The following is a 144179-nucleotide window of genomic DNA, read 5'->3' on the forward strand; positions in this document are numbered from 1 at the left end:
TTTACAGAAGCAAAACAGTCTTCAATATCCAATTTAAGCTTCATGTGTCCTAAAATACAACGGTTCCTCCAGACCTGCATACTGATTTTTTCAATTACATCTCTTTAATATGTACCCAAGTATGGAGGGGACGTCTGTGCAATAGGTACATCAACTCAGTCTTTACCATAATTTTTAGTGAATGTGATATAGCTAATTACAAAATATACTGCTCAAAAGAATTAAAGGAACACTTTTTAATCAAAGTATAGCATAAAATCAATGAAACTTATGGGATATTAATCTGGTCAGTTAAGTAGCAGAGGGGGTTGTTAATCAGTTTCAGCTGCTGTGGTGTTAATGAAATTAACAACAGATGCACTAGAGGGGCAACAATGAGATCACCCCCAAAACAGGAATGGTTTAACAGGTGGAGGCCACTGACATTTTTCCCTCCTCATCTTTTCTGACTGTTTCTTCACTAGTTTTGCATTTGGCTACAGTCAGTGTCACTACTGGTAGCATGAGGCGATACCTGGACCCTACAGAGGTTGCACAGGTAGTCCAACTTCTCCAGGATGGCACATCAATACGTGTCATTGCCAGAAGGTTTGCTGTGTCTCCCTGCACAGTCTCAAGGGCATGGAGGAGATTCTAGGAGACAAGCAGTTACTCTAGGAGAGCTGGAGAGGGCCATAGAAGGTCCATAACCCATCAGCAGGACCAGTATCTGCTCCTTTGGGCAAGGAGGAACAGGATGAGCACTGCCAGAGCCCTACAAAATGACCTCCAGCAGGCCACTGGTGTGAATGTCTCTGACCAAACAACCAGAGCCCTGAGCTCACTGCCCAGCAGCATGCAGCTCGATTGGCATTCGCCATAGAATACCAGAATTGGCAGATGCACCACTGGTGCCCTGTGCTTTTTACAGATGAGAGCAGGTTCACCCTGAGCACGTGACAGAAGTGAAAGGGTCTGGAGAAGCCATGGAGAACATTATGCTGCCTGTAACATCATTCAACATGAGCAGTTTGGTGCTGGGTTAATGATTGTCTGGGGAGGCATATCCATGGAAGGTCACACAGACCGCTACAGGCTTGACAAAGGCACCTTGGCTGCCATTAGGTATCAGGATGAAATCCTTGGACCAATTGTCAGACCCTATGCTGGTACAGTGGCTCCTGGTGCACAACAATTCCTGGCCTCATGTGGTGAGAGTATGTAGGCACTTCCGGAGGATGAAGGAATTGATACCATTGACTGGCCACCACACTTTCCTGACCTAAATCCAATAGAACACCTCTGGGACATTATGTTTTGATCCATCCAATGCCACCAGGTTGCACCTCAGACTGTCCAGGAGCTCAGTGATGCCCTGGTCCAGATCTGGGAGGAGATCCCCCACAACACCATCTGTCATCTCATTAGAAGCATGCACTGATGTCAGGCATGTATACAAGAACACAGGGGCCATACAAAGTGCTGCGTACATTTTTGAGTTGCTGCAATTAAATTTTGGCAAAATGGACTAGCTTGCCACATAATTTTTTCACTCTGATTTTTGGGGCGTCTTTGAATTCCGGGCTCTGTAGGTTGATCATTTTCATTTCCATCAAACGATGTGGCATCCTTTTGTTCCTAACACATTACCCAGTCTATATCAGTATAGATATCCAGGAGGATTTCTTTTTCCCATTGAGATCTGATGTGTTTTCAAAGTGTTCCTTTAATTATTTTGAGCAGTTTATATATGCTTTCTCTTTGAATAATATGTGCCTATTGATAGTGTAAAGTTCAACAAGATGGGAGAGACACAGAGACACTGGTGTACTGATTGTGTTATATAATAAACAATACAGAGGATAAAGAGCAACAGATTAAGAACTCTTTTATATACAGACCTATAAACATTTTGAATTCTGTTCCTTGTATGGATTTGGCTAAATGCCACATTCTGAATTTTTTTTTTTTTTGTGTACTGTTAAAGATAAAAATTCTTTGTACTAGTTGTGAATGTGTGTGTTCGTATAATAACACTAGTTGTCATCTGTTGTGCTTTGGCTTATTTTCTTGAATCTGTTTAACAATGTCTTCTGTTTTGTACTTTCCGGCTGCCAGAAAATTTTCTTCTGGGAATAATAAAGTCCACCCAAACCTAACCTAACCTAACAGGCCTACCCAATCAATAAGAGCTTTTGTCAGCTTGCCTGTGAATTAGCAATATTTTCAAAGCTTACCAATCTCATGTTTGCCAGTGTTCGAGTGGTTAAGACCATATTATTTAAATTTTTTTTTTGCTTTGCTTCACTATTTTTTTATTGACTAAAATCCTCTGCTTTCTGGCACATATACGGAAAATGACACCATGCTATGCATCTATTATATAGTGCCTTTCACATCTATTTATTATATATTGCCTTTCATATCTATCTATTCATCTATCTGTCTATTGAGTCATTCCACATACTCTCATGGTCATCATAATGGCAATGCACATCTTGGCCTGTCCAGTACCTGACCCGTAGGACAAATCCAGGCTGAAATGTATTATGCTCTTTCCACCATGCTGCCCAATCTGATGCCAGCTTTCTCATTTCTACTGTGCTCCAAAACTTTATTCTGTGACATCCACAGTCTACTTATTCTTCCGATGTGGAAAGCAACAAGTTCATCTACCTCCTAAATTTAATCTTCACCTGTCTCTAAATTGCCCAATCCTCTGCCAACTTCCCCAGTTTCCCATTTTGCCAAAACCCATACCATAATGTCCACACATCCACCTCCATAATCTTACAATAATGTAAATGTCCATCTGTCCAATAACACATCCATAGCTAAATCCAGTCTAAATCTTATTCTGCCTTTGCCCATAGAGTGCCTAGTCCTTGAACATTTCGACTGTACTCCATTAATCAACATCATACAATCATTTGTCCTCTGATTCTTCTGATGTTTTGCATCCCAGTTTATCATTTACTACACCCACAGAGTCATTCCCAACATAATTTTATTCAGCACTTGCTGCCAGTCTGCCCAGTCCTATGCAAGTTTGCCAGGCTTACGTCACCTGGGCACAAATTCACATTGTAAGATCCACAAACCTCTACATCTTAAAACATAACTAGCCCCCGCACCTGTGTTGTACTACACCCACAGGACAAGTCCAACCAAAATCTTTTTCTGCCTTTACACTCAAGATGCCTATATTTCCTTGAACCTAAATTTTCTCTTGTTTCTTTCAGACCTGAAAATTTATCAGTTACTTTCAGATTAAATTTAGCCATTTCACTAAGCCTACCAAAAAAGATTAGTCTCATACTATTGTCTAGATTAGTGTTTTCCAAACTTTTTTTCTTATGGCACACTTATTGTAACCAAAATCATCCCAAGGCACACCACTATCTTACTAACCACAAACTCATTATGTCTCATACACTTGCTCAACTGCCCAAAGTGGTGGGACTACCAAAGAAGCCAGTAATAAAGCTGCTCTGTCATTAGCGTTCACAGTCACAGCACTTAGTTAGTGCTTTGGTGGCATCTCCAAGCTGCTTCACCCTTTTGCCTGCCCCTTTCTGCCTCAGAGGTAACTCATATGCCCACTATCCACTACTGCTGGGAGACTCGCTGGGGACCACACAACCAGGGCAAATGGACTCTAGCAGCCTGAAGACACGTCTGAAGTTCTCTAAGTGCTGCGTCTGCAATACAGTGATCACCAAGTTGCTTTTATGCCAGCTTTACCAGTGTAGCAGTAGGGGGCACTTTCACTCCCTTGAACCCTCAGGTACCACACCAAACACCAGGTAAAAGTGCAATAATTCTTTATTATAATAATTATGTGCACTAAGCACCCTTCACTCCACACTATACTCACAAATAAACAATACTAAATCAATAAATCACAATCCTCCTCTCCCAGACGCGTTGCCCGCCTACCACCCAGCTCAGCTCCCCGTCTGGGAGTTCCCACAGTCCTTTTATAGTTCACGACCTGGAAGTGCTCCTTAACCTGCAGTCCATGTGACTTCCTAGCACTTCCGGGTCAAATCAAAACTCTTCTTTCTTCTTCAGCCCGGAAGCACTTTATTCCTTCCATCCTCATGACCTGCAAGTAGTTCTGGGCTATAGGAACACCAAATGTCTCTGTGCTTCCCTGCAGCGTCCCATGGCGGCCCCAACATTATCCAGCAGGGCTGTGTATTACAACTCCAAAGTCCATGATGCCCTGCTGGAATTCGGGGCATCTTCACATTGAAGGGAGGGCTCCATCTGGTGGCTTGAGGGTCTTGGCCGGGATAAACTGCTGGGCATAGTCCACACCAGGTAGATCTATCTGCAACAGGCAGGTCTCGACCACCAGTGGAGCTTGTCCCTCTCAGGCTCAGACTCAAGTATACTACACTATTACTTCCAAAGCACACCTGGGTAACTCTCACAGCGCATCACTGTGCTGCATCACACTGGTTGAAAAACACTGCTGTAGATGACTGTGGCTACTTTCATGCTGCTTGCATTTTTCAGAAAAATGTTTTTGGTCATTGTCCACAATGCTTCGACACTTTGAAACAGCAAAAAGAAAGCAAAATCTCCATTTGTTAAAATAAGAGTGGAAAAAGTCAGTGTGTTAAGCTCATCCTTGATCACTTAACTGCTGCTGAATTCTTAAGTCAGGTTTGTCCAGTCTAAGCTGCTTTCTCTTCTTTTATTCTTCAAGTGAACGATTTATGAAGGGTATTTCATTAAAGAAATAACTGAATTTTCTTGGATTTCTGAAGCTGCCATTTCCATAAAGTTGTGCATGCTCGTCTATATTATATTGTCTATATATCATTAATGGTAATTGTGAACTGTGAACCATTGAATGAACTTTGACAATTGAAGCTGAGTTCACTTTACCATGAGTTCCCCAAAATCACAGAGATGTTGCAATATTTGCTGAACTTGTCAAATTGCGTTAAAGTCAATGGGGAAGAACCAACTGAGCTAGATTTGACTGGATGATAATGGTGCGGTCATCTTTAAAGTGTCCCTGAGGGTTAGGGAAACATCTGCCAACTATACTGGACCAATTATTGTGGCCAAAAAGGTGACCTGAACTGTGCGGCAAGCAGTGCCGACCACTATAACACCATGCCTCCATTAGATCAAAGAAGAAAGAAACATGTTGTAAATAGTAATAAACCTTTTGTTATTATTAATATTTCATAGATTCTCCTGTGTTTGGGGGTATCAAGATCCTTCAAAGTTTGTTTTTTTATCTGTACATGGCTAGTTATTATGCATGCATAAGGCATGCACCTCCTTCTCTTATACTGAAGTGGCACTCGAAGATCGACCCACACATTGGCAAAACCCTTTGAATAAACTTTGGTTTATGAATTAACTCTGGTTAATGACTCATAACATTCTATTTATCAACTTGAGTTATGGTTTTAGCATCATGGTTCTGGTAATAACTTGTATTTGCTTAATGTCTTTTAACATTTCTCACTCAGACTGTTTTATTGTCTAGTATTTGATAATGTTGGGCCGTTTAAAACCATCTTCACAGTTGTTCACAAACCCTGTTGACAGCTGGCAATTCAAAGATATCAACTGCATTAAAAAAGTAGGTGGACTCACTCTATGCAGCACATCAGTTTATTCAATTTTGCAGCCGGGAAATAATATGTGGGTAATTGCCCCTAACTTTGCTATGACTCTTTGTCGAGTTTGTGACAATAGTTACTTTCAGATTAAACAGAGCAAATTATAAACAGAAATTATTTAAAAATACATGCAGAGCACTTCATCATAAACTGGTAAAAGCCTTATGGGAGTCACTTTTTGAATTGAAGACAGGCCTCTTAACCAATGAGTGAGGGAGGATCAGGATCCCCATTTGACCTTAGTTTGTTGTTTAATGCTCTGTCCAGCATTAAACCAGTGTCAGGTATATCAAGTTTAAGACAGCTCTCCATAAACACAAAATGCCCCTGTGCTGTTCACCCTGTTCATCCATCTTATTTGACAGCAATCGAACATTGTCTATTACAAAGGATGACAGACTAGTTCTTAAACATTTTTGCCTTTCTTTTACTCTCATTCGATGTTGACATCTCTGTCTGTGGGTAAACAGCTCCTGCAGCAAAGTAAAACTGAGCTAATTAGGTGCCCGTGGCACAACTAGCTGATTATTGGATTGTTTAATTCACCCCTTTTTTGTTTTCACAGTGTCTCTTAAATTTCCAGGTGATGCTGGAAGCGCGTCGTAACTCCATCCAACTTTGCAACCCGTCTGCAGTGCAGTCAAGACAAGCCAAGCCAGCACCTGGGTTTGCATGCATTGCAGTTCATCTGTAAATTTAAAATTCATTTATTTGATTTCTAGAGGCTACTATCAGTGACAAGCCAAAAGCCAGATCAAATCTAATGTTAAATAAGACTAATAACTAGTAAAACAAGTTCAGAAACAAAAAGAAAAAGAGTGAGAAATACAGAGCTTCTGTAAAAGACTGCTGCTTGCACAGCTCCCTGAAGTTTGAAAAAAATATGACTTTAAAAAAATTTTCTCAGCCAAAACTTGGCTATACTATATGGGGTAAGTGAAATATAAAAAAATATAATTTCCAGGATGCATATATGATAAATAATGAACTCTATCAAGAAACAAAAAATGTGAAGAGATGTATTAGGAAGCAGCAAGTTTTATTATCAACAGTTAAAAATGTAAAGAAACTGTTAATTACTTAATTTTCACCAGTAACATGAATAAAAGTATCAATATGAATGAGAGTGCTAGAAGCCTAACTTCATACACAGTGCAGACTTTGAAGCACGTATGCTGTAAATCTAACACATTTCTTTGCGCAGTCCCCTCTTATTGCACACAACACATTTGGTAGTTGGTGACTTGTTATGCTAAGTGGGCAACACAATGTCCATATAGTGCTGTGCTGACGGTCCAAACGAGTTGGACGCCTTGTGATGAAGGAACGCCTTTGGGGCAGCCATCCTCTTCAGAGCCAGAGCCTACAGGTTTCACATCACCCAAATGATTGTCATTACCTTGATCACTGTCATTATAATCAAAATATTCATCTTAAAAAATTGTAGTTTTTTCAAAACATCAGCGACTTTAAATCTTTTTCGCTATGTCATAACTATGGACTACCTGTTTATAGCACTGTTTTCCACAACCTGCTGCATCTAAAAAAATCAGTAGATGGCAGCACTGTATTAGATAACTGAGACTCGACAGCAAGCTGGCTATGTCTACAGTGGCTGTATACTGAGGTACGAGTTATATCATACATCGTGCCAAGACAGATTCAATGATATTCAAAGTATTAAGTATTCTCAGATTACAAAGTGCTATTGTTAAAATACTTCTAGGGTTAGTGATAAAAAAGTAGAAGCAGTATGTATTGTACACAGTATATCCATGGTGAAAATGATGAAATTAGGAGATTTACGAAATGTGCTGCATGTATTTTTAATTACCAATCAACTGGCATTCCTTCATATGAAAAGTTTTATCTTTTCTTTTTAATTATGTATATTTATTTTTTTCATAAAAATTGTACAGAATATTTAATTTTTAAAGTTATCTTGAAAATTTCATACTACAGTATTTTGGCAACATCATTCCACAACCGTTTTGTTTTATACGTTCAGCACCATTTTGTCATTTGGATTCATTCACTGCCATCTTGTTTATGATTTCAGGGCCGTTGCCAATTTTATGACAGGATGTTGCATCATCACAATGTCTTGTCATTTCCTCATAACAGATGACAAAGCAAGGGCTTTTTGTTTGGGAAACACTGTTTTAATTGAAGACTTTGACTTCTTATCCTTGTTTTTATGACTTTTTTTGGTTTTTACTTCATTGACTTATTTGATCTTCTGGCTCTGACCCCTGCTTGTAAAAATGTCAATTCTTTTGCTTTCTGCTCGTTATTTTAATTATTCATATTCTGAACCTTTTGTTCTTGATCATTTGGTCTGGCCATTTTTTGGTCCAATTTGGCCATAATAAAAAGAACATGTCAAAAGTTAAAATCACACAAATAAATGAATAAAGTAGCATAGCATAATGTTTGATATGTGAGCTTGACAAACCTTAAATAATTTAGCTGATGGGATATCTCTGGAGTGATGCTTACATAAATATCACTACTGTTTTCTCCTTAGATATACTGCAGACACACCCAAAGTTGTTACTGTGCTACTCCTCACATCTCTGCTATACAAGCACTTTGTCTGGTGTCCATTACGCTTATTACTTATTTAAACAGGACCAGCATATCAAATGCTACAATCTGCAATGTCTGACAAAGCTAAGATCAGTTGATTAGTGGACAGCCTGTTAAAGTCGTTGGATCACAACATATACTATGATGTAGAATCCCAAACTATTATTTTTTTTTTGCCATTATGATGTGTGGTGTATGATAATAAATATAGTCTTGATCGTACTCATTCCTAATATAATGCATTTGTAAGACGCTGTTTGTTCCTGGGGAGAAGATTCACAAGGTTGCAATCACCACAAGTAAAGGTGCCATAGTAAATCAATTGATTTCTAAATAAGAGTTGAAGATTATATGAGTCTCACTCTTAGGCAAGAGTAGCAGAGCCTTTTGTCCTAACAGAGTTATTTTATTTAGAGCTAATAGTGTCTTCTGCTTTTCTTCATTTCATGGCTGTCCTTGTTCACACCAATGCCAAATGCCACAAACAGCTCTGCTTTCTTTACTTTACATTTTTATGTTTCTACAATACCTAAATTTTGTTGTAATTGAGAGGTTACAGTAGTGTAGGGTTTGGTCATACATACAGGCTGTCTGTCCCCTGTTGGTGTGGAATATGCAGGAACAACGCAGGAATAGGGGCAACTGTGTAGCCTTTGACTATGATTGAGTTAGTTTGCTGTTTTTGTTTTCTTTCTGTATCTTACGAATAAGTCTTTTGATCTGAATGCATATGTAATTGTACAATTTTTGCAAATGGAAAATTAGGAAATTTTAGGTTTTCTTTTTTTTCCTTATCAAACCATACTACTGTTCTTACATTAAAAAACACTATAAAGCATTTGCCTTACATAAGAAAAATGAAAAGACTCACCCACTGAAAAACAATCAGTTAATCACTTGTTAAAATCCCAAAATGCAGTATTTGGGATGAGGGATTGAAGAAACATCACTTTTAGTTTTTTGTGCCTATTATGAATTCAGTATAAAATAATTTAAGATGAATAAATTGTGGTATTTCAAAACCTCCAATTCCTGATGGGGGTATGCCAAGAAAAAAGATCGAGAATCCCTTGTCTAGGGATATCATACAACATTTAATCATATTAGTGTCAATAGTCTGCTGTAGTTAAGCATTTACTTTGATTAATAGGTTTACTATTATACAGAGATGTACTGTGTGACTACTGTTACAGTTATTTACAAACTGTTACTAACCCTTGTCTATTCTGTTTCTCTTCTCGCTATCCTCTTGTGGCACATGGTACCATTTCTTCACTGCCAAGTTGTTTCCATGTCTATGAAAAAGTCATCTCCTTTCATCAGATTGGCCAGCCCAGCACTAACTCAGATGTAGAATGGCCAGTAAGGAGGAGGCGGCTAGTTGGCCGAGGTCTCCAGGGCTCTGACTGTGTCTGGCTTGTTTGACTCCTTTTCTACAATCTGGCCGTGGTTATGCAATTAACTGATGGACAGATATTGTTGTTTTCTATTTATGCTAATTATTTTGTACTTTGTATTTAAAATATCTAACAAATCTTTATCCTTATATTTGATAGTTCTGTATTTGCTGAGTGGTATAATCTGTTCTTGCACTTTGCCTTGAGAGTTGTCATTGCACTTGGTAAAGAGTGCTTGTTCAAGAGCAAAATTGCTTCTACTATTGTATTGTATTTCTGAGGTGGCAATAATAGATGGGCCATCTAGCTCTGTCAAGAGGATTACTTGTGATCTGTTTTGTGTGTGTTGTATCTGTCCTATTTTTTCATACCCATTGCACACCCAACCTAATTGGAAGAGGGTCTCTTTCTGAATTGCCCTTCTCAAGATTTCTTCTGTTTTATCCCTACAAAAGTTTTTTTTGGGGGGATTTTTTTCTTATCTTGTTAGGGGGTTGAGGTTGAGGGGCCTGTCAAAAAACAGCCCATTGAGGCATTCCTTGTGTGATTTAGAGCTATGAAAAAATCAATTGATGCTGCTGTTGTACTGTTAGCAGTAACAAAGAATCCAACATTGGTGACAATAGATTTATATTAGGGGGAGTGCCCTGAATAGGTGTAGGCAAAGGCAAATACTGCATATATCTGCATACATAAAGCATTGATAGTTCACATGCAGAACTTTATAGGTGACTACTAAAATTTTAATATGGATTCTAAATTTCACTGAGAGCCAACAAAGAGAATATCAAAGTAATGTGAGACCACTTACCTGGAGTGGGTTAACAGCATAGCAGCAGCATTTTGAATAGACTGAAGGCGCAGTAGCAACGTCTTGTTTAGATCGTGAACGTATTAGATGCAGAGTTTTCTGACATGAAACCTTGGTTATTACAATTTAAAGATTTTTATTTAATTTGTGAAAACATGCTAAGACTCACAGCACCATAGTTTATGAAAAAGAGGAGATTTGAGTGATGTTACATGTTCTAAGATTTAGAAACACACTGAAAAGCATAACAGCCAGATCCAAAATGGGTTTAATGACTACATGTAATATTCTTGATCAATCATAAACGATCAGCATGAAAAAAACTACATTTAAATCATGCATTATTACAGTTTGTATTGATTACTCAACTTTGTGCATGGAGAGCAGATGCAAGAAGTATAAATAAACCATAAGTGAATTGCTCAAGGTCACACAATGTGTCAGTGGTGGATATTTATCCACTACCCTTTTGCTTTACAATCCATCATTATAGCCTGTAGGCCACACTTCCTCCTTCCAGACCTTCCAGTCTAAAGTGGTGCCATATATATAATCCATAAATGGGAATATTATAATGTAATCAACCAAAAAGCTAGCTAATTAAACCCTGTGTATTCCATCATGATATTTATATTTATGTGTAGAGCCAGTATGGCAAGCTGTCAAAGTAGTTTCTACTGCTACCTCAGACGTCCTGGGTTTAAAGCCTGGTTACATCAGTGGAGTCTTTTTACATTTTTTTACATATTTCTGGATGTTTTATCTTGATACACTGATTTATCTCTCACAATGTTTCTTACACTTTTTTTCTCATAACACAATCATGCCCTTCTTAATGTATTCAATGCCCAATCCATGACGACCATTAGATTTTGGGGTCCCCTTTGAAAATCACTTCCAACAGTCATAGCAGGGTAATGTTAATTGCTTAAACTGCCACCGTGACCGATCAGAAGATACTCCACAAACCATACGTGACCTTTCCATCTGAATACAACTGTGAGTCACAAACCTACATGATACAAATGGCAGCAACTCACAATCCAACCCATAGTTTAAGGAACTATAACAAACTATAAACTATGCCTACAAAAAAGTATTCCCCCTTAATAATAATTAATAATTCTTTACATTTACGTAGCGCTTTTCTCACTATTCAAAGTGTTCTCCACACAGGGAGGTCCCTAGAAGCAAATGTACAATCTCCTTACTGCAAAGCAGCACCTCTACCACTACCCCACCTGCGTGGTTTTGAAGGTTTTAATATTTTATTATTATATGACATTGATATATGACTGATAAAGCACAACAGAATTGAACAGATAAGCATTCACTTCCTTTAATATGACACACCTCAATTATCACTGGTGCAGCCAAATGGTTTTAGAAGTCACAGAATTAGTTCAATGGAGATCAGCTGTTTGTGGTTTCAACTGATTGTGGTATAAATGTATGTGGAAGGTCCAACTTGTGTTGAGTCAGTATGGTGACCTAACCTACACAATGAAGCAACTCTGTGAAAAGGTGATTGTAAAGCACAAGTAAGGGTATGCACACACATGTCCAAGTCAATGAATATCCTTTGGAGTCCAGTTAAATCAACCATTAAGAAATGGAGTACGGAAAAGCTGTAAATCAACTTAGAGCAGGCTGTCCACAAACCTGAGTGATTATACAAGAAGATGACTAATGATGGAGGCCACCAAGAGACCTATAACTCTAAAGGAGTCAGAAGCTGCAGTGGTTGGAGAAACTGTGCATAAAATAAGTGGTACCCTTGGGGGTTTCACCAGTTGCAGTTTTATGGGAGAGTAGCAAAGAGAAAGACACAATTAAATGAAATGTTTCTCAAAAGGCACATGGGAGATTCAGAAGTCACCTGGAAGAAGGTTCTATTGTTTGATGGGACTTTTTGGCCATCAGACTAAACACAATTTTTGGTATATGCCAAGTAGTACGCATTATCAAAAAGACATCATTCCCACCTAGTGGTGACAGTATCATGCTATGGAGATGTGTCTATGCCTTGGAAGGCTTGTGGAGTGTAAAAGGAATGCAGCCAAATTGCTGGTAAATCCTGAAGAAAAATCTGATAAAGTCTACAAGAAACCAATGTCTTGTGAGAGGTTTGTTTTTCAGGAAGACAATAAACTCCAAGCCTAAGCTATACACTGTTAGCTTAAAAACGACAATGTTAATGTCTTGTAGTGGCTGTGGCAGATCTGGATCCCAATCCAATTAAGGATTTGTGGGTGGACTTGAAAATGGCTGCTCACTCTTGATCTCAATACAACTTGACAGAGTTTGAGCAGTTTTGCACAGGTGAATAGGAAAAAACCGTATTCCCCAGGGGTTAATACGTGAATGGGGTTAATACTTATTCAATTAATTATATTGTGTTTTATATTTGGAAGAATTTAGGACACCATTCTAAGATTTCTTTTCACTTAGAATGCTTTTCTGTTGGTCAGTGTCAAAAAAGACAAATTAAATCCACTGTAATTTAATTTTGTATTACAATAAAATGTTAAAAACTTCAAAAAGGTGTGAATACTTTTTATAGACGCCATATGCTGGGGTAATTGGAAACTCTAAGCTGGCCCAGTGTTTGTAGTTTTTAAGTGCTCCTTGCCATGTACTGTAGTGCCAACCAGTCCAGGTTTGGATCCCACCTCCTTGTGCCTACTGTTAGAAGAGTAGACACCACAATACTGAAGTGTATAAGTGATTCAGAAGCTGGGTGGATGTTTTCAGGATGTGGACTGTGTCTGAACCTACCTTTGCATGTATCTGTAAGCTACTGTCTGATTTCAGGACTGAAATCTCAGATTCCACTAAAGTTACACTGAGTGCACTACCAAGGTATAACCCACTGGTCTTGAATATTATAATTGTGTAAAAGATAACCCTACATAGCCAGCAGTCTCAAAGTCCAGAATGCTACTGGTGTGCTTAAAGTTATTTGTGAAGATTTACTAAGGTGCCAGATGCAAGAGGGTGGGTATAGGGGGTCTCATTTTCAGCTCCATCTCAAGCAATCAGTTGATTGGTAATCAAGTACTTTTGAGACCATTATTCGCTCAATTGCCTTATCTTTAATGCATGTCTCCAATCTGGGAGAGCTTTTCTTTCAAAGCAAGTTCAGTCTACCGTATTTGGGTTTTCAAAACCTATCTGTGCGCTTCTCTCAAAGTGTTAATTGCAAAACCCACAGTATGCTATTTTAATGTAAATACTTTGCACAATTACAAGAGAGTAATTATAAATATGTACAAATTGTCTTCTAAATTGGCTGCTACTTAAAGAGGCAGGGTAATGGCAGTTTTCAAATTAAAATATAATTAGCACTCTAAGGTAGGATTGCGCTGATTTCCATAAAGCACATTCTCCTTTCATCAAGCAGTGTTCTACAGAGAAGGCGTGCAGCATGGCTCTTTTCACTTCTTAGCTTGGACATCAGCATGACCTTCCTGCAGGACAGCTAATTCTTTTTGGTGGACAAAACTAGCCCCACCTCCTCCAATTACACACCTTCTGACCATGTGTTGCTGTTCTATGAGTCATCAAGCCACTCCTCCTTCTCCACAGTGTCTCTTTTGATCATGCCTGGTTGAGGATGATGTTGAGGAGCATACTCTCATAGTGAGCTTTTCACTATTCACCACAAGTGTTAGAGACGCCCTGGAAAAATAAAGTTCTGATTTGGGAGAGGAGACTGAGGGGACAAAGAAAGAGACAAAAAGCCATCATATTGTTTAGATGCAGTAGTTGCAGTGCAATGTGATTTTGTCCCCTGGACTAATCGAACTGCAACATCTGACTGATGCAGTTTGGTTCAAAGGTAGCATCGAGGCTAACAGGAAGAAAATGCTAGAAGGAGTCAAAAAACAGAGTGAATTATGAAGCCGCTACACCATATTTTAAGTCAGACTGAAATGTTTTTCACAAATTAAACAGATTATTTTTTTTGGACTCAGAATTGTTACACATTTATTCATTGGAAGAATTTGTTCGCTGTTGGTGCTGTTTAACAGAAAGGGTATGGGACAGTAACAGTGTACTACATTTCAATCATTGATGGCAATGGTCTCTGTTTATTGTCTGGGGAAGTGTTCACCATGGTTTTTGGAAAAGCCACCATTTTCCATTCAACGTATGATAAATATGTTGGCACATTGGGTTTTTATTTGAGGATGTTTATTTATTTAGTTTTAAAGAACTTGGGCCTTGTTGTGTTCATTGCTTTCTATAAATATTACATGTGGGGGAAAATCTAAAAGTAAAGGAGGAGGAGGGGGAGGTTGGGAGCACACCACAAGTAAAGGCAATTTGAAAATTACACGGTAACTGCAACGGATAAAAACTGATGCAATGCAACAAGTTCATGATGACTTATGGGTAGTTCAAACATGCACAGGGCAACGTTTTGCTGTTAGTCTAGCTGAAACCAAAGTCAAGTGAACATCCACTGCAGGATTGCACAATTGTTGAACAACACACCGTAGTGCGATTTCTTTGGGCAAAGGGAGTGAAACCTCCTGAAATTCACTGAAGGGTGTTGACTGAGTACTGAAGTGGAAAGAGTAGGATTCAAAGGAAAGTTTAAGAATGGGTAGAAAGGCTTAAAGCGGGAAGATCAAGTATAAATACAAAGCTTGATTTAGTCAACCATCAATATTGCCCACACAAGCTCACATCAACATGGTGAATGCCTTCATCAGGGAAGACCTATGGATTACGTTGTCCACTGTTGCTGCACTTTTGGATATCAGGAATGGATCTGCACATGCCATAGTACGTGATAACTTGGGGAACCATAAAATTTGTGCAAGATGGATACCCTAACAGCTTACAGATCTGCACAAGCCAACATCTTTTGGGGAATTTAAGCAGGTTTCACTCCCTCTGCCCAAAGAATCTCACTAAGACATGTTGTTCATCAATGGTGAAATACTGTAGTGGAGTGTCCATGTTCATTTGACTTTGGCTTCAACTTGAATAATGGTAGAGTGCCCTGCTGTGTGCGTTCAAACTACCCATAAGCCATCATGAATGTGTTGTTTTGCATCAGCTTCTAACTATTGTGGTTACTGTTTAATTTACTAATTGCTTTACTTTTTTACCCTTGTATATTTTTTTTTACATCTGATGAAGGCAACATGGCCAAAATATGGAGTCTCCTGTGTTCTTTTCCTTTCAGCATAGAAGTAGCGCTTTACTTTTTATTTCTGTTATACTCATTAAGACAACGTAAATGGATTGTCTGGTTACAATATATGGCCAAAATCATGTGGACATCCCTCGAAATTACTGAGTTTAGGTATTTCATCCACACCCATTGTTTACAGGTGCATAAATTCAGCTCATAGCCATGCAATCTGTCAGTCATACTGAAGAGCTTTGTGACTTTAAACATGGCAATGTCATAGAATGCCACTTTTTCTACAAGTCAGTACATGAAATTCCCGCTTTGCAAAAATTGCAAGAGCTACTGTTGTGAAGTGGGAGTGTCTAAGTGCCAAAACAGCTCATCCACGAAGTGATAGACCATGCAAACACACAGAATCGGGCCACCAAGTACTGAAGCACATAGGGCATAAAAATCACTATACCTCTGTTGCACCCCTCATAACAGAGTTCCCAAACTGCCTCTGGAAGCAGTATTAACACTAGAACTGTGCCTGGAGATCTTCATGAAATGGATTTCTATAGCCAAGTAGTTGCACATAAGCCTAAGATCATGATGTGTAAAGCTTCAGCTGGTTTCTGTAATGCATTCCGCCATTGGACTCTGGAGAAATGGGAACTAGTTCTTTGGAGCGATGACTCAGAGTTCTCTATCGGACAATCTGATGGATAAATGTGGGTTTGGCAGATGCCAGGAGAATGCTACCTTTTGGACTGCATAGTGCCTATGTGGTGTTATGGGTCCACAACTCTCTCAGCAGAGGCCAATTTTAGTTAAATGAATAATCACCACGCTCGTGGCTTAGTGGGTGGGCATGGTGGCTGTAGCGGATCTCAGGGTGATCTGCGGTGTGGGCGTTTCTCACCTAAGTGCACAGGTGAGAGACCGCCCACATGATTGTTCCTGAGGCTGCTAATGTGCTGCAGCTGCTATGGCCTACCTCAATATATAGAAGCGCGAGTCAGCTAGGGAGGAAAAGAACAAAAAGATAACAAGCAAAAGAAAGACAGAGGTGGCTGGAAAAAGCAGGATGCGCAAGAAAGAGAGAGAAAGCCATTGCGGGTGAGTGAGCGCTCACAGGCAGCTGAAGGGAAGCCTGGGTGTTTGTCCGACACCTGGGAGTCATAGTAGTGGTCGCTCCCGGTGAGTGAGCATGTAGCTGGAGTGACCAATGAAGAAGAAAGACTGTCCGCGTAAGGCCGGGATGGCAGCGGGAGTCGGGAGGCTTGGTGGAGAAGTCCTTGGTGTGAGCGTCCTGGATGCCAAGGATTCCAAGTCTCAGGCCTGGGATGAGTGCCAGACCGAAGCCAGGATTGGGAGGACTCCAGACTTGTGTTGGGGAAAGAAAGGACAGCTGCTGAGAGAGCATCTCGCCTGCTGCAAAGCCCAACTGGGAGAAGCAGGTGAGACGCTAGTTTACAAGAAGCACCGGACTTGTAGTTGGTTTTTAGAAGACTGCTTCCAGCAACATTTTAACTTCGGGTTTTTAAGGATTGATTTGTGCATTGTTTTTAACTTCCACGATTGTCACTGTTTTATTGGATTATTTATTTGATGAAGACTTTTGAATCACTGCACTATTTTGAACACTTTGTTTTTGTTGACTATTTTAATAAAAGCACTTTTGCACATTTATACATCATCCCCTTGCTATGTTGTTGCCTCACTGTCTAGCTCATCTCGGTTTAAACTATCGACGGTATAGGGTTCAAGGGCTCCCTAACAGCGGATGGGAGCATGCAGCAGAACCTGCATCGTCACAGCCTACAATAAAACTTGGTGGAGGCGGGATAATAGTCTGAGGCTATTTTTTGCAGTTTGAGCTAGGACACTAGGTTCCCATGAAGGTTACTGCTAATGCTACCGCATACAAAGACATTTTAGATAATTGTGTGTTTCCAACTTTGTGACCACATTTTGTGGTAGTCCCTTTTCTCTTCCAGCATAACTATGCTACTGTGCACAAAGCCAGGTACATACTGCACAGACATGGAGGAGGTCAAGTGAACTGCACTAAGCCCTGCTCTCAACCCAGTTGAACACCTTTGGAGTGAATTAGAACACTGATTTTGAGACAGTTCTTCTCATCCAGTATCAAATACCTTACTTCACAAATGTTCACTTGGCTGAATGTGCACAAATCCCCATAGGCACACTCTAAAATCTTGTGGAAGGCCTTTCCAGAACAGCAAAGGCTGCTATAACTGCAAATAGGTGATAACTCTACATTAATGCTCAGGATTTTGGAACTGGATGTCCAACAAGCCCATATCAAATCAATTCAGTTTTCATTTGCCACAAACAAATTGTACATACAGTACAATATGTAGTGAAATTTTTACTTGCTCAACTCTAATGACTGAATATAATGAAGAATATAAAAGGATCATAACAGTAACACTTGACTTTATAAATATTCAATACTAATTAATATAATTATACATACAGTATTTCATAAATAATAAATACTAACTAAATGAATAACTTAATAACTTAAACAACTTAAATGTAAGAGAGTTAGCAATGGGCATAATGTAGTTTTAGACACTTTCCTTATTCAAGATGTGGATGGACTATGGCTAAAAGCACCTCCTCAGCCCCTGTGAACTGGACTTTAGGCAGTGGCAGTGTTTACCTGACTGCAGCATAGAAAAGAGGCTATTGTTGGAATGGCTGGTATAAAGGATATTTTTCTTTGCTGTGGTTTGACATGGTGTAAATGTCCTGGAAGTTAACCCAATTCTTTACCATGTTCAGAGCCCTATTAAGCCCCTTTTCACCTCATTGGAGGAATAAAATAAAACAGTAGTGCAGAACTGGAAGAAATAAGAGCTTAGAAATAAATAACTAAATCATAGAAGGCAGTGGAGTGTAAGGGTATTAGAAATGGACAGAAAGACAGACAAAAACAAAGTTTTATATACAGTAAATGACACAATGTGTTTCATCAGTGTGCTCAAACTCACTCTCTCCACAGTGTTGTTCACTTATGGCAGTAAACTGTCATTGAACTCTGAGGTCATCTATCTCAAACTCCCTTCTGCTTTATAGGATGATTAAAGGTTGCACAAATGAATAAAGAAAATATACTGTAAGAGAAAAGGGGGTGATATTCCACGGTCTTCAAACAGTGCCACTGGTGCAATCTCAATCCATGTATCTAAAGGAGCTCACAGGTCACCATTTAACACCATCATAGATAGCTGGATGACCTTTCAACTTACCCCTGCATTTGCTAACTAGAGTGCCACCATCTACTACTAGCTACACTGCCAATGAATGCTGGCCAGTGTGTTATATTTCAGCCAGAGTCCGTCTTCTAGCTGGGTTTCAAATCCTTGTTTTGTGTCCTCTTTGTTCACTTTTGAGTCTTTATGTTAATGTTACCTTTGTTTATTATTTTTGTATTGTTTACACCTGTGTTATATATTTTGTGTTTTGTGAGTGGTCTCCAAGGTGCGAGGTCACCTGTCCATCACTGCAAGGGACTGGCCTCAGCCCTTTAAATGTAAAAAGCAACCCACAGTTCTTTTCGGTTTATCTGAATGCGCTTGTGGTGTGATTAGTTGTGTGTTTTTTCTGTGATTTGTGATTACTTGGATTTTTGATCCTGTCCTTTATTTTTGATTTTGCCTTGTACTTTGTATTGGGACTTTATTCAATCTGAATAGCCTTTGCTTTTTCAGGCAATTTCTTTTTGCCTTTTGTGCTCCCCAGAGCTTCTTGTTATTACAGAGCATATTTGTACTAATAAATCTTTTATTTATAAAGATTTTTTGTGGCCCTTTATGTATTTAGCAAGGCTATTTGACAGTGTTTCCCCCTCTAGTGGGCAATTTCAGAAAGCAGAACATATGTGCTTTGGGACCTTCAAGCACATAACATAGCAGTACTGCTGTAGCATTTGTGAAATCCTTTTCCAAACCCTGTCATCAACACACAGAAAGGCACAGGTGGCTTTTTAGTTAAATGAAAGATTATTTTTAACTTAATTAATTAAAAACCGTAATGAATGTATTAAGTGAAAAAGCAATGATTTCACAACTATATGCAGAACAAAGAACACCATGGTGGCTCATTTCTCGGTCTTTGTGTTAGTGAGATCATTGGGTTCTTAATACATATCACCTAGAAAGAAAGAAAGAAAGAATTACGGTTGCTTGTTATCAAAGACAATTTGAAAATTGTATTTGTTAAATTTGAAGATGTGAAGCATGAGTAAACACGTTGAAGAAATGCAGAGCTGGCGAATACCTGTAGCAGAAAGGAAAAAAAAAAGAAAAATAACAAAATAAGCACACACCACGAGTATTGAACACTGGCAGAGCTTGCATGGTCTTTTCCTTTTTAGATTTACCCTTCTGTGCATATGTGTGTGTTTTTACCTTTTTTATGTGCTATTATCGCAATTTAATATTATTTAGCCTGCAGCTTACATTCACAATTAAAAATGTATCACATTTGAACTTATTTTGCAAGCCATTTTTTCTATTTTATTTCTTGCAAGTGAAACTTTTTAATTAGGTGTCAAGGGAATAAAAAAATAAAGGGTCTCTGCACTGTGGTCTGAGCCAACCAGGAGGTAAATAAGCACAAGGCCATTCCCTTTCATTGTATCACCTGCTCTCTTGTACACACATGCACACACACCCACACCCACACACACACTTACACTGTGTGTTTCTATGCTGTATACAGAGTACAAAGTGTGTATCCTGCTCACATAAGTGTTTGCACAGCAATGCTTCAGACTTCCTTTGTGACTGAAATTCTCAAATGGTATTTTTACAGAAATAACTTGTTCTTTTTAAAATAGTTCTCACTAATGTGATAATGTCATAAAGCTGAAAGGAATAGTTATCTTGTTGTTGCTGATTATTCTTAACAATCACATGGTGGTGTAATGATTAATTACTCATCAATTTAATATACAGATACATAGCCGATGTAATATTTAATTTGCAGGCCAGTTGTTTACTTGTTAGTTAATTAGTTGGTTGGCTAATGATTAATGTTGAGAAGCTACCTGGTTGGTTGATGACTCAATTGTGTTGTCAGTTGTCTGAGTGAATTGTTAATTGGATGATTAGTTGGTTTGTTAATAATTTGCTTAATAACTGATTAACTGGACCTGCCTGTTGTGTAAAATGATTGGTTAATTATTGGTTTCTAACTGATTTAATAATTATCCAGTTGATTGTTTTGTTGGAATTAAACTTGATTGATTGGTTCGTTTAAGAGATAATTACTAGTTAATGTATTGATTATGTATATCACTGGTTTATTAAAATCAATTGTCCAATGATGTTACAGACTGATTTTCTCTAATTAGTTTGTGGTTTGTGTGGTTTGTAAGGCTACACCCACAGTGTTTTAAAATGTAATTAAATCCATCCACACTAGCACTTTCAAGTCATTTGCAAAAGTATCTCTGTCAACACTAAATGCATATGACATAGCCATTTGCATACACTTAGCATGTGCATATCGGTGGAAACAGGAAGAACTGTCCTCTGTGATAAGATGGTTATGCTGCCATCCATAGAATTTAGCATGAAACTGTAGAATCTGGTCAATTATTTGTCTTTTGTGCAAACGTATGCAGGGTTCAGACTACACAAAACACAATTTAGATGTATACAATGTGAATGCCAAGCAATACTCTGCAATCCTATTTGCTCAGACCTTACAGACCAGGGGCCTCATGTATAAACGGTGTGTACGCACAAAAATATTACGTAAGAACGTTTCCACGTTCAAATCGCGATTTATAAAACCTAAACTTGGCATAAAGCCACGCACATTTCCACGGTAGCTCATACCCTGTCGTACGCAAGTTCTGTGCTCGGTTTTGCAGACTGGCGGCACCCTGCATCAAAGCAGTGCTACTGTTCCTGTGTGGTTACCCTTTCTTTTTTAGATCCACATCCCTGATGCGGCTTTATAACTAAACTGAAATTAACCACATATTGTTTATTAGTTTAATGCATCTGATTGTAATTAACCTGTAACAATATAATGATCCACAGAATGGTCAAACTATTCCAAATACTATAACTGCTTTAGTGTTGTTACTCTCACTGCACCTTCTTCTTCTTCTTTCAGCTACTCCCATTAGGGGTTGCCACAGCAGATCATCTTTTTCCATATTACTCTCACTGCACTACTCGGAGTATTTATATCACTGTATCTGAGTGTGAATCACAGCTCTACAGCAGCTGATCAGAAAGAGAATTATCGGTATACAGCATCAAACACATGCTGCCTCAGCCATGCTGTCTATTGAACTGCCCTCATACGGTAAACGCTTTAGAGCCTTTCCTCACGGTTCAGAAACAGTTTCATCCCAAGAACTGTAAACGCACTCAATCAGTTCATCAAGTGCTCCTTGTAGAACTGTTTGTACTTATAAGTACAAGTACCTCACTGTAAACTTGCGATACAGTTATAATATTGCACAACCTGAGCCACTTTATAAAGCGTGTATCTACATATGATGTCATATCATTTTTAAGATGAAATGAAGCAAAATATGTTTATTATATTATACAGATAAAACTTTAACTTAATTTAATAATCTATATTGTTAATAATTAAACATGTGGCGCTACGTTCACGGATTGTTCCTGCCTCGCACTGTATTCTTGCTGGAGCTGATGCAACACTGGAAGGATAGATGGATAGAATAATTAAACATGTACTATGAAGATATTTCAATGTTCCTTAAAAATTTTGAAGAATCGGCATTCTAAGCTTACAGGTGGCTTAACGTCTATTACAGAACTGATTGTGTGGCAATTGGGTATTTCGGGAAAGTTTGAAAGAGACAGTATTTTCTGCAATAAAGTATTTCATCGAAGGTCACATTTGGCGCAGCAAGCATCTTGTGTGAGACATGAACAATCACTACGCCACCGTGTTCCCATGTTTAATAATATGCTTTAAATCCTATCATCATGAAACTATCACATATAGATCTCAGTATTTTAATTATTCAGAGAGCTGTAATATCACAAATGTAATGGATTCTGTGTCCTGTTGGAGAAAGAGAAAGCCCGGAAGCACGTATAGAGCACACAGGATTCACACGCATAGAGCACACAGTTTATGAAGTTTATGATGTTCTATTTTAATGACAAAATAAACTATGTGATTAAAGTGGAAATTTAGAGATTAAAGTTGACATTTCGTGCTTTTTTCCCACTGTGTGTCTTTTTTTTTCTCTGTATCCTAATAAGCTTTCATATGACACTCAGACGGTGGGCTATGACTTGCCTTTTTACGGCGACTTTGATATGTGACTTCTTTTTTATTTTGGGCACTGTGCAACTTTCTGAACTTGAGCTTTCGAGTTTCTCTGACACGCTATGTCACTCGATCAACTTCCTTTTGTTGTTTATAACACTGTTTCTTCTTCTTCATCCTGGCGTTGTGTCCCGCTTGATCGCAGGGTCCGCTCTCTTGCAACATCGTCTCCATTTGGCTCGGTCTAAAGCGTCTTCTGGGGTGACATTGGCGATTTTCATGTCTTCGCTGATCCGGTCCATCCACCGCTTCTTTGGTCTTCCTCGTGGTCGTCGTCCTGCGGGGTCGAGCCGCATTGCCGTTCGCGCCACCGAGTTCTGGTCACTTCGGGTGACATGCCCGTACCACCGCAGCCTTGCTCTCGCATCTTTTCTACAATTGGCGCTATGCCCATTCGCTCGGATGTCGGCGTTCATGATACAGTCCCATCTTGTTAGGCCCAGGCTCCAGCGAAGCATACGCATCTCCATGGTGCTTAGGGCTTGTTCGGTGCCGCAGAGGCTGGCCAGCACTCTGATCCATATAGGGCAACTGGGCGGACCACTGATTTGTAGATTTTTGACTTCAGGCTGTCCGGCATGCGGCGGTCGCAGAGCACGCCAGTGACTTGGCGCCACTTGGCCCATGCGGCGTTGATTCTTGCGCGGACGTCGGGTGACAGGTCACCGTCGTGGCTGATGACAGCGCCAAGGTACTTGAATTCGTAGTCTTCTTCAGGTCTTCCTCCCCGATCTTGATGGTACCATCGGTTTGCAGGCCACATTCCATGTATTCGGTCTTTTTAATATTCAACTTCATGCCGTTGGTGTCTAACCGGTCCTTCCACCGTTGGGCCTGTTGCTGTAGGGCTTCGCGTGTCTCGTCCGAGAGGAAGCCGTCGTCCGCATACAGCAGCGTCCATGGGTGGGGGGTCTGGAGGTCCGCCGTTGCTGTGTCCATACACAAAATGAACAGGAGCGGCGATAGCGCTGATCCCTGGTGCACGCCCACATTGATGGCGAAGGGCGGTGATGTTCCCACTGGGCACCTGACCATGCTGGTGACATTGCGGTACAGGAGCTTGACCCAGCTGACGTATGCTTCTGGTACACCGTGCGCTCGTAACGCATGCCAGATGAGGTCATGAGGCACTCTATCAAACGCTTTCTCCAGGTCCAGGAAGGCCATATGGACACCTTTGTTCTTTTCTCGATGTTTCTCCAGTAGAAGGCGGGCGGCATGGATTGCATCGGTTGTTCCACAGCCTTTGACAAAGCCGCATTGATTTGGCGTGATGGTGACGATATGGCGGAGGCGGGCGTCCAAGATCCGCTCGAATATCTTCATTGTGTGGCATAGGAGGCGGATTGGGCGATAGTTGGAGCACTCGCCACGCCGCCTTTGCCTTCCAAATGGGCACTGTTATGCTGGTGGTCCAGGCCTTGGGGACTTCGCCTTCTCTGACGATTTGGTTGAAGAGGTCGCATAGCGTCGCGGCTCCACGTTGCCCAAGCAGCTTCCACACTTCAGCAGGAATGTCATCAGGTCCGGTCGCCTTCCCGTTCTTCATCTTCTTGACAGCAGTTGTGACTTCTGCGATGGTAATTGGCGGGACGGGGCCAGAGACGGGGTCGGCACTGCTGATCGGCGGGTGTGGGAATTCTTCGTTGCTCACTCTGGAGTAGTAATCGCTCCAACGCTGGAGGATGGCGGGCGGGTCCCGTAAGACTTGGTGTTGGTCGCCCTGATATGCTTGACCTGGCCGATATCCTGGGTGAACGATGGCGCATATTGGCAAGGCGATAGATCTTGTTCCCCCTCCAGGCGTGTCCAACTCCTCGTAGAGCTTGCTATAGTGAGCCGCCGCTTTTGCGACAGCACTCTTCGCCATCAACTTGGATGTTCTGTATTGTTGGTAGTCTTCATCGTCTCTGGACTGGAGCCACTTCTTCAGGGCTTTCTTCTTCGCTTTGATGGGTTCTTGCACTTCTTCGCTCCACCACCATGTTTGTTTATCGATGAATTTTCTTCCCGGTTTCGTCCGTCCAAGGGTTGCGGACGCAGCTTCCGAGATCTGGCTGGAGAGGGAATCCCAGGTGTCCGCTACTGGCTGGTCAGGGTTCACGTCCATGCGGGCGAGCTCTTTTGTAAGCTCTTGCTTCCACTCGCCGAGTCTCCACCATTTGATCTTTTCGGGGTTGTTGTTCGTACCATTCGACGCTGGCCAAGGTCTAGGAGTAGGTCCATGACTAGCAGCCGGGGCTGGGGGGCCACGTTTGTTGATGGGATCACCTTTACGCCACGGACCAAGTTGAAGTGACACCTCGAAAGAGCCAGTAGTCGATCTGGGTGTCTCGGCCGCCGCTGGAGTATGTTATCTGATGCATTTGCTTCTTTTTGAAGAAAGTGTTGACTATGGCGAAATCATGGGCCTCTGCGCAGTCCAGCGCTCGTGTGCCATCGTCGTTACGGGCTCCTCGTCCTTGGCCCCCATGGACCCGTTCGTATCCGGTTCGCTCTTGACCCACGTGGCCGTTGAGGTCGCCACCGACAGCACGTGTTCTTCGGGGCAAATGATCGTAGGTGGGCGCCGAGGCTTTCCCAGAATCGGTCTTTCGCCGCCGGGGCAATTGGTTTGGGCGTAGCACGATACAACTTCGAGCACGGCTGAGCCAGTGTCGATCTTGAGTGACATGAGGCGGTCTGAGACTCGGCTGACTTCTACGACGTTGTCTTGTAGCTTCTGGCAGATCACGATTCCCACGCCGTTTTGTGCTTGTGCGCCGTTGTAATACAGTTTGAAGCCTTCGCCGATGTCTCTGGCTTTTGATCCTTTCCATTTCGTCTCTTGAATACAGGCGATGTCGACACGACGGGTCTTGAGTGCGTCGGCCAACTCGCGGCTTCTTCCGGTCATGGTGCCGATGTTGAGGGTCCCACACCGTAATCGTAGTCGTGGTCGGACTTGCTTCTTTAGCCTGTCCTGTCCTTGGGCAGGTAGCCTTCGTCCACTTCTCCGTCGCTCAGGCGAGGGCGTAGCGCCGCCTGCAGGGGCGCCCTAGCATCATCGCCCAAATGTTGAGCCGTTGTTGCATATGATGCGACTGAGGAGGGGTCCGTCGATCGGCGCGTCGCTCCGCCTGACGTCGACGACCCTCACCGTTGGCCAACTTCCCATGGGGTCGTTGTTTCCAGCCGGCACCGCGAGGAGGTGGTGATGGGATTTGCCAGCCTGTTGTTTATAACACTGTTTAAACCAACAAATTGTATGGTTTTCCTTGCCCCCACCTGGTATTTGCTGAAATTCTTATTTTTTTCCCTATGCTTTTGCCATTGTCTTTTCACAGAAGGCTAAGCTTAAGGGCTATATATATTGATTTGCATATTCAAAGAGGCGTAATTCTGGGAGGAGTTGGGGCAGGACAGCAGTCGCGTGCACGTGCGTTTCTTTTAACGCTGACCGGGATTTATGGAGCGGAAGAACATGGAAGTTGGTTTTCGCACAGATTTATGCATCTGGATTTTTTTGTGTGTAAGCACATTTCCGCTTTTGTCCACATGCGATGTTATAGTGTGAATTGTATGCACAGCGTTAACCTTGAGGCTCCAGGAGCTTAGGAGAGATTTCACTAGATGAGAATACACTCCCAAAACAAAAGACATTCAGATCAAAAGAGGTACCTGCCATACCCAGAGACAGCCTTCTGGGTATGAGAACTGCATCCTCTTTTTTGTCACCTATTACTCTGATCTGGAAGTATTTTACAAAATTATAAAATACTTTAACTTTATACTTTTGACTACGGAAAAAATAATAAGCCTATGCTCACATTTGGCCAACAAGAACATCAGATAAAGGGATCATTTTTACTGCAGATCATCTAATCACCTAATTCTGTGCATGAAATGTCCCAACAATGGACTCATTGTGGTAGGAACTGGACAAACACTGCATCAAAGAATGAATATACATCAGTTTCACATTAAGCACCGCGATAGAGATGTTCCTATAGGAGCTCACCTCAGCAGCCATGGACACTGCATGAGTGATTTTAATGTCACAGTGCTTATGGACAACTTTAAGACACAACAGGAGAGACAGGAATGGGAAGTTTAGCTGATGCAAAAATGTAAGACATTACAACATGGTTAGGAATGGAGACAAGTGTTTTATGACCACTGACTAATCAAAGAGATTTGATTATAGATCCACATTGTAAGGAAAATTGATCCAAACTTTCAAAAGAGTTTGTTGGGTAGTTATCTTATCAGAAGATTTATTTTTTTAACATTTTATTAAGTTTATTAAAATGAAATAACATTCTATACAAGCAAATCAAGTTTAACAAAACTAGGTTAGAAAATAATCAAACCTCACCCATGAGAAAGAGAGCTTGGCAAGCAGACTAAAATTTTAATAATAGTAAAAATATGTAAATAAATACTGTATATACTCACAGATAAGTCGGGACTTGATTTTACCATATAATGTCCAGTATTTTATGTCGGATGTATAAGTCGAATGCGGAATACTCATGCTATTGGTCCAAGAGATTATGATATGCAAATGCCCACCAGAGAAAGTAACCACGTATTATGACTATGTGACCACACGGTAATGCCCGAACTATTCCAAAGCAATGTTTGCACCGATTTGTGTTTTTTGTATCTCACACCCTCATACACCTTTATCGTAAGAGCATCCCTTATCTATGATGGAGCATTCGATCAGAAGAAAATATGAAGCTGGTTTTAAATTAAACGTCGTTGAAGTAGCAAAAGAAATTGGTAACTGCACAGCTGCAACAAAATTTGATGCGTCTGAGAAACTGATGCAAGATTGGAGGAGGCAAGAAGATGTAACAAAAAGAATGTGTCACATTTTTCATTGGGCATATAAGTCTGGGTCTGATTTTATGATTGATTTTTTTGGGTTTCATGACCCAACTTATACATGAGTATATACGATAAATGAATCAAACTAAATAGAACAAAAAAGAGGGGCGAGAATCTGCTTCCTCGATTTAACATTAGAATTACCAAAGCCTACAATAAAACTCGTAGTTCTGGCCCACCTTAAATCCATTCGCACCACTCTGTCAAGTTCAATATGGCGGCCAACAGTGGCATCATACCACCAAAATAAGTACGTACATTGGTTTCGGGTAGAGCAGGGAAGCTGCCTACCAAAATTTCGTGAAGATGAGGCCATAAATAAGAAAGTTCAACATGGCAGACGTTGTAGACCGTTATGACCGTTACACATAGAATTTCGAAATGAAACCTGCTTAACTTTTGTAAGTAAGCTGTAAGGAATGAGCCTGACAAATTTCAGCCTTCTACCTACACGGGAAGTTGGAGAATTAGTGACGTTGGAAAGTTCAATATGGCGGCTGACAGTGCCGTCATGCCACTGAAATAAGTATGTACATTGGTTTCGGTTAGCGCAGGGAAGCCGCCTACCAAATTTTGTGAAGATGGCGCCATAAATAAAAAAGTTCAACATGGTGGACATTGTTGACCATTATGACCGTTACATGTAGAATTTCGAAATGAAACCTGCTTAACTTTTGTAAGTAAGCTGTAAGGAATGAGCATGCCAAATTTCAGCCTTCTACCTACACGGGAAGTTGGAGAATTAGTGACATTGGAAAGTTCAATATGGCGGCCGACAGTGGCGTCATACCACCGAAATAAGTACGTACATCGGTTTCAGTTAGTGCAGGGAAGCCGCCTACCAAATTTCGTGAAGATGGGGCCGTAAATAAGAAAGTTCAACATGGCGAATGTTGTTGACCGTTATCGACCGTTATGACCGTTACGTGTAGAATTTCGAAATGAAACCTGCTTAACTTTTGTAAGTAAGCTGTAAGGAATAAGCCTGCCAAATTTCAGCCTTTTAACTACATGGGAAGTTGGAGAATTAGTGATGAGTGTGTCAGTCAGTCAGTCAGTGAGGGCTTTGCCTTTTATTAGCATAGATAAGAGCAGCTCACTACTGAAAACGGCAAATATAGGAGGCAGTCTGGATCGAATCTGGGACTCTTGATTACAAATCTATAAATCTTACCACTACGCCACGGAAGCTGATATCTTATCCTTGAACCTTTTGTGAAAGTGTTTATTTGATCTTTGGACTTCAGGCTTCACACATTATATAGTTTATGCCAACATTTTGTCATTTACTACTAAAATATGAAAAACGTTTCTGTTTTAACAACGTGTTTACATAGAATATTGTAGAAACGGAAAACACATGAAATGCATGTGTTCTAAATAACGATCTATTATTTCCACTCTAAAACTCCAGCACTTCATTCCCAGATAATCAATCAAGGCATGAGCTGGGAGAAGTTTGCGCACGTTCTGCAGCTGTGGAGGGATGGAATAGTAGGCTGCTTACTGCCTGTCTTTATCGGCACATTTACAGGACAAAAGACACTGATGGAGAGTGTGAACGGATTTAAGGTGGGCCGGATCTGCAAGTTTTTTCGTAGGCTCTGATAATTCTGGTGTTAAATGCGTATTCTAAAATGTTATTGATTAATTCTTTAAATTTATATAGCACTTTTCTTACTGTAGCCCAGGTAGAAATGTGCTTAACTAACTGATTTATGTAAATAAGTTACTGATATAAAAAATGTAAATGTTTGTGTTTTAAACTGTTCATTTTAGTGTAGTAGTTCATACTAATCATTATCATTATTCATACTAATCATTATCATTATTTTGATAACCGGATGTGGTAGAGAAAACGGAAGGGGGTGGAGGAACCGGCTGTAGAGGAGAATGGGCAGTGGGGGAAAAAAAGAAAGAGCGTGACATCGAGGTGGTGTAGTTGAAAATTTGGGAGACAAATTATCAGCAAGATAATTTACTGGAATACGAACTGCTGATATAGACGGAGAATTTCGATTAGATGTTCGCAGTGTCTATCCGGCAACGAACCACTCGTTAACTCAGCAAGGGGAAGTAGCAGCGTGAAGAGGCAGCAGCTAACTCAGCTCAATGCGCTTCTGTAGGACATTCGCTTATTTGGAGACGCTTTTGGATTAGCTCAGCAGTGGTTCCCTGCTCACAGACAGAGGCAGAGGAGTCAGGAGGATTTGTTGGACTGATACCACCATTGCCAAGTAAGGTACCTCTTTCATTTTATTTGTTGCTCCTGGTGGAGTGAATGGACCGCTAAGTTTTTGGTCGCAATGCTCACAAGCACCAAATCAGGCCTGCAACGTTTTGTTTCAATACAAGTGTTTTTATTTTATTATTAATAGTGTAATATGGTTCCTGATTATTTCCAATGCTATTAATTATGTTTTGTTGGTTTATAATTAAATGGGGAGTTTATCATTGTTTTATAACCCAGTTTCATGGTGTTTATTATATGTTAATGTGTAGTATAAACTATTAGTTTGGGAACAAATGTTAGCGGGTAACTTAATCTACCTTTATTTATTTGTTATTACCTGTCTAGTATATTGCTATACTTTATTAATAAGGTTTTATTCATAGTGACCCGAGACTCAAAATATTAAAGTAATTAGAATTATAATAAATTAAGCATTGGAGTAAAGAACTTAGGGCCCCTTTCTACACACAGTAAAGAGTAGACAGGCTACATTACTACTCAAAGTGCTCAGCAATTGCAGGTTAAGGGCCTTGCTCAAGGGCCCAATAGAGCAGAGTCCCTATTGGCATTTACGGGATTCGAACCAGCAACCTTCTGATTGCCAGTGCAGATCCCTAGCCTCAGAGCCACCAAATCCTGCTAAGTCTTGAAAAAGTTTTGTACAGATTCTCTAAGTGAGAATTAGATTTTTTCCAATTTTAGATAATATATATCATCAGTTACCCACTGACTTAAAAGAGATGTTAGGATTCTTCCATTTGAGCAAGATAGGTCTACGTGCCAATATTGAAGTAAAGGCGATGACAGTTTATTTGTCCTTCTCCACTTTAAGCCTATCTGGAAGTACACCAAACACAGCTGTTAATGGATTAGGAGAGATTGTGACACCTAGGCTGTCTGAAAGGCATTTAAAACATTTTGTCCAAAATCATGTTAATTTAATACACACCCAAAACATATGGCCCAGTGAGGCTGGAACTTGATTGCAATGTTCACAGGTTGGATCTTGCCCTGTAAACAAGTCAGAAGGTTTTATTCATACATTATTGCTCTCACTTGTCAAATAAATCTTAGGTTGGAGAGGTTTGTTAATACTTAACACTAAGGATGTCTTACATAAGAGTTTTAGAATTTTGTTTTTTTCCTACTGTGTCTATAAACAGTGGTAACTCCTGTTTCTGTATTACAACTTGCCCGAAGAAGGAGCCTCAGCTGTCACAAAAGCATACTCATTGTAATCTGCCCAGGTGTCATTTTGCTTCACTTCTCATTGCATCCATAAATGGCTAACATGGTACATCACTCTACTACTATAGCTGTATACAGGTAAGCAACACTACGCACGCCATGGAAAGCAACTCCTTTTTTTCAGCTGTGAAATGAAAGAGAGATTATAATGAGGAAGAGCTTCAAAGTTCTATGTTTTCATCTGTCCATGCTGAAATGTGAAGTCAGCATTTTCGGAAATATGCAGAAGCTGGGTAATATTTTCATCTTTGTATGGGCATAAGAATAAAATAGAAACTGATGTATGCAAAGCATAGTAGTGTAGAAGAAGATTAAGTTGATAAATTTGTTGGTCAGTTGTCTAAAATACTCTCAGTGGCCACTAAAAATGAGGATGACACCTGCCAAACTTATCTTAGTGTCCTTGGTTGTTTGGGGAGTTCAATCCTCAAGCTGCAGATCTTGGACAGATGCCACTTCATGGTTGTTTGTTTAGTTACTGAATGATTGATTTTCTGTTTATTGCCTGATCAGTTACTTGATTGCTTTCTCAGCAGTTTGATGATTTGCAAGTTTTTGGACAATTGAGAAGAGAGACATAACTTTGCCATGTTATTTGTGAGATGGACAGCTAACAAAGGATGCTAATATAAATTAATAAAATAATTTTTAATAAAATAACTAGGGGGCAGCATAATGGCATAGTGGCAATACAGCTGCAAGGAGAATGGGGTTTGTGTCTGCAGTGCTACCTACCTGGAATTGGCATGTTTTCCCCTTGTCCATGTGGGTTTTCTCCAGGTCCTCTGGTTTTGTCCCACAGTCCAAAGTTATGGAGATTAAATGGATTGGTGATGCTAAATTAGCTCTGGTGTATGTGAGTGTGTGTTCATCCTGCAAGTGGCTGGTACCCTGTCAAGGGATTGTTCCTGCCTTGCTCCAAATGCTTGCTGGGATAGGTTCCCGCTTCTCTTTGACCCTGCTCATGATAAGCAGGTTTTGGACAATGGATGGATGGATGGAAAAAGAGTATATTTTTTTATTTTTTAACTCAAGCTCAGCTCTGTAAGAAAGCAATTTTAGTTAGCCTAGCAGTTAAGGTAAGAATCAGGTTAGCCTGTCACATTTTCTAATCAGCCTAACGTGTGAATTGTTGACAAGCTGCTGAAATGATGTACTTTATAGTCCCGTGACATTTAGCTGCCATCATCATTCTCCTCATGTTCTCTTGTATTGCCATATTTAGTTTTCTGTTTTCTTCTATAACATCTTTAGTATTCCACACATCGCCTGTTACAATGCATTTATAGTTACTTTATCTTTCAGCTGCTTTGTTATAGTAAATTCTGACCCATCCATAATTTATATGTCATGTTAATTTTGCTGTCCTTTGGGTCTTAGAATAAATCAGACTAGTTTTTCATGTCAGGCAAGACATTATCTCACAAACTAACTTTTATTAATATGGATGACTGTATGACCCTCTCCTACACATAAATAATTAAATGCTGAGGTAATAACACAGATACATTCCACGATCGTTATTTTTAAACACATATCCATCCATCCATGCTGTAAACTCACTTTATCTAGTGCAGGGTCATCAGAGATTTTTAGACACAATATTTATCTCTGGACTATGGTGTGTTTTTTTAAGAGATAAGCAACCATCAGATCATTACGAGGAAACTAATGTTATCTCTGTTTAAATGAGCAAATGTTTTAGAAAATAATGATAAATTATGCATTCTATTGTAGACATTTTTAAAGCTTTATCCACCTTTAACCAATATTGATTTTATATAGCAGTACTCAAAGTAAGCAGCTTCACTAAAACAGAGCTTTACAAAGTAAATGAAATGTAAAAAAAATAATTCTGATTTTCCAGAACACAGCTAAGGGTGTTTATATCTTTACTTTTCCTCTTACCTCTTTCATGTTATGTTCCTCTTATTTACAGTATCTACCCAATGGTTGCCTATCTGTGACTTATTGGTTATGAGAGTCCTTCAGTTTAGTTTAGTTTTTAGTTCCTCCTGTGCAACTGGACGCATTAAGTAATAAGCATTGTTCAATGATTTCAGCCAACAGCTGTGGTTTCCTGTCTTCCCATGCAGCATTGCTGATCTTCAGATTGTCTTGGAATGTGCTTCACCAGGTTGTTGGAGCCATGCCAGCTTTCCTTCTTCCCCCTAGGTGGCAACTATTGGATTGCAGTCTTAGGCTGTCTGGCATCCATAGGACCTGCCTCGCATCCCGCACTGCGTCTCTTCCAGACTGCAGGAGTTGGCTTTCTTATAATTTTAATGTTGGTGATATGGTCACAGTAAGTGACACCCATAATTCTTCTCAGCCATCTCTGCTGGAATACACTGAGCCTGTTGGTGATCCCCTCGTCATTTGACCAGAAGTACTTGAGTCATGCAGAAATCCTGCAAGTCTTTCTTTGTGCCACCAGAAGTTTTCACAGGGATCTGTTCTAGGGAGATTTCCTGCATGGAGCCCCATATCTTTCCTCTCTTTTATCCTGGACCCAGGAGTACTTCCCATGTTAGGGCATAGCCTGATGGAAATACTTCCAGGTCAATTCCAGGTAGGGATTGTGAATCCCATCAGATCTCACAGAACCCAATGGGGCTGCCCCATGGGACTACAAGTCCCAGCATGTCCTGAGGGCATCCGTGTGGGAATCCTAATCCAGGAAGGTTACCACCTAGCATATTGGAGGAGGAAATATTTATCAGTGCTCATCTTTACAAGTTTTTCCATTGCACTGGCCTCCCTGCTGGATAAGGGTCCTTTGGCTGGGAAGCCAGTCCCTGGATGCTGTTCATTACACTCTTTATTTCACAATATACAGAGAAGTAGAAGTACTTCTGCAGAGAAGTAGTGTGTTGAAGAAGCAATGAAAAAGAAAAGGAAACATTTTGAAAATAACGTAACATGATTGTCAATGTAATTGTTTTGTCACTGTTGTGAGTGATGAGTGTTGCTGTCATATATATATATATATATATATATATATATATATATATATATATATATATATATATATATATATATATACACACACATATATACACACACATATATATATATATATATACATACACACACACATATATAAACATATATATACATATACATACATATCTACATATATACACACACAGCTATTTCAGATCAGTGCAATACGCTGCTTGTTAAAACGGATAACTCCCGCTCTTACGCAAGTCTGCGTGGATATTATGAACTATCGTATTTGTTCAAGTTCTATTTAAATTTTAAATAGAAGGAATTTTTATTTAGTCGACAGAAATATCTTTGGTAGGAATGGTAAAAACAGACAGGAATATTATTCGTGAATAAATCAACTCAAACCTTAAATAACTTAAAAGAACAAACATTCAAATTTCTTTACTCTTATGTAAATTTATATAAAAATAAACTTAGATTTTAAATATCCCAAAAGATTTTGCTCTCCATAAAAATATATCCTTTCAAAATTATACAAATTCAAATATGAACATGCTGCATAACAAAACCTGGAAATATAAATAAAATGTGTTCCTTTCAGCAATAACAAATCAAATCATTCAGTTGTCTTTGCTCATATGTCATTTTAGAGCTGGACGCCTGGCATCTTTTTTGGCAACAGGTTCGTTTATGTTTGGTGTGAGGTTCTGTGTTGTGGAGATTCTCAGGATGGATTGCAGGTGCTCATCAGTGAGGCGACTCCTGTGTGCTGTTTTGTTAGTCTTTATCACTGAGAAGAGCTTCTCACACAGATATGTGCTACCAAACATGCACAAGGTTCGAGCCGCATGTAGACGGACTTTTTTTGTTCTTCAAAGTCACCAAAGCGCCGTGCAAACTCAGTGCGCTCGGTTTATCAGCAAAGTGCGATTTGGGAACACCGTAGTGACGACTTGGTTTAACATTACTTGGCAACAGGGAAAGTTGCACTGGTGCATTTGTGTCTCCCATAAAAGCAACTTCACTTGAAATCACTTTGTGATTGTGCACGGGTAAAAACGTCCGCTGAAGTGTCAGATTCTTATTTAATTCTTTGCTTTCTGTATCTTCTGCATTGCATTCAGGTCTTTCAGCCTCACTGATGAGCACCTGCAATCCATCCTGAGAATCTCCACAACACAGAACTCCCTGATGTTTTGTCTCATAGTGCCGTCTTAGATTAAATTCTGTAATTACAGCCACATTAGCTCCACAAATGAGACACACGGGTTCAGTAAACATATACTCAGCCTCCCATCGGTTTTAAAGGCTCTATTTTCAGAATCAACTTTTCTCTTCAGCATCGTGTGAGCTAGCTTCGCAATAACTTGCAGCATCATAAGCTAGACTTGATTAACGCGGTAAGTGTTGGCAAGGCAGCTGAAGCGCTGCATTATGGGATCTGTAGTTTATTGTGTTACCAGCGCTTCATATACCGGGCCATTAATAACAATAATACAGTATATAAAATGATCTCGCGGGCTGGATATAATTACACCGGGCGGATGTGGCCCCTGCCCTTGAGTTTGACACATATGGACTAAATAGAACTTGAAAAGATATATTTTTCAAATGTGATCGCAATTCAGATAGAGTTGACACACTACAGCCTGCATGCCTCAATAAGTCATCCTCCCCTCGCTCTTACTTTTTTACCGTTCATCTAATGAATACACTGAGTATGGCTTTACCAAAACAATCATTGATGGCGAATAAAGTATCCATTATTCGAGTATGTAGATCGGGATATATATATACATATATATATACCAGCGTATCGCAGCGAGAAGTAGTGTGTTAAAAAGCTAGAAAAGAAAAGGGAACATTTTAAAAATAACGTAACATGACTGTCAATATACAGTATTTGTTTTGTGAGTGTTACTGAGTGTTGCTGTCATCAATGATTTGATTATCATTATTTCTTTCAATCAGGTTCGTATTTGTAGGATGTGTTGTGTTCAAGTTACATTCCGTGTTTGTCAATCGTTGTAAAGATGACAGGTTTCATTCATCGATTCGTTTCTTACTGCATCAATAAACAGCTCGTCTTCTTCTTTATCGAGACCTGACACACTGCATGCACGGGTTTTTTACACTGTCTTCCTTTAGCGGGACATTGACTTTTCCACCGTGTGCTTTGTTTCCACAGTAGCTGCATTTATGAATATGCTTGTATGTATCAGACGCTTCATATTTTTGCTGCCTTTTCAATTGTGTAATTCGGTTTTGTTCAGCTCTTTGGAACTGTTGCTTTTATCTGTGCACTCGCGCCAGTTCACGTGAGCTTGGTGTACATGCATCGAAGTTCCCAGTTGTGCTGGTGCCATCTCGTGCTATGTCCATGGCTGTATTTAATGTTACCTTAGTCCTGGCACTTAAAACTTTCTCTCGCAGTTTCGCTGAGTTTGTGCCAAACACCACGCTGACCATCTCATCTTCCTCTGCATAAGCACAGTCCTTAACCCGTGAATATTTAGTGGGAGTTTGCTATTGGATTGCCGCTGACGGACGGCCTTATATGGGCAGGCACTAAATTACAAACGCCAGCGCAGCCTGTCTATGAACTTAATTTAAAGTGTAGGTTTACATCGTGCTTTGTTTCCGAAGTAGCAGAACTCATCAATATGGTTGTATATGTCACTCGCTCGCTTCTTATTGTTTCGCTGCCTTCTCAATTATATAATGCATGTTTTCTTCAGCGCTTTTTGGAGGTCTTCCTGATTTTCTATGTACTGCGTGATTACGTGAGGCGTGATGATGTAACACGAAACTCCACCCCCACGGCGTTCAAGCTCATCTCCATTACAGTAAATGGAAAAACAGCTTCCAGTTATGACCATTACGCGTAGAATTTCGAAATGAAACCTGCCCAACTTTTGTAAGGAAGCTGTAAGGAATGAACCTGCCAAATTTCAGCCTTCCACCCACACGGGAAGTTGGAGAATTAGTGATGAGTCAGTGAGTGAGTGAGTGAGTGAGTGAGGGCTTTGCCTTTTATTAGTATATATATATATATAGGATTAACACTAGAATTACCAGAGCCTACGAAAAAACTCGTAATTCCGTCCCACCTTAAATCGCTTCTTAAAATCGTTCACAGCTCTCCACCAGTGTCTTTTGTCATCTAAATGAGCTGATAAAAATCAGGCTGCAAGCAGCCAGCTATTCCATCCCCCCACCGACTTAGAGAACGCGTGCACAAACTTCTCCCAGCTCAGGCCTTGATTGATTATCTGGGAGTGAAGTGGAGTTTTAGAGTGGAAATAATAGATCATTATTTGGAACACACGCATTTCACGTGTGTTCTGTTTCTACAGTAATCCGTGTAAACACATTTTTAAAACAGAAACGTTTTTCATATTGTAGTTGTAAATGACAAAATGTAAGCATAAACTATATAATGTATGAAGCCTGAAGTCCAAATATCAAACACTTCCACAAAAGGTACAAATATAATAGAACAAGTATGCTTTTATTCAAAACTATAACTGCAAAAAAAAGCCACCTTAGCATGCCATATTGACACATACTTACTACACCTACCACGGTAGCATAATGGTATCAGCCGCTGACTAGTATCCAAAAGGTCATGAGTTCGATCCTACAGGGTTCAGTTTTGAGAAGTAAACTGCTCTTATTCTTACTATTTTAGAATAAAAACACGCATTTGATTTCAGTGTGTAACAGCCAGTAATTTATGATACTTGTAAAGGTTAGGTCTTTTTTAATTCACTTTTCATTCTCAGTCTCAGTCGTGTTCAGGATCCTTCCCTACCCCCATCTGAGAATGCTGTTTTCACATAAAGATGCGCTGTAGCTCTGCAGCGTACTTGTGATTGCATTCTCGTACCAATGCTTGCGAACTGAAGTGCCTGCGTGCACTTTTCATGGAATTACACGTCTATTTTTTTGAGCATGCCCGTGTCGCTCAAATCGCGGTTGATACGACAGCTTGCGTGGTGCAATGCTAAGAACTGCTGATTTCCGATCCGTGCTATATAAAATCATCACATTCAAATATTAACAATTCCCACACACCCTTCCTACATTCACGACATGTGTACTTGTTGCAGTGTACACATCTCTCTGTGCTATGGTTCCTATTACACTGAATGAGCACCTGACCTTGTACTTTCTTCCCTATATAAATAACATTCGAGTATAGCACGTCTCCAAATAAATCACATTTGAGTATAGCGCGTCTCCAAATAAATCACATTTGAGTTATAGCGCATCTTTATGTGAAAACAGCATTGTCAGATTGATGGGGGATCGTAAACGCGACTGAGAGAATGGAACTGAATAAAAAAAAAGACTGAAATCAAATGTATGTTTTTATTCTAAAATAGTTAAGTACATGCAATATTATTTGAAAACGAACAGCGTTAGATCGGGTTTGAATACACGCTGCGACGCTGAACTCTATCTACATAGTAATAACAGTAATTTTATCATTATATAGGAGCTTCCCTGTCTGCCTATCATATAGTGCCTTTCCTTCCTACCTATCTATATATCTATCCCCTTAGCTGTTTTTTATATATCTATTATACAGTGCCTTCCCTGTTTATTTATATATATAGTGCCTTCTCTGCCTGTTTGTCTGTCTGATTGCATATAGCGCTGAACTTACTGCTCTGTACTATTCTGTCCTCTGCATGTCCTGGAGTACAAAAGAAACAGCACCATACAGCAACATGTGCGAACTGGCAAGATCGGGGAAAAAACACGCGGTCACTGATTACAAACCGCAAGGTGAATGAAAGAGACAATATATGTAAAAACATCATCGCACTAATGCAATATTATTTGAAAACGAACCGCGTCAGATCTGGTTTGAATACACGCTGTTACAGAAGGCGTCAGCTTATTCAGTGCAGCAGTTTCAACGCACAGTACATGCAATATGATTTGAAAACGAACAGCGTCGGATCGGGCGCATATTCAAACCCGATCTGACGCTGTTTGTTTTCAAATAATATTACATGTACTTAACTATTTTAGAATAAAAACATACATTTGATTTCAGTCTTTTTTTTTTATTCAGTCCCATTCTCTCAGTCGCGTTCACGATTTTCCCCCCACCCCCCTCATCAATCTGGCAACGCTGTTTTTACATAAAGATGCGCTATAACTCAAATGTGATTTATTTGGAGACGCGCTATACTCGAATGTTATTTATATAGGGAAGAAAGTACAATGTCAGGTGCTCATTCAGTGTAATAGGAACCATAGCACAGAGAGATGTGTACACTGCAACAAGTACACATGTCGTGAATGTAGGAAGGGTGTGTGGGAATTGTTAATATTTGAATGTGATGATTTTATATAGCACGGATCGGAAATCAGCAGTTCTTAGCATTGCACCACGCAAGCTGTCGTATCAACCGCCTACTGTAACTTGCTTTATTTTTTCTTCACTTATAGTCTAGAATAAAAGTGCACTTGTTTTTTATTCTTGTACACCAACATATGTTCCTGTGTTTGAGCGACACGGGCATGCTCAAAAAAATAGACGTGTAATTCCATGAAAAGTGCACGCAGGCACTTCAGTTCGCAAGCATTGGTACGAGAATGCAGTCACAAGTACGCTGCAGAGCTACAGCGCATCTTTATGTGAAAACAGCATTCTCAGATGGGGGGTAGAGAAGGATCCTGAACACGACTGAGACTGAGAATGAAAAGTGAATAAAAAAAAAAACTAACCTTTACAAGTATCATAAATTACTGGCTGTTACACACTGAAATCAAATGCATGTTTTTATTCTAAAATAGTAAGAATAAGAGCAGTTTACTTCTCAAAACTGAACCCTGTCGGATCGAACTCATGACCTTTTGGATACTAGTCAGCGGCTGATACCATTATGCTACCGTGGTAGGTGTAGTAAGTATGTGTCAATATGGCATGCTAAGGTGTTTTTTTTCTGCAGTTATATTTTTGAATAAAAGCATACTTGTTCTATTATATTTGTACCTTTTGTGGAAGTGTTTGATATTTGGACTTCAGGCTTCAAACATTATATAGTTTATGCTTACATTTTGTCATTTACTACTACAATATGAAAAACGTTTCTGTTTTAAAAATGTGTTTACACGGATTACTGTAGAAACGGAACACACGTGAAATGCATGTGTTCCAAATAATGATCTATTAATTCCACTCTAAAACTCCACTTCACTCCCAGATAATCAATCAAGGCCTGAGCTGGGAGAAGTTTGTGCACGTTCTAAGTCGGTGGGGGGATGGAATAGCTGGCTGCTTGCAGCCTGATTTTTATCAGCTCATTTAGATGACAAAAGACACTGGTGGAGAGCTGTGAACGATTTTAAGAAGCGATTTAATGTGGGACGGAATTATGAGTTTTTTCGTAGGCTCTGGTAATTCTAGTGTTAAGGGCAATTTCTGGCCCGTACAGGAGGCCAGTATAGTGGAAGGACAGGGGGAAACAACATGGTCGGACTACATTCTCCCCCACCAAGCTATGTGGCAGTGTCCCTGGATGGCGGTACTTGTGCAGACACCAGCAAGGCACACTGGGTATTGTTGTCCAGTAGGGCAGCCTTGTCGGGTTCTGTGGGTGCCGCTGGTGGTGCTGCAGGAATCCATCATCCCTACTTTGTAGGACTAATGTTTAACCCATAAATACTTTCATTGGGCTATACCCTAGCACCAGAAGTACTCACAGGTCCAACATAAAAGAAGCCACTCAAACTCATCCAGGCAAGTCAGAGTCAGGTAGAAGAGAACAAAGCTTGCCTGAAAAGAGGAGAAAACAAGTATTGTTGTCATTTACAAAGTGTTTTGTATGGCATTTTGTGCAAATAAACTTTTTATATATATATTATTATATTTATATAAACTATTTTATTATGTACTTCTGTCATGGTGGTTGTGCCTGGGGTTTGGGGTACTGAAGCACCATCTACTGCTCACAATATATATTGTAAGGTTTCTAAAATCTTTTGGGACTCCCCCCAATGGGACGACATGCCGAAGAGTGTCCCGAAGTGAGATCGCTGTGGAAGACAGTTTATCAGTTGCCGAGGCAACCGTGGGGTCCCAGCGCTGTAGCAGCTTGCAGCTAAAGCAGATTCGAGTCGAGTCTTAGTATAAGAGCTTACCGTCGATGGGTGATACAAGGAACATTAGAAATGCAGGGAACAGGATTACTTGGCCATGACCCTGTGTATAGCAGAGTGGTAGATCCCGCTACAATACATAACCGTGCTGTTCCCGTTTCAAGCTGAATTAAGTTGGTTTTGCTAAAGTATTGAGACTGTGCCTCGTGATTTGGGGTGCAAGACAGGAACTCACATATCACATATACATATATAGTGTATAGTATATATATATATATATATATATATATATATATATATATATATATATATATATATATATATATATATATATATATATATATATATATATATATATATATATATATATATATATATATATATAGTGAGACACCCAGAGTATGTACAGCCGCCTTATCCCCGACACAGACAGGCAGGACACGACTTTGCCACACAGCACACGGTTTATTTATGCAGTGCACAAATCACCAACACACAAGGCTCACAGAGCCCAACACAGGCCCCAGCAGGGTTGAGCTTCCATGCTCACAATCCATGGCCCCAATGCAAGCCAAGGAGGCTGCCCTCTGTTGGTCTGGGAGAGAAACAGTCTTGCAAATACTCTCTCCCCCAGTCCTTCCGCATCCCGGACAGGTAATCATATGCAGCACAACAGTGGAAGCAGAGGTTCGATGGGATTTATTCTGGAGTCTGGAAGTTGGCTAGATTTTTGGAGAACTGCAACAGCTAGGTTACTTTGACTACAGTAAAACAGACAACATGTTCATTTGTGGACAGTCAATCCATCACAGTTTCATTACATTTTCAGTACATAAAAAAGTAGAGGACAATAGTTTTTGCTATTAAACTGGACATTTTGATTCTCTACTGTTTTATGTAACCTGTTGTAATTAAATACTATTTGGTTTTTATTACGATTTGGAAGTCTGTTTTGTCAATACTACTGTAAAGCATTTTGATCTACTTTTGTGTAGAAAATGTGCCATATAAATAAATGTTTTTGTTAGAGGAGAAGGTGAAGGAAAATTCCTCAGAAGTGGCAATGATAGGATATGCCAGAGACCTTGCACTCCTACATATGCTATATCAGTTTAACACCAAATATTTCCCATTTATGGAGATCTGGATGATGTGTGGCCTTAAAATCTTTGAAAGAACAGTTCAACATTTGTATTTCACTCATTTCACAACTCAGGCAAATGTTTATTAATGCATCCTGAGCTTACTGTTAATATGCATGCCGTGATTGTTTGTTGTTGCTGTCTCTGTATTTACTTGTAGCTCATATTGTTTGCACTATGGATATTTTCCATTATACATACATCTGTGTTGCTGTGGTAAGCTTTTTAGTGCAGCAGAAATTCAAGAATGCAAAATTACTTTTGAATAGCAGATTAAGGTGCTCACTTATCTTTATTCATTTTAAGCTAGATTGTCAGAGACTGCTGTTTAGTAACCTGTTCAACCTCCACAAAATTATTTTTACTACTGCCATTCCTCCCAATGGATGTATTGTAAGCATCGATAAAGAATTTTAAAATCAAAAATTTACAGCAGAGCAGAAGATGGAGGAAGGTGATATACATTGACCAGCAGCAATAAACACTTGTCCTTTACAACCTGTACTTCAGTTCAAGACCCTGTTTATTTATTTAGGACCAAATTATAAAATTCTTCACCATTGTCAAGAATGTGCTTATTCACACATGCCCACGAGGACTGACTAAAAGAATCATAAGCAAGGATTTACATATACAGTATGTCTACCTATTCTGTAGTTCCAAAAATATCATCTCACCTCAATCATGGCTGTCACAAGTCTATTACAATACTTAAATTCACCTATAATTAAACAGGGTTTTCCACCAGGACTCTCCTGCTTCTTGTGCTTTTGCTTTAAACCATACTTCAAGCAAAATTGGAGTCTACCTATAAAACCCATCAATCATTGAAGTGATGCAGACAGATGTATGCCAACAACTGATGTCTTTTAGGCTTTTTGAGAGGCACGTGTAGGTGACACTTGAAGACGTACAACATTCACAGCAGAACAAATGGCAGGCGAGAAATGTTCTGAATATCATTCTAAGGAGGCAGGATCTGATTTACCAGTCCTGAATATTTGTATTTGATGTACTTATTGAACAATCTGTAGGCCAGTTTGAGCAACAGGGTTTATCTTTAGTCTAAGTCATGATACAGTATGTAATGTAATGCTTTTATTTTCTTTTATGTAGTTTATCTTCTGCTTTTGTACAAATCTCTTTATACTGCAGCAATATTTCAATATACTCGCCACAGGAGGAAGCTGTCTAGAAAAATGACTCTAAAGGCTTATTAAATTATTGACTTTTCTTCCCTCCAACTTTTGTTCTGTTGAATAATCTTGTAAACATTATATTTATATTTCTGAAAATGTTTCAACAAATAGAAGTAAAGGCAGCATTGCTTGTTTTGTCGACCTGCATATCTTAAGTAACATACAGTGGTGTGAAAAACTATTTGCCCCCTTCCTGATTTCTTATTCTTTTGCATGTTTGTCACACAATGTTTCTGATCATCAAACACATTTAACCATTAGTCGAATATAACACAAGTAAACACAAAATGCAGTTTTTAAATGATGGTTTTTATTATTTAGGGAGAAAAAAATTTCAAACCTACATGGCCCTGTGTGAAAAAGTAATTGCCCCCTGAACCTAATAACTGGTTGGGCCACCCTTAGCAGCAATAACTGCAATCAAGCGTTTGCGATAACTTGCAATGAGGCTTTTACAGCGCTCTGGAGGAATTTTGGCCCACTCATCTTTGCAGAATTGTTGTAATTCAGCTTTATTTGAGGGTTTTCTAGCATGAACCACCTTTTTAAGGTCATGCCATAGCATCTCAATTGGATTCAGGTCAGGACTTTGACTAGGCCACTCCAAAGTCTTCATTTTGTTTTTCTTCAGCCATTCAGAGGTGGATTTGCTGGTGTGTTTTGGGTCATTGTCCTGTTGCAGCACCCAAGATCGCTTCAGCTTGAGTTGACGAACAGATGGCCGGACACTCTCCTTCAGGATTTTTTGGTAGACATTAGAATTCATGGTTCCGTCTATCACAGCAAGCCTTCCAGGTCCTGAAGCAGCAAAACAACCCCAGACCATCACACTACCACCACCATATTTTACTGTTGGTATGATGTTCTTTTCTGAAATGCTGTGTTCCTTTTACGCCAGATGTAACGGGACATTTGCCTTCCAAAAAGTTCAACTTTTGTCTCATCAGTCCATAAGGTATTTTCCCAAAAGTCTTGGCAATCATTGAGATGTTTCTTAGCAAAATTGAGACAAGCCCTAATGTTCTTTTTACTTAACAGTGGTTTGCGTCTTGGAAATCTGCCATGCAGGCCGTTTTTGCCCAGTCTCTTTCTTATGGTGGAGTCGTGAACACTGACCTTAATTGAGGCAAGTGAGGCCTGCAGTTCTTTAGACGTTGTCCTGGGGTCTTTTGTGACCTCTCGGATGAGTCATCTCTGCGCTCTTGTGGTAATTTTGGTCGGCCGGCCACTCCTGGGAAGGTTCACTACTGTTCCATGTTTTTGCCATTTGTGGATAATGGCTCTCACTGTGGTTCGCTGGAGTCCCAAAGCTTTAGAAATGGCTTTATAACCTTTACCAGACTGATAGATCTCAATTACTTCTGTTCTCATTTGTTCCTGAATTTTTTTTGGATCTTGGCATGATGTCTAGCTTTTGAGGTGCTTTTGGTCTACTTCTCTGTGTCAGGCAGCTCCTATTTAAGTGATTTCTTGATTGAAACAGGTGTGGCAGTAATCAGGCCTGGGGGTGGCTACGGAAATTGAACTCAGGTGTGATACACCACAGTTAGGTTATTTTTTAACAATTACTTTTTCACACAGGGCCATGTAGGTTTGAATTTTTTTCTCCCTAAATACTAAAAACCATCATTTAAAAACTGCATTTTGTGCTTACTTGTGTTATATTTGACTAATGGTTAAATGTGTTTGATGATCAGAAACATTTTGTGTGACAAACATGCAAAAGAATAAGAAATCAGGAAGGGGGCAAATAGTTTTTCACACCACTGTATAAAGCAACATGTTTTACTTTATATTGTTATACAAGAATATACTGTGAAAGAAAGAAAGAAAGAAAGAAAGAAAGAAAGAAAGAAAGAAAGAAAGAAAGAAGGAAAGTGCTCTCCCTGTAATTGTCCCTTCAAATAGATGTTCAAAAGGATGGATACATTTTTCAAATTAGCTCAGCCACTGTCCTATACATTTGTAGAACCCTTCTTCTACCCTTTACCCATCTTTTTTTTCCCATTTGAAGGACTAGGGTGTTGTACTGTATTAGCCATTGTGAATGTAGTGAGAAGTCAAGCAAAATGACACATTTTTTGGCTAACTAAAAAGATTACAATATGCAAGCTTTCGAGGCAAGGAAACACGTTTCCCTGTACAATTAAATTCTTTCTTTGCTGTCCACACCAAATGACAAAACCAACGTATAAAGATAAACATAAATAATAAGTAGCAGATAGATAATAAGGTAACAGAGGAAGCATAAAGTATCAGCGGACACGCAGCATGTGGCGTACCTGACTGTTTCTCCAGGGCTTCTGGTTGGGGAACTTCCTGACTGGTATTGTGGTCACGATGTTATCAATATAGGTGCTAATGTACCCAGTCACATACTCAACATAGTCCTGTATGCTGATAGAAGAGTCCTCTAGAGTGGCTGCAACCCTAAACACATCCCAGTCTGTCTGAGCAAAACCGTCCTGCAGGGTGGTCTCAGACTCTGGGGTCCAAAATTTAACTTGCTTAACGATAGGGTTTGTTTGTTTCAGCCTTTGTCTGTAGGCTGGGTACAGGATGAGAGTGACATGGTCTGATTGTCCAAAGTGGGGGCGGGGTGCACCCCTGTATGCACATGTAAACATGATCCAGTGTGTTCTTCTCACGAGTGGGAATGTTCACGTGTTGGTGGTATTTAGGATGTATAGTCCGTAAATTGCACCAATTAAAGTCACCAGCTGCAATAAAAACAGCATTGGGATGAGCTGTCTCTAAAGCGCTGATGACGTCATGGAGTTTGCCGAGCGCTGCTGCGGAGTTAGCTTGCGGGGAAATGTAAACAGCGGCCAAAAACACAGCAGTGAATTCCCTCGGTAGATAATAGGGTCGGCATTTCAGCAGTAAAAACTCCCCATCTTGTGAGCAGTGCTTATAAACAGTCCGTACATCTCCACACCATGAGTTGTTAATAAACACACCCCCCTGCCTTACCGGAGGCTGCGGTGTGATCTCCTCGGTGAACAGAGTGAGTCTGTAGCTGAATGATGCATTCTGGGACTTTGTCCGAAAGCCAGGTCTCGGTGAAACGTAGAGCGCTGTGCTGTAATCCTGGCTCTTAGCTCATCCGATTTGTTTTCCAGAGACCGCATGTTGGCTAGCAAGAGGCTGGGTAGAGGTGGTCGGCTAGGACTGGCTTTCAGCCTAGCGTGGAGCCCTTCCCTCTTGTCTCGCTTGTGTTGCCGTTTCCGGAGCACTCTCCTGGGGTCAGCTTGGTCACTTGAACTCAGTGCTACGGGGTCTACCTGGGTGTGGTTGTGGTTTTCGCTTTGGGAGCAAACAATGAACTGTAGCTCAGATGGTATAAAACCAGTAAATTCCAGGGGACTGTGTGAGTTAGCAATGTCCAGCAATGCCTGTCTGCTGTGTGATAGTAGTGCAAGGCATTTGTGTGCTGTAGAGAAGGCAAAAAACAGAAACACAAAACAAAAAAAAAATGCCATGGAGTGGAGCGAGCAAACACGAGGACGCCATGTTGAGAAAAAAAAGACAAGATGTAAAACAGAAACTGGAGTTCCCTGTGTTTATATAGACACTAGTACAGGTACATCATTGGAAAACCTTTAAGTGAGACATCTTAAATGTAAAAAATTAATAGACCTCTCCAGGCTAAGATTCATTTAGCAAGAGAGAACAATGTATAGTCAAGATCTTTAGATAAGATAACTGTCCAATAAAGTCTGTTGAAGTTTCTGATGAGTTTTTCAATACAATGTGTGTTTATAGACAGGTTGTTATTTAAACCAGGTTGTAATGTGTTAAATTTTAGCATGAGTTTAACTTTCCATTGTTTTCTCTCTTTTGCTGTGTTCTGAAGGTGTCCATAAGCACTGGAAAACAGTTTGCCTGGGGAGTTTGTGGCTGCACTCGCTTCCCAATCCGGGTAGTTTGTCATGTGGTGGGTGTGGCAACACGCTGTAATCAGTGCATGCTCCCAACCTCTAACCTCTACTTGTGCTATTGTGTTCTGTTATAAGTGGCTTCAAAGCTACCAAGCTCAAGTCCTGTACATGAAGTACTGGTGAATAAAAGTGACTTTGATTCTGATTATTGTAAATAATAAACTTATTTACATTGATCAGCTACATCTTCTTCTTTTACATCAGCTTTGAAGCAGACTAAAACAAACTGGAAGTTGGCTTCAAGAATGAAGAACAATGTGGTGGGCAAAACAGGAGCAGAAAATAGAAGAGCAGGTGGAACCGTAAGAATGGACAGAATAGGAGTAGGGGTTGGTGTGGTTGGAGTGGGCAATGAAGACGTAAGGATCTCAATGCCCAACTGACACAGGAGCAGACTCCTCTGAGATATAAATAAAAAAAGATGCTCTAGTTTCTGAGAAACTAATTGGGACCCTTCCAACTGGATTTCTGAGAAGTAGATCCAGCCTCACAAAGAATTACTTGTTAACGTTAATAGTTAAGATTCAAATTAGACAGCGTGGTAAGTCCAATCAGAAATCATTTATTAAGGAATCTGACAGAGATGTTCAAATGTGTTTTTAGCAATTTAGCAAGAGGTCTGTGGGAGTTAAAGCAAAGGTCTGTTAATTGCTGCATATTACAGTAGGTTACTTAAGCACTAGTCTCCAGTGGATCTTCACAATAAGTGTCTTAAGGTTTCTTAATACTAGCAGCCATCTTAAACATCATGGGTCACATGGCAGACTCATCACACGCCTAGAATCATATTGACCTGAGACACAAAATAGTGGTACCTTTGAAATCTAAAAGTACACTTTAATTAAAAAGTTACTTTAAAGTGAGCTCATCAAGAACACGGGGACACAGTTGGAAACTTGTTAAGGATATATATTGCACTAACATTAGGAAGTGTTTCTTTACACAGAGATCCATAATCACTTGGCATAAGGTACTAAGTAGTGTGATAAGAGAGTAAGACTTTAGGGACTTTCATAACTAGACTTGATGTCATTTTGGAAGAATTAAGTACATAGAACTGACAGGCTTTGTTGGACAGAATAGCCCATCCTTGTCCAGAGAGTTGTAAAGTTCTAAAGTGGTGGCACCAGTGAAAAACAAATATAGGTGAAATTTCATTAGAATGAATTCTGTTTTAATGAAATCTTCATTTTAACTTTTTTTTGTCCCAGCCAGTTTCCAATAAAACTAATGTTAAAAATTGCATTACAGCAAAGTCCAGGTATTTTGGAAAAGTCAGTACAGTTTGTCATTTTTCATGAACAAAGCAACAAAACATGTACATTTCATCTGGTTATGACCCAAAAATCATGATTCAGGAAATCTCCTGAACAGCCAGTTGAATTACACATTTATGTCACTTTTTACTGTGTAATGTGGTTTACTCCACATTCGTCAAACTCTTGTAGTGGTGTGGAGCTCGAGAAGGGTTAGATAGATAGATAGATAGATAGATAGATAGATAGATAGATAGATAGATAGATAGATAGATAGATAGATAGATAGATAGATACTTTATTAATCCCAGGATTACTGAAGACTGGGTACATTGTGGGTGGATCTAAAGGTGGGATAACCAGCAATCAAATTCAGCTTCATTCATCTCTACTTGAGGAGCTCTAAAGGTCTGCCATAACAAGATTCTGTCACTTATTTTCTGGTTCCTTGAGGTATGGTTTGACCTGGCTTAGCAAAGAGACCAGATGGGGGATTTATTTTTGGCTCACCCTTCAGCAAAAATGTTGACTGCTGAGCTTCCCTCATGTTTATGCTTCTCGCCCAGTTTCCAACATGTTTCATAAATTCGTTGAGATTTTACTCTATGACCTAGGCAGCTCCCTAGGTGGCCTTCCCCGGTGTGGTACCATTTCTGAAAGTTAAGGGGCATGTGCTCCAGAATTACATAACTCAAGATACACTTGCTCCAGAAAGTCAATGGTGGACCACCATTTGCATCTTTTGGTAACTAAAGGGGCGTATGCTCCACACATCAAGGGAGATCCCTGAGCCCACTTTATAGACCATGAAGAAATAATACTGACTGTGGGCTATAGACATCGAGGAATACCATTTATGTAACTCAAATGGGACCACTCAAGGCCCCCCTCCAGCATTCACAAAATGGTCATCAAGGGACACCTTTGTCTAATTAAAGGGGCTCCGACCAACACTGAGAGCAGCAATTTACTCTACAGAAAAAGATGGAACTTCCCACTGCCATTGATACTGGCAAGCAGAGAAAAAGAGGTTGCCATTAAGTTAAGCATTCTGCAGTCACATTTGTCAACTGTTACATGCTGAAAGACTAAAGTGCTATGTTCTAATTCCATTACAACAAAATCGTCGTTATAACAATTTTTTTTTCAGTCCCATCTACTCCATTCTAATGGAATTTGACTTCTATACAAAATGGTGACGTCAGTGAAAAAGAGAATAAAGAATTAAAGAATAAAAATGTTAAATCAAACTGTTCGCTAACACTTTTCTAACAAAACCAATTGCAAGATTTGTTTCCTCCACTTTAAGATATGATTTTGATAATCTCCATTTAAATGACCATTCTAAGTCTCAAGGTTTGGTAATTTTGACATGTCTAGAAATTGAACTATTTTGTTTTGAATTAAACATTTTAATGCATGGATTGTTAAATTGCTAAGCAATATTCTGGACAACTTTCAGGACAAATACTGGGAGATAAGCCATAGCTAAACAATACAAAAAAAAATAAAGAAAAACCCAGCAATTGACTACAAAAATAATTTTTTGAATGTGTCATATTAGTTTACTAGTTAACATGGCAGCAAATAAATCTATATAATTACCCAGCTTAATAACATAACATGTAAAATAACATAACATAGCATAGCATTCTGAACCCTGCTTAACTGAATTCAGTGTTCCTGATGCTCAGAGTCTACAATGGCATCACTGAATGTGAGAATGAAAAGAGTCCAAAGCTTCATTCATTCATTAATTATTCTAACCCACTTTTGTCCTGAGCAGGGTGGCAGGGTGTGCTGGAGCCAATCCTAGCCACTAGAGGGAGGAGCAAACCCTGGATGTGGTGCCAATTTAATGCAGGGCGAACACACACACACCCCAACCATTCACTAGGACCAGTTTAGTGCTACCAATCTACCTGACCTGCATGTCTTTGTACTGTGGGAGGAAACCAGATCATCCAGCGCAAACCCACAGAAACACAGACAAAACATGCAAACTCCACGCAAGGAGGACCTGGGATATGAACCCTGGATACTTTAAAGCGAGGCATTAGAACTACCACTGTGCCACCGTGCTGCTTTGCTTGTGATATCTGACAGGGTGCTGAGCAACCAGTTATCCTCAGACAAACAGACTTGAATCGCCCTTTCCTAATAACCATTGGTACAGTGTATGAAATTGGTGAAAACTGAAACATCTTAACATACTGTATTCTAACACTTTTCCAACATAAAGAGCTGAAGAATATTATTATTTTGTTTCTTCAGCTTTAGTATGATTTTAATGAGGTCTAGGAGCTTAATTAAAACAAAAATCTTCAATAATGTCACAAAAAAGAAGTGCTATTATAGCAATCCCTTTACATAGAATAATGGCAAAGATTATGCTATAATTAACAGTTCATTACAAAACTAAACACATGAGAGGTATGAAAAAGGGGGCTCATAAATTAGCAATTGTAAAGCAACCTCTGCAGCACCCCCTTGGCTCACATAAACAGGCTGCATTCATACCCATCTGCTAGGATGGCTTACCTTCTTGTCTACCTCAGTCCACCACAGTGCATTCCCAGGCTTACCTCCCATGTGTCTGTCTGTTTCCCTCTCTCTTCCCCATCTCTCTTTCTCATGTCAGTCAAGCCTTTGCCTCTGCTCACTTTCCAACAGAAGATTTAGTAAACCTTGGTGGGTTTGATTCAGCTTTATGCATTCTTGCCGCCTGACCTTTTAATAACACCATTCAAGCCTAGCTCCCCCAGTCTGGAATTGCACAGCATGCCATTCTCTACCAGGAACCAGATGTTTTAACCTTCTTTTGGTCATCTAGGTTTTCCTCCTTTCTGTCTGTTTCTTTTTTGGAGGTTCACCTGGCTGGTTGTTTGCCCTGAGTGTTATGATCTGATGCCTTATGTATCTTTTCTCTGTCTGCTTCCAGGATTTTATACACAAGCCTTAATTTCCCCTTGGGATTAATAAAGTATCTATCTATCTATCTATCTATCTATCTATCTATCTATCTATCTATCTATCTATCTATCTATCTATCTATCTATCTATCTAAGTGCAGAAATTCATTTTTAATGTTTATTTTCATTGAGTTACTTTCAAAGATGTAAAAAAAAGTAATCACATTCTCCCATGACATCATTTTGTGCTTCAAGAGTGCTGAAATTTTGGGTGTTTATTCTTGATGATGTGAATATGAGACCTTTATCCAAAAGGGAGGACTAAATATGGAAGCAGAGGGAGAAAACTCCTAAAGTTAGATATTTGTATCCCTCACCCACTAGATGGCAGACCACCATAGCCATATGGAACTCAGAGAGGCATGATGGGAATTGCAGTGCTAAGAGTCAGCCCTGCTGGATCTCTTGCAGGTCGCTAGGGGATGCTGCAGGCATTCGTGATCCCTACTCTGGGGTCCGACATAATAGGAAGTCATCCAGCCTCCTCCAGCAAAACTCACTTAAGGGGGTGGATGGATGGAGAAGAGACAGAAGGAGAAAGAAGACTATACAATGTATTTGAGCTTGTGTGACCAAGAAGAGACCTGTTCTGAGGTATTTTATATTAACGCCTCTGTATTTCAACCTGAGACTTTCTGTGTGTTAGTTGATTCTGGGATTTAGGGATCAGTGGCACCCCAATCTGTAACAATAGTCATTAAGATGTTGGTAAGCAGTGATGACTGGAAGTACATGAAATGTGACATTATTCTCACAATGATATAAAAGATCAGAATTGTGCAATTCCAGATTGCCCAAAATTGTGGATTCACCAAAACTTATAGCAAACATTTCTTTGTTATTTTGGAAGTTCTTGTTCCAAAATGACTTCTCTGTTTTCAGACTATGATTTAAAATTTCCATTTTGGCTCTGGTTATGTGGAAGAATATTTTTAGGGAACATAGCAATCATCTTTAAGAAATATCATAAAATGTCAGAAACAAGATAAAGGTCAAGTGAACAACAAAATGTACACTGAAATATATGAATTGGTTTAAGAAAAATACTGAGATGGTCAAGTAAATAAAGAATGTACCAGAAGAAAGGTTGATGTAATGTATAAAATGTACTGAAGGATGACTAAGAGATTAATATGAAATCAGCAGATGTTCTATAAACGAGAGTGAACAATTGTTATATACACAGAAATTTCAAGGGTGGTGGCTCATCTCAAAAGGTATAAGAAAAACCAAAATATAATATAATAGACTTTTATTTTATAAAAATAATTTGGGTGTAAACCAATGAACCAACCAAAGGAAAATGTATGCATTGATTGACACTGAATGTAAATTTAACAGTTTATAAAATTAACCTCTATTCTTTGTTTTCTCTGATCATTCTGACGGTGCTGTAACAGACTGTTTTTGAACAATGCTCCCTCCATGGCATTTTGCCGAGGAGTAATTAAAAGATACAATGAACAGCTTTAATTCTGCCTGGTTACTGAATTGTCCTGTTAGAAGATGTTTCTTTCTTTAATAAGATGTTAAATTTAGACCACAGTTACTTGTTTACTGATTTCTCGATTATGATTCTCAACTTGGTTTTGACATCAATTCTCCTCTCTTCTACTGCTGCTGATATGACTAGGAATTCCATTGGCACATAAGTCAGAGAAAATTGCAAAAATGTCCAGTAGAGGGGCTATACTGCCAAGCCCTGGCAAGATAAACGGGCAAACACAGAAACTTTATAAAAGTAAAAAGGTTTTATTTCCACTAAAATGCTCCACATAAAGTTCTCAATGAACACAAAAGGCATAAAGGAGTTGCCTAAAACCATAAGGCAATCCAATGTAAATTTAGTCCAAAAACAGAATCCCAAGGTAAAGTCAAAAAACAAAATGAACATTCAAAACAAAGCACTGGGCATAATGGGAGATCCTATGAATTTACAGGACAGAGGACAGTCCCTGGCGGTGACTGGCAGGTGGCTCCTACTCCTTAGTGACCACCCACAAAACACATGGAACATAACCAAAGCAGCTAACATACACAGGCACAATCAAAAACAAGGAATAATATAAATAATCAACAAAAGTAACATTGACATAAATAAAACAATCAAAAATGAATAAAACTGACTGAACCCTGGCTGAAACACAACAGTACCCTGTGTCTTGGGGAGTATTGCACATTTCTTGTCAGGTCACCCTTTTTATCTTCTTACTGTGTGCATTCAGTTCATATACAAAACATACCATCTCAGTTGTGGAGACCTACCTACTTTTGGCACTGGCATGATGGAAGTGTGTTCTTAAGCCTACTTCCATCAAGTTCCTAGGTCTTGGTAGGGCCCTTGCCCTCTCATATGCCACCCTTTCTTGCCTGTAGTCCCCTATTCCAGCAGGTCACCTGGTATTACATTTGTATTTTTGGTACTAGGGGTCTCTGTGATCAGTATGGAGATTTTATCGCTTAGTGCTTATGTATTTTATGCTGTATTTTAATAATATTATCTGGTGGTGCAGTGGTTGCACTTCTGCCTCTCAATTTAAACAGGCCTAGGCTCAAATCCCATCCCGACCATGTTCTCCCTCTTTCTGTGTTCTTTTTCTTCTGGTCTTGGGTGTTCCTTCTGCATACCAAAAATGTGCAGGTTACATAAATTAGTGAATCTGAACTGGCCCCCCATAAGTTGATGTGGGTAAATGTGTGTGAGTAAACTTTACAATGGCTTTGTCTTGGCCTAGTGTTCTCAGGATAACCTCTGACTTCCCACAAGTCCAAATTGGATTAAGAGAGTTACAAATGGCTGATTTTGTTTAATTAATGTTGTAAGCTGTTAGATCTCCCATATAAAATGTGAATGGAGATGTACAGTACAGTTAGCATTCAGGCATAGAACTACCTTAAAATATAATTGGTATAAAAGGCACTTTAATGAGATTAACATTGACTCATTCATTGGCATTTATCCCGAGGAAAAGACTTCTCAAATGTATGTATGCTTTAACATGAGGTCCTGACACATTCACACAGTGTGTGCACAAATAACTTACTAATCTATTAAGTAGCTTCGTCTGATGCTGTTTACTAAATATTCTTGCCCTAGGCTTGGTATGAAGAATGCTATTAGTTGTGTGATTTGTAATTTATACATTTTAACACTTGTCCAGGAATCTAATTTGAATCTCATAATTAGGCTAATAAACGTTCCGAGCAAAATTGTATTTCCTACTTTCAGTCTATTAAAGATCCCTTCTTGAAAGTTTCCTTGAATAAATCTGCAACAGATGACAAAACAAAGAAGTAAAATATGTCCCAGAATGCTTCAGAGCCATCAATTATCCACATCACAAATGCATCAACACATTAAGCAATATTAAAATGAAGCGTGCATGTTCATGGGTATGTGCAATCAGCAAATAAAGCATCTGTGATATTTCCATAAATCTCGAATGGATTATTTTGTTTTAAGCACATTGACATATGCATTAAATATTTGCCTAATTTCAGAAATTAAAAGGAAAAAAAAAAACTTGACACAATCTCAGTAATTGAACGTGCTCAATAAAATGGAAATTTTCTACACTCTTGCTTCACTCGTTTGTCTAATTACTTACTGTTTGACATTAGCTGCTGCTTGTTTCAGAGTGAAGGTGTTAATTGTCAAGAACATGTTAATTTTAGTGCCGATGCAATGCTTATTCCTATCGAAGCCCAATTTAGGTCTTTAAGTCAAGGATGCTTTTTTGGAGAATTCTGCACCCTGCAACCTACTAAATGAACATTCTCTACTTTTAATGATATGTGTAAGATGCAGTTGTTATGAGAACATAGAGGGAGCACTGGCATCCAAGCCGTTGTCATAATAGTTCTCATCTAAGGTGTGTAAGGGGCCCTCTACTGGTTGCAGCATTTTATTCGAAGCATTTTCTCACTTCAAGTGGAGTCTGCTGTGTGTTTTTACTCTCAGTCTGTACACATGGAAACACAGAGCAGTGTGTCTTTCATTTAGGTTCACGGAAGCAAATATTTCATATCAGCCATCTTCTCACTCACTGGCTACTTAATGTCTGTTAAATTCATTCTTCTTTATATCTACTACACAAATTGTAATGTAATATTACAGTTTTGCAGGCCTGAAGGTATTCTCATTAGCCCACCATACTTACAAACTCTCACATCCACACTTACTCAATCTAGGCAAATTTTAGACCTGCCAGTTAACCTAAAAAGATCCTCTTTGGTGTGTTGCAGAAAAATCCAGTAAACCCAGAGAAATACTGTAGCTGCACAGAAAGTGACGAAGCTGAGGATTCCTGGGAATTGAAATGCAACAGCATTATCCGCTGGGCCATTTTGATGACTAAAAATCATAATTACTTATCTTTATTGTATATATATATATATATATATATATATTTCAACCAGGAACATTAGGAACAGGGAATATATTTTGTATTGTTTGAAAAAATGTTCTCCTTTACGTGCTAATTTTGTTTCAGTTTACTTGTTTTTATTTCTTTAATCAGCCATTGATGAATACAAAAATAAGAAAGTGAGTGTGCTGTCTTTTGTACCTCTGTGTTTCCAAACACATGATCAGACTCAAAGGTAGACTGCTGGTGTTAATTTTTTAGTCATTGTGCATTTTAGTAAGGTTTGGAACCAACAAACTTTTCATCATTGCAAGGTACCATCCACGAGTCACCATCTTTTTAAAGAAAATATCTGTTGCATTCTTTGGCTCTGCTAGAATCGATAGCCACAATTATGAAGGCAAAAGCAGTTAAACTTATTGTATGGTTCCTATTCCAAACCTATCAACGTTTTACAATTTAATGTGTTAATAATTCTAAACAGAACGCGAATTATTAATACAAGATCAGAACTATAGGACTCCAAAAGGCAAACTCTAAAATGGGTTTAAAGATCTGTGTGAAGACAATCAAAGCATAAGGCATGAAAGTGAAATATAGGTTATAAACAACTTTTTTGAGAATAATAGGCAGTAAGCAACATCTAATAATGAAGTATTTTCGAGATATCTGAATGGAAAAAGCTTATGACTGCTTGAACCCAGAGTATTTTGTCGCATGTACAATGTACATAGCAAGGCCTGTACTTGTTCGGTCTCTTCAGGTAATGGTTGAGTAGCTCTCTCATGTGACTCTGGGTGTTGTTCATTAGTTAGGGCATAGATGATTATGAGATTAACTCACAAATCAAGTGTGTGTCCAACTGTGCTAATCAAGAAGGAGCCAAGTTCTTGGATGTCAGTCAGTCCTGCATTCCCATCTTCCTCTATAATCACAAACTTTTAATATGAAATGAAGCTCATGTACAGGGCCTCTGTGCTCACTCTCTGTCATTGAGTGAGGAGCTCAGGAATGAGGAGCTAGTTCAGATGGTTTGGTTTGGGAGACCATTTAAGGCATTTCCCACTGGTAGAAAACCTGGGATACTGAAGGACATTTATTTCATGTCTGACCTGGGAGCTCTGAGGACCTCTTAAGGACATGTTAGAAGAATCTGCAAAGCACAGGGTGGCCTGGGCTGTACAGCTGTGTCTGTTGTTACTGCAACCTTCATTAGGATAAGCAGAGTGAAAGTGAAATGAGAAGTTATAAAGAAAAGAATTTTCAAAACCTTACAAGGTTAACAAAATCATATGGAATATTTTAATAGTCTTGCTAAACCTGTGGTATTTTACAAAATACAGATAACTAAACTATGGTATACACAGTACAACCATGTTAAACTACCTCCCCTGATTTTCCAAAGTTGTTTATACACTAAATAGTTTACATATCTGATGCTTATCTTACCAAAGGATACTACACTAAAAGTTCGATGCTCGATACAGAATTCATGCTTGGAGAAACATGTTCAGCTTTACCACACTCACACTCTGGAGGCTTACTTCGTCCAGAATCTCTTGAACTGAATTTGTTGTTTTCCTCATCTCCCTAGCATTAGATTTACTGCCATTGCTATCAGAGACTTAAATAATGACTTTAGTTAATGGTAATTTAATCGGTGCTTAAGAATTACTATTTGTTTATCTTTATTGTGTAAGTTTGCATTTATTTATTGTATGCAAGTATTTTGTAATTGTTATTTTTTAACCTCCTGTGAAGTACTTTGAGCTACAAGCTTTGTATGAAAATGTGCTATATAAATAAATGCTGTTGTTGTTTTCAATGAATCACACAGCATACATCTGTGAATACATACCTAAAATAAAATGTTATATCTTATTATGTTTTAGTATTCTTGATTACTTTGTTAAGATCTGATTGATACTACGCAGAACAAAATAATGCTACATAAAATGAAGATTTATCAGTTTATACTTTAAAAGTGCTTCTACAGCATTTAATCAGTTTATATGTATAATTTAGTTCATTAAAAATTAATAAGATGTACAGTATGCCTCCTAGTGTTTAATGTATTATTGTATATATTGTAATAGAACCTTGAAGCATGAATAAAAAACAAACCTGGCAGTACATCGCATGTCAGTATTTCTCCAGAAGATAACTTTTAGGACATTAGCGGAATCTTCAAGTGACGTCCTTCATGATTGTCTATCCATGAGTCTCATCCTTTGCTTTACAGATAGAAAATGGCTCTTCGTAGTGTTCAATTGCAGGCCAAGAGCGGTGCAAACTTCTTGAAGGTCATTCTAAGGACGGTTTCCAAAGTTTTGAGTGTCAGGTAGAACCTCCTATTTGCTGAGAGAGCTTGTTAGCAAAAGAAAGCACATGGCTCTGTTTTGTTTAGGCAACTAATTATACAGACACAAAGCAAGGACCCTGGTGTATAAAAGGGGATGACACCTTGCTTTTTTCTTTAGAAGTAGCTATTTCTGTCTCTCTTCTGTATGCTGAGTTCTTGGAACAGGTAATAAATTGCATTCATATACTTATCTTGGATTCTTGGTGACATATGCAGTAATAACTCTCCTATAGTATAAACTCCTTTCTCCTTTCTTGATAAATTTCAGTCGGGTTTTAGAACAAATCACAGCACAGAAACTGCACTCGTTAAAGTAGTAAATGACTTGCGGGTAAATGCAGACAGAAGCCATTTATCTGTTCTCATCCTCTTAGATCTGAGTGCAGCATTTGACACCATTGATCACAACATTCTTAGAAATCGCCTTAGTCAATGGGTGGGCCTCTCTGGCACAGTCTTAAATTGGTTTGAATCCTACCTGGCAGGGAGAAAATTTTTTGTTAGTTGTGGGAATTACAACTCGAAGACACAAGATATCCAATATGGTGTTCCACAAGGCTCTATCCTGGGTCCGCTGTTATTCTCAATCTACATGCTTCCGTTAGGTCAGATTATCTCAGGGCACAACGTGAGCTACCACAGCTATGCTGATGACACACAGCTGTACTTATCAATAGCTCCTGATGACCCCGATTCTCTTGATTCACTAACACAATGTCTGACTTGTATCTCAGAATGGATGAATAGTAACTTTCTCAAGTTAAATAAAGAGAAAACTGAAATCTTAGTGATCAACAATAATGGATACAATGAGGCTATTAGAAATAAACTGGATACATTAGGATTAAAAGTCAAGACGGAGGTAAAAAGCTTAGGGGTGGTTGTTGACTGTAATCTGAATTTTAAATCACATATTAATCAGATCATTAGGACAGCATTTTTCACTTAAGAAACATAAGTAAAGTTAGACCGCTTATATCACTGAAAGATGCTGAGAAATTAGTTCACGCGTTTGTTTTCAGTCGACTAGATTACTGTAACGCACTCCTCTCAGGACAACCCAAAAAAGACATAAATCGTTTGCAACTAGTGCAGAATGCAGCTGCTAGAATCCTAACTAGAAAAAGAAAATCCGAGCACATCTCTCCAGTTTTGATATCACTACACTGCTTACCTGTGTCATTCAGAATTGACTTTAAAATTCTGCTTATGGTTTATAAAGCCTTAAATAATCTCGCCCCATCTTATATATCGGAATGTCTGACACCTTATATTCCAAATCGTAACCTCAGATCCTCAAATGAGTGTCTCCTTAGAATTCCAAGAACAAAACTTAAAAGAAGTGGTGAGGCGGCCTTCTGCTGCTAGGCACCTAAAATCTGGAATAGCCTGCCAATAGGAATTCGCCAGGCTGATACAGTAGAGCACTTTAAAACACTGCTGTAAACACATTACTTTAACATGGCTTTTCTATAACTTCAATTTAATCTTAATTTAACTTAATCCTGATACTCTATATGTTCAATTTCCTCATAATAACTATTCATGGTGGCTCTAAAATCCGTACTGACCCCTACTCTCTTTTCTGTTTCTTTTTCCGGTTTCTTTGTGGTGGTGGCCTGCGCCACCACCACCTACTCAAAGCTTCATGATGCTCCAACAATGATGGACGGATTAAAAGGCAGAAGTCTACGTGACCATCATCATCATCAAGCCCTTCCGTGAGAACCCTAAATCGAAAGAGGACTGTTTCATTTATGTTAGGTAGAATGCCCAGAGGGGACTGGGCGGTCAAATGGTCTGGAATCCCTACAGATTTTAATTTTTTCTCCAGCTGTCTGGAGTTTTTTTGTTTTTTCTGTCCCCCCTGGCCATTGAACCTTACTCTTATTCGATGTTAATTAATGTTGATTTATTTTGTTTTATAATTGTGTCTTTTATTTTTCTATTCTTTAATATGTAAAGCACTTTGAGCTACTGTTTGTATGAAAATGTGCTATATAAATAAATGTTGTTGTTGTTGTTGTTCTCTCTTACATATACGCTACTGAAATACGAAAAAAGAACACCCTGTAGGCATCACACCACAGGACTGAGATTTAACTAGGAGAATCATGTGTGTTAAGAACATGATCATGCACACAAGGTGATATGAAATGATATAACTGGTGCACTGAATGTGATGTGTCATAGCATTCTCACATTGTTATTGAGTCCATGTCTGTCATGAATCTAGCACCACACAATAGCAAAATGGGTGGCCCTGTCCAAAAACAGGTGTCACCCCAGGGGACGTTGATCGTTGGAAACTAGAAGGATTTACCCTACAAAGTGAGAATGAGTATTATCCCAAAACATATCAAGAACATCAAAGAATATCAACAAATATGGCTCACTCAAGGAAGAACAGTAAAACTCTTGAATGTCTCGTAGAGACAAGTCCTACAAGGAATTTTTCTAAATTAAAATATTAATTGACAAGAAAAACAAATAGTAAATAGTCCTAAAAGAAGCAAATTGGAGTTGTCTAAAGGCAATCTGGAGCAAACAATTCCCAAAACAAAATCCAGGAGAATAATCCAATAAAGAGAAACAAAATATCTGAAGCCCAGCCAAAAAACAATGAAACAGCACCTCCTCCTCCAAAACGTATCCAATGATCCACAAGGTCATTACTTTCCCAGCTTGCTTTTAAATTCAAGGGGTTGGTCCCACATCCTGGGGATACACCCCCAAAATACAAGGAACATAGCAGAGCACAGATATAGAAACTAAATAAATAACTGACAGATATTTCATTAATACATACAAAAATACATTATACATGTATACTAAATAATAAATGGACAGAACAATATGAACAGAATTGCTGTAACAAATGAGTAATACAGAAAACTGAGTAAAAAAAACACACACACACACAAAAACAAAATATATTTAAGTATAGGCTAAAACATAGTAATGCCCAATTGGGACGCATAACTAGTCAAGGTTTGGAGACTTGCTGCCTAATCCAGTAATATACATTGAGGTCTGGTGGGCATGCTGGCCAGGAAAGTGGACGGACAGATTCTACAGCATGCCAAATTGCACAGATGGGATGTGTGTCCGGCTGGAATAAAACATCTCCTCTATCATACAGGAATGGAATCAAGTTCAGCTGGATGATGTTCCTGACATAGGTAGCACTGATCAATATCCTCTGTAAAAACACCAGATGCAAGCAAACACTGTGGCTGCTTACCAGGAATCTTTTAGACACGTGCATGACCATCATTCACTCCCAGCCAGAATCTGCTTTCAGTACTAAAGACCCACTGTCCAAATTGTTCAACAATATGATAAAAGGAGCAAAGGACCAACTTGTTTCACAAATGTCCACTATACAACCCCATTCTAGTTCAGTTAATTGCACAAATGGTACACAATGATATCTTCTAGGAATGAAGAGCACTTCACAGAATACTGCGGAGCATGAGGCAACACAAACCATTATTTCTCTAACACTATTAGCACTAACTAATTATGGCAGTTGTAAGACCTTCACCATACTCTGTCAACACAGGTTTCTTCACTAACCTTGAGACTCCAATTGCATTACAATTTTCATTTCAAGGGATATTTCAGGTTGTATGTGGTGTCATTGAAATAAATGAATAGAAATACTTAAATAGATACATATAGAAATAAGCAACAAAATGCATGCATTTAATAACACATTTAGGGGCCCTAATCAGAATTTTTTTGGGGTTGGTACATATGAGCTGCTTCTTCATACTTTCATTTTATTTTATTTTCTGTGCTCCTGACTGGTACTGACTTGAAGCCATCTCTTGTCTGGTTAATAGAAAACTATCACAACAGACGACTGTCACAAATGTTAATTTGACAGTTCATGAAACAGCAATAACCCCAGTCAAGCTGCAGAACCCGAGAGCTCCACTCCATTGAGGAGGTTGTCATATTGCATTATACATCAGTGATGTTACACAGTACATCCCATGACACCCTATGGTTAAGGACAGCGTTGTGGGAGGAGTTGTCTGTCTCAAGCCAAGGAACTTGTAATCCAATTGGCAGTCCAGCGAAGCGTCTGAATCGCAGAAGTCTGCAAAACCATAACGGGCCCCCTCACATTGGTCCATGATTGTAAACCTCATGCGCTGTATAGGAAGGGGCAGCTCTGCATTAAATTATTTATGGTCAAATATACCTTTTGCTAATATTTATTGTTTCATTGTATGGTATGTTAATTTGTATGCGTATTCATATAATTACTGAAAATATTCCTTCATAATTCAAAGGTTTAGGACCCGCTATTCATCCTTATTATGGCTTTCTCTTTAACGCAGAGTGCCTTAGTTGCTATCCATTCAGGTCACATAAATTTTAGGAAGGTAGACCCTCTAGTTGCCTAAAACATCCCATAGCATTATAACTTGGTGGCTGGAAAGCCGTATCTATAATTAGTCAAGCACTTTTCCCTGCTCCAGTGTCTGCTGTCCTTCTCTGGGTTGTGTAAATTCAACCAGCCATCACAAAGTTATTCATTTTATAAAAGGATAAAGGATACAGCATCACCTAAGCGTTAATCCCTGGCAACATCAAATCTAAACAAATAAATCGAAAGTGTTCATTCTTTGGGCTATGTTGTCATTCCTTATGATGCTATATGCAGAAAGAAGGCAAAACAAACATAATTATAAACACATGAAATATACAGTATATATATATATATATATATAAATAGAGATATATATATATATATATATTTTAATAGTGTGCTAATTTCCTCATTTTCAAATCCAAATGTCAGGTTCACAGGATATAATGCAGCTGTTAAATGGCAAATTTGAATTAAAATGTAGTATAAGGCTAGTTTAGGCGTCTGAAGTATTCCTGCAGTTATTTTATTATCATTTTGTACCCTTTAAAATAATTACAGAATATTCAGATATAATATTCACTGCTATCTAAGTGTTAAAATGCACTGATCTATTCAGTGTGAACAAAAAAAAAAAGTCTATTAAAATGATTATAAAACAAATCTAAGGGACATGGATTTTCCTCATTGTCTTAATGTATTTAAACATTTTCTGTTTTAATTTGTTTATGTAAATGTAAACTAGCAGGTATGGAATTTCAAACATTCACACGGTATTTGTCATTTTTATTTATTTAATCATGTTTTTACCTAATAGTTTTAACACACCTAAATATGTGTTATGTAATAAATTGAACTAAAAAACTGTAATCAGGGTCACAAAATTAGAATTAAGAAACATTTATTTTTTTATTTTTTTAAATTTTTGAACTGACACCATTTTTGCTGAAGAGGCACTTATGTCAGTAGTTTGCCGCACTGGCGTATAGGCAACAAGTTGCCAGCTGCTGATGTGATTGGTCTACAGCTCCCTGATCAGGGTTCCCAATTTCAGTCCTGAAGTACCACTCTGATATAGGCTTTCATTCTAACCACAAATCAGCAGGACATCCTTATGTCTCATTAATCCAATTGTTCAGCTGGCCTTTTTTCTTTAATTCTTATTCTACATTCAGAAAATTGTTCTAGTCTGATATTTGCATTCAGAAGAAAAATCAGAAATGTGTGTTTTTTTCTTTTACTGTTTTAATTTCATTTTACTTTATTTCTGTGGAATTTCTACCTTAAATTGTATCCAAGTAAAGACAACTAGCTGTGCTATTTATCCAAGATGCTTTGAAATCTAAGTAATCAACGTAGACCACACATTTTCCATTTGACACGTGGGTTGTGTATTTGGTCTGGGTAATTATACGCACCCAATCACTTTCATTTGTGGCCGCCTTTTCCACTTCACAGAGCCACCTGTTCTCGCTTGTTAAACTGACCACACCTACAATTGAAGCGTTTGGCATGGAAAATGTGGCAGTGGTTGCTACTGTATAGTTGGCTAATTGTTTTGGGGCTTGTTTTCCCAGCATGCATGTCAATTAATATTTTCACTCATCCATTGCAACACCATTGAAAGTTGTCAGTCATTAGCATTACAGCTATAAAACATGGCTCACATGGCTTGATCTGGTGCAAGAAATTCGCTACCACACTGTTGCTGCGAGCGTATAACGTCGGAGGACAGAATAGGCAGATAAGATGAATTTTCTTATTTTTAATCGGGATGGGATGTTGGACACTGTTGCTTCTAAATTTGTAGCAGATTAATGAAGCAAAAAGTTTTGAAATAGAGTATCGAAGCTCTACAACCATGTGACTGCTGATGTCACTGAAACCCCAGGAGCAGTCTGACTGTTTCAAAGCTTTATTCTATTCCACAGGCTATGAAACTGCTTGTATCTTACACAGAGAAGAAACTGAATTAAATTTAAAGTGTGGAAGTGTGGAACCTGTTATCTGACCATAAAGTAAACGCCATGCTATACTATTCTTCAGTACTGGAACTCAATGCATTATTTATTGATAGCAGGCACATTTTCTAATCTTTCTTATGTGTGTCCAGCTCCACAAGCAACTATGTTACAATTCTCTTTGCACCAAAGGGCAATTATTCCACAAACACTGATGGAAGAATATTAATCTATCACATTGTCTCACAGCAAAAATCACCGTGATGTGAAAAAGTGCTCATCACATAGCTTTAAATCAGTTGCAGCTTCGATGAATTTTTGTTGTTTATCGTTATTGTGATGGCAAATGATTCACCAACAGCATTAGTTGGCATTCCATGATACAAATGTGCAGCTTTAATTCCAGCTTAGGGAAGTCTAGAAAAAGAGCAAGTGTACCTGCAAATCTCACATTAATGGTGACTAGTACGGCAGCAGTAAGCAGTCCTTCTAAGAACAGTGAACTGCTCAAAAAAGAGATGTAAAGATCGAGAGTCCACTGGCACTCTCAGCATGTGAGCAATAGTGCGGTGTTACTGTATTCATAATGCAAACAAATGACATCTTTAGGACTAATGGCAACATGATTATTATAAGATACAAATGAACACACACAGTGTTCTTGTCCTTCAACTGTTTTCTTTGACAGTAAAGGTCCACCTAATGGCTAAAACAGCGTTCTGTTAGCGTCCGGCGCCAGTGGTCCTGTGGAATTTTGCACATTGGCTTTTGGGCGGCAACAGCTCTTGGCTGACAGTCGATGCTCGGGCATCAAAAACCCACCCATGCATTTTCAACAACAACAACAACAACATTTATTTATATAGCACATTTTCATACAAAAAAATGTCGCTCAAAGTGCTTTACAAAATGGAGAATAGAAAAACAGAAGACACAGTAAAAAAAAAAATAAGTCAACATTAATTAACATAGAATAAGTAAGGTCCGATGGCCAGGGTGGACAGAAAAACAAAAAAAAAAAAAAACTCCAGATGGCTGGAGAAAAAACATAAAATCTGTAGGGATTCCAGACCATGAGACCGCCCAGTCCCCTCTGGGCAATCTACCTAACATAAGTGAAACAGTCCTCTTTGTATTTAGGGTTCTCATGGAAGGACTTGATGATGATGGTCACGTAGACTTCTGGCTTTCAGTCCATCAATGTTGGTGCATCATGATGCTTTGAGTAGGTGGTGGTGGCGGCCACCACCACAAAGAAACCAGAAAAATAAACAGAAGAGAGAGTTGGGGTCAGTACGGATTTTGGAGCCACTCTGAATAGTTATTATGATGAATTGAACATACAGAGTATCAGTATTAAGTTAAAGTGAAGTTAGGAGAAAGCCATGTTAAAGTAATGTGTTTTCAGCAGTGTTTTAAAGTGCTCTATTGTATCAGCGTGGCGAATTCCTATTGGCAGGCTATTCCAGATTTTAGGTGCATAACAACAGAAGGCCACCTCACCACTTCTTTTAAGTTTAGCTTTTGGAATTCTAAGGAGACACTCATTTGAAGATCTAAGGTTACGATTTGGAATATAAAGTGTCAGACATTCCGATATATAAGATGGAGCGAGATTATTTAAGGCTTTATAAACCATAAGCAGTATTTTAAAGTCAATCCTGAATGACACAGGCAACCAGTGTAGTGACATCAAAACTGGAGAAATGTGTTCGGATTTTCTTTTTCTAGTTAGGATTTTAGCAGCTGCATTCTGCACTCGTTGCAAGTGATTTATGTCTTTTTTGGGTAGTCCTGAGAGGAGTGCGTTACAGTAATCTAGTCAACTGAAAACAAAAGCGTGAACTAATTTCTCAGCATCTTTCAGTGATATAAGAGGTCTAACTTTTGCTATGTTTCTTAAGTGAAAAAATGCTGTCCTAGTGGTCTGATGAATATGCGATTTAAAATTCAGATTACAGTCAACAGTTACCCCTAAATTTTTTACTTCCATCTTAACTTTTAATCCTAATGCATCAAGTTTATTTCTGATATCCTCATTGAATCCATTATTGCCAATTACTAAAATTTCAGTTTTCTCTTTATTTAGTTTGAGAAAATTACTATTTATCCATTCTGAAATACCAGTAAGACATTGTGTTAATGAATGAGAGAGTCGGAGTCATCATGTGCTATGATAAGTACAGCTGTGTGTCATCAGCATAGCTGTGGTAACTCACGTTGTAACCTGAGATAATCTGACCTAACGGAAGCATATCGATTGATTGTTTATTGGAACAAAGAATATACAACAATAATAATAATAATATTATTATTATTATTATTATTATTATTATTATTATTATACTGATAATAAAATATTGCATATTTTTATGCATATTTCTTGTCTTACAATCTTTTCCTTTCAGAAGCAACACAGCCTGAACGAAAATATCAAAAATAAAAAAAGAGATAATTGGGATAGTAATAGGACAAGGACTAAATAAAGTAATGTTTAGTGTAAACACGATTAAAGCTTACTTTGCAACTGTTTTTATGCATTCGTTCTCCTCTGTTTTCGGGCCCGATCTCTGTCAGAAGCACCTTTCTGAAACTGAGTCACCTCCCGCTGCAGTTCCTCTTCAGTAGATTCCTGTCTGAGTTTAGTGCCCCTGTCTGATTGTAAATATGCGATCAACAAGAGTGAGGGCTACTTGGGCTGTCAAGCTCAGGACTGCTGTGATTTCTGTAACCCAGCAGATGTTACTAATTTTGAAGCTTTGAAGCTCTGGATCTTCTTTTGGCACAATCAGGAAGAAGCTTGAGAAGCTTCGCAGGACATCGTCCGCCTTTCAATAATTTTTGGACTCTTATTCAATATTTTTATTATTATTTTTGATTTTTTGTCCTTTTTTTCTACATGTTTTGCTTGTTTTTATATTTTTTTTCTTAACGCTAGAAACCAGACGGATGCACAGACACTTGTCCTTTTATTAAGGCGGATTAGTGATGAGCAGTACAGACACATGTGCCTATGACACTAAATGTTAAAGGCGCTACTTTAATGTTACATTAATTTGTCTGCTAATTAATAATAAAAAGCTTAACTAAATGCTCCTCACGTTTAGTCCTGTGGACCACCTTAACTGAAGGTGTTTATCCAACTACCCTCTTCTTTTAACTGGACTCCTGTCTTTAATAAACAAGCTAATGTTTCCCAATTTCAGCCATTTTTGTGCCAATCCAGAAATTATAAAATGGGACTGCTACATTTTTGGGGGAATGTAGCAAGCATTTGTGTATGTGACAATAAATATTCTTTTTCTTGCTTTTTAAGATTTTGCTCTTTTTTGATGTTCTGGTCATTTAAGCACATGGAAAAGTTGCTATATAAAATATATTATTATTATTATTATTATTATTATTATTATTATTATTATTATTATTATTATCACCACTCTCCTCTTAGTGCACTAAGGCACTCTGGAGCTCTGTAGACCTCTCAGAGCTTGTTCTTCAGCTGAAGATTTGTGTAAGAAAGCAGGCCGTGGTGAGGAGTGTGAGCTTCTGGATCTCTTTCGCTCTGCTCTTGGAACCCAGTCTTGATGGTTCCCATTACACCTATGACTGCTGGAGCCACTCTTGTCTTTGTGTCTCACATATGTCTGACTTTAATCTCAGGTCTGTATACTTTATTATTTATATTTTAATATTCACTGCATTCTTCTTCTTCTTATTATTATTATAAAGTTTTTATTAATTAGCTCACAAGTAAATTGCATACTGAAGTAGCTGCCTGCCTTTATTATTCCATTTCATTTGCACCCGTGTCTGCACTGCTCATCATTAATTGTCAGTATTTGGCTACAATTAAGGTTGTTAACTCAACAGGAAAAGGTGAAATAAAAAGAACATGGTAGAAGAAAGTTAACATTTAAAGATATGACCAAAAATGCTAATTTTATTTACAGTGGGATGCAAAAGTTTGGGCAACCTTGTTAATAGTCGTTATTTTCCTGAATAAATCGTTGGTTGTTACGATAAAAAATGTCAGTTAAATATATCATACTAGCCAACCTGCAGCGTAGCATACACCGCATAATCAGGCCGCTTTTTAAATGATTTTTAAGCTCAGAGGAAAAAATAAACATTTCAAAAATCCGTAATTTAATAAACCACCAAGAAAAGTAACATTGCAACAATGCACGCTACGAACCAACATACAATTGTCCGTGACTGAAAACCGGAGGAGCGCCGTCGCGCCTTCAAAGCGAAGGACGGGGTTGAACGGCGCTCGCTCAGTACGCACTGCCCGCTTATGTGCCGCCCCAACTCCCTACCTGAGTCGCTTGCCTGTGTACAGTCCACACGCACCTGTGAGTCACGTTGACTGTTAATTTTCCAAAAACCGCCTCAGTCGGTTTCCACGTTGAATTTTCATTGTTCTTTGCGGTTCCGGCTGCTTTTTTATATATAATCCACCAAGTCACATGAACGGGGGGAGGGTTACAAAGGGTAGGGACGTAATCAGTGCGAGCGTATGACCCGCACGTACTGGGAATTTCTCGTTCGTGGGGAACAATTGCAAGCCACGGTCTCCATCACAAATGGGGTTCAACGGCTTACCTACGCCTCCCCGCACCAGGTAGACACACGTTGATCCATTCAGTGTAGCGCGCGTGCAGTACCGGACATACAAGTGCATCACAGACCTGTTAATGCTAAATCTCACGTGGCTGAAAGCCACTTGTCCCTCTAAGAATTTGGACGCCGACCGCTGTTGGGTCGTGTAACTATTTGGCAGGCGGGAGTCTCGTTCGTTTTCGGAAATAACCAGCCAAATCGCTCCACCAACTAAGAACTGCCATGCACCACCACCCACAGAATCGAGAAAGAGCTATCAATCTGTCAATCCTCTCCGTGTCCGGGCCGGGTGAGGTTTCCTGTGTTGAGTCAAATGAAGTGAAAGGCTTCACATGTGGTGGTGCCCTTCCGTCAATTCCTTTAAGTTTCAGCTTTGTAACCATACTCCCCCCTGAACCCAAAGACTTTGGTTACCCGGTTGGCTGCCCTGTTGCGGGGCCTACATTGGTGAAGCAGGTGAGACGGTAATGAAACAGAGGCACAGGGCTTATTGGTTTTTAAAGACTGCTTCCTTCATTGGGTTTTAACCAATGCACAGAACGAACCAACACACAATCGTCCGTGTGGCCGGAGGGTGGAACAGGAGGAGAGGAGAAGGACATCCACTCCGCTCCCTCCGTCATGCTAGTCTGCTGATTTCTCGTTCAGTATGCACTGCCTGCTGATGTGGCCACCTTCAATTCGTCACTCGAGTCGTTGTCGTCTTTCTACAGTTCAGATGCACCTGTGATTAAAGTAGACTTTTCATTACTCTGTGTGGTTTTGGCTGCCTTTCTATATATAATCCACCAAGACACCCGACCACGGTAGTAGTGAGGTGGGAGGGGGGTGTGTACAAAGTGCAGGAGCATCTAAGAAGACGCATGTTTGTTGCGGATGCGAATTGCTGTATGTAGCGTGTAAAACAGTTTGCTATGGTCACGCGGTCGTGCGTCATAACCGAAAACTCATTTTTTAAAGACTGCTTACTTCATTGTGTTCTAACCTTAATTGTAAAGGAATGTTTTAAGGATCCCATGGGATACCCCTCGCAAACCGTTTTACACGCTGCATATGGCGATTCACCTCCGCGAGAAACATGCCTCTATGAAGAGTCAGCATGGGTCGGAGCTGCATGTTGCCTCTATGACAGACGAATATAAAGGACGCCATTTTTTCTGTGTCGTCGTGTCTGAGTTGGTGGGCGTGGCTCTGCGAGTTGTCGTCATATCCAATGGTCTTGGAGTTGATGGGCATGGCTCCTTCCTGCGTGCGCCATAGGTGTCTCACTTGTCGGCAGCTTAGTGAATCCACGCCCCTTCCGGCGTGCTTTCCATGGTCGTCTTGCCTTAGTGAATTATATACATAGATAGGAGACACACACAGTGATATTTGAGAAGTGAAATGAAGTTTATTGGATTTACAGAAAGTGTGCAATAATTGTTCAAACAAAATCAGGCAGGTGCATAAATTTGGGCACCACAAAAAAGAAATGAAATCAATATTTAGTTGATCCGCCTTTTGCAGAAATTACAGCCTCTAAACGCTTCCTGTAGGTTCCAATGAGAGTCTGGATTGTGGTTGAAGGTATTTTGGACCATTCCTCTTTACAAAACATCTCTAGTTCATTCAGGTTTGATGGCTTCCGAGCATGGACAGCTCTCTTTAACTCACACCACAGATTTTCAATTATATTCAGGTCTGGGGACTGAGATGGCCATTCCAGAACGTTGTACTTGTTCCTCTGCATGAATGCCTTAGTGGATTTTGAGCAGTGTTTCGGGTCGTTGTCTTGTTGAAAGATCCAGCCCGGTGCAGCTTCAGCTTTGTCACTGATTCCTGGACATTGGTCTCCAGAATCTGCTGATACTGAGTGGAATCCATGCGTCCCTCAACTTTGACAAGATTCCCAGTCCCTGCACTGGCCACACAGCCCCACAGCATGATGGAACCACCACCATATTTTACTGTAGGTAGCAGGTGTTTTTCTTGGAATGCTGTGTTCTTTTTCCTCCATGCATAACACCCCTTGTTATGCCCAAATAACTCAATTTTAGTTTCATCAGTCCACAGCACCTTATTCCAAAATGAAGTTGGCTTGTCCAAATGTGCTTGAGCATACCTCAAGCGGCTCTGTTTGTGCTGTGGGCAGAAAAGGCTTCCTCTGCATCACTCGCATACAGCATCTCCTTGTGTAAAGTCGCGAATGGTTGAACGATGCACAGTGACTCCATCTGCTGCAAGATGATGTTGTAGGTCTTTGGTGCTGGTCTGTGGGTTGACTCTGACTGTTCTCACCATTCGTTGCTTCTGTCTATCCGAAATCTTTCTTGGTCTGCCACTTCGAGCCTTAACTTGAACTGAGCCTGTGGTCTTCCATTTCCTCAATATGTTCCTAACTGTGGAAACAGACAGCTTAAATCTCTGGGACAGCTTTCTGTATCCTTCCCTAAACCATGATAGTGAACAATCTTTGTCTTCAGGTCATTTGAGAGTTGTTTTGTGACCCCCATGTTGCTACTCTTCGGAGAAAATGAAAGGAGGGAAACTTACAATTGACCCCCTTAAATACTCTTTCACATAATAGGATTCACCTGTGTATGTAGGTCAGGGGTCACTGAGCTTACCAAGCCAATTTGAGTTCCAATAATTAGTTCTAAAAGTTTTGGAATCAATAAAATGACAATGGTGCCCAAATTTATGCACCTGCCTGATTTTGTTTGAACAATTATTGCACACTTTCTGTAAATCCAATAAACTTCATTTCACTTCTCAAATATCACTGTGTGTGTCTCCTATATGATATATTTAACTGACATTTTTTATCGTAACAACCAACAATTTATACAGGAAAATAATGACTATTAACAAGGTTGCCCAAACTTTTGCATCCCACTGTACATGTAAGTGTACTAGCACATATTTCTAAAAGCAAAATAAGAGAAGAAACTGACTAATTAAACAATTTGATCCAGAACCATTAACTATAAAATTGGTTAGAATGAAAACCTGCAGCCACAGAGGTACCCCAGGGCTAAACTAGAGGATTCTCTTTGCCTTTTGAAGACTAGAGTCATAAATGAAACTGTTGAAGAGTCTACCCAGGACTCTTATTTGAAGTGCCACAGGGGCAGGAGTCTCACTCACAGATCTACATGGCACTATGCCCTGACATGGTCTATTAAAGCTATTAGGGAAGCATGCCCTGGCATCAGCACAGATTGAGGACTGTGTCTAAATTATTCTATGAGATAAACAAAGAAAAGTATGTCAGTTGTTTCTCTAGCATCTTCATCTGTAACATCTAGGTGGCAGCAATGGGATCTTTGAAAACCTCCGATAGTGTCCACTATGATATAGAGAAGTCACATCGAAATAAATCTTGGATTATCTGGAACAGGGGACAAGGCAATTTAGTGAAGCCATTGAGACGCCCAATGTGACAGAGATTTGGATGAGAAGAGAGAAAGATGAATCTGGACGTTCACTGAATCTCATAAAGGACGGCTTTTTAAATAGGGCTGCTGAATGTTTGTATAGCACTTTATTCGTTTGTTACACGTGAAAGCTTGGAACTGCTGAACCCTCACTCATAAATAAAAAGTGCAGCACTCAGGCAGACATTTCAGAGGTCATCTTTGACCCAGGTTTTAAATTAGGTCTGTATTTCAGAGCTGTTTAAGATGCCAGTGATTTGGAAATGCTGCGGGCTCAAGGCCATTGTGTTGGAGGAGTTAACTCCTTAGATCCCTCTGTACTGAGCTTTCTGCTGGTGAAGTCATTAAAGGGATTCAACAACAAAATTAATATTTTATGCTGTTCAAAAATAATATAAATAACAATATGAAGGGTTAGCATTTAACCAGGATCTCAGATCCTAATTTATTGCTCTATAGCAAGTAGTTAACACTTTTTTTTAACATAGCAGGGTCTGATTTGGAGATACTCATAAAAATAAAACATCAATACAAAAATAAAGTATAAGGACAACAGTAATGATTATACCCTAAACAACCAATTTAACACAAATCCACATACAGTAGAGCTATTCATCAAATTAGCACAGAACCTCTTTAAGGTTAAGATGTTAAGGTCATTATCTGACAATTTTTAGATTAATGCCTTTATTAAATGCTGGAAATTTTCTTCTTTTACCCTATCCCTGCACAAAGACTTGTCAATAATGATGAGTGAAACAGGCAAGTTTTGACTCACATACAGTTTTGGGTCACTAACCCTAACATTTGTTTTGCAGGGGATTTCACAATTGCAAAACACAAAACTCACTAAAAGAGGTTTTTTTGGAGGTTTTAATGTTTTTGGTGGGTGGAAAACAAAGAAATTCTGCTCCCTAAAGCCTCATTTACACTTGCTGTTTACCTCTGTTCTTTTCTGCAGCTGCATAGTGTAGGTAATATGTCGCACACCAGTCAAGTCAGGTTCATTTAGGCCTTCTTTCACATCACTGAAGAGAAGCACAGTGTTTTTTTTTTAATTATATTCTGCATATTTTAGACACGAAGACACAATAGAACACACCATAATGCACAGGACCCCCCACCCCAAGCCTCCTGCTATTTATTACCTAGCAACTTCCATTTCCTGGTTTTGAATTCCTGCCAAAGAGGCCTGTACATGTTCCAAGCACCGTGGACACTTGAAGATTCTTTTCTGTTTCTGAAGGATTTTTATGACTGCGATTAGAAAGATTTGTCATCATAACTGGCAAAATGGGGATTGTACTACCAGGACACTCCTGGGCGGCTCAACAAAACAGCTACACCTGACAGGATCTTTTTTTCCACTGGAGATCTTTCTTTAAATAGTAAATGAAAATCAAACATAAGCAGAATTAATGCATGTAAGTGCAACCATTCAGGACTAAACACCTTTTTTCTTGTGTCAATGGCATACATTTTGCTGGAAGTCAAATGCAATTTGTTTTGCAAATTTTTTTGAGTTTCATTGCAAATTCAATTAAGTACAAATTATTTTGCTCATCAGTACTCAGCATTATTTGGGATGATATCTATAAGAGTTATTGAATATGTCACTATATAGTACCAGGCTATCTTCTATTTCTCTCTTTCTCTCCTCATGATAAATTAGGAGAAGTTAGCATATATTACTGTCTCATGTCACTGGTATTCTAAAGATTGCAAGGATAAATACAGTACACTTACTGCTAGACAGTAAGCCTTTAGCTAGAGGACCCCAAAGTTGTGGAATGACGGTTTGTATCTTTCTTAGCATATAAATTCAGGGTGAATATTCTAGTTTAGTATAGCAAAGCCTTATTACAATGCGTGATTATCTTTTAATATTCTAGATATGGTGGTCCTTCATACCAGAGTTAGAAAAATCCAAGTCTAAGAATAAAACTTGGCAATGGTTATGAACTGTAAATTACATTTTTCTAATGTGTACCCTTGATGTAGCACTTGGTGCCATTGTTACAATGGCAAGCTAACATTCCCACCCATGTGATGAGAGACCAGAAGTATTGGGTGCCTTGAGACTGAACAATGAAAGAAATGAATCTGTTTCTTATTGCAATGTACTGTACTTTATGTAGAATACCCATGGTGGTGGGGGCAGCAGGTTTCCCTAGTTTAGCTATACAGTACTGTGACTTTGATTGCTATGACTGACTGTGGATCAATCAAAACCACCCTACCCTCAACCCTTTGAGGTTTATTTTCTATAGAAACTGTGTTAGCTGGAGTCTTCATTTTTGTATTCTCCATTGTCAACTGGTCATATCTCAATGGACTTCATATCATCCTGACATATTTTTTGCTTCTATGTAGTCTTATATATAAATGTCTACACGTTGAAGTGTGTGTCTGTCCGGCCCGGAAGTGAGAGGTGGAGTTGGGGTAAGGGCTCCACCTCTGAGGAAACAGAAAACTAAACGTCTATGTGCTGAAGTGTCTGTGACTGTTTGTCTGGCCCGGAAGTGTGAGGCTGCTAAAGCAAGAAGCTTAGAGGGCAAGCAAGGAGGCCCGAGTTAGCGAGTCGGAAGAAGAAAGCAACTGTGTTGCCAAAGTAAAACCGCCGAGAAAAGAGAGAAGCTCTTCCACAAGCGAGACAAGCACTTCGGCAAAACAGTATCCCTTTTACTTTTCCTTCCGCTGATAATACACAAGCGAGGCAAGCACGTTAGCACAACGAAACCTAGGAGAGAGATGCCCAGAGTAGTTCCTTTCAATTACCTGACATCTCTATATTCCAATTTTTTATTCTGACGATTTCAATAGTTTCTAGGACCCCGGGCTTTTTGCAGCATGGGCTTACATAGCTAGTTTAATATAATGTGTTTGCTTATGTATGTAAATGTTGTATGGTTCATTAATTTACTCTCAATAAATTTTCAAACTCTCTGTGCCCAGTGAGGAACGCTATAAAAACAAAAACATGATTTAAATTCTCTTGTACTGCACCTTGGCTAATGGAAAAGGACACATAGTCGCATGAAGTATAATGCCAGACTTATTTTCTTCAATACTTCAATAACTTGTCAAATAGTTGCTTATCTTTCAGATAAGACTCCTTAATTAATCTTAAAATATCTTATATGACTACATTGATGTGTAAAACAAGACGATAAGGTGCATGTGAACAGTCCCTTGATGAAGAGTCACACACAATTATGATTTCAATCATAGAGTGCTTTCTTCCATGTAAGGCATTTCATTTTTGTTGAAAGAATGATCTGGAAAACTCAGTGTGGTGGCTGAAGTGATTCTCTGGTAGGTTACATTGGACTCTAATGAAATTACTTGAAGCATTTCAGTAATCCTGCTAATAAAGAGAAGATCAGAGCAGTGTATTCCTGTGAGACGTTTTCACGATTGTCCGATGTATGTGATCCTCCAGTATTATATCCATAACTGAAGATCAGAGACTTAATTGTTGAAACAGGGTCACACACATAGATAAACCTCCTGACTGTTTTATCCCTCTTGACACTTGGCACAGGAAATATATCTTCAAAGTTTGCCTATGAACTAAGACAATTTATCCTTAGGGGCAACACACAGTGGTACTTTATATTCAAATCTCCTATTGGTAATGCACTTGTACTTGTACCTCTGTCTACCCTTGTGCCCGCTAGACATTACTTTGTCAATTAGTGTTCAAAGTGGTCTTCAAATGGAGCTGAATAGAAAAGCCAAGAGCCGGTATGCAATAGGGAGTGAAGTACATCAGAGGATAAAGTCTTGTTTAGCTTGATAATCGCATGCAGGTACATTTAAAAGATATCTGTGGCTGCTGTGATGAAAAAAAGTTTCCAGTTAGATGATTTCTTGGTGAAGCTTTGCGGAGTTTAATGTTTTAATTTTAATTGTAATATACTGTCTTTGAATGCCGAATTCCTGGGTTCAGACCCTGGCCTGATCAAATACAAGATGGAGTTTGCACTTTCTACCTATGGCTGACTAGATTTGTGAATATGTATAAACTGGATAGGTATGTGATTTTATCCACATACATATTAGTTTAATTCAGTTCATCCATCTATCCAGCTCAGTACCGTGGGGGTGTCACAGCCTATGATTGCAACTTTGGGTACAAGGCCAGGAGTTAGCCCTGTATAGGACACCAGCCCATCACAGGGATTATTAGAATATTTGTATCAAACACATTCAGTCCTGTGTCAAACATTTAAATTATATCAATACACTGTTGCTGTGTTTGTCTTCAGTTTCTGCAGAATATATTGATGCAGGCTCTTTACACAGTTATGTAAATATAAGGCTTCTGCTAGCTTTATTTTCCTGTCTTTCAGCTTTCTCCAGAAATCAGAAAGAAACTACCTGACTAGATTTTTTTCAGACCAGGACTGGACTAAATTTAATTTAAAAAGGCTTTAAATATGAGTAGTGGCCTTGTCACTACTGTTGCAAACACAAGTAGCTACATCAAAGTAGCCCTGTCCTGCACTCCATTTGTTAAAAGTCTGCTGCATCAAAAATTTCCACAAAGAAGTCCAGATCAGTGAATGTACAGCTTCCTGACTATATGCCTCTGCACTATGGAGGACACTTCTGCAAACACAGAGAGATACCCGCTGGAAGCTGATCTAAGGGGTAAGCGCTGTGTGCATTCGTTACACACCGAACATGAACATTTTACCCTCTCCCTTTTTTATGGTCTCATTAATTAGAGCTTAGTTCCACAGCGATTTGTCAGCTCTGATCAGTATTGTGACTGTGCACTTCATGTGTGAAAGGAGTAGAAATGTGGGTCAGTATACTTTTCTTATTGTTATTCCATACCTGAAGTAAGCCTTTCCAGCACCACACTGATGTGATACTGGAGCTTATCAGTTACTTGCCATAAAGCTGTAATTAGGCTTAAATGTCTCCTTTATAGTACAGTTATTAATTGGAACTTATTTTAAGCATATTCCTGACTTTTAAAGCCCAATGGAGTGTGAGCAGCACTGAAAATATCCCCATAAATCAACAAGATATGGCATTTACAAAACAGAAACTTAACATTCTACCCTGCTCCAAGCAAATGATTATACAAGTTGGGAAGTTCATTTCCAAACATTTTATATTTATTTACATGATAATCTAACATGAGCTATTAATTGTGCCAGAGTTTTCTTTTAATTAAGTGTAATGTCATGAGTAACGTCTGCGCTAAGAGTTAAGTAACTAGAAAGGGCTCTGTTTGCAGGAATAGTATGTTCATGAATGAAAGCCAACAATTTAAAGACCCAAAGCAACCTTATTTACGTAGTGTGCACTGGCTATGGAGGAACGTTTATCTAGAAGCTTGTTTTTTTCCATTAAAATGTTACAATATGTTTTAAGGCACGGCAGCAGGGCTGACACATGAAATAACACCACCTTTATTTTTGCAATACAGACCTCACGATACAGTAGTCAAGTGATACAATGCCCCCTCAGAATATGTGACAAAATAATTCAGGAAAAAATGTAAATAAGTGTAAAATTAGCTTGAAAAGAATGAAACATGCAAAATAAAGCATTAGAGCATTAGAATAATTGTGATGAGAACAGGCTGTTCAGCCCAGCTAGACTGTCCAGAATAACATCAAGTCAAGGTCTGAAGGTCTTTATAAAGTTACTCTTCAACGTACTACCTGGTAATTTATTCCATGTATGTATGGTTCTTTGCATAAAGAAAAACTTTCTACCATTTATGTGAGATCTGCCCCTTAAGAAGTTTCTGATTTTGTCTCTGTGTTCTTAGGCATTGAAAAAAAATTAATAAATGATGCAAAACTAAGTGTGGAGTGAAGCTCTTCTGTTTTGCTCCTTTTTCCAAATACCCTGGCAGTTTCAAAGTGTCCTGCAAATCTTAAAGCTCTTTGTGACTAAACACACAAAGTGAAACCCTAAGAGATGTTTACCAGGCATAGTCCATGTAGATAACACTCTACTAACATTCCAGAAATTAACACCATTTTAGAAAATGGAAATCAATAGATACACAATCCTTGAAAACCAGCATCAAGCATCGACATGGAGCTTTGATATTTACATACGCTGTTTTCATTCTTGGAGCAGCAAAGAATTGCAAGTGTTGTTATGTGAAATTTGAAACTTTAAAATAAAAATATTTCTCACAGTTTTTAAAGTAGTAGATAGATAAGGCACAGGATGTGTGTCTGTCAGGATGCTATGTCTTTGTCGTTCCAAAAGATGGCATATCATAAACAATTTCAGTAATAAAATACAGTGATCCCTTGCTGTATCGCGCTTTGACTTTCGCGGTTTTACTCTATCGCGGATTTTATATGTAAGCATATGTAAATGTATATTGCAGATTTTTCGCTGATTCGCGGATTTCTGCGGACAATGGGTCTTTTAATTTATGGTACATGCTTCCTCAGTTTGTTTGCCCAGTTGATTTCATACAAGGGACGCTATTGGCGGATGGCTTAGAAGCTACCCAATCAGAGCACGTATTACATATTAACTAAAACTCCTCAATGCTATAAGATATGCCTCCTGCGCGATGCTCGATTGTTTGCTTGTCTCTGCCTCTATCTCACCCTCTCTGACATTCTCTGCGCCTGACGGAGGGGGTGTGTGCTGAGGTGTTGTTTGCACAGAAGCTTTTTGCCTAGTGGATACGGACGCTCCTCTAAGAAATGCCGCCTTATCGAGGTGCGTCCAAAAGCTCACTTATTGATTTTTTGATTGTTTGCTTTAATCTCAAGCTCTCTCTCTCTCTCTGACTTTCTCTGCGCTTGACGGAGGAGATGTGAGCAGAGGGGCTTTTTGCACAGAGGCTGTTTGCTTAGAAGATAGGGACGCTCCTGTAAAAAATGCTGAAAGGCTACCTTCGCATTGATCCCTTCATTGCCGCTGTTTTATCGTGGTGCTTGCATACTTAAAAGCGCAACAGCCCTATTGATTTTTGATTGTTTACTTTACTCTCTCTCTCTGACATTGTCCACTCCTGACAGGCTCCTTGAAGAGTAAGATATGTTTGCATTCTTTTAATTGTGAGAAAGAACTGTCATCTCTGTCTTGTCATGGAGCACAGTTTAAACTTTTGACTAAAGGGTGTTATTTCATGTCTAGAGGGCTCTAATAATGTTAAAAAACGTATTTAGAAGGTCGTAAACAGGTTTTCTATGCTCTAACTGCGAAAATATTAGATTTATAAATAAAGAATCCTACTTCGTGGAAATTCATTTATCTGTCTGGAGCGGATTAACCGCGATAAACAAGGGTTTACTGTATAACTGTGCGGAGAATATTTATAAACAGTGTGGGAGAGTTTCTAAGGGCTTAAAATATATAAAAATAATCATACAAACATATGGTTTCTACTTCGCGGATTTTCACCTATCGCGGGGGATTCTGGAACGCAACCCCCGCGATCGAGGAGGGATTACTGTACATTCAACTTGTAATTCCAATAGATGACTCAATACAGACATTAACACTGCTTTTATGAATCCCATACCAAATGGTATATAACAGAGTCATAGGCTTACATGGTGTACTGCAAACGTTAACAGTGATATCTATGTTGATTACTTAGATTTCAACCTGTTTTAGACAGGCAGCACATCTAGTCACTAAATAAAACACAAAAAATTGGTAATTTAGGAATTTCTCTTCAAAAAAACTGTATCTTGCAGTACATAAGCAAGACATTTTATGATGCAGAACCCTGGAATCAATTTTCTTTTATGTCTAATCTATCAATGCACCAAGTTCAGGTTGCATATTTCATAACACTGCAAAGATAATGAGTTTGGCACAAGGTTTCTGCACCTAAACAGTCTTTCAAAACAAGTATTGTCGTTATTAAACAATTTTATTTAACTTGACTACTCTGTCTGTTTGTTTGTCTGGGTCAAATTTTCCAACTGGTTTTAAACCCACTTTTGGCAAAGCAACTTTCTTCAAATTTTGCATATGTGTTCAGTATTGATGACAATACAATAATCCGTCAAAACCGATGCAATTACATAACAAATTTCTCCGTAATCAATTGTTATGCGATTCCAATTAACACACGCACAACAAAGACAGATAGAGAATATAGTGCAATATAGAAGCATACAAGTGAGAAACGCATCGGATTGCCCCCACTTGCCTCTTTCAGTTAGTGGAGGGGGTAGATATGTGTGGTGATTTTACTTGTTTACTCTTGTGAAGGAGTAGCCTTGATGATCACAGTGAGGAAGTATTGGCATAAGCTTGATGTTCTGTCATCGATATTTTTTTTCGCAGGGGCCGAGCGCTGATTCCATAAGAGCCAATCAGAAAAATAGAGACCAAAAATAATTCTTTTCAGTATTCAAATAATTCTGCAAAGAATTATATATGTACTTTTAAAGAAGCTTCATTATCCGACTCGCTATATCCTAACTACAGGGTCATAAGGGACTGCTGCAAAATACTCAAAAACTAAAACAATTTTGTTTACTTTAGTTATAAATGCACTAAAAAGCAAAAAATAAAATTTTCTTTAACCACAATTTTCTTGGTTATATAGTTAGGTCCATAAATATTTGGACAGAGACAACGTTTTTCTAATTTTGGTTCTGTACATTACCATAATGAATTTTAAATGAAAGAACTCAGATGCAGTTGAAGTGCAGACTTTCAGCTTTAATTCAGTGGGTTGAAGAAAAAGATTGCAGAAAAATGTGAGGGAACAAAAGTATTTTTGGTAACACAATCCCTTTATTTCAGGGGCTCAAAAGTAATTGGACAAATTAAATAACTGGAAATGAAATGCTCATTTCTAATACTTGGTTGAAAACCCTTTGCTGGCATTGACAGCCTGAAGTCTTGAACTCATGGACATCACCAGATGCTGGGTTTCCTCCTTGTTAATGCTCTGCCAGGCCTTTACTGCAGTGGCTTTCAGTTGCTGTTAGTTTGTGGGCCTTTCTGTCCGAAGTTTAGTCTTCAACAAGTGAAATGCATGCTCAATTTGGTTAAGATCAGGTGACTGACTTGGCCATTCAAGAATTTTCCACTTCTTTGCTTTAATAAACTCCTGGGTTGCTTTGGCTGTATGTTTTGGGTAATTGTCCATCTGTATCATGAAACACCGGCCAATCAATTTGACTGCATTTAGCTGGATCTGAGCAGACAGTATGTCTCTGAACACCTCAGAATTCATTCGGCTGCTTCTGTCCTGTGTCACATCATCAATAAACGCTAGTGTCCCACTGCCACTGGCAGCCATGCACACCCAAGCCATCACACTGCCTCCACCGTGTTTTACAGATGATGTGGTATGCTTTGGATAATGAGCTGTTCCACGCCTTCTCCATACTTTTTTCTTGCCATCATTCTGGTAGAGGTTGATCTTTGTTTCATCTGTCCAAAGAACGTTTTTCCAGAACTGTGTTGGCTTTTTTAGATGTTCTTTAGCAAAGTCCAGTCTAGCCTTTCTATTCTGGAGGCTTATGAGTGGCTTGCACCTTGCAGTGCACCCTCTTTATTTACTTTCATGCAGTCTTCTCTTTATGGTAGACTTGGATATCGATACGCCTACCCCCTGGAGAGTGTTGTTCACTTGATTGGCCGTTGTAAAGGGGTTTCTCTTCACCCCTGGAAATGATTCTGCGATCATCCACCCCTGTTGTCTTTCGTGGACGTCCAGGTGTTTTTGCGTTGTTGAGTTCACCAGTGCTTCCTTTCTTTCTCAGGATGTACCAAACTGTACAAACTGTAATTTTGCCATTTGTAATATTGTAGCAATTTCTTGGATGGGTTTTTTCTGTTTTCGCAGCTTAAGGATGGCTTCTTTCACCTGCATGGAGAGCTCCTTTGACCGCATGTTGTCTGATCACAGCAAAATCTTCCGTATACAAGCACCACACCTCAAATCAACTCCAGGCCTTTTATCTGCTTAATTGATAATGACATAATGACGGACTTGCCCACACCTGCCTGTGAAATAGCCTTTGAGTCAATTGTCCAATTACTTTTGAGCCCCTGAAATGAAGGGAATGTGTTAAAAAATGCTTTAGTTGCCTCACATTTTTATTCAATCGTTTTGTTCACCCCACTGAATTAAAGGTGAAAGTCTGCATTTCAACTGCATCTGAGTTGTTTAATGTAAAATTAATTGTGGTAATGTACAGAACCAAAATTAGAAAAAAAGTTGTCTCTGTCCAAATATTTATGGACCTAACTGTATGTGACTAAATAAAATCATGGGGCGCAAATAAATTAATTCATTCAATCAATTAAGTTACATCATAAAGTATAAAAAAAAACAACATTGTAATTCCCTACCATGCTAAACAAGTTTCAAAAACGGTTTGAATCAATTAATTTATGTGTTTAAAAAAATGTATATATGTATATATATATATATATATATATAGTCAGGGATGCCAGGGGCAATGACCCAGCCGGGACGCCGTGAGGGACCGGAAGAAGGTCAGAGCCCACCCTGGATCACATGGAGGCCGCCTTCCTGGTTGCTCTGGGGGCCACGGGTACAGAGCATGGAAGCTCCACCCTGTAGGGGCCTGTGGTCACCGCCAGGAGGCGCCCCAGTGCCTTGGGGACCTGTTACCCCAGCACTTCCACCACACCAGGAAGTGCTGAGGGGAAGATTTAGGACGGCACCCAGAGAGCTGCCGGGAGGACAGCCAGCACTTCCGCCACGCTGGGGCGTGGCCAGAGGAGGAATGCCGGGAACACCTGGGGCTCATCCGGGGACTGTTTAAAAGGGGCCGTCTCCATTCATTCAGCGCTAGAGTCGGGTGGAAGGAGGACAAGGCAAGAGAGGAGAGTGAAGGCGGCCTGAAGAAAGGCATTTGAGTGGCCAGGACTGTGTTGGGGTTTGTGCACTTGTGGACAGTGGGTCTTAGTGACCATATATATTGTAAATATTATTGTAAATTAACGTGTGGTGGTTTGAGAACAACATGTCCGCGTGTCTGTGTCCGGGTCGGCTCCACAATATATATATATATATACACACACATATATATGTAAAGTTATGTTGTCACTTAAGCATTCAATTAGAGAAGTAAATATTCATTATATTAGAATGGGAATAGGAATATACCTACTGTACATTTAGATTTCCAATGTTTATTTCTCTATTAAGTTGTAATGTGTTAGGAAGTAGTGTTTATAAAGTTAAGCATTCAAGATCTGGGAGGTTATGTGAGAGGAAGTAAGATTGTTATTGTTTTGTTTTGGCCTGACCATGTGCTAGCAGCTGCAGAGAATACAGCTTGTATTTGGAACAGAAATCTGCCTCCATCCAGTTCTTTTTCTTCTCAAAAAGGATTCCATCCATCTTAGAAGAGAAACCTTATTACATATATATCATTTTTTTTTATATAGAAAAATTATGTACATATATATTGTGACCACATGGGGGCACCAGAAAGCCCCACACCACAGACATGGCACTATAACACACCATTTATAATTAAAATAAAGAGTTTTATTCCACAACGCACTTATCTTTACCAGTGTTCAGCCAATACAATTACAATCACAAAACAATAAAGCATTTCTTCCTCCTTTTCTACCTCTGCTGAGTGTTGCCTGCTACCTCTCAACTCTGACTCGTCCATGTGTGGCACAGGGTTCAGCAGGAATGCTTCAGGTTTCATACTGTTTCTTCTGGAAAACACTCCCCTTCCATAAAGAAAGTATAGAGGACCTCTCCAGACTCCACCCTCCATTGGCCTGTTAGGACTTTAAAATAAAAATATTTCTCACAGTTTGTAAAATAGTATATAGTTAAGGCACAGGATATGCATGTAATCCTCAAGGTTCCTACTTACTCTCATTTTTTGATATTATTATTTCATAATGTTAAAAAATGAATATTGTTACATGAAAATGCCACTCTTACCAAATAGCTACCTGAGGCGATTGCCTAATCTTCTAACCCCATTTGGCTGCCCCCATTTGACCACCTACACCCACTCTTATTCATACTTGGCTATTTTAAATTTACCAATTATCCTTACATGAACATTTAATATATTAAGGTAAAATAGGCATAAACGGAGAAAACCTGTAAAAAAAAAAAAAATAAAACTAGCCCAATTTCTCACAGACAGTGACTGGGCTTGGAAGATGTGAGGCTGCAACACAAACTGCTATGTCACTGTTCTGTCTTACAGAGTCATTTCTTAATGGCCATCATTAATTATTTGAACGTTATCACCAGACCCTTTTCCCTGGACATTCTCTTCCAACTCACTGCCTTTGGTGTGTTACAATTGTACGGAACATTCTGCACTTTTCACCCTAGAAGTGTAAAAATAGAATCAAGCATCACCTGTGAGTTGAAGGAAAAAATGCATTAATTTCTTCATTTTGGTCATTCATTTTTTAAATATCAAAAGCCTCTTATTTGAATTTGATGTTGCTGGAAAGCAGTCTATCCAGGAGAATTGGACACAAAGCATGAAAGAAATCTTATTGTCGTAATAATTCACGGAAGGCAATACAAGAAAAAAAAAAATACTCATCAATCAACTTAACTAGCAGCTCAAGGAATCTAAGAGAAAATATGACAGCTATGAGAAAACCCGTATGCTGGCAAAAAGCCACAATGTAAACTTCCCAGTATGAGTGCCCTGCTGAGAAATGGACTCTGTAAAAATATTAATATGCAGCATCTAGAGGAATGTTCATTAACAGCAGTTGAAGCAGCAAATCAATAACTCCTGTCTTATGTAGAAAGTGAGTATTTAATTTAGAATGTAGCCAGGAATATCATTATATTCTAATGAAAGAAGATGAAGACATTTCATGTTACTGGACATCTGCACTTCTGTTTCTTCCAGTGACAGAGATTCATGCTACTTGGTGCAATGTGTGCATGACTTAAACATGAAGTGTTAAAAGTGAATACTTTCTGACAAGCCATGATAAGAGCTGATCCCTTGATTAAAAGTTGGATTTCAGACAAGTTTCACTCAGCCCCAACCCAAGGGGCATTTATTTGAGCACTCTTGATCTCTGCAGCTCACCTTTGACACTACACCCAAAACCATAGTGCACAGAGCTGACAGATGAAATGTGCTACTTATGAAGAATGGACAAGGTCATCATTCCATATAAACCAATACACATGCATAAAACTATAGAAAGCAGCCATTTTAAATACATGTCATAGTGAAGAAAGACTTTAACAGAAACACTTCCCGGGTTCTCCCTGCATGGAGTTTGCATGTTCTCCCCATGTCTGCATGGGTTTCCTCCGGGTACTCCAGTTTCCTCCCACAGTCTAAAGACATGCAGGTTAAGTGCATTGGCGATCCTAAATTGTCCCAAGTGTGTGCTGGGTGTGTGGGTGTGTGCCATGCGGTGGGCTGGCGCCCTGCCTGGGGTTTGTTTCCTGCCTTGCACCCTGTGTTGGCTGGGATTGGCTCCAGATGACCCCCATGACCCTGTAGTTCGGATAGAGCGGATTGGATAATGGATGGATAGATGGACAATAAAAAAATAACATAGTTTGCCGTGCAATGTGCCATCATAAGGATCTGGACTTAGGGAGTGAATGTCAGCATTGGTTCAATCTTTTTCTTAATAGATGTGTTTTAAACTGCCCTTTAAAAGAATTAATTTAATTTGCAGATCTAATCCAAGTACTTTAAAGAGATCATTTTATAAGATGGGTGCAATAGGAATGAAGGTGCATGACATGATTACCATGATCAGTTGACTGCAGCAATTGGTGGCTAAGACTGCAGTGATGCAGCAGGTTACTGATGTCATCTGGTGCAAGGCAATTTGTAGCTTTATAGGTCAGCAGGATTTTGTATCCAGTCCTATGAGACAGACCAGGCATTATGTGCTGACAGCTATGGAGGATTCTTGCGTCTGAGGATTGAGCCAACTGGAAGTGAGATACCAGATTAGAAGGGGATGACTTCTGGTAAAGCATTACAGACATCAATGTGGGATGTGATGAAAGCTTGGGCAAGCATCTCAATATCAAAAAAAAAATACATGAAAGAGTGAACAAGGGATATGTTGTAGACGTAATAGAACAAACTTTTGTCATGGAATTTAGGTGTGTTGCATAGGGAGGAATACAAAATACAAAATAACACCTAGATTACGTTAAGAAGATGAAGATATGATACAGTAATAACGCTGAGAGAGAATGAAAATTAGTTCATTATCTTAACCTGGATTTCCATGCCATTTAGCATGTGTTGTGAGGCCTGCAATTAGAGGGACAAAGCAGGCCAGGACCTTCACCAACTTAGCGAGATACAGCTGCACCCCAGGAAGACAGCCCCATTACTTCCTGAAGGTTTCAACCTACCCATATCCAATAGGTGGAACTGGCTTTAAACGTTCAAAATACCCCACAAGGGATGGGGTAACAGTAAACTTCTGGCATGTTAGGAAAAACCAAACAAAAAAAGGATAAAAATAGTCATATGGCAAAAAATAGATGTCAGAATGGGATTTGCTTGAAAAGGCCATGTGGAGCTCTCTATTCTCAATACACAATCAGAAATCAGCATCTAAAATCAGAGGAAAAAGATGCCAAAACAAAAAAAATCAGAAGAAAAGTAGATAGTTACTGTAAGAGCCATTTCCTAGATTCATAAATGTTTACTAAATGCATAATCTATGGGCCCCGTGACCCTGTGTTCGGATTCAGCGGGTTAGACAATGGATGGATGGATGGATGGATAATCTATGGGATCTATGGGCTCCTATAACCCCCATAAGTAGAAATGAATCGATATATTCTAGCTAATTCTATCTCCTCTGACTAAACATTATTCTTTAGTTAGTGACCAGCCTTGCCATGTGTAAGGTGTAGAGGGCAAATGGCTTTAAACCGTGCCTACAGACCTTTTGAGTGTGTGAATTAACATGTAAGACAATGCGCTGATTTAAGTGCAGAGCCGTATGCTTAAAGCGTACAGAAGAAGAAGTCAAGAATCTTTATGTATATAAGAAGAAGTAAAGAACTTTTTTTATTCTTTATTCTTTATAACTTTATTCTACATATGTAACTACTTTTTCCTTTATTCTTCTGTGGATTATTTGCCTTTAACTTTCACCAAAAATTTTTAAAAAACGAACCTTTGAACTGAGAGATATCTTTCGGCACGCATTTTACCTGTGCTTGATCTCACCTTATACTTCGGCGGCTACACTTACAAAATCCCCTTACACGCAATCATCTGTTGCTGAAACACTCTCTTTATGACCTCGATAAAAAGGTCTAGGGGGTTTGCAACAACAGTGATTTCAGCCCCCTTGGCAGTTCCACCAAGAAATACCAAGGAATGTAGAGGCATGTAAAGAAATGGTACATACATACTAAACAATAAAAAAATAACAATATTAACAAAAATGTACTGCTCAAAAGAATTAAAGGAACACTTTTTAATCAGAGTATAGCATAAAGTCAATGAAACTTATGGGATATTAATCTGGTCAGTTAAGTAGCAGAGGGGGTTGTTAATCAGTTTCAGCTGCTGTTGTGTTAATGAAATTAACAACAGATGCACTAGAGGGGCAACAATGAGATCACCCCCAAAACAGGAATGGTTTAACAGGTGGAGGCCACTGACATTTTTCCCTCCTCATCTTTTCTGACTGTTTCTTCACTAGTTTTGCATTTGGCTACAGTCAGTGTCACTACTGGTAGCATGAGGCGATACCTGGACCCTACAGAGGTTGCACAGGTAGTCCAACTTCTCCAGGATGGCACATCAATACGTGTCATTGCCAGAAGGTTTGCTGTGTCTCCCTGCACAGTCTCAAGGGCATGGAGGAGATTCTAGGAGACAAGCAGTTACTCTAGGAGAGCTGGAGAGGGCCATAGAAGTTCCATAACCCATCAGCAGGACCAGTATCTGCTCCTTTGGGCAAGGAGGAACAGGATGAGCACTGCCAGAGCCCTACAAAATGACCTCCAGCAGGCCACTGGTGTGAATGTCTCTGACCAAACAACCAGAAAGACTTCATGAGGGTGACCCAAGGGCCCCATGTCCTCTAATGGACCCTGAGCTCACTGCCCAGCAGCATGCAGCTCGATTGGCATTCACCATAGAATACCAGAATTGGCAGATGCACCACTGGTGCCCTGTGCTTTACAGATGAGAGCAGGTTCACCCTGAGCACGTGACAGAAGTGAAAGGGTCTGGAGAAGCCATGGAGAACATTATGCTGCCTGTATCATCATTCAGCATGAGCAGTTTGGTGGTGGGTTAATGATTGTCTGGGTAGGCATATCCATGGAGGGTCACACAGACCGCTACAGGCTTGACAAAGGCACCTTGGCTGCCATTAGGTATCAGGATGAAATCCTTGGACCCATTGTCAGACCCTATGCTGGTACAGTGGCTCCTGGTGCACGACAATTCCTGGCCTCATGTGGTGAGAGTATGCAGGCAGTTCCTGGAGGATGAAGGAATTGATACTATTGACTGGCCACCACACTTTCCTGACCTAAATCCAATAGAACACCTCTGGGACATTATGTTTTGGTCCATCCAATGCCACCAGGTTGCACCTCAGACTGTCCAGGAGCTCAGTGATGCCCTGGTCCAGATCTGGGAGGAGATCCCCCACAACACCATCTGTCATCTCATTAGAAGCTTGCACCGATGTTGTCAGGCATGTATACAAGAACACAGGGGCCATACAAAGTGCTGCGTACAATTTTGAGTTGCTGCAATTAAATTTTGGCAAAATGGACTAGCCTGCCAGATAATTTTTTCACTCTGATTTTTGGGGCGTCTTTGAATTCAGGGCTCTGTTGGTTGATCATTTTCATTTCCATCAAACGATGTGGCATCCTTTCGTTCCTAACACATTACCCAGTCTATATCAGTATAGATACAGTGGTGTGAAAAACTATTTGCCCCTTCCTGATTTCTTATTCTTTTGCATGTTTGTCACACAAAATGTTTCTGATCATCAAACACATTTAACCATTAGTCAAATATAACACAAGTAAACACAAAATTCAGTTTTTAAAAGATGGTTTTTATTATTTTGGGAGAAAAAAAATCCAAACCTACATGGCCCTGTGTGAAAAAGTAATTGCCCCCTGTTAAAAATAACCTAACTGTGGTGTATCACACCTGAGTTCAATTTCCGTAGCCACCCCCAGGCCTGATTACTGCCACACCTGTTTCAATCAAGAAATCACTTAAATAGGAGCTGCCTGACACAGAGAAGTAGACCAAAAGCACCTCAAAAGCTAGACATCATGCCAAGATCCAAAGAAATTCAGGAACAAATGAGAACAGAAGTAATTGAGATCTATCAGTCTGGTAAAGGTTATAAAGCCATTTCTAAAGCTTTGGGACTCCAGCGAACCACAGTGAGAGCCATTATCTACAAATGGCAAAAACATGGAACAGTGGTGAACCTTCCCAGGAGTGGCCGGCCAACCAAAATTATCCCAAGAGCGCAGAGATGACTCATCCGAGAGGTCACAAAAGACCCCAGGATAACGTCTAAAGAACTGCAGGCCTCACTTGCCTCAATTAAGGTCAGTGTTCACGACTCCACCATAAGAAAGAGACTGGGCAAAAACGGTCTGCATGGCAGATTTCCAAGACGCAAACCACTGTTAAGCAAAAAGAACATTAGGGCTCGTCTCAATTTTGCTAAGAAACATCTCAATGATTGCCAAGACTTTTGGGAAAATACCTTGTGGACTGATGAGACAAAAGTTGAACTTTTTGGAAGGCAAATGTCCCGTTACATCTGTCGTAAAAGGAACACAGCATTTCAGAAAAACAACATCATACCAACAGTAAAATATGGTGGTGGTAGTGTGATGGTCTGGGGTTGTTTTGCTGCTTCAGGACCTGGAAGGCTTGCTGTGATAGATGGAACCATGAATTCTACTGTCTACCAAAAAATCCTGAAGGAGAATGTCTGGCCATCTGTTCGTCAACTCAAGCTGAAGTGATCTTGGGTGCTGCAACAGGCCAATGACCCAAAACACACCAACAAATCCACCTCTGAATGGCTGAAGAAAAACAAAATGAAGACTTTGGAGTGGCCTAGTCAAAGTCCTGACCTGAATCCAATTGAGATGCTATGGCATGACCTTAAAAAGGCGGTCCATGCTAGAAAACCCTCAAATAAAGCTGAATTACAACAATTCTGCAAAGATGAGTGGGCCAAAATTCCTCCAGAGCGCTGTAAAAGACTCATTGCAAGTTATCGCAAACGCTTGATTGCAGTTATTGCTGCTAAGGGTGGCCCAACCAGTTATTAGGTTCAGGGGGCAATTACTTTTTCACACAGGGCCATGTAGGTTTGGATTTTTTTCTCCCTAAATAATAAAAAACATCATTTAAAAACTGCATTTTGTGTTTACGTGTTATATTTGACTAATGGTTAAATGTGTTTGATGATCAGAAACATTTTGTGTGACAAACATGCAAAAGAATAAGAAATCAGGAAGGGGGCAAATAGTTTTTCACACCACTGTATAAAGGAGGATTTCTTTTTCCCATTGAGATCTGATGTGTTTTCAAAGTGTTCCTTTAATTTTTTTGAGCAGTTTACTTTCAACACAACAATAAAGAGAAAAATAAACACAGCCTAGGAAATAAACGCAAGCTGTAATGCAAATGGTGAAGTGGTAGTGTGGCACAGTATGGTGGGGGCTGAGTGAGAGAGAGCACTTAGCCGACGTCCCTAGGGTCCGCTTGCAGTGTTCAGAAGCAGTACAGGTATCTGCTTGACTAAGGCTGGGAGTATCCTGTTCGCTCAGGCAGATAACAGACTACTTCAGAGGGCCATTGTAATCCAGACTGAAATAGCTTCATGTGCAAGTCCCTGGCAACACACAAGTTGCATTTTGTTGCAGTTTAAAATCTATGTACTTGTGTTCTGTTTAGCATTTCATTTCTATAAGCAATATTGAGAGGCCTAACAAACATCCAGTTTTAACATTGAGATAGTCCTGAATACCATCAACATAAAACCAATAATTTTATCCAAAGTTGCAAATCGAGACACTAGATCCATCCTTGAGAAACCCCTAATGTGACTGATGATAAGCCAGACCTACTGTTATCAAGCTGCCTGTTAGTTTGGTATAACTGAAATTACTGGAGAGCACTGCAAGAGATACTAATGATGCTCTCCACTTTTGACAGTTATATTGGTATATTTAGATAGATAGATAGATAGATAGATAGATAGATAGATAGATAGATAGATAGATAGATAGATAGATAGATACATTATTAATCCCCACGGGGAAATTCACATGCTCCAGCAGCAGCATACTGATAAAAACAATATTAATTAAAGAGCAATAAAAGTGCAGTGCAAGTTCAAAAATGCAAGGTGGAGAGTGTGATTTTGATCAACAGTTCTCAAATATTGCACTAAGATTTAACAAAATGAATGAGCAGATCTGCTGAGAGCCTGCTACCATACGTAAATAGTTAGTCACTTGAGATAAAGAAGATCCACAGATTTTCCTTCACCATGAAATTATTCCATCAGGTTAATAAATGTTATGTAATTGGTGAGCTGGGATGAAACAACACAGTCAAGAACTTTAGATACGAACAGGAAGTGAGAGATAGGGGTAAATATTTATTCAGATTTTCATCTTCTGGCAATCTTTCTTTTAGCACTAGATTTACATAAACAGTTTTGAAATCAACTGGAACGGAACTATTATCTAAGGATTTATCTTCTTATATAATATTCTACCGTGGTTGTCCGTTTGTCTGTCCAGGATTTTAAATCACCTGTAGCTCGCAAACCACTGGACCTATTAACCTGAAATTTGGTACACATATATTACATGACCTCTACTGATGATTTTTATTACTCTTTTTGTTTTTATTTTATTTTATTGTAGAATCAACTCTCGGCAGCGCATAGCTGGGCGGCCATGCGTGCATGCGCACGTGCGTCATTCTCATTGCTACCAACTTCGCCGTCACTTCTCCTACCTCTTAATATCTTAAATCATTCTTCAGTCAGATTGAAGACTTCAGTGCCAGCTTAAGTGAAAGATTAAGAAATACGTACTAAGTAATTGCAACACAAAAGATGACTTAATCAGTTTTAACGCAAAACAATGCTGAAGGAAGAAGAGTAGAAGTGGGCCGCTAGAGTGGAGAAAACAAGAGCTTCTTCATGAAGCACCAAACCCATAAACCTCTGAGCAAATGAATGCTAAATGTACAGAGAAAGAGGATGAAAAGTGTAAGTCAAGTGTATTCACTCCACGTTATCGTGCAGTATGCCGTTACTGGTTTATTATAAGCATTGTGACCACTGGGACTATTGCATAAAGGCAGAATTTAGTAAGTGGTGGGAATGGAATCCAGTATATAGTAGGACACATTTTTACTGAAAAGATTATTGATAGAAGAAGATGAAAGTAGTGTAAATTTGGACAAAGAGATAGATAGAGTGGGAACACAGGGAGGGGAATTATTCAGGTTTTTAATTTTATCATCTGAAATTAAAGGAGTTTTAAATTCTATGCACAAATATACATTGGATAAATTGGAGATAGGTTCTATTATTACTAGTTAGGCAAGGCTGTTGTCATTAATCCCTTAAAGCTCCTTAACTGTATAACTTTTGTATGTTCTTCCTGTGTTCACTTGAATCTTATCTGACCACCCAAAGATTTGGATGCTGAGTTAATTGAACAATCTAAACTGACCATTAATGTGTGTGCATCAGCGTGATTTATGATGGACTGCCATCCCGTCCAGGGTTGGTTCCCTTCCTGCGCTTAACATTACCACATTAAGCTCTGATGCCCTGTGATTCTATCATGATATATGCAAGTTCAGAAAATAACTAAATATTAACAACTTTAAGGTATAATTTTATTGATTGAATCAAATTATTAAACTTACAGTTGCCATTTTCAAATCAAATACAGAGTAAAGTTTAATGCATAACACATAATAGCGTTCACTTATGTGCTGCTCTGGCATAAATATTGTGAAGAGCCACTGCTAGTATTATGTGCTTCTGTCCATTTCAAGGTTATCCAGGTCGGACTATTTGGTTTAATTTAACTTTTCTCTTTTTTCTCACCAATTTCTTTTGACGTTAAGATTCTGATTGATGTTCTTATATGCTCTGCAATTCCCATAATTATCACAGTAGTCATTTTAACAGATGGATCATATCTTCCAACAAGCATCAAATTGGACCTCTAAACCCAAAAGTCACACAAGCCCTTTCCTCTTCATATATAATTTGTCTCTATTAAGGCTGAAGATAGTGTCTTAGATGAGGAAAACTGTTAAGAATCAATTACAAAAATGACAAAATTTTCCTGCACTCAAGATGTCAATTAATGTAGTAGAAGAGGAAAGGAAAGAAGAGCTGCAATGAATATGAATCAAGAGTAGAAAATGTGCCGTGTGTTATTGCTACTCAATTTACATTTGGCACTGGATTCACTTATTCATCAAGGACAAGTAGGATAACTTGGCAAAACAGCGAGTCATGTATCACAGTGCAGTCATTCATTAACTTGTGAATGCAGTGCAGTCACCTAGAAAAATACAGAAGGATGTAAAATGGGGGAACAGCATGCTTGAAACAGGAAATAGCGCCCCCCCCCCACTCCAATAAAACAAAATATTAAGTAAGCACTTTTTGTAAACCCTGTAACCTAAATGTGGATTAATTATTAAAACAAGACCCCTGAACAGCAGCCAAATTGCAAGTCACTCTCAGCAATATACAAAGAAACTCTGTTCAGCAAACAATGGACCTTATCCTTACAAAGTATGTGTAAGTTTACCAGTCTGCATATTATACACTGCTTATTTCAGTAATATATAAAATGATGGAGTTGACAGTGTCACAAAATATAGCATCAGCAAGCCCAGGCCATGACTGCACCCTCAGCACCAGCTCCAAAATTAGTCTTCAGCTGTGTGAGATCATTCCAAACCTCAGTACATTAATGTATGCCAGCAGACCAAGGAAGATCTGAAATCGACTTCAAAAATTAATAATCCATTCATTTTATTTTTGCAAGATATTTTAGACCCTTGGGCTGGCACCCTGCCCGGGGTTTGTTTCCTGCCCTGCACCCTGTGTTGGCTGGGATTGGCTCCAGCAGACCCCCGTGACCCTGTGGTTAGGATAGAGTGGGTTGGATAAGGGCTGGATGGATGGATGGATTATAGACCCTGCTTCAAACATCTGCCTGGTCACCTCAGCCCAGACTTTTCCTCTATTTTATCCTTGAATGCAGCTTTCACTCTTAATGCTTAAATGGCTCTTGATGGATGGAGTGCCCCTCTTATATGACCTCTACTCAAGAGTGAACATTTCTGATGCCTATTTGTGTTGTAGCTGGTCACACTCTTAAACCCCAATAATGATTTCACTTCTTTTTCTCTGAACTGACTATAATGTAATGTGCTAGAGTACAGATGCAGTGCCATTAGTACCATTAATATTCTCAGCAGGATCTCCATTGGATTTAGTTGATGCAGATGCTGTAACATCCATTCACTGTCAATTAAAAATATGTATTTTTTAATCAAGTCTAAATTTTATTATATTCAATCATATAGTTAAATATTCTTTTACAGCACATTGCAAAATGCAGAAGATCCACTCTAGACTTAATGTGTGCTGATTGTGACGGTCTTTATACTGTATATATTGTATTCTACTTCCAGGTCATCCCAGAGTCACATCATGGGTTAGTGACACCTTATGTCACTTTGCTGCTTTTGGTGTCTCCTGTGCCTAAAGGAGGTTTAAAAGATGTAAGCCCCCGTAATGTCTGCATTGTGTAGCAGCAGCTTTAAAAGGAAATGGAAATGGGAGAAGTCAAAATACCAAGTCAAAGGTCATAATAGCGAAGACCTGAAATAAATAAATGAAGCTCAGGATGTAAACCAAGAATTGAAGTTGTGGAAACTTTGTGATTTCATAGCCAAAAGGGGACATGTGACAAGAGTCAAATCAAGTAGACATTATTTGTGCTCAGTGAACAGAATACATTTTTGTAACTGAAAAACAATAGCAGGAATGATTGCTAAAGGATTTCCTTTGGAAAAATCTGAAATGTTTGACAATCAAGGTATGCACAGCGATGACCATTATACATTTACATTCATGATATTACATATCACACATTTCCAGCTGTCTTACATGGAAATGGCATAGCAACCGTCAAAATAAATGGTGGCATTCATAAAAAATAATCTGGTACCAGTTGTGGCTAGGAATCTAGATGCCAATGTTTAAATAAATAATTATGCCCCAAAAAAGCACTGGTGTACTTGAGTGCAATTTGTTCTGCAGTTAATTGATGCACTGTCTGACTGAGCTGCATATACTTGTGGAGGCAAGCAGATCAGTCAGGTGCCTCAATGATAACCCGTAGGGCGCAGCTCCTCATACCCGTTCCTAATTAGATTGCTGAATAAAAGGAGCATGCCTGGAACAGAAGGGGGAAAAAGATCAAAGGGAAAAAAAAGAGAAGGAAAATTGAGAAGAATGGTCAGTAAAGAAGAGAGAGAGAGAGGCAGGGGGCGGAAATAGCCAGTGTGGGAGAGAGAAAGCAGGCAGCTGGGAGGAAGTCCCTTGGGGAGCGTGCGGCCAATGCTCGGGGACTGAAGGTGGTCACTCCAACTGATCGTGTTTAGGGAGCTGGAGGGACCAGGTGCTTGATCCCACATAAGTCCTGGAAGGCAGTGGGAGATGGACAGAATGAGGCTCACTTCCTTGTAAGTCCGGGAAGTATGCGGGAATCAGGGAGGTTCGTATGGGGAGCACTATTGGAGCCATTGACAACAGGTACCCGAGCCTGTGTTCGGTTAGGAAGTCCTGCTGGGTAGCTGGGGAGACATCCATTTTAAAGGGAAGCAATGGGTACTTGATTTTGAAGGATAGACTCCTGCCCAGGGTTTTAACCTCATTTAATGGATTATTTATTAAACTATTTTAACCTTTACTTGTCCACCATTTTAAGGATTATTTATTTATAGGCTAATGGATGGAGCACTGCACTGTTTAATTTGGACACTGTTGTTTGATTGTTTTAATGAAAGCACTTTGGCACCTTTATGCACCTACACCTTACTATATGAAAATGTCTTCATTTGCCTGGCTCATCCCTTGGGTATGTTACAGACAGTGGCAGGTTCAAGAGGCTACCAGAAAGGACTGGGAGCATGGAACCAACCTGCACTGTCACACCATGAAAGAACATAACTAGTCTTAAACATCGATAATAAAACATGTTTCAGACAAAAAAAATGTAAGGAGCTGATTCTTTGGTCTTCAAAACCCAAAAAAAGTTGTTAACCAAAGCATGACTGGCCCCAGGACTGCTCCTGACCTGCCTTCCCTTACTAACATTTCTCTAAAAATCTCAGTATAGGATTGTAGCCTGGACTTGTTTAAGACTTCTGGTGAGTAGCTTTCAACCAGCACTTCCTGGTGACAATCCTGTCTTGTCATTTTGTTTTCTCCTTGTCCAAACTCCTTTATTTAAGCCCAAGCATTGCAATGTTTAGTTTCCTTTCAATATATAGCTTGCCTCTTTTAATAGGACTCTTATTATTCTTCCAATACTTCCCACTTGGGTCAGATACTAAGGACCACTTTGCTCTGACCTGACTGCAGTTTGTGGCAGCATGGGGACCAGCCTAATAATCTGTCTCCTCTTGTGATGAAATTTTTTGACTCTTTCTTAACTAAAATGTTAGTTCCTATATTCCATTGCGGGTAGTGTGTCGTAAGGGTTCAGGCTTTGGAAATAGGACTTCAAACCCTGAGGTTGTGGGTCCAGTCTTGTGTGGAAACCAGGGGCATGCAGAGCCCCTCTAACCCAAGATAGACTTGCAGAGACACAGGATTTTAACACACAGCACACAATTTTATTAGTCTTCCTCATGGGAACCACTCTACTTCACTTCCCATCATCACAGCACCAATCTAAATTACAGTTCAACACACAACAGGTCATCTTCTGCTTCTTTTCACCTCCACCTCCACCTCCACCTCCACCTCCACTTCCACTTCCACTTTCACTTCTACTTCCATTTCCTCTGTAGCAAGCTCTGCCCTCTTCCTCCTGACTCTCGCTTCCCATTAGCAGTGGCAGGCTTCCTTTAAACAGATCCTGGGAGCGTTCCAGGTGCTTTATCAATATTACCTGGAATCACTCCCAGGTGAGATGGAAATCCACTGCCAGACTCTGCAGCTTCCCCTGGCGGCCCACACAGAAACCAACAGGGCAGCATCAAACTCACTCTCAGTCTGTGCTGTAGGAACATGTGATGCGACAGTCAACAAGGAGGGTTGCCCTCTGGCGTCCTAGGACAGGCAGTGCCTCGTAGGCATTTTGTCCCCCGGTCCTTCCATCAAAATTGGTGTCTTGGCCAGATAATGGCTGTGGCCGCCCATCACACCTGTCACTTCTCCTGCCTGTGTTACAATTGGAAAAACAAAAGTATTGTAACCAATTATATTTCAAAAGTTGTAAGATGCCTTTCATAAAGGCATCAGCCAAATAATAATTGATCATTTTGAGCTGAAAGAAGGTAATAATTAAAGTTGAACCCAGATTTTCCTATGTTAGTACTAAAAGGTAACTATGAGCGGATCTTGTTCAGTGTTAAAAAAGAATAAAAGTATGTGAAGCTTTTAAGTGAATAAGTGAACTTGAATGCAGCTGTTAAATTAAATTAAATCTACTAATGTGGATGTGAGGGCAGCACTGGGAGCCGCATAAGAGCAGATTTTACACAAGTGTTGGAAAGCATTTTCCACATAATAAATCACACTCGACTGTAAATCTACAAAAGCAATAGTCTAACAGCATGGCTCAAAGTAGAGCCCTGGGGATCTTCAAATCTTGGCCTGACATTATGTTGGACAGGGGAGAAGAACAGGAACTGAAGAGGTATGAGGGGCTGAATGGCTTTTTTAATCAATGCTCTTATTGCTTAAGGCCACCTAACAAAAGTTTTCAGTGTTTCTTTGGACAATGGGAAAAATAAGACAAATGTAAATCTTGCAATATGTATTTTATATATCCAATCCATCACTACAGACCACAATTCTCTACAAGCAGAGCAGCTACCAGCTGGTTGACTACTATCACCTCTTTGGCAAGGTGTGAAATACCCATTGAAGTCAGTGGGGTCTCACTGGTGCTCTGATGTTGGCTGAACACAGAATTCTTACTCTACTACTATGCAATATGCAATAAATGAACTATCAACAATGGTATAATTTAGTATATACATATTATCATAATAACACATGGTTATACATTTTTTTTTTCACATTATGCATCAGTTTTTGTGGTTTATTTTTATGTTAACATAATCTGATATAGTTTGATTTTCCCCGTCTTGTTTTCTTTGTTTACAAAACACTGTGTGATAGCATCACTTGGCCACAAACGTTTTTTGATGTAATGCGTGTAATGATACATAAATGCAATCATCACTTTATGCAGTATACCTGGATGGGTAAAGTTATTGTCAAAGCTCTTCAGTATTGCAGTTAGTTTCTAATTCAACTAGGCCCTAGTGCTAGATTTGTCTTCATCGCTTTCCACTTTGTTTTTGTTCAATATTTCTGATTAACATTTTGGTTCTGATCTTTTTCTAATCTCGCAGTTTTAACCCCTTGCTTCACCTGATGACATGTAATTTTTGGCTGATCATCTCCTGGTCCTTTTTTGCATTTTGACAATAATCTTTGAACACATTCTGTGTAGTTTTGTAAGCAGATGAAAAGCATCATGCGTGGATACAATATCTGCAAACAAAATTAACAACGCATTATATATTTGACCAACATCATGCAAAATAGCCACTTTTAATGAGGCATAGACACTTGGACACTGTGTATGCAACTCTACAATGGCTGTTTTAAAATGTGCATTAAAGTAAATGTATGCCATGAACCAATTTGTCACTGTGATGTATACCAGCACTGTAGATATAGTTAGTTATGACCATGAAAGGCAGAAGCATGTCTTTTCAGAAATAAAGCAATGTTCCTCTGCAACATGAACACTGAATCATCTAGGCCGCAACAAGCATTAACCTTGCAATAGTTTTGCCAAGGCTTAACATAGCCTCAGTGTTGTTATTCGTGACTTGTTTATTTTGTTGTTTTTCTGTAAATTTTTTGTAATTGTTGCTTATGAAGTTGTTTTTGCTTATTACTTTCTTTAAGTTTTTAATTGAATGTCATTAGGGTCTTTCTTTTATTAGTCATTTTGTAATTACCTCTTTTTCTTTTAATTGTGTTTAATTTCTTTTTTTTTTCCATTTCCTTTTTTTGTTGAACCCAGGAAGGTGGGGCCAATGGCCTAATTTATATTATCATTTGGTCATATTCTCTATATTTGGAATTTTAAGCACCCAAATAAAAATATACAATGGTAAAAACAATTACAATGTGCAGTGCATTTATATTTACATTGTTTTTTGAGTTTTACTAAAAGGTGTTTTATTAATTTAACTTTAGTTAAGACTGAATGCTGTATTATAAGGATTTCAACAGAAAATGTGAAGGTATAAAAAAAAATCAGTGTCAGTTCAATTGAATCCCAGAAGCCAGTGCAATTCAGTAAGTTAGGGTGATTACCAATCACAAATCCAGTGTCCTACCACTTGAGGTTTTAACTGTCGAGAGTTACAGGCTCTTCCTGGGTCTATGTAGATTTTCTACTTTCATCCCATATTCCAACCCCATTTTTCTAAGCTTAACTGGCAGCTATAAATCAACCCTGGTTGGATGTTAGTATGAGAGAATGTGGTCCTAGTTACTGCATTGTGCACCCATGAACTGAAGAAGTGGGATAAATCAATTTAATTATCATCATCAACCACATCATTATTTTATTGACTGACCCACTAAATGGGATCTGAAGCTGATACCTATCTCAGCAACTTAGTGAGGCAAGGGGGGGACAAACCCTGAATGCATTGTCACTTGTAGGGAAAACTCAGTCATGCTTAATCAGTCTGGAGTTGCCAATTAACCTAACAGACAAATTTTTATGACAGAAGATGAAAACCAAACTACCCAGAAAAAACCCTAAAGACATGATAACAATGTGCAAAGTCCACACAAACAGGGCAAAATTCATACTCACCCCCTGCAGCTGTTAAACAGCAGCAATAAACAGTTCAAATGAAAATACAAAAAAAAGTTTGTTGTTTTCTTTTTAAGGATTAATTAGCACTGCAGATAAATCATTGTCACTTTTTAAATGTAATTATTATCTGCAAATGATTTGTTTGGAAAACCAAGGTTACATGCTGTAACAGGAAACTGAAACATAGAACGGATATAGCCAGCTGCACGAAAGACACCAGAGGTGCAAAGTAGTTTTTCTCTTTTCATCCATCCTGCTTCAGAACAACATGACTTTGCAGTTAGAATAATTTAATAAAATAATTTTTTTTATTAATCTTCAAATTAACCTTTGGCACACCATTTATGCATATATAGATGAGCAGATAGAGAGCCTATAAAAAATATTCACTCACTTTTATTGTTATACAACAATGAAACACATTTGATTTAGCTTTTTTGACACTTACCAACAGAAACGAGATTTTTAATTACAAAGTGCAAACAGATTTCTGGAAAGTCGTGTAACTTAATCTTCTTCTTCTTTCGGCTGTTCCTGTTAGGGGTTGCCACAGCAGATCATCTTTTTCCATAACTTCCTGTCCTCTTTAATACAAATCTAAAACAGAAAAAAACTGATTGCATAAGTATTCATATGACACACCTGAACTCTGTTAAAACAGACAGGGGTGGTTGTTGGTTCAACTGCAGTTTGCATGCTCACAGTGTAATGTGTCTGTTGCCCAATGGTTGATGTGGAGATCATTTAAAACTGGCTACTGACCTGGCCTCTCTTGTGCAGGAAGGCTATTTGTTCTTTTAATCTGAGAAGGGAGCTAATGCAGGATGGCTACCAGTGTCACTGCTGTTTGTGCTTAAATGACAGCTGTTAGATGCTTTGAGAATGTTCCTGTCTTCACAACAATAAAGGTGATTTTTTCGGAAACCTGGACTCACCTCCTTGTCTCCTACAAATTACGAACGAGGCCACAGCTGCAACGCATGCGCCTCAGTAACTGCCGCTCTGTCATCTTCGACCTGGGGATACTGCAAGCAGTGGCTGGAGGGGGGCGATTTTGCTACTCGCGCAGTGTAGTGTCCCTCGTGCAGCTCCCGGTGACCCGAGGTCCATAATCACCAGGGCCACAGCTATCGTTTGTGTGCAGGACGATGGTTCGCTGCCCGCCCACTACGCCACCGCAGCTACTGCTCCTGACTGGACGCAGGCTGGATGGAGCAGAGGGGGGCGTTTCATTGCCCGCCCAGCACACACGGCTGGTGATGCTGCAAGTGCTGACCTGGTTGTGGCTGAACGGAGGCCATTGAGGGTGAACGGGGCGGAGGGGGTAACATTGTAGTGTGCCTCGGATGGCTGCCTGTTGAATTGGGGTTGGGCAATTCACTACCCACCTTTGGCCGCACCGTGTTCGTTCACGGTGGGCGGACACTGTAGGCAGCATACTGTAGTGGAGGTGACTGTGTGGTGGGTGAGTGATGAACCCCCCCTTGATGCGCCAAGTCATTCTCAATAACAAGCCAGCCTGTACTGTTACACACATAGCAGGAAGTTGTCTCTTGTCAGTACATCAGACGTGTTGACGACGGGTGCCTTCCTTCTCTGATAGCGTGTACAGTGTGTGCAGAAGAGCTCATCTTAACCTTTTGTCTTCACCCTTCAAGAATGTCACTGAAACACAAATCTGATGCGTGCTGATGATACAGTAAAGAAGAGAAAAACCATCACCGTTGAAAATAAAGTAGAAATAATAAAAAGGTCAGAGAAAGGTGAAACTCCATCATTCATTGGCAGAGCACTTGGTTACAGTCGGTCAACAATAGCATTTATTAAAATAATGTACCTGTTCCGACTTACATACAAATTCAACTTAAGTACAAACCTACAGTCCCTATCTCGTACGTAACCAAGGGACAGCCTGTATAGCGCTCTATATATATATATATATATAAAATCCAACGTCTGTCTGTCTATCTGTCTGCTGTATGTCTGTGCTGCTTTTCACGAGAAAAATACTTAACGTATTTAGATCGGGTTTTTTTCTATAATTTGCTTGAACATTCCGGTTGATTTTGCAACTTCTCTCATTGCGCTATGTATCATAGTTCGCTTACGGTACCGATTTATTTGCATGAATCTGAGAGAGATGCAGCTGGCTGAGGAGAGGGTTGCTTGGCCCTCTTCCCTCACCCACCAGCCTCGGGGTGCTCCATACGTCCACTTAGGTAACGAACGAGAGAACTACTTAATGGATTTAGATCGGGTTTTTTTCTATAATTTGCTTGAACATTCCGGCTGATTTTGCAAATCACTCATTGCACTAAGAATAATAGTTCACTTGCAGGAGTGATTTATTCCCGCTAATCAGAGAGAGAGGCTGTGGATCACTTATATTTGGTTATATTTGTAAATAATTTAGAGATCTGTTTTGAAAATATCAAAGAATCTTGTTATGTTGAGCAGGGACAAAAGAAAATCAAAAAAGTGCACTGTGATTCAGTGTTGTATAATAATTATATGTAAAACGTCCATGGTGGAGAATGCTTCTAATCGGCAGAGTAATTACTGTAGATTGATTGACTAGAGTTTCATAGAGTAGTTATAATAAACAGTACTTGCCTATTTAACCATAGCATGTCTGTAATGCTTTATTACACAGTTGCCCAGTACTGTGAGTAGTCATTTTTCATCTGTCATGCTCTTCACTCACACTAAACAATTCAATAATTAATTGCAGATTTTCACAACATTTTAGTTAAGTGATTCTTGTATTCTATCTTAATTACACTTCACCTTGATTTACTCGGGATTCCTTATTAAGAGATTCAATATTTAGATGGAGAACTTTAATAACTCTTTGATAATATTGAGGAGATATAATAAGTGGTGTGTGTTGCTCCTAGACTGTTTAACTTGCTACACAAATATATTACTATACTGATTATTTTATAATGTTATGACACTCCATCCATCTCTCCCTTGATCCTCTTACTCTACTTATACGGTAACACACTATCACAGAAGACCTGAGACACCTGCGGACAGGACAACCGGTCCATTACAAAGCACATTCATTCACATAACACCTTCACACAATGTCAAATTACAGTCAGAAATCAACTTAATCTTTTCATCTTTGGGATCTGTGAAGAAAAAAAAGTATATTTGATGATAAACCCACACAGACATGTGGATAATGTGAAGACTCCATAGAGACTGAGAGGAGGTCAGGATGTTAGACCATGTCTCTCGGAGCTGTAAATACTCAGGCACTTTCTAAGATGACATTTTGGCTACTGTATGGTACAGTCATGCATTTGTTAGGTTGAAGCTGTAGTTGCTGCTAAATTTGCTTCTATAAAGTACTAGATTAATGGACTGAATACTTAAATGAAATAGAGAGCTAAGTTTTTAATTTTTAATAAAATTGCATACTTTATAATAACATAATCACTTTTTCATTAGTTATCAAGTGTAGATAAATGGGCAAAAATTGCAAATGTATCAATTTACAATGAAATCTACAATACAATAAACAGTGCAGAAAGTTAAGGGGTCTGAATACTTTCAGAATCCACAGGCAATGATCTCATCCCATTTTGCTCAAGACTTTTCTTGTTTGTTTGTTTTTTTCCAACTTGATTACACAAAGTAGATGGTGGCCTGTGCTGCTGGGTCCAGGGTCCTGTTTTTAGAATCTCAACCTGCTCAATGGCTTTATGGAGTTTAAATCCATACCAAAGACATGTATGTTAGTTTAAATGTTCACACCAAGCACCCAGTGTGGGTGAGTTTATTAGGATGCAATGACAAGGTCTTTCATAGGGTCCTGACAAAAAAAGTGGGGACAGAAAATAGATAGAGCCTAGTGACAGACCTAAAACAACAGTGCAGTGTAAATCAGCCAATGGTTCTAGCATTAGAAATAATGCAGAAGACCCTACAGTGCATTTTTTAGGTGTCTTTGGATACATAAAAAGCTTCTCAGTTGTGTAGGATGTGAAGATCTGGGGTCGACTGCATCAGGCCTTAAAACAGATTGTGAACCCTAAATGTCTGATCATTCTCATGCTTTTACAGCACCATAAAATGACTATGAAATGAACTATCATTCTAGAAAATTTAGGCCTTTAAAATGTTATCAAATATGACATTTGTTTACAGCTATTGGTGATAGTTTCAAAGCTCCCATTAACAAGATAAATGCATTTACGGATGATTTTCTTGAAAAGAAATATGTCTGAAATATACTTATCATTGAAAAGAATGTAAAACATATGCATTAACTACTGTATAGTCTGTACATGTATACCTCTTCATATTTAGAAAGAGGAAAAGAGAAAGAGATGGAATAAAGCATAACGCATGCAGCCGTTCCATTAAGCATGAATTCCACATATTGCTGCAACAAATACAACAGTCCATTTGGCAGGACCCTCGCAGGTTGGCAGGAGGGGGGCCAATTTTAAACTCTGTTGAGAAGCTTTTAATTGACTGCAAATCTATACTCAAAGCATTAGTTAGACACTTTGTAGAAAGCAAGAGAAAAGACAGACACAGCAGTAGGGATTGCCATAATGTCAGCATTAGAAAAGAGGGACATAAAGAAAGTGATGGAATTGAATTATTAGTTTTCTTTTTAATGTAGGCCGACTAATTTTAAAAAGTCATAGTGGGAAAACAAATATGCCCCTTTTTTCTTGAACTGGCAAGCAAAGTAAGAAAACTTTTTGGAGTGTATTTATTTGTTGATAGTTAAATCAGTTATAAAGATGTGTTCATGGAGCATATTGATTAAACATGTAATCTTCTATGCACAGTACTGGAAAACACTGGACGCTAAAGCATTTGCTGCTTAAAGAGGACAAAAATCAACAAGCTAGAAAATGTATATAAATGCACAACATTCAGGTGCATTTGTAGACTTGATAAGCTAGTTTGAAAGTTGGAGAAGTTTTTAATTTTCTAGTCACTATTTATTTAGTTTATTACATATATGTTTTTAATATCATTTTACAATATCATGTGACTGAAATTGTTTTCATAGATTATCCAACTCAAGTGATAAAAAGATTCACACACTATTGTCAACAGTTGGATGTGAAGGGTTTGTGGCTACTTGCAGTTCAAAATTTCAGTAACATAAATTTTTCAAAGAAGTACTTAATGTGGATTTAAAATTAAGTCTCAACCTGTATGTTGGACAGAAGATCATTATGGTACATTATGGTATAGGAACAGAGAAACACTGAATCATTTTAATCTTTGGAAAATGCAGTTGAGGGGTTGTTTTTAGTGTAACAGAAATACTGAATACATGTTTAGTCACTGTAGCATAAAGTCCCCCCCAGCCATCTTTCATATATTTCAGCATAAGTTGTTTTCATTTATTTCTTTCATGGACATGCACATTAGGTCACTTTGCTCTCTATGATTTCAAGGAGCAAGAGAAGTAAGTTGCTGTGACCGAGGATCTTGCAAGACACAACCCATGTTCATGGGATGGTAGAAGCAGAATCTAGACTGATAGCATGTAATGAGACCTACACATGCATTTTAGTACAGTAAGGGATAGATTTTACCTTGTATGAGGATGAGTAAATAAACAGTATCATTATTGCCATACTGAATGCAACAAATAAAGAATATTACTATTAGTGAACTGGATAAATGCAAACACATCTAAAGAAATACCTTTCTAATATGGTAATACTTGATAATGCAACCCCACCTACAATCTGACACTGTTGTGATATGGAGTCTTGAATGTGGCAAAATGGGTGTGAGGCCTTATCTAAATAGCCTGTCCTACGAGACTCACCTCAATCCAGCTAGCCCCAAAACTGTTAACTGCAAGCTTCTGACCTAGGACACTCCAAACAAGGTTAACCCGTCAAAGTAACAAGAAAAGTCTCATAAATAAAGCAAAAGACCCACCAGAAGAAGAATGACCATAAACTGTGCACTTATATAAACAGGGCAAATAAATAATCTTTACAAAGAAAGGATTTATTAGAAACAATAGAAAAATATAAGCAAAATGCACAAAAGAGCACAAATAGGCAAAAAGGAGCTATTTAAAGGCAATCTTAATCAAAAAAGTCCAAATCCATAATACAAAAGAGAAAACCAGGAACAGAATTGCAGAATAAATTAGAAAAAACTGGAAAATTCAACAAATTAGCAATACTCACAAAACATCTTCTCAAAAACAATGTTCTCTTGATTTTAGCATACAAAGAAGTGGCTTAAATTAGCCAGAGTAAGGGCTCAGAAGGAGTGATGTTAGGATGACTCCGCCTCTTGGGGGCTCCACCCACAACACTCAAGGAATGGAAACACAAATGAAAGGACATACACAAGGAATACACAACATAAAAAACATAAAAATATGAAACAATAATACTTCAAAATGACAATAACATATAAAATACACATAAATACAAACCCTTACACAGCAGACACCACCCTTTCTTGTGTCATGTGGGCACCACTGCAAGTGGTTACTGTTTTGACCTCAGATGAGTAAAGGGAAAAAATAGGGTCAAATGTAAATAGTGAACTAGCCTGTAGTTGAAGTCATGCAAAAAATATTTCTGTTTTAAGATACACACATTTGCAAATTTGCCAATGATTTTCAATGGGAGAATAAGTGTGCTAAGTTTCAACAAAATCAGTCCACTGGGAGCAGAGTTTTTTTCATGTGGGCAGACAGACATGGCTATTACAGTATGTGCTCTTCAAATTATATATTAATGCATCTGAAAAGGCTGTCCTTATGACAATTATCCTGAACGACATTGATGTACAGCGTCAAATCACTTACGAATATCAAAAGTCTACTCAGCATTTCACATGGAAATTGCCAAATCCACCCTGACTCTGACTTGTGGAAAATAACCTGTTTTTTTTGTTGGCAACATTTCTAGTCTGAGTTATCTAAATATGGCTGAGATTTTTCAAAGCAGACTATGTCTGCAATTTTTATTAGGACATGACCATTAACACCATCATTCCCAAAATCAAAAATATGGGATGCTTGACCTTTTTAGTAAGTACAGCATCCACAGCCCACTGGGATATCTGTTTTCTTTAGTGAATGATGACAATTCTGAAAAAGACTGAATAAACATTTGAAATGTTTTCATTCTAAAATATCACGAGAAATGATCAAACTCTAGTCCTTGAAGGCTTGATCAGGCAGTTTTAACACATTGACAGACCAGTTAAATTATCATGTAGTGTTTCATATAACGTGTTACATTAAAAACCATTTCATTCTGAAGTCCTGCATTTGTACCCTGCTTATCATGTACAACATAATAATTTTCAATACATTTATCAGGTATCCAAACAAAATTTATCCTCTACTCTGACAGCAGCTGACTTTATACTCTAACATGGTTTATGCATGACTTTTTCAGAATTGTTTTTAAAACACTGAGAATTGGATTTAAAATTGAACAACTAGATTATAAGACTGGTAGTTTGATTTACATGTAGAATAATTCTCTACAAAAATATAACTTTCTAGTCTTTATGTATGTATGTGTAACAAAAGAAATGAGTTGTTGGTACTCTTCTGGCAAGCAACATTAATAACAAAATGCCATTTAGAAGAAACTGCATAATAATCAGAGCTGGAGGGCAACATGAAAATGTTCAATAATCATGTTCTTTTTCAAAGGTGTGGACAGATTAGGCTTCTAACAAAATTAACATGGAAAGAAAAAGAAGAGTTTTAAGCCTGTCTGGAGCATGACCCAACGCCCTTCCTGTGGTTCATTCAGCTTTTGACTCTTCCATTAGAACACATTAATAAAGCAGTAAGAGATCTGATGTCTGAGAAACCTGTGTCAGTATGAAAGCAAGCCAAATATCCAGCCCCCCCTCCTGTGCTTTAAATTAAAATTATTCAAGGAAGTTCATGATCTCAGCATGTAAGCCTTGCAGCAAAGCAAGTGCCGATATCTCTCCTCTGCAGTGTAAGACCAGACTTAAGATTATAGATTTGACCTGAATGTTACCAGGTGGAAAACATTTGCAGCAATGTTTAGCTTGAATAGGTAATAAGACTTGCTATATAAATATTTTAAATGTATTTAAAGGTAGCAACATTCAAATCTTACTAGTACCATACAATTTACTGGTTACTAATTTAAATGTGTTAGTCCAATGGTTTTCAAACTGTGAGCCATGTTCTCCAGGGAGTCTGTTTGGGATGTCCACAGCAGTACTAGCAAAGTAAAAATAAAAAAAAATAAGTTGTCTTACATTGTTTCCCATATTTTATAAAATAAATATAATTTTTTATCTTCTATGCCTTCTATATTTGTCATTGTGTGGAGAGACGAATTGGTACATCTGTGAAACTACATACTCACAACCCTATTTTTCATAACAATGCATGTAACTTAGGTGGCCACCTGTGTGTTTTGTAGTTTTAAGGAATTAGATAACTTGCTTACCTGTTTAATGTTGCTGGACTTCTGTAATACAAATCTCTCCAGTCTCATTTTCCCCTACCTTCCTCATCATTTTTCTTTTATTTGCAAATTCAGTCATTGTTGAGAACATGCATCATCTCTCTTTCCCCTCCTGGATAGATAGATAGATAGATAGTTTTTCACACCACTGTATCTATCTATCTATTTGCCCCCTTCCTGATTTCTTATTCTTTTGCATGTTTGTCACACAAAATGTTTCTGACCATCAAACACATTTAACCATTAGTCAAATATAACACAAGTAAACACAAAATGCAGTTTTTAAATGATGGTTTTTATTATTTAGGGAGAAAAAAAAATCCAAACCTACATGGCCCTGTGTGAAAAAGTAATTGCCCCTTGTTAAAAATAACCTAACTGTGGTGTATCACACCTGAGTTCAATTTCCGTAGCCACCCCCAGGCCTGATTACTGCCACACCTGTTTCAATCAAGAAATCACTTAAATAGGAGCTGCCTGACACAGAGAAGTAGACCAAAAGCACCTCAAAAGCTAGGCATCATGCCAAGATCCAAAGAAATTCAGGAACAAATGAGAACAGAAGTAATTGAGATCTATCAGTCTGGTAAAGGTTATAAAGCCATTTCTAAAGCTTTGGGACTCCAGCGAACCACAGTGAGAGCCATTATCCACAAATGGCAAAAACATGGAACAGTGGTGAACCTTCCCAGGAGTGGCCGGCCGACCAAAATTACCTCAAGAGCGCAGAGACGACTTATCTGAGAGGTCACAAAAGACCCCAGGACAACGTCTAAAGAACTGCAGGCCTCACTTGCCTCAATTAAGGTCAGTGTTCACGACTTCACCATAAGAAAGAGACATGGGCAAAAATGGCCTGCATGGCAAATTTCCAAGACGCAAACCACTGTTAAGCCAAAAGAACATTAGGGCTTGTCTCAATTTTGCTAAGAAACATCTCAATGATTGCCTAAACTTTTGGGAAAATACCTTGTGGATTGATGAGACAAAAGTTGAACTTTTTGGAAGGCAAATGTCCCGTTACATCTGGCGTAAAAGGAACACAACATTTCAGAAAAGAACATCATACCAACAGTAAAATATGGTGGTGGTAGTGTGATGGTCTGGAGTTGTTTTGCTGCTTCAGGACCTGGAAGGCTTGCTGTGATAGATGGAACCATGAATTCTACTGTCTACCAAAAAATCCTGAAGGAGAATGTCCGGCCATCTGTTCGTCAACTCAAGCTGAAGCGATCTTGGGTGCTGCAACAGGACAATGACCTAAAACACACCAGCAAATCCACCTCTGAATGGCTGAAGAAAAACAAAATGAAGACTTTGGAGTGGCCTAGTCAAAGTCCTGACCTGAATCCAATTGAGATGCTATGGCATGACCTTAAAAAGGCGGTTCATGCTAGAAAACCCTCAAATAAAGCTGAATTACAACAATTCTGCAAAGATGAGTGGGCCAAAATTCCTCCAGAGCACTGTAAAAGACTCATTGCAAGTTATCGCAAACGCTTGATTGCAGTTATTGCTGCTAAGGGTGGCCCAACCAGTTATTAGGTTCAGGGAGCAATTACTTTTCACACAGGGCCATGTAGGTTTGGATTTGTTTTTCTCCCTAAATAATAAAAAACATCATTTAAAAACTGCATTTTGTGTTTACGTGTTATATTTGACTAATGGTTAAATGTGTTTGATGATCAGAAACATTTTGTGTGACAAACATGCAAAAGAATAAGAAATCAGGAAGGGGGCAAATAGTTTTTCACACCACTAGATAGATAGATAGATAGATAGATAGATAGATAGATAGATAGATAGATAGATAGATATGTGTTCCAATGGGAAATCTGTTTTTTTTTTTTTTACAGAAGCTCAATTAAAGAGTAAATAAATAAATATTAATATACTATAGGAAACAGATCAGGCCGGATCAGGTCAGGTTGGGGAGCATGCACTGGTGCAGCATGTTGCCCCACCCACCACACAACGAAACAGCTCAGGATCCTGGTTGGCAACCCCTCAGACAGACACACAGTCCAGTCCCACCCTCCAGAAATGACCATCGATCTGCCGCAGCCATGTGTTACGTAGGCGTCCCCTTGGCCTGGTCCAGCCGCTCAGGTCCTAAACAGTAAGGATCCTGCTAGCCGGATCACCCTCGAGTAATTGTGCCACATTGGCGTAGTGTCGTAACTGATGCTCCCTCATAATGTAGTAATGTGTTTCATTTGGAACTCCATGAGCAACAGCTCATTTGACACAGAGTCAAACCAGAGGTACTCAAGGATTCTCTGAAGAGACCTAGTATTGAAGGAGTCCAGTCTTTGTCTCAGGTCACTGAATAGTGTGCATGTCTTGCAACCATATAGCAAAACAGGAAGCAACAGGAATCTAAAGACTTGCACCTTCGTCCTTTTGCATAAATATTGATTTGCATATATATCTTTATCTATGGGAAACAATAACAACAAATGCACACCAGAATAACTAAAGCAAGAAAGAAAACCTTCTGACTTGTCAGGCCCGGACCCAGTGAGGCGTTATGCGGGCGTATTGTTGTTGGTATAATGGAGCCCTTGTCACATGTCTTCACGCACTTCTGCTGAATATTTTGTTGGCTAAAAGTCCTCAGTGTTAGTGAGTCAGAGAGAGGATGTGCAGCATTGTACATAATGGCACTGAATTTTGTTTTTATTCTCTCCTTCACACCTTCCTGTAGAGCTTTAAGAATGTACCCAATACCTGGGTGGGCCTCTCTTCAAGCGATGTTACTAGCCCAGCACTCCACAGAGTACAAAATAACACCGGCCATCACAGAGTTATAGAAGATTTGAAAGATGGCAATACCCATATTAAAAGAGCATAGTCTCCTAAGAACAGAGTCTGTTGTTCCCTTTCTTATATAGATCCCCTGTGTTACAATACCAGTCCTGTTTTGTCATTGATGTGGACCTCCATGTACTTGCACCATCTCTACATCTACTGCTTGAATAGTGACATGACTGGTCATAGAGGCTCTTTGGTGTAGTGAAAGTCAATAACTGGTTCCTTGGTTTTGCCAATGTTATGTTTGTTGACATTCTTTCTGTATCAAAAAACAAAGTTCTCCCACTGACTCCTATATTTTATCTTATCCACTTTGTCTGCATTAGATGCTCATGGTCTTGACCCCCATCTCACTGTTTGTCTACTATCCAGCTTTAATACTTTATTGAGTAACTCAGTATATAAACCTCTCCCCTTAATTTTACTTTGGCTCAGAGACTTCTCTCCTTCCTCTTCTCCTCCTGTCTGTCTCCTGTCTGCCAAATAATGGCTTCATTTGGAACAGGCCGTTTGGCCGTATGTCGGTCACAAAGAGTACATATTATTGCAATTTAGGCTCTGTGGGTCTATTGTGGGTCACTGTTATGCATATTTTACTGCAGTATGGAGTAACATACACATACATAATACATAAGAATTAGCCACGTGCAGCAGCGTTGATCAAGCCAGACCTTAAAGGGTCATCCAAGAGTCAGAAAATGTACTACGCCCTCTGAAATAATAATAATAGTGCAGCATTTAACATCCCTGCTGCTTCACGAGTTAGTGCAGCACTTAACATCCCTGCTGTGTCATCTGACAGAGCGGCACTCAACATCTCTGCTGTGCCACCTGACAATGAAGCACTTAAGACACCTGCTGTTGTGCCTCTGTCACTGGTCACACACCAGTGTGTGCGTTGTTTCCAAGAAGAAGGGATGGCTAGGAATGGGCATTGACAAGTTACATCTGTCAGGGGTGAAAAGTATGAACTGGTATTCCATCATGCCAATAAGCAAGTTAAAAGCAGGCTCAAGGGAGCCTATAAAAATGTTACCAAAGTTGAAAAAAGCATTGCAACTAAGAAAGAGTGACTGGCCCTTTTCAGGATAGCGAGCTACCTAAAAGAGATATGTAAAGAGTAATGGATCAATTGGTACTCAGCGTCACTGAGCACAACAGCAGCCAACTGCTGCACTATTAATTTTATTCAGGGAGACACAGTGGCATGGTTGTGAGCACAGCTGTCTCACTGCTCATGTCACAGTTTTGATCCCAATTAGCCACCCAGCATCATTGCTAGAGGTTTCCTTAACACTTAGAAACACTTAAAAGAGCATTGCACCATTCTAATTTACTCAAAACTAGTTCAGTTTCTCCTTCCCCATTGACTTCAATGCATTTAGCTGAATTCTAAGCAAAGCAAATTCAGTGGGGTTCACTCATCACTAAATACACACAACAATGAGAATTTTTATCAATTCTTTTTGTGTTTATAACATTCATGTTCTTCTTTACCTTTGCAATTTTTTCTTAAAAATTTTAAATCAATTAACAATGATCAACAAGATGAGGCAGATTATCAGAATCACTGTCCTCTGCAGATTCACATGCAACAAAAATTGTCACATCATCCTCATCCAAATTGTCACTTTCTAGTGATGGTTCTGTCCAAGGTTCTTCTGATGCAGGTAGATTTTGTAATATGTCTATTATTGCTTGTTTCATTTGTTTCTCTTTTTTTATTATAGATTTTCTTGTAGGCAGGTATGCAAGCAGGTATGTCATGATTTGTTTTAACTAACAGATAGCTTTTTGCATCTGTAATCCAGCAACTTTCATGTTTCCTGAACTTTCAGCTTCATTTCCAGATCTATAGAATGTTTCTTCTTGGATTCCTCCACAGGCTTTGTTTGAGGGCATTCAGTGACCATTATGATTACAGTATTTTTTAACAAAAAATAAACTACAAAATATCATGGCAAGTCAAAAGAAACACAGTAGAAAACATTTGTGAGACTTCTACGTATCCTGGAATTGCTTCCAACACACCATGCCCTAACACTAGATGAACTCTCTGGTCTAAGATAAAGAAGTCATTCTGCTTCACTTCAGGAAGTCAGAGTTGAAAGGCTGAAGGGAAGGAACAGGAAGTGATGTTATGTGTTGGTGATATGATTGTTTCTGGATCTGCAAAGGGAAGCAGAACAGAAGGGTCAACCATTATCTCAGGGTGGAAATACAAGATAAGCCCTGAAGTTGTTTCCCAGGCTCATGTGTGTAACATCGTGTAAGTTCCTATGGCCCTCAGCTGTAAGCACAGTATGATTGGCCTCAATTTAGTCTTAAATTGCCGCATGACTATAATAATTTTAAATGTTCCTACAATTTCCTTCATAGACTTACCTTCCTCCATGTAAGTGCTATCTCACGGATCTTGAACCTGATCTTCTTTGTCATTTTTGTCTGGTATCCCAGGTATTTTTCTCCATATTTTTTATGTTTTTCCCTCCTGCTTTTTTCATTTGGACCTTTGAGTGTCACTCCTTGTCTTCTTTCCTCTCTGTTGATATTCTACTACTCCCTGAAGCTCTAGTTCTTTTAGATTTGTCCTCCCTTAATCTCACCTCTTACCTGCAGAACCTTATCTGTTTAGGCAATCTTGCTGCTAAACCTCTCCTTGATTTGTGTTGTAAATCTCCTGAGACTATCACTAATGATAATTGGATATCTAAATTTTACAGTTTGTTACATATGGAGCAATCAGCATTTCTAATTAACAAAGCATACACAAAAATTACTGAGTGCTGATCTATTGCTGCTCAGTCCTTTAAACCCTAGATATCTCTGTTTGTTAAGGCTTTTGTTAGTTCTGTGCTCTCCGACTCACTATAGGGTGTACGTTTGGACTGGGGTGAATATTGTCAAGGTGTGAGTTCTGGTGAAAATACTCTGTAAAATTCTGTTTAATTCACTATATTGGAAAAACTCAACAAATAATTGATCAAAAAATAAATATAAATCAAAATGGTCTTCAATTGTTGCATAAAAGTGGGCCTATATCAATGTAGATTATAGTCTAATTGCTCTTAAGATTTAACAAAAGTTTCACATAAGCAAAGTATAAATAGATATTGAAGTATATAGTTGAAACTTAAATTGAAATAGAAATTACATGTAAATGATTTTGTGTTGTCCCAAATCACTGTCATGTGGACTATAAAATACAATGAGACATGTAATACATTTAAAAAATAAAAAAGGCTTTAGTTGATTTATTAATACTGTCGTTCTACTTCAGTACTAACTACCACTAGCAGTAACCAAGATCCAAGGTCATGCTACACTTAGCCAGACTGGGTTTATATTAGTAAATGGCCTGTGATATCTGAGGCTCCCAAGGTCTTCCTTGGCATGTTCCACTTCCTGGGACATTGCTAGTCATAACCAAGATTGACTAGGACAATGAGGACACAAACAATAAGTATTGGTGCAAAGTGTATAATATGTTTTATTTCAAACAAACAAAGTACATAAAGTGTGGTGCAGAAAAAAAGTCTGCAATAAAATGATCCTTAATAGTAAAATGTGAAATGTAAAACCAATAAATAAGTTCAATAAATAGTTAAAAACAAGGGATAAAAGCAAAGATTGAATCAGTTCCTTCCTTTTGTTCCCCAGTGCTGCTCTCTTTCATCTCACATTGTTCATAGATCAGGAAGGCTTGGCAGCATTGAAGCACTGGGAATGTGGTCAACCCTCTGGCTCCTATCCCAGTCACTCCTGGGATCCACTGAACATGGCTTCCTTGTCTCACCACCATCCCTCAGTGTACATAGGACCCTTTAAGTACACAGTTACTCCTACATGAGCAACCGGCCCCGGGAACGCCATCCCTGCCTCACATCACCTCCTCTCCTTAACACTAACATGACTGTCCAATCCTGATCTTTCATTGCCATTCTTTTCTTTCAGGTTTCTCCTCCTCTGGTTTTCTTTTTTTTCTCTCATTTCTCTCTTCTCTGCTGCTCAGACCTTTTTTATTCCTGGTGAGTGCAAGTTCACCAGACAAACCATGGAGACTCAATGATGGAAGGCTGTGCTACTGCACTCGTGCATATACCAAGCAATTAGCCAGTTTCCCTCATTAACTTCTGTACGCCAACTTGGCTTTCCTCTTGCACACCTACACTCACAAGGTTTGAGCTGCAATATTTTATAAACCCTGCTGCACCTATTCTGACACCCCATGGTCCCCAGACACCAGGTGGTACAGCATTTTGTGGGTCCCTAGCATACAAAATTTTGTGAACCCTAGTGTCATTCCAGTTTATTTAATAACAATATACAAAAACACAAACTAATACTATATATTAATAAACCCACCATTATGCACCTGTGGACAGTTTTTCCATGTGCAGCTATCATTGCTTCATTAGACTAAAGGTGCATAATTGCAATGTAATCTAATCAATGAATGGCTACTGTAAACACTGAATGGATGTACCAGATTGCCAAAGGTGAGTCCCTAAAATGGGCACCATACAGATGACTGAATCTATCAGAATGAAACTGTCCCAAAGCTGTTGTCACAATAATAGTCAAAAGACATTGAAAAAGGTTTGAGGCAGCCACCTGTATATTGTGCCCTGGCTGGGTAATTCGTTTGCGAGTTGTTCACAAGTCTGAGTCCAAAACAGAACTGATTTTAAGGTTGTAAAGATGGCGATTTTAAAGGCCTGGACAGGACATGATGTCATCAGGACTGCAACCAGAAGTGATGTTGTCTGGACCGGGAGTGACATCATGAATGGCCCCCCCAAACGGAAGTGATATCTTCGTGACTGGAAGTAACTTCATCAGTGGTGCCGGAACCTTGCAGGATTTCCCGTGGATGGTCTGCAGAGTATTGAGAGAGAAAGTCAGTGGTCTTGCATGGAACTACTATTATTCAGGCTCTTTAGGTGCCTCCCAATCGCACATGTGTGAGCACTGTTTATGTTTAAAAATAACAGGGCAACACACAGCTGAATAAAATATACAAGTAAGGACACCATGGAAAAGTATCATACAGTAAATACTGGGGTCTAACTGCTGAATGACCCTCACAGATGGGAGTGCCAGTTTGGGAATATTTCAGAGCAGTAATGTGACTTGCTCTTCACTGTCTCAGGTTTATAAAGAGTAAGTGGTTTAACATCTTTGGAGGTATTTTGATTTCAAATTGTTCCTTTAGATTGTGGGCTAAATATGAGTGATAGTCCTCTCCTTGTCTGTCTTCCCTAAGAGTTTCTGGACCGTTTACGTGAATGTCCGGTGATGGCACTTTATCTTAGGGCCCATCCTTAGGACACCAAAGAGACATTTCATCTGTAAGCACACACAAAGTCGCACCTCTCAGGTTCCTAAATACTGAATGATTATCCTCTTTAATAAAACTCCTGTGTGCATGCAGGTGTCCGTGTGTGTGTGTGTGTGTCTTCTGGTGAAGTGCGCATGCGCGGGGCCACATGGCACATGTTCAGTCTCTTCCTGTGCAGAGAGAGAGAAACAGACACACACACAGGCGCGTGCGAGACAGACACAAACACAAAGACAGACACACAGGTGCGCGCGAGACAGACAGACACACACACACACACAGAGAGGCGCATGTGAGACAGACACACACACACAGGCGTGTGTGCGGCAGACATACACACACACAGGTGCACACAAGACAGACAGACACATACACAGGCGCGAGAGACACACACACACATACACACAGGTGCGCGCGTGTGAGAGAGACAGACAGACATACACACATGCGAGAGACAGACACACACACACACACGCAGACCCACGAGAGAGACACACACACAGGCGTACGCGTGCATTGTGGCAATGTTACTTTTCTTGGTGGTTTATTAAATTACTGATTTTTCAAATGTTCATTTTTTTCCCTGTGCTTAAAACTCATTAAAAAAAGTGTTTTTAGCGAGCAGTTTGCAGCACTATAGCGCAAACTCTTGCAGTGTTAGTTTTCTCTGTTGTTCAAGGTTTTTTTAGTGTTATTCAATGTTTTTACATTAGTTTACTGTTACGCTGTGCATTCAATGGTATAATTAACTATATTTGTGCTTAAAAACTTAAAAAAATATATATTTACATACAGTTCATATGGTCTGGAACGGATAAATTGTATTTACATACAATCCTATGGGGGAAATTACTTCGGTTCACAACCAAATCGGGTTACAATCAGAGTTTTGAAATGAATTATGGTCGTGAACCGAGGTTCCACTGTATTACTGTCAGACAAAATTACAGGCATTTTACGGAAATACAAACCAGTATTACTGAGAGAGAAAATTAAAGGCACACAATAAATACAGTGATGCATATTACAGCCACATACAAGGTCCCTTGCCATTTAATATAGACTGTTCCTACTAATGTTTATGCACTACTGTTCTAGCACCCGTTATTATAACGGGCTTAATGTCTAGTATATTTATAATGAGTACAGCTCTCACAGTAATTCAGGCAATCGAGTCATGATATCCATATATTCAACTTTGTTCTTGTTAAAATTGATCAAAAGAAGAAAGCATCACAGTTCTGACAATCTCTAGCAAAGGTTTACACTTCTGTGCAAGAACAGATTTAGGGCAACTTCACAAAAGGCTATACTATATAACAAAGCCAAGTGAATAGCAGGCATTGGCTCTTTTCCCTTTCCTGGGCTTTGGGGCTTGGTTTGTGGCTTGCTGGGAAGTTGGTATGCGTTATCTTGTTAACGCCATTGTTTTGCATTAGGAATGTCTACATACGTGGTAGTATTTGCAGACCTCACATGTACTAAACTATGCTAAAATGTAGTTGTTTTCATATGATAACACAGTATTTCAATAGACAGTATTTATCAATAGCCTGGTTGGATAGTCTACAATATATGCCAATATCCAACAGTTATTAGAAAGTCCATCATTTTAATAGTAACTTCTTCTAGTGACCCAGCTTCCTTTATCGATACTTTGTGGTGTTGAAGTTCCGCAGGGTGTTGGTTGCTTACTTGGTTGGTCACAACTGAGTTTCTCTCATACAGCAGGTCACCAGCTGCCTGACTCCCATAAACGTCCTCAGCACTCATAATATTGTAGAATTATAGCAAAGCAACAAGGAAAGTCAAGTATGCATTTGTAGTCTATAATCACCACAGGGGGGTTTAATTTTATTGCATTTCCATTCATTTGCTCCTACAAAATGCTCTATGAACATACAGTAGCTTCAGGTAGCACCTTTTCCTACAACCCCTCTGTTTGTTTCCAGATTTCTAAGCAGTATCTATCTACAACAAGTCAATTATTTTTTTGATAGCAGGTTTATATTTCAAATTAATTCTTATGACAGCCCTCTTTAACTTTTATTATAATGGACTTTCTAAGTTAGTTTTACTTCTCTTCTTTAGTTTCTTGACTCAGTTTGTGAGTCTTTTAACCCTCTGGGACCTGTGGCATTATCTATGATGCCAAGCAAATTTAGAGCCACTTTGCCTTCTACTTCTGTGACAGGTGTCTGGTCATACTTACAGGTAATCTAACCTAGACACCGTTAAAATATCCGACTATGCCACCCAGTTTTATTAAGAGACTGCGAACTCTTGAAATGTACTGATAATGGCATATAGGTTTATTTAAATTGGGCGGTAAGTAAACAAACAATGAAAGACACAACAGTAATTTCAGAAAAAGCAACACTAACTTCTATTACACAAGACAATATAAAGTACATTTAAAAGATAAAAGAACATACAGTTAGGTCCATAAATATTTGGACAGAGACAACGTTTTTAAAATTTTGGTTCTGTACATTACCACAATGAATTTTAAATGAAACAACTCAGTTGCAGTTGAAGGGCGGACTTTCAACTTTAATTCAGTGGGGTGAACAAAACAATTGCATAAAAATGTGAGGGAACTAAAGCATTTTTTAACACAATCCCTTCATTTCAGAAGCTCAAAAGTAATTGGACAATTGACTGAAAGGCTATTTCATGGGCAGGTGTGTTCAAGTCCGTCATTATGTCTTATCAATTAAGCAGATAAAAGGCCTGGAGTTGATTTGAGGTGTGGTGCTTGCATGTGGAAGATTTTACTGTGACCAGACAACATGCGGTCAAAGGAGCTCTCCATGCAGGTGAAAGAAGCCATCCTTAAGCTGCGAAAACAGAAAAAACCCATCCGAGAAATTGCTACAATATTACAAATGGCAAAATCTACAGTTTGGTACATCCTGAGAAAGAAAGGAAGCACTGGTGAACTCAACAACACAAAAAACCTGGACCTCCATGGAAGACAAAAGTGGTGGATGATCGCAGAATGATTTTCATGGTGAAGAGAAACCCCTTCACAACAGCCAACCAAGTGAACAACACTCTCCATCGGGTAGGCGTATCGATATCCAAGTCTACCATAAAGAGAAGACTGCATGAAAGTAAATACAGAGGGTGCACTGCAAGGTGCAAGCCACTCATAAGCCTCAAGAATAGAAAGGCTAGATTGGACTTAGCTAAAGAACATCTAAAAAAGCCAGCACAGTTCTGGAAAACATTCTTTGGACAGATGAAACCAAGATCAACCTCTACCAGAATGATGGCAAGAAAAAAATGGAGAAGGCGTGGAACAGCTCATTATTCAAAGCATACCACATCATCTGTAAAACACGGTGAAGGCAGTGTGATGGCTTGGGCGTGCATGGCTGCCAGTGGCACTGGGACACTAGTGCTTATTGATAGATAGATAGATAGATAGATAGATAGATAGATAGATAGATAGATAGATAGATAGATAGATAGATAGATACTTTATTAATCCCAAGGGGAAATTCACATAATCCAGCAACAGTATACGGATACAAAGAAACAATATTAAATTAAATGGTAATAAAAATTAAAAAAATTAAAATAAAATTAATGTTAGCATTTACTCCCCCGGGTGGAATTGAACAGTCGCATAGTGTGGGGGAGGAACGATCTCCTCAGTCTGTCAGTGGAGCAGGACAGTGACAAAAGTCTGTCGCTGAAGCTACTCCTCTGCCTGGAAATGACACTGTTAAGTGGATGCCGTGGATTCTCCATGATTGACAGGAGTTTGTCCAGGCGTGAGGCGTCTTTCATCTTTATGCTGCCACCCCAGCACACCACCGCGTAGAAGAGGGCACTCGCCACAACCGTCTGGTAGAACATCTGCAGCATCTTACTGCAGATGTTGAAGGATGCCAACCTTCTCAGAAAGTATAGTCTGCTCTGACCTTTCTTACATAGAGCATCAGTATTGGCAGTCCAGTCCAATTTGTCATCCAGCTGCACTCCCAGATATTTAAAGGTCTGCACCCTCTGCACACAGTCACCTCTGATTATCACAGGGTTCATGAGGGGCCTGGGCCTCCTAAAATCCACCACCAGCTCCTTGGTCTTGCTGGTGTTAAGGTGTAAGTGGTTTGAGTCGCACCATTTAACAAAGTCTTTGATTAACTTTCTGTACTCCTCCTCCTGCCCATTCCATATGCAGCCCACAATAGCAGTGTCATCAGTGAACTTTTGCATGTGGCAGGACTCCGAGTCATATTGGAAGTCTGATGTATATAGATTGAACAGGACCGGAGAAAGTACAGTCCCCTGCGGCGCCCCTGTATTGCTGCACACAATGTCAGACCTGCAGTTCCCAAGACGCACATATTGAGGTCTGTCTGTAAGATAGTCCACAATCCATGCCACCAGATGTGAGTCTACTCCCATCTCAGTCAGATGATGTGACACAGGACAGAAGCAGCTGAATGAATTCTGAGGTGTTTAGAGATATGCTGTCTGCTCAAATCCAGCTAAATGCAGTCAAATTGATTGGGCGGCGTTTCATGATACAGATGGACAATGACACAAAACATACAGCCAAAGCAACCCAGGAGTTTATTAAAGCAAAGAAGTGGAACATTCTTGAATGGCCAAGTCAGTCACCTGATCTTAATTCAATTGAGCGTGCATTTCATTTGTTGAAGACTAAACTTCAGACAGAAAGGCCTACAAACAAACAGCAACTGAAAGCCGCTGCAGTAAAGGTCTGGCAGAGCATTAAAAAGGAGGAAACCCAGCATCTGGCAATGTCTATGAGTTCAAGACTTCAGGCTGTCATTGCCAGCAAAGGGTTTTCAACCAAATATTAGAAATGAACATTTTATTTCCAGTTATTTAATTTGTCCAATTACTTTTGAGCCCCTGAAATGAAGGGACTGTGTTAAAAAATGCTTTAGTTGCCTCACATTTTTATGCAATCGTTTTGTTCAACCCCTTGAATTAAAGCTGAAAGTCTGCACTTCAACTGCATCTGACTTGTTTCATTGAAAATTCAGCGTGGTAATGTACAGAACCAAAATTAGAAAAACGTTGTCTCTGTCCAAATATTTATGGACCTAACTGTAACAAAATCTAAAAATATCAAGAACAAATTTCCTTTTTTTTAAAAGAAAAAACACACAGTCCACACTCTAAAAGTCCGTCAAAAACAAGAATTGGAGGATATGCAGGGTCCAGTTTGTGCACTGTTACCCCAACAATTAATTGTCCAATTGTCCACCGATGCATTCTGTTCACTGGACACTCGTTTCCCAATAGAAGTTTTGTCAAATCGTGGAATCCCTTTCAGCGTCTCCTCGTCATTCTTTTTCTCCACTCTGGGCTCCTTGTGCTGCTGAGACCTAGGCATGCCTCACTTCTCGTCTGCCTGCTTTGCGCGGTCCTTTCATGCAGCTTCCTTCTCTCGCTGGACCCACAACCGTCTTCTTGTGGAACTGTCTCATCCTCCCTCAGGGTAAATGTTTCCGCCCGTGTCCCTCATGTCACACCAGCCACATACCCGAGTCTGCCAGCGAGCCCCTGTGCTCTCTGTGAGTATCTTGGCAGCGTTCTCAGTGGACTGTCCCTTCCTTTGCCTTCTCCTGTCCAGAAGTTTAAATCTCCTTCAGACCCTGCCATTATCAGTTCTGGACAATTGGATTAAATAATGGCACATCTAAATTTCCTGGGTTTAACAAATAATGAAAACACAAGTTAACAAAATGTATTGTTACCAACTATCAATGAGTACAGATCTGCTGATTAGAAACCAATATTTTCAGACATGTTAATTTCCAAGTCAGGTAAATACAAACATTTTTCAAGGAAGGAGCAGTTCTTTTATCACAATGTTATATTGTTTGTATGTTTAAGCAGTTCAAACTTCAAAGTGGGGATTCTTTTGCAAGACAGCAATACTGATATCCTGTAGATAGCCATCACAATAATCAGTAACAGGATAACCCAGGAAATGTGCCTTTTAACTTCTTGCCTCAGTCCAAACAATGGGTGCCTATTGCCTGTTTATCTGCTGGGTTTTAAATGTAATATTTACATGTTTCTTTTCCTCAGAGAGAAATGGAATGACCCTGTGTACAAAAATGTCCCCCTCTGACACTTCTATTAATAATTCAATGCTACTTTATCATAGGAACTAGAGATTAAAGTATACAGGAATCACAAACCTTAAAATGCACACTTTAAATTGTACCCACTGTTAAAAAAAGTCTATGTAAGAAAGGTCAAAGCAGACTATACTTTCTGAGAAGGTTGGCATCCTTCAACATCTGCAGTAAGATGCTGCAGATGTTCTACCAGACGGTTGTGGCGAGTGCCCTCTTCTACACGGTGGTGTTATGGGGTGGCAGCATAAAGATGAAAGACGCCTGACGCCTGGACAAACTTGTTAAGAAGGCAGGCTCCATTGTAGGATTAAAGTTGGACAGTTTAACATCTGTGGCAGAGCGACGGGTACTAAGCAAACTCCTGTCAATCATGAATAATCCACTGCATCCACTTAACAGTATCATCTCCAAACAGAGTAGTAGCTTCAGTGACAGACTTTTGTCACTGTCCTGCTCCACTGACAGACTGAGGAGATCGTTCCTCCCCCACACTATGCGACTCTTCAATTCCACCAGGGGGAGTAAATGCGAACATTAATTTTATTTTAATTCTTTTCATTTTTATTATTATTTAATTTAATATTGTTTCTTTGTATCAGTATACTGCTGCTGGATTATGTGAATTTCCCCTTGGGATTTATAAAGTATCTATCTATCTATCTATCTATCTAAAAAGTAATTTTTAAAATTAGGTGAAATAGGCATAAATTACAGCTTCTTCATTATCTCAGAACCAGCAAGGTTTGGGCTGCAGTGTGCCCACCCATTCAGGGGGAGTGGTATTCACATGCTAATTACAAAATAAAATGAGTCTCCACCGCCAAGGAGGAGCATCGCTGTAAAGTTTAACACTCACTACATCGTTATGTTGGTGATGCCTTCCAAACCACGGCATCATTTATAAAGCTTGCGTATGCACAAAAAGAGGCATGAAATGTGCATACACAAATTTACATTCAAATGTTTTGAGATTAATAAAAGAAAACTTGACCTGGAAATGTGAGTATATTTATGGCAACTTTGAGCTATGTGAGTGCAACATTTGCAAAAAACTGGGAAACAGCAACACCCCTGATCAATCAGGGAAATGCAGCCAAACCAGCTAAATGATGACTTACATGTATACATATTCATATCACTGGGCTGATATTATAATGTATATTGATGTGACAAACATAACACTTAATAAACATTGTGCAGACTGTATTTCATTTAAGAAGGACAATACTGTGGATTTGCACTGATGGTCTTCTTGGTTTTTCAGCAGTTTATATTAGCTACCTATTGTCACTTCTCTGGGAACCAGCCAACACGTCTACAATATCTCAGCCATGCTTCTCTCCATCATGCCTGCTGTGCTGGAAGCCATTAACCGGAATCGTTGAGACACTACATTCAGTTCTCGTATGGTGTGTCTGTGTGTACATACATAAAATAAAACATGTTTTTGTCAACATAAAAAGGCAATTTGCAGCAGTTTCTGGTTCTCCTAATGTAATCCAAACAATTTACTGCACTTGTTTTACAATAAGGGCAATTAACAAGAACAAAGCTGCTTTTGTTAACAATAAGCAGTTAGATTCCATTAATGCACAAGTCATCCAAGATGAGACTGGCAAATAGCCTGGGTCAACCCGTGATTCGTTTAATTTGAGGCAAACTGGCTTTGACAGACATGATGGTGCTAAACGTGGAGGCTGGTTTATTGGTAGGTAACTAGCTGAATCCTTAGTGTTTTATATGCCTGTACTATAGATTGGAACACAAATCATGTTATTACTGGTGTCACATGATAGTGGCTACCCGATCAGACACTGATGCCTTACACAAGAGTGCAGAGGAGAAGCACTATAATACTGGGCATGATTTTGTTCTCTCAGTTGTAGAGAATATCCACATACTCTTGAATGCAGGTGGTGGGGTCTTGTTGCATTATGAAGAGTAAACTGTGTAGGAATTTGTTTGAATCCATGCAAAGTTTTATTAATGAGTCCCCTGCCACACATCTAATGGGGAAAGCATGAGCTTCGGCTGCTAACCCAGTTCAGAACTGTATTCAGCAAATTTGCATAGCATATCGGGTTTAGTTAAGCGTGTTCGATTTGGTTCAGACTTTGCATGTGGAGGTGCCCCATTCTCCCCATCACATACTACTCTGCAAGGCAATGGCAAGGATAATCTGACTATTTTTCCTAAAGTTGATTGTATTTGCGACCAGCAATGGCATTTTCCAGTGAAAAAGGGGCAAATTGCTAACAAAATGTTAGTGGCAGAGATGGAAACCTTAACAAAGGTTTCAAAAAATGAACATGAAAACATTGTAAAAACTGCTTGTTCAGTGCCCTAGTGTCTTAAACAAAAGATTTTTTTGTAATTTTTGGAAAACTTTCGGTACAGTAGATACATACACTGCCACCCCAAGTTCTTAATAAATCTAGTGGTTGACACACTGCAACTTAAAACAATTTATGTATATAATTACAGTCATGTTCTAAATTTTCTTAAACACTAGCATATTCGTCGACAGTCACACTTGAATGGTCGGAACTCGATAGAATCCTACAAAGGCTTGACAAACTTGCCTCTAAAGCAGAAAAGCAGGAAAAAATTGGAACAACCTACCACTAGCACAGGGGCCCACTTGCAGAGTTACAGACACAATCTGGTGGACGTGCTCATACAGAATTAAGCTGAAATTCAGAGGGCAGTCAATGAAAGTCAGAAGGCAGTCACTGAAATTGCTAGAATGTTAGCTCAACAACGAGATAAACAAAAGAAAGCTACTGCACCTCCTGCACTGCGTGCCACAGAGACAGGTCCCTTTACTTGTTGGTGACCCATTGGCTTATGCAGATTTTATCAGGGCTTTTGATTGTACTGCAGGTGACGTGCTAGAGGACCCTTAAGATAAATTAGATTACTTGATCCAGTACAGTAGCGGTCCTCCATTCTGGAAATGGTTACAGGCTGTGCACGATTGCCACCAAGTCAAGGGTATGAAAAGGCCAGAAGTAACATGAAAGTTACTATGGCAACCAAATATTCATAGCCCATGCATACATGGATAAAGCATTGAAATGGCCTCAAATAAAGCAGAATGATGGAGTGGCCCTGAGAGTCTATGCAACCTTTTTAGATAGCTGTATAGACGCCATGACAAATGCAAGGAGCTGTGACACATTCAACAGCTTCTCAAATATCCATACAATACTTTCAAAGCTCCCATATTCTTTATGAGACAAGTGGTGAAGCTCAGCTTATAAACTTCAAGAAAGAGAAGACAGAGAGAACTACTTTTCTAGATCAACAGGCTAAGCTGTTCATGCATCCCATGTATGGAGAGAAAAAATCACAGAGAAAAAAGAAAAGACTGACAATGCTAAGTTTCCCCTGATCAAGAAATATTTTCGCTACAGGTATTTTCCAACGCTGCTGAAAAGGGGATTTAAGAAACCTCGGTAAATAGGACTGCAACAGCTGTCTGTGCATTTAAAAAGCCTTGTGTATTCTGCAGTGACAAGCATAATCTTGCTGAATGTAGCAAAATCAAAGAACTGCCGCATAAAGACAGAATTGACTTTCTAAAATGTAAAGGTATATGCTTTCGTTGTCTCAAACAGGGGCACCTTTGTAAGTATTGTAAAGAAAGAATGAAGTGTCAGATATGTTCTTTGCAGAACGCAGACATCTTGCTCATCAAAAAAGAGGATGGAGCAACATCCACCAAAGCTACATCCTTTGATGCAACACCAACTGACGGGGAAACCGAGAAGGAGACTGGGGCTGGAGAAAAATATGCACTGCAATTGGTCCCCGTTAAGGTAAAATCTAAGAAGAGCGAAAGGTATGTAGAAACATACAGCCTTATAGACTCTGATAGTACAGTAACAATTTGTACTGAAAATCTTCAGAGACAGTTAAACCTTCATGGAAGAAGAACTCAGATATTCCTGAAAACTGTAAATAATCATAATAATGATTCAAAAATGCTGGCCAAATGTTCTGTCTTATCAGATTAGTAAGTCTATGGTCTCAATGACAATTAATATATTGATTTTCCAAAGGTCTTTACGCAGGTCTTCCACAACAAGAAGACAATGAGAAGTTGACATTTCTTGAGGAGGTACATCTGCCATTCATAGGCTCTGAAGTTGATCTTTTAATAAGTATCATCTTCTCCAAGGCCTTTGAGCCATGCCACATCATACCTAGTAAGACCTCACGCTGTGAAGACCACACTTGGGATGGATGACGGAATTGACAACTTGGCAAAGCACAATGGTAAGCTGCCTAAACATTCAATCAATCATCTGTCAATAACAGAAATAGAAGAAATGTTGTATCAATAGTACAACTCAGACTTTCCAGAGTGCAGCTGTGAAGAGAAGGAAGAAATGTCACAGCAGACGTCAAGTTCATGCGCATAGTCACAGAATCTGCAACACTGGTAGGTGGCCACTATTGTTTAAATTTGCCTTTGAAGGATGAAACACTTAAAATGCCAAATAATGGCTTTATTTCTGAATAGTGTGCTATTGGACTGAAAAGAAAACTGAGCAAAAATTCATTACTGAGAAGGGTTACACTGTCAGGAAACCCAAAGACAGCCTAAATTGAAATGAAGGCAGAGTGTGGTACATTCCACATCATAAAAATGCTAAACTCAATACTTAACTAACACACACTCAGCGATGAAAGTCTCCAACCAGTTATGTGTGAAGTTGAATCATTCATCAATAACAGACCTCTCACAAAGATATCAAATGACCCAAATGATTTGGAGACACTCACACCCAATCACTTGATATTATTGAAGATACAACCCAGCATGCCTCCTGGACTCTTTTCTAAAAACAACCAGTACACTTGAAGACAATGGAAGCAATGTCTTGATGCATATTCAATAATCCATGTAAGAAAATTCTAGAAAGTTGATTTTGTTCATCTGGACATAGTTTTTTTTCTGATACGTTTCATCACTTATCCAAGTGACTTCCTCAGTCTAAGTTGATTGCAGGTTTCTCCAACCTTATAGACAGTACATTGGCCTAATGACAGAACTAGCACCATTCACTAACAATGGGCCGTGTGATCAATAATATGCAAATTGTCCATTGATCAATGGCCATTCACAGAGAGTTGGGGAATGGCTGCAATCACCGCATTGTAATTGGTCGAGTCATCAAGACAATGCCAGATGACAAAGATGCAGTCAGAACACTGGTCAGACCTGTGAATAAACCGTGCCTACTTCAAGAAACAGCCAATGTTTAAATGAAGAAATTTTTAAATGTTTGTTTATGGTTTTATTGCTAGTGATTTGAAAAAAATACTTAGTGTAAAAGTAAAGTTTGTGACTCTTAATGAAATAAAATATAGCAATTGTCTCTCTTCCTACATAAACAATTAGGGGCTGGAAGTGTTAGAGCTAATCTGTGATCCATCCATTATTCAACCCGCTATATCCTAAATACAGGGTCACGGGGGTCTGCTGGAGCCAATCCCAGTCAACACAGGGCACAAGGCCGAAACAAACCCCGGGCAGGGCGCCAGCCCACCACAGGGTGCGCACACACACACCAAGCACACACTAGGGACAATTAAGAATCGCCAATGCACCTAACCTGCATGTCTTTGGACTGTGAAGAAAGCAGAGTAACCGGATGAAACCCACGCAGACACGGGGAGAACATGCAAACTCCACGCAGGGAGGACCCGGGAAGCAAACCCGGGTCGCCTAACTGTGAGGCAGCAGCGCTAACCACTGCGCCACCGTGCCGCCCTTAAGAGCTAATCTTAGAAAATTAAAGCTTTAAGTTAAACTCACATTAGTGTTTGCTTAAGTACTGTAGAATAGAAAACAATTTTTTTTATAGCTACAGATTATGGTATAACCTTTTACCCCTTGCAAGTTAACATGAGATGCAACCCTTTTAAGTCTATCTGTAATACAGTGTGTTGATGAGGTCAGTGTGTTTTGGAATAGGCTCATTGCTAGCATGGACTGAAACAACCATTTGAAGTTTGTAAATGGGATGGACATATAGTTTTCTGATTGTTTAGAAATGGTGCAACACTATAAGTAAACTTAATGAAACAAAATATATATGCTTTAAACAGAATTTTTCTTAAACAAGAACTTTTCTTTTCTTTGTGATACCAACTTTTTGTGTATTTTTATATGAATTGTTTTACCTTGAACGGTTACTACAGCTTTTAAAAACAAAGATATTTTATCTATGGAATAATTTCAACATGTCAAGTTATTGCCAGAATCCCATGAAGCATACTAAAGCTGCAGTACTTTGGTAATTTTGGGTAAATGCAGCTACACTAAGGTTATGCTACTGTTTTTTTCTTACATTTTGAAACATAAGGACTCTAAAAATATCAATGTTTTCTAAGTAAGTAAAATATTGTTTTTGCATAGTTGTATTATTTACTGCTTTGTTCTGACAGATTTCCACAAGACCTTTTTTTGTTTGAGCTTCCATCTTGAGTAATTATTGCTAGCGGGCATGTTTGTCATCAGCACACCCATATTGTGAGACTTTTGAACTCTTTTCAGACCTTTCCTAATGGGATGACATGCAGAGGTGCTAGACTGTTCAGTTTTGCTTGCCCGTCGCTGAGGCAACCGTAGATTTGTAGTGCCACAGAAACAACTGCAAACTGATTGCTGCCGTGCACAAAGCACTGATCGCCCAATGGGTGATGCAGAGAACATTATTACTTGGCCACTGACCTTGCACCAACCCGGCCTGTTTGCTGTGTCTTTGTTTAGTAGAATGGTAGATCCCGCTATAATAAATAACCCTGCTATTCCTGTTTCGAGTTGAATAAAGCTGGTTTGGTAAAGGTACTGAGATTCAGCCTCATGTCTGGGGTGCAAGCAATTCTTAGCAGTGAACTTCCTATTTATTTGACTTTAATTCTTAGTTTAATATTTTCACTTTGACAAAGGCCTGCTTTTCTGCTTTTGACCATGCCTATTTCTGCCTAACATTCCATCTTCAGTTCCTCATCCTTGTTACCCAACATTTTTCATTGGTAGAACAGCAATGATGACATCTACAGGGAAACTAAAAAGGAAGGAAACAAAACATAACACTAATTTTAAACTAATAACATGTAGAAAAGTTACTCCAAAGGAAACATATTACATTTAGAATCTGAAAGCATTTCTATTTGAAAAAGAACAGATCAAATTGGATGAAATTTCAGAAATCTTTATACATATACAAATACATATCTCTCTATTATATAAAAAAATCTTTCGATGCGACAAGGCTTTTAGGAGACGAGACGTGACTTTTTGGAAAAGATTTTTTCAAGTCACGCGAGACAAGAATATTGCCATGAATATGATTGCTTTTTCATGCCCTCCTAGCAACCATTTTCAAACAAGACCACGGTACTCTCACCTCTCATTCGTGTGAATGCTTTTGTCAGACACACTTCCTGCTCTCTCAGCTCTTATACATTTTAATGTTTTCACTCACTTTAAGTTCCCAATTAAAGAAGACGTATTATGTCCAAATCTTTTTGAAAAGTTCATCACAAAGGGTTATCAACAGAAAAAAATGAGTACACGTGCAATCGTAGCACTGAGAAACGATGAAGTGAAACAAATTTACGCCAAAAATGTTGATTGGTAGCACTGAAAATTGGTTAAATGCGTATCAACAGACTATGCTGAAACAGTTGGTGGTGTTCGTGCGGAAGATGAAAACATCAACCTGCAATATCCTGTACAATATCTACAACTGTTAACACCGCCCGGGCTTCCACCGCATGAATTACTGTAGAAAGAAGTATGTATCTAAGAAAGGTAACGTAGTACATCTCCCGGAAAAAAGGAGATCCTGATATGCCATTCATATTAAAACATTAACTGTTTCCCATTCCGCAAAGAGGCTACCGCAAAACACTGGCACAGGGGGTTGGTGAGTGAAGCAAGCAGGGGGCAAAGCCCCCAAGTATTATATATAATTGATACAAATGCAAAACTGAACATATATATTTTTGCAAAATAAAAAATGTCATAGCTTAACAATTTTTTGGTTTTCATGCAATATTTCTACACATCATTTTTATTTTATTTGCAATACAATTGACCAATTTCACTTTCAGCCTTGTAGTACAGATTTCCACAGGCAGGTTGAATGACATCCAGCTCACCAACGGACCATGTGTGTCTTTCACAGGTGTAAATTGACCATTTCAGGACATTTTGAAGACTGAGCCCTCAATTAGTCTGCCTGACACTGGGTAAAATTTACCACTTTAACAAAATACACATTTACTAAACAGCTTAGATACAGTGAGGGCAATTCAGTATCCCATGAATGAAATTTAAAATTGGGCTGCTGGTTAAAAGCTCTGGTACACAGCATGCAGAGTTTGGCTCTCTCCTGACCGCATTAATTGTTAAGTGGACTTGATTGGAGATGGGCAGATGGAAAGCCCTCTAGCAATAGCGGTCACTTAATTTAGCTACTATGAAACACTCATTACTTGATTAGCAGTATAAATACAAAAGTTGTGAAGAGCTCCAACAGAAAACACAGCGGTAATAAAGGCACAGTGGAAAAGCATTAACTGGGTTTAAGTGAGTGCATAATCAGAGAATTTAAGTTAATTAAGAGCCGCACATTGAATAAAATCCAAAAGTCGCTGCAGCCCTTAAGGACCAGAGATCTTCTGTACTAAAACTGAGTATAGGGAAGCTTCAGTAGTCAGAACTTTGGGATAAATCGTTGACAGCTGAGACTTTTGAGTTGAGGTGACAGTTTCTATGGTGATGCAATGCAGCTTGAGTCACTGTACATGAAGATGTCAGATATTGTGCTGCAGAAAGCATCTCTGGCCAGCTTGTGCAGCAGTTCAGGGTGCAATATGAATCAAAAATGGCCTATTGGAAACAAAGTGTGAGCCTGGATGTAAAATTAAAACATAAAAAGGAATATTTTATGCATAATTTCTACTATCATATATATTGTCAAGTTTAAACCATCATTTTTGCAAATACATCGGAGTCCGGTCTTGCTTTTAATTATTACTGTTTTAGTCTTATTTCAACTTATCCTTTTTAAAAGAACTCTAAAATGGACCTTATACTCGGAAAGAACCAAAGATTGCAGATGGATCATAGCAGAAGAATATAAAAGAATAAAGAAAAAAAATCAATACCCCGATGAGCCACACACTTTTGAACCTCCTGTACCTCTTTCACCACCTCTGTCAGCTCCTGACTCTGTTAGTCCCCTGCTCCCTTGACTCCAAGCTCTCTCTCTGTCTCTTTGACTGTAAGGGTCTTCTAAGTGACAGCCTAAAAGCACCTCCAGGGACTGTTCTATTCCTGCCAGAACTACCTCTAGGTCAGGTGTGTTGAACTCCAGGCCTGTGGCTGCAGGTTTTCATTCTAACCCTTTTCCTAATTAGTGACCCGGTTTCACTGCTAATTAATTTCTTCTCCCTTCATTTTAATAGCCCTGTTTTTGAGGATTCAGTGCATAGAATTGATTCTTCATTAAATGATAACCAAACAGAAAGGAAACATGAAAAAAGCCAACAGATGATCAGCTAAATTGGGGCTTCAAACTCCAACCAATTTCACTCCAACTACTTTCTTAATGAGAGACTGATTCTTGCTGTTAATTAAACCCGTTGTTTAATTCCATGGCTTGTTGCTGCTCTCATTCTGCTACAACAGACATTTCCAAAGCTGTTGATTTTCTATTATTTCTCAGAATACTGTCAAAATGTTATGTTGACCTGAGAGATCAACCTTATTGAGACCGTCACCTTTCTTTATTTTCAGATATTGTGTGATAGGCACAGGTGAGCTGGTCATGTGGCGGCTTGTTTTGTGTCTCGTTATTGTTTGGCTGCTGATTAGGGAAAAACAAACAACTAATGGGTCTGAGTCAACTTAATTAAAATTAAAGCAAAAGAAGTTAATTAGCAGCAAAAACTGGTCACTAATTAAGAAGATGATTAGAATGAAAACCTACAGCCACTGCGGCCCCTCAGGAACAGAGCTCTACTCCCCTGCTCTAGGTCAAGGAAAGTTTCCCCTTCATTCAGGAATATCAGGTTAGACAACCCCATAGTGTCCGCACTTCCTGTCTGAAGCATATTATTATTTTTGCCAATATAATTTGTGAAATTTATTTCACAAATCCATGAAATTCAGCTGAGAGAAAGAGAGACTGCCAGGGAGATTGACAAAGGGAAAGCAGAAAACATGTGAAGGACACAAGTAAGTTGCTTTAGGAAGTGCTGATGTCTGCTTAACCAATATGGTTACAGAACAGAGTGTGTATGAAGGTATCAATAACCAGCCAGTTCTGACATGAATTCTATGAATATGTAATTATGTGAGTGTTTATAATGATGAGGATCCAGCACAATGTCGGAGGCGTCACTATACCACCAACATTCCTAGTTGTTAGACGGGACATCTGATTTGTCAGCATTCTCCCACTTAGCTGAGATGTCCCAGTGCTTCTCTCTGGCCTAAATATGTATTGTGGACTATGGTCGGCAGTTTATCCCGGCCAAGACCCCCAAGCCACCAGATGGAGCCCTCCGTGCAGTGTGGAGATGCTCCGAATTCCAGCAGGGCATCATGGACTATGGAGTTTTAATACAGAGCCCTGCTGGATAACGTCTGGGCTGCCAGGGGACGCTGCAGGGAGGCACAGAGATGTTTGTTTTTCATACAGCCTGGAAGTACTTCCATGTCACGAGGACGGAAGAAATAAAGTGCTTCCGGGCTGGTGAAGAAAAGGAGTTTTCACCTGACCCAGAAGTGCTGGGTAATCACATGACCTGAGAGATCAAAAGCACTGTGAGAGATTCCAGATGGACGAGCTGAGTCAGGTGGCAGGGAGACAACGCGTCTGGGAGAGTGGAGGATTGATTAATTATTGTGTATTGATTAGTGTTTATGAGTATTGTGGAGTGGAGGGTGCTTTGTGCACATTATTACTTTAATAAAATTAATTATTGGACTTTTACCTGGTGTCTGGCATCTGGTCTGAGGGTTCAAGGGAATGACAGCGCCCCCTATCTGTCACAGTATGTATACAGCAGCGGTTCTCAAACTGTGGGGCACGGCTGAAGCTGTACAAGTGGGGTGTCGAATAAATGAACAAGACTTAATTTTTTACATTTTTATTTAAAATTTTAATTTGCAAGTATATAATCACAAAAAATGCATTATAACTAAAATTAAAATAAAAAATTTCTAAGGCATAGATCTAATGACTAATATGTGCCTGCTTTAAAGTACACAGCCTGTCCAGGTTTGGTTTGATATTCGAGAGACACTCTGAGCTCCTTTTTTATTTGAAGTTTGTTTCTATGACGAGTGGTGTCGCGGCTGCTGCTTTTATAGTCACGTATTTTCAATACAGAAAGTTCGAGACATATCAGTATTTGTCGTGAACATTTAGGTAACAGTAGATCAGGTGATAATGCGGCGCAACTGCACCACATTGGCAGCGTAGCCAATATTGCCAAATTGAATTAAATAATTTACTGCGTATTGAGTTATTTTCATGATACAACTAACAGCGGTATAATATTTGTCAGACGAAAATACGTTCATCTCGCGCAGGTTGACTTCATCGGTGTCCTCTTTTACGAACTTTTTAAAAATTAAAACTTATTTAATTCTTTACATAAAAAAATAATTAAACAAGAATAAATTATTTATTCGTTGTTTTTGGGAATAGAATTACTACCAAAAACCACACAAGGCATTGTAACAGTTATTAAAGCACTTTAAAAAAATTGCAAATATTTCATCGAAGTTAGCTGAACAACGATAGGATACCGCGACACCGCACGAGTATCATACCTTTGTTAGTTGTATCATGGGTTATCCTCATCTATGTTATATTATGCAGGGGGGCACAGAATTAATCCGGGTAGAAAAGGGGAGGGAGGGGGGCTGTGCGAAATACGAAAGTTTGAGAACCGCTGGTATACAGGGTTATGCATTATATTTCTGTGAATGAATGTTACCTGTTAAAGCAAGTTAAATACTGTACATATATCTCTTTTTGTACTATATTTTTCTCTCTTGTAATTATTTTCTGCCTGGGTACAAAAGGAATAGTATTTGGGTTCCAGTCAATTCTGCAACAAAAAACACATTCCAGGGAGAAAGAGCGCTATCTGCTGGATACACTGTCCCTTTAACTTTACAGGAGCCTGTACAAAATATGTAATGCATGAGACCTTGCTTCCCCCAGCTGGACTAAAACAGACAATTAATGGAAAAATGCTGTCATAATGATACACTGTAGAAACTGGCTGTTGATGAAAGGCACCAGTGGAGGCTCATCTTTATTATCAAATGTACTGTAGTCAGTCAATTAACCATTGGTTGCAAGAATAGTGCTAAAAGCACTAACAGTGAACCTCAAGAGCTCCTCCGCATTGAGGAGGTTCTCGCTTTACATTTTATGTCTGTGATGTTACATAGTTTGTCTATTTATGCATTTGTTAAGTTTAAGGTTGGAGGAGTGTTATCTAACTTAAATAATGATGACTGTTGAGTAAACCAAGTGACATAGACATGTTATGGCTGTTTAGGAGAGCTCTTGAATTCCCTGAGCTGTGAAGATCTGTATCTGGACCCTTTTAGCAAAAAAAAAAAGAGATATCAGAATGAACAACTAGCACATTTTGTTACAGGTGGCATTTGAATGTCAGAAACTGGTAACATAAAAAAGAAAAAAAGTCCATATTGGATGCATTTGAGTCTCTGTTATAATCTGTTATAGTCAAGCCAGGATTATTTCCTTGATTCATGTTTAAAGTGCTTAGATTATTGTTCATTGTTTTATGTTTTTTATTTATAACACTATTATATGCTTTGACTATTTCTCTGATCATGTATTTTATTAATTTTTTTTGCTTATTTAGTTTGTATGTGTGAGAATATGCTCTGTCGTGTTCCTTGTATCTAGTGGATGGATCACCAAAAGATGGGGCCATTTGTCCATCATAGTTAAGGAACCAACCCCAGCACTGCAAAGGCCGCTGGGAATTGAAGTCCAGGGCAATTTATTTTGAATGCACTCTGGTGATTAGTAACATTTCTAAGTATTGGACTTTTTGTAATTAATATTTTATTTTTATTTTTTTTTTGTTCAACTTCTTATGTCTCTGGTCTAAGGGTGCTCTTTCAGATTTTGTTATTTTGGAATTGTATTTGCCTGGATTACCTTTTGCAACTTCTTTAAATCTTTTTTTTTGTGAACTTGTCATTGCTCCAGCTGGAGTGTCCATGTTTTCCCTCTGGAGAGACATATTTCTTGGTCTTTGGGAATCTTTTGCTATTTTGTTTTTATTTAAAAGTGTGACCTCCCTTATGAGGTCCATTTGAACATAAAACCTCTTGTTTTCCAGTGGCCAGGCTTGCCTTTGGATAAGATTTGTTTTGTGGGCTATTTTAGAGGCCTTGACTCTATTTGGGCTTTCAGAGGACACTTAACATTATGCTGCTACAGGCTATTAAGAATATGTTCAGACTACAGGCAAAAGTGGCTCAGTTCTGATTTTTTTTTTCTAATTTTTTTTCTCTATGTTTCCAATTAATTTTGTAAGCAATCTAAATTTATTATGATTCGATGTGCAAAATTAACAAAAACAAATTCACCAGACCTAATAGATCAACACGAACATCAATTGCATGCTGGCTGCTGCACTAATTTATTTTATTTACTGTAAAGGCCGTCAAGGAATTTCTCAGCTCATGATGGCAAGAAAGGGAAAATTGTAGCAGCTGTTTTGTGCATAATCATCACTGCTATTTCTGTACACACAAACCTGTGGAGATGACCGTGGGAGCCAAAAATGGTTTAAAAAAATGTGTAGGGTTTTGATGCAAAAAACCCTTTTGATTACTTAATGCCAATGCACGTCCACAAGACCCTCAAAGAAATACTTGTTTGTGGCAAGCCATTTCCACCATGAAAAGCATAGAAATTGGGATGCACTAGCTTATAGCAGCAGTAGTGTGCCACAGACATTCCAGAACTGGGATATTCAGTTGCACAGTGTAAATATCAAGACAGTTCAGATTTAAGCATTCAAATGCAGATCAAATTGAAGCTGTGTATGTCTGTATCAGGTTTAGTACCACATACAAAAGTGTTCTAAATCCAATTTGAAAAGTTGGTGTTTTTTTTACAGCTCACGCTTCTATAAATTGAGTGAAAACTTTGGGCTGCATTGTGAACATAGCTTTAAAAATGAAGATCTGTACTTTAACCCATTAGCCTAAGGGCCGATTTATACTTCACGCTCAGAACGCGTACGCGCCCGCATCATGGCTGCCACACGTTCCCAGCGTTCATTTCACGCATCCTCTAAGCAGGTCCTCAGAAATTAACGCGATGCGTGCGCGAGTTGCAGTACCAGCAAAAGGTCGGGGGGCGCAGAGTGCTAAAAGTCGGAACGTGACGTCAGAGTCTCTGTTTACTATCTGCATGTGACAGCAAGCCTCTATGGAGATCCTTCGGGGGTCGATGTGTGCGCTTTGCTGTTTGATGAATAGTTCAAAGTGGTGAAGCAAAATGCCGACATACAGATGCATTCGTGGTGCTTTTATATTCAACCGTCGCATATTCCCGATCGTAATGACAAAAGTCTCACATACCATCTTTTGTGCCGTCTATTTTTTATTTTTTTACTTTACCTGCTGTCAGATCCAAGAAGCTCGTAGCGATTAAAAACTGGGATGACGTTTACGATGGTCTGCTTTAATAATAAATTAAACTACGAGGTTAAAGTGGACATTTCGAGATTAAAGCCGAAATTTCCACTTTAATCACAAAATACGTTTTCACCGTGTCTTTTATTTTTCTCAGTGGCTCAAATACAGCGCTATACATTATGTTGCCGATGTGAAGTTGCAAAAATAGACGGCACAAAAGATGGTATGTGAGACTTTTAAAATGTATCGTGTCATTACGATCGGAAATATGCAACGCTTAAATATAAAAGCACCACGAATGCATCTGTATGTCGGCATTTTGCTTCACCACATCGAAGCATCCATCCCGTATAGAATCGGCATAGAGGCTTTCTGTCACATGTAGATAGTTCTCGAACATAATGACACGATACATTTTAAAAGTCTCACATACCATCTTTTGTGTCGTCTTTTTTATTTTTGCAACTTAACAACAGCAACATAATGTATAGCGTTATATTTGAACCACTGAGAAAAAAATAAAGGACACGGTGAAAACGTGTATTTTGTGATTAAAGTGGAAATTTCGGCTTTAATCTTGAAATGTCTATTTTAACCTTCATAGTTTTCTTTATTATTAAAGCAGACCGTCGTAAACGTCATCCCAGTTTTTAATCGCTGCGAGCTTCTTGGACCTGACAGCAGCGGAAAGCAGCAATAGATCGCCACACAGAACAAATTAAATGTATGATATTCCAACTCTCTGCACATTTAGAATCTTTAGATTTATACTTGATATCACTTTCATGATGAAATGCATTAAAGTGTGTATGTTACATTTTACATATAATTTAGTTTAAATAATGAATACTGTTAATTACACACATGGGGGTGTCACGGTGGTGGAGCGATAGCACTGCTGTCTCGCAGGGAGTTATGTTGCTGGTTTTTCCTGCTTGTATTCCACACTGTGTTCCGGTTTCCTCCCAAAGATAGGCAGATTTGGGGATTTGGTGCCGCTAAAATGACGCTAGTGTATGTGTGTGCTTGTATTCACCTTGCGATGAGCTGAGGCCTCGTCCAGATATTGTTTCTCACTCGTGCCCAGTGCTTGCTGGAATGGACACATCCCTGGATTGATGGATTTCAGAGATATCGCGGTAAGGTGTCTTTGAGATTCTCAAGTTCTAATACTATCCGTGTATAGACCTCCTAAATATAACGCGTCGTTTTTTGAGGAATTCTCTGACTTAATGTCAATTTTAATTACTAATTATGACACACTCCTAATAGTTGGCGACTTTAATTTTCATATAGATAATCAGTGTGATCTAAAAGTAAAAGAATTTATGAACCTCCTGGATTCTTTTGATTTGAGACAACTCATAAATCAGCCTACACATAAAGCAGGTCATACATTAGACTTAGTGATCACTAAAGGACTGAAAGTTGATATAAAACAGATCATTGATATTGGTCTATCAGACCATTTTCTTCTACTTTTTAATATAGAAATAATGATAAAAAACACTCATGAGAAGCATATTGTTAAAAAACGCTTCTTTGATTCGGCAGCAGCTTTAAAACTTACAAACATTTTAAGCAATCAGTCCGTTTATAGTGCCAGCTATAATAGCGAGGACAATGTAAATAGTAAGGTGGAAAGATTTAATTCTAAAGTGAGAGCTGCTGTTGACATAGTTGCACCTGAAAAGACAGTGAAAAAATCTTCTAGCATTGGTATACCATGGAAGACCCAAAGAGTGTCTGATTTAAAGAGAACATGCCGTAGAGCTGAGCGTCAATGGAGGAAGAGTAAACTTACTATCCACCACGAAATATTAAAAGTCAAAATAACAGAATACAATAACACTGTCCGTCTTGAGAGACGCTGCTATTTCTCTAATATTATAAATAACAATGCTAGTAATCCTAGAGTCTTATTTTCAACAATTGATCACCTACTAAACCCAGGTAGCTCAAAGGAATGCCTCCTAAGTGCTTCCAGTGAAACCTGTGAGGCTGTCGCTGTATTATTCAATCAAAAATTAATGATATTAGAAATAACATAGTATATCTCCCCAACACTAAGGATCCCCTAAACCCCAACATCCTGTTATAAACAAATTAAACTCTTTCACTAGGATAGATTTACCTGATTTACAAAAATAATATCTCAATTAAAACCCTCCACCTGCGCCCTTGACCCGATACCAACAAGGTTTTTCAAAGAAGTATCAGGCGTGCTAATTGATAATGTTCTTGACATAGTAAATTCGTCACTAGATACTGGGGTCTTCCCAGACTGTCTTAAGACTGCTGTAGTTAAACCCCTACTTAAGAAACATAATCTTGACCCTCGCTCTTGAAAATTTTAGACCCATCTCTAACTTGCCCTTCTTAAGTAAAGTTCTAGAGAAGGCAGTCATTATGCAGTTAAATGACCACCTAAATAAACATGCTATTCTTGATAAATTTCAGTCAGGTTTTAGAACAAATCACAGCACAGAAACTGCACTCGTTAAAGTAGTAAATGACTTGCGGGTAAATGCAGACAGAGGCCATTTATCTGTTCTCATCCTCTTAGATCTGAGTGCTGCATTTGACACCATTGATCACAACATTCTTAGAAATCGCCTTAGTCAATGGGTGGGCCTCTCTGGCAGTGTCTTAAATTGGTTTGAATCCTACCTGACAGGGAGAAAATATTTTGTTAGTTGTGGGAATTACAACTCAAGACACATGATATCCAATATGGTGTTCCACAAGGCTCTATCCTGGGTCCGCTGTTATTCTCAATCTACATGCTTCCGTTAGGTCAGATTATCTCAGGGCACAACGTGAGCTACCACAGCTATGCTGATGACACACAGCTGTACTTATCAATAGCACCTGATGACCCGATTCTATTGATTCACTAACACAATGTCTGACTAGTATCTCAGAATGGATGAATAGTAATTTTCTCAAGTTAAATAAAGAGAAAACTGAAATTTTAGTGATCAGCAATAATGGATACAATGAGGCTATTAGAAATAAACTGGATACATTAGGATTAAAAGTCAAGACGGAGGTAAAAAGCTTAGGGGTGATTGTTGACTGTAATCTGAATTTTAAATCACATATTAATCAGATCATTAGGACAGCATTTTTCACTTAAGAAACATAAGTAAAGTTAGACCTCTTTATCACTGAAAGATGCTGAGAAATTAGTTCACGCGTTTGTTTTCAGTCGACTAGATTACTGTAACGCACTCCTCTCAGGACTACCCAAAAAGATATAAATCGTTTGCAACTAGTGCAGAATGCAGCTGCTAGAATCCTAACTAGGAAAAGAAAATCAGAACACATTACTCCAGTTTTGATGTCACTACACTGGTTACCTGTGTCATTCAGAATTGACTTTAAAATTCTGCTTATGGTTTATAAAGCCTTAAATAATCTCGCCCCATCTTATATATCGGAATGTCTGACACCTTATATTCCAAATCGTAACCTCAGATCCTCAAATGAGTGTCTCCTTAGAATTCCAAGAACAAAACTTAAAAGAAGTGGTGAGGCGGCCTTCTGCTGTTATGCACCTAAAATCTGGAATAGCCTGCCAATAGGAATTCGCCAGGCTGATACAGTAGAGCACTTTAAAACACTGCTGAAAACACATTACTTTAACATGGCCTTTTATAACTTCATTTTAATCGTAATTTAACTTAATCCTGATACTCTGTATGTTCAATTCATCATAACAACTATTCATGGTGGCTCTAAAATCGGTACTGACCCCTACTCTCTTTTCTGTTTCTTTTTCCGGTTTCTTTGTGGTGGTGGCCTGCGCCACCTCCACCTACTCAAAGCTTCATGATGCTCCAACAATGATGGACGGATTAAAAGGAAGAAGTCTACGTGACCATCATCATCATCAAGCCCTTCCGTGAGAACCCTAAATCCAAAGAGGACTGTTTCATTTATGTTAGGTAGAATGCCCAGAGGGGACTGGGCGGTATCATGGTCTGGAATCCCTACAGATTTTATTTTTTCTCCAGCCGACTGGAGTTTTTGTTTTTCTGTCCCCTGGCCATTGAACCTTACTCTTATTCGATGTTAATGTTGATTTATTTTTTTATAATTATGTCTTTCATTTTTCTATTCTTTAATATGTAAAGCACTTTGAGCTACTGTTTGTATGAAAATGTGCTATATAAATAAATGTTGTTGTTGTTGCTGTTTGAAATTTAATAGGTGTTCCAGGCAATTCACAACACAGAGAAATCGAACATGTTCTCACCGTGATAATATCTTGCACTACCACCTGGTGGATTCCTCCAGATTTACGTAAAGTACGCGCGCAAGTATGAACACTACAACGCTTGCGTAGCAGGAGCGTCCGCTGCAGCATGCATCGCGTTGCGTGAAGTATAACTCTGGCCTAACAGATAACTGACAGTGATGGTGACAGAGAAATCAGATTCTTACCAGCAGCTCTATAAACATATACATTTAATTTAGGTCCCTGATCTAACTTGAGTAGGCCAAGCTAATCACAAAATGTAATGCAATTAAAGTATAATAATAATCTTCTTTAAAAAATCCAAAGGTTTCTACTCACTGTATCCATGCCAATGTATGCAGAAAATGCAATATCACCACCTGCTCAAAGTAAGATTTTAGAATTTTTCAAATGAGAAAGTGATTACAGAGAACTTTTTAGTGACTATCAATAATGGCATGAATTAAGTCACAAATGGTAGTAAACAAAGGAAGATGATAGTTCCCAAGTTTTAATGCACATTATAATATAAACCCTTTCGGGATATACATACACTTTGAAGTAATTCAGTATTTTGCATTCAAAGCCTGGAGTTGCAGCAATGTTGATGATTATGTTGAGAAGTCTGTGTCTCTTATATTACTCTGATTGAAGGGTTTACATTATCATTATTATTGTTGTTGTTTCATGAAAAATAAAACATCACAGTTACCTGCTTCAAGAAAAGCATTTACATTAATCATGTTATTCTTCCGAATAGCATGAATATTTACTACAAACTGAAAATGAAAGAAAACAACTTCAGCAAGTATTTAAAATCTTCTCTCCATCACATATCAAAGTCCAAGTTTCTCAGATGCATCAGACTTTTTATTGCTTCATTTAAATAAAAGCACTGCTGTGATCCTCGGCTGATGAATTCTTCAATTGCAGTGATCAGTCTGTGAAATCAAGTGTTACATATGGTGGACTATTATCATTAATTATGATGCAGCCTATGATTTTTTTGCCACCTGATGTTTATGACAAATCGACACCCATGACTTCAGCTTTATAAAACTACTACCACACCTCCTCCTCCAGTCAAACAATTTTATATTATTACTTTTTGAAATTTTATTATTACTTTAAGGCAGTTGTTATTTTTAAATGATAATTACTACTTTTCTTTGCTCATTGTTAATTTCAACATAATTATGTATAGTGAAAAGTTTGTTTTTTATTTATTTGATAATATTATAGTACAGTTAACTACATGAAAAAAATAAACTTGGCCTATTTTTTAGGTTCTCACACCC

At 39.0% G+C, this 144179-nt stretch overlaps 1 pseudogene; it reads right to left on the reverse strand.

Moving 5' to 3' along the window:
• Positions 1 to 23033: 23033 nt before the first annotated feature.
• LOC120543336 lies at positions 23034 to 114865 on the reverse strand (annotated as a pseudogene).
• Between the last annotated feature and the right edge of the window lie 29314 nt (positions 114866 to 144179).

This window comes from Polypterus senegalus, chromosome 13 (assembly GCF_016835505.1).
Source record: "Polypterus senegalus isolate Bchr_013 chromosome 13, ASM1683550v1, whole genome shotgun sequence".
Classification (NCBI taxonomy): Eukaryota; Metazoa; Chordata; class Cladistia; order Polypteriformes; family Polypteridae; genus Polypterus; species Polypterus senegalus.